General features: G+C 39.7%; 1 protein-coding gene across 2 annotated transcripts; it reads left to right on the top strand.

Moving 5' to 3' along the window:
* Positions 1 to 10,556: 10,556 nt before the first annotated feature.
* stxbp6 (syntaxin binding protein 6 (amisyn)) lies at positions 10,557 to 70,227 on the top strand. Of its 2 annotated transcripts, none has more exons than XM_040137034.1 (7): positions 10,557 to 10,952; positions 11,056 to 11,463; positions 21,409 to 21,564; positions 57,229 to 57,359; positions 57,557 to 57,722; positions 66,789 to 66,946; positions 68,693 to 70,227. In XM_040137034.1, exons 3-7 carry the CDS (start codon positions 21,411 to 21,413, stop codon positions 68,714 to 68,716), a joined length of 633 nt encoding a protein of 210 aa, XP_039992968.1. In that variant the 5' UTR covers positions 10,557 to 10,952; positions 11,056 to 11,463; positions 21,409 to 21,410; the 3' UTR covers positions 68,717 to 70,227. The 2 variants fall into 2 exon arrangements, with proteins under 2 accessions (XP_039992968.1, XP_039992969.1); XM_040137035.1 differs by having other exon boundaries at positions 21,344 to 21,564.
* The last annotated feature ends 50,063 nt before the right edge of the window (positions 70,228 to 120,290 follow it).

The following is a 120,290-nucleotide window of genomic DNA, read 5'->3' as shown; positions in this document are numbered from 1 at the left end:
CCAAACTTTTTCTAAGGCGTCTTTGCCCAAATCTGACATATTTACCTGGGATCCCAGCAGAAACCAAATGCCAGACTGATGAGGAGATTAGCTCAGAGAATGCTTGCAGACAGTCTGTCTATTTGCAGGCATTCTGTTCATTCCCCTACAGTGGACATGGCACACGTTTGTCCTGTCACCTGCTGAGCACCTGGGATATAGAAGTGCTAGTGTCCACTGTATTGTCGTCTAGAATGGCAGCACATGCAGCACGGATTAAATAAAGAAGGTTTTAGAAAGATCTTAGAGATGATGATGATGATGATGATTGTGAGTACAGGTGACAATTTAAACAGGTTGGACAATGGCTAATTTGGATAAAGAGGCATGTGGAAGCATATTCTCTTGCCTTGCTCTGCGACCTCTGATGATCCATATTCCAGTGAGATCTGGCCCATTGTGTTCACAGTGTGTATGGGAAGTAAAGTCGATCAACCATGGCTCCACCTAGTGACGTGGAATTCCTCAGACCCCTTGGGAGGATGGGGTGTACGATGGCCTTGATGTGACAGAAGAAAAATTGGCAGGAGACCTGAGGATGACATTTATAGATTGCGCTGCATGCAAACAATTAAAATGCAGGAAGTAAAAACATTTTAAAAAGTTGAAAAAATACAGGGAACAAAGTAGTACCTGTGGCCATTCAACACAGCAGCTTCCTGGTTAAACAAAGCACATAGTCCAGTTTCAAGGAAGCATTGCTCTGCTCTTCTCATTCCTGAAGTTCAAAGCCAGTTAAAGTCATTGTTAATGTCATGAAGATCTCTCTCTAGGAAAGTGTTTCTGACATTTACCTCTTCCGTCTGAAGAGAACAGAGCGCTGTAGATAATGTCAGCCATGACAGCAGATGTGCTGATAAGCTGGTTTCAGGTAAGCCTTGAAATTTTCTTTGAAGAAAACTTGCTCTTTTCTCTTCAGACCAGTGTTTTGACCTTGTCTAGATCAATTGTTTTCTTATTCTCTTTCTCTAGCTACCGTCGCCAGCTGTCAGGAGGTAATTGTCAGAATACGTTTAATGGTGGCTGGAGGTTAAAGTAACTGCTGCCAAGGTGACAGAAAGTGATGAGCTCTTGCGGGTTTTTAGCCGTGTTAGCAGTGTGGCTCTAGGGATGGCAATGTTGGTCTGTTGGTCGGTCCACCATTTTGGTTCCAACTGAAATATCTCAACAACTGTTTGATGGATAGGCACCAAATTTTGTACATACATTCATGGTCCCCAGATGATGAATCCTAATGACTTTGGTGAACTCCTGACTTTTCCTCTATTGCCACCATGAGGTTTTGTGTGGAATGTTTCAACAACTATTGGATTGCCACATTTGGTACAGAGATTCATGTCCCCCTCAAGATGAATTCTAATGACTTTGGTGCTCCCGTAACCTTTCTTCAAGTACCAACATCGAGTCAAAATTTCAGTTTGTCCAATACTTTGGTTCATGACAGAATACCGGCAAAACAAATGAAATTCCACTCAGCCTTAGCTGTGGCCAACTTCGTGCTTAGTGCTGATAAGCAGACATCAGCATAGTTGCATACTAAACTAAAATTGTGAAAATGTTAAACATTATTACCCAACTTCACATCAGCATGTTAGCATTGCCATTGTGAACATAGTAGCATGCTCATGTTAGCATTTAGCTCAAAGCACCATGCCATGCCTGAGTACAGTACCACAAAGCTGACATGAATGCAGACTTTTAGTCTTGTGAAGTTTTCCTTTGCCATTTAATTTGCTTTGGATACAAGAAACTCTACATATATTTCTTTAATCGGTGCAATTTAACTTTTCAAAGTGAATGCTTTTCAGCATAACTGAAAACCTTGGATATTTTGGTTTGTAGTCAACAACAAATGGAATCAACTTTCACTGCTAAGTAGTCTGATGTGTTTCCAGTGTGTGTGCTGCATTAATTCCCTTATGTGATTTTTGCAAGCCAAATCATTTTGCAAGCCTACACTGCACTGAAAAAAATATTTTTTCATCTTGCTGAAAAAAACGTATGTAATGCTCAGAATACTCAAAATTGTGTTTATTCACCTTAAACAGCAAAAAAAAAAGAGTTCTAATAATGTAGGATTCATAATTTCCAGTCCCTTCCTAAACAGACTCTGCTTGACCTCTAGTATTCATGTATTAAAGCATAAAAACTCCACCTTAAGAAGAAGTCACATATGTTATTCTCATTATCTTGGACAGTTCACTAGAGATATGTTTCCATGGAAAAGGCTCGGTGTGGCCAAGACAGTGAAGAATGCCAAGACTCTTATCTTGATGTCATCAATTAAACCCTGGAGCTGCTAAACTGAAGGCTCTAGGAAAATCTATGTTCTGGTCAAAGCTCTTTGATGTTCAAAGCCTAGAACAACAGCTCCATGAGCCCGCAAAATAATGTCCATTTCTGCCATCACTTAATTCATGTGAAGTCTGTCAGATTGATACTGGTGTATTCTAGCTGCTAACAGATATAACAGGACTAGGTCTGTCAGATCCCCAGGTATTTGTCATTGTCTTGAAGTTTTTGTCATACACTAGATGTTGTCTCATTTATGGCGACAACAGAGATTGCCCCTCACATGTGCTTGCCTTAGTAGAAACCTGAATTAGTGCATCTCACCTGTTGGATGAGTACTTGGAAGCTTTAGGTCATCCACCTTGTTAGGCTTGTCTTAAGTCTGGGACATCACACATGCTGCTACAGAAATTACAAGCATATCATTAAAGTCTGGGAGCTGATCCGGAGGGTGTCCTCTCAGCAGATGAGGTCATGTCACATGGTGTTTAAAGAGATGAGATGGGCTTGTTGTGAGCCAAGATGCTTGCATCGTCACTTTCTGCCGTACGCAAGAATGGCACGGTCATGCCTTTGTACACAAGTATAAGCAAACGGGCTTTTGTGTGTGTAAGAAATTACAGCTAAAGCTGTAGAAGTTGTGAATTCCAGCTCACGTAACATTTCAAGTTGAATCTTCTCACGGGCTATTTGCTGTAGAAGTCTTTTCTAAAATAATCCACTTCTCCCCCAGGGACCTTTTGGCTTTAAGCACTGGTGCAAAAAATTGGGTAATTTGCATTGCCTCGCTCACTAAAAACCTATTTTCTTTGGCTAAATCTAGTTTTTCACCCGAGTTAATGAAATCTAAAGGGTTGTTTTTGTTAGGGAATACATTTGGAACAAACAGACAAGTGTCAGGTTTCTTTGTTTTTTTTTCTTTTCCTGGTGGCGGAAGAACCTGTCTTTGCCAGGGGCATGATGGGAGCATGAGTCTGATCACTTGTCTAACAAAGAGGAAAAAGAATCCTGGGAGATTTGTCGAAATTATAACACGACAAGAGTCAATAGGAATCCTTTGAAAAAAAAAAAAAAGATCATTCAAGGCACAATTTCAGGAAATAATGTGCAAACAGAGGCTCAAATGGGACACCAGGGGCAAACTTCAATTTAGTTGACTAAAGCTATTGAGATACTTAAGGTGTTTATAAATTGATCCCCTTGGATCATTAACATCAAAAGGCCCTCTAAGGGCATCACCTCTTAGGATCTCACTGGTCCCTTCATCTTCGGTTTCATCCATATTTTTATTATGTTGGCCCCAAATTGTTCCCAGTTATCAAGACATAATAAGAAAAGAGTCTGTGTTAATCCCCAAGTCTCAGTGCCCCCTTTTACATCTCGGTATCTCCACATCATATCCCTGTGCCGTTATGAGCATGACATTGTCTCAGAGTGACACCACTTTTCCTGCGACAATAAAGACCAAATTGAAATTGGAAAAAAAAAAACAGGAATTGGATTCTTGGCTCATTGTATTACCCATAGGGCTCTGTTCTTTGATCGGCTAAATTAGCTGCTCTTGACTGTTATCTTGCAATGAGACGATAAAAGAGTGGAGAGTGAGTGGGTTACAGGCAGGCAGGGACAGGAGACAGAGGACAGTGGAGACAAGATTTATAAAAGACTGAATCAGGCAAGGCAAACAGTGAAAAGATTTATGCATGTGCTAAAAAGTAATAATATTATCCAGTGTGGTGGATACAGGTGGTGCAGGTCCCAACATTTGCAATACTGTATGTACCAATGAAGCTACAAGGTGTATAGGAGACTTACAGGGACATATTGAAGGACTTCCTCAGTATAATGTAGATCAAGAGACAGCAATTAGGCTTTCAGGGCTCTGAATCCTTTATAAGAACAGAAGAGACATATTATATAGAGAAATACCATGCACAAGCACAGCAGTCACAGAAACACGCATTCTCCCACACATCTATCATTCAACTGCCATGATGCAGATGAATTTAGTTTGTGGTGTTTAATGGTGTGTGGCTCCATTACAGTCTTTCGCCCAGTGAGATGCTCTGAAATCTGGATTCAGCACGTCCCACAGTATTAACGTTGATTCAGGATGGGTTCTCCCTCTGAGAATCCTGTTTTCACTCCTGAGTTAAGCTGCTGTCTGGGGGCAAAGTGAGATTAAATGTTTCTCCAGTGTTGGCATGATGCGTGATAGCATGCAAGGGTAAATAGAAAAGACTGAAACTCATCTCGCAGTTACGAAGTGTCTCGCATTCTACATTGCATTTCCTTTTCACTCTGTAGTGAAACAGGTACAGCCTTAGAATAGTAGGTTGCAGGGTTTGCTATGTGTTTACTACTTCCAGTTTAACTAATTTCTCATTCATAACACCCCGGATGTAAGAAATGAGCCATTACAATCAACAGTATTGATGTAATGTTCATTGCATCGACACTGCTTTCATATCTTCCAACCTGAATTGCAAAATGAAGATATTTCCACCACACTGTCCAGTATCTTTTGCACATCTTGCACAGTGACTCTTTCTCTTCAAGGCCACTGACTTTCAATAGCTTCATGGTTGAAGTGATACAGTATGTGTCTATCCGTTGTTCTCTGAATTGAGGAAAAAGAGATGGAAGACAGAAACATTCTTTAGTTCAAAATAAAGAAAAGACACCTAACTATGGGTTAGTGGACACAAGTGGACACCTGTCCAACCAGTTAAGTTGAACAGGATAATATTGCAACATTAGCGAGAACTCCCATTTGAGATCTCCCTCTTTCCCTCCTAAACCAACAGTCTGAATTTAATTAAATATTGATTTTTTTATATTAAAACTAAATGTGTCATTGATTGAACAATCTTTTTATTAGTAATGCAGAACTCAAGACAGGGACTCAAAGCAAATTTCTTTGCCATATTTTCTAAAGTGACAAAGCAGCTATGATTGATCTGAGTATGAAAGTCATTACTTGAGGCTGGCTAGCACTGGATGGTTAATATCTCCTTCAAAGCCAATTAAAAGTGCTGTCTTTGGAAAAGGAATGTTCCAGTGACTCATCCCAAAATTCACACTTAAAAAGCAAAACTTTGTGAAAAATGATAAAGAGCGTGAGCAGTTATATGAACAGTTGTTGAGATCATTTCAAACAAGTGACTGGTCTTTCTGTTCCAGCAGTGCCTGGGAGGTCATATGGATAATTCCCATAATCTGACAGGTCTTCCGGACTAATCAGATGAATCCTTTTGACAACGATTGTCCTGAAATGACTCACTGTAAAAGGAATACAGATATGCCTTATAAAGTACGTAACAGCCATAAAAAGTAGTTCTGCTCAACACAGAGTTTTCCGTGGAAGCTTATTTGAGCGATTGTACATGAGAAATGCGTAAGATTCAGTGATGCAAGAAAATTACTCGAAACAACACAGAGGTCAGGAATTTATTCAATTCAGAGACCTTCATAAGAAAGGGTTCTTGTGTATCTAATGGGATTTTTTTAGGGGTCACATGTGAAAGATATGCTATCAGGCAACAGCAGGTAAAATCAATACCAGATTTGAGGTCTAGATATTTCTTATTTCACACCACTTAAAGATTATCAAAGCATATTGTTACACTTGATCTGGTTCGATGATGTGAGAACACACACATATGCACAGTTATTTCCCCACTTGACAAGTGAAACTTAAACAAGAGGCTTCAGCCCCCTCCTCATATAAACACACAGTCCACCTCCCTGAATGTGCAGACTTCCACAAAAAACAACTCTGATGAAAGAAAATCAAACACGTACTGTTTGATATTCTCCGCCTGGAACACAAAGACATTCACAATAAAATCTCAAATGAAAATGTGAAACAACTCACACGCTATGCACACGCACTCTCACTTTTTCAGCTCGACCACAATAAGACATGTCTTTCTCTCTGGTGAGCTCTCATGCAGCTCTGTAACCAGTGTGTGATGTGTGTGTTTCGGGCCTCACACTGTGCAGAGCAAACAACAAACCACATGAATTCAGTGTTTGATTAGTGTAGCAGAGAGACGGAGAAAGAAAAAATGGAGATGGAGAGTGTATTTGGGAGTGTGCGAGTGTATGGCAGCCATCTGGCCATGTGGGGAGATGAGAGGCAGCTGGTGGTTGGAGCCAAGGGTCCCTCGCACCGTTCCATTCCTCTGTCGTCAGATCTCCATGTTTACCCTTCTCACCACGGGGACAGAGGCACCTCTTTCTCCCTAATCCAGCCAGCCTGCACAGCTCCTTGAGTAATGTCAGAGGCTGGAAGAATGTTTATGTTTTCCAGGATTTCGGGATGAGGGATAGAGAGTGTGCAGAGCGAGGGGGTGGAGAAAAAGGGAATGAGCCAAGGGAGAAGGAGTGCCAGGTAGGGCTCGGACAGTAGCTCCTATCTTCTTTGGGAGTGCTTTAATAACGGAATGTAAATAACGTCACTGATTAACCTCTCATCCCCATGGATTCTTCGGCGAGTCCATCTTTATAAGTGCATTTTATGTGCATGATCTTTACTCAAGCCCACACAAGCGCTTATTAAATTCCAGACAGGATTCAAAGGTTTTGAATGATGCCAAATACATCATACCGAATTACATGGAAATATGTATAAACTGATGCTCACGGCATCTATAATTTTCCACTAAAGGTAAAGGGGCATCTTGGATATAGGTATTAGATATTTCACTGACAATAAGTGTGAGATATGCCATCCTGTTTCATAAAAATAGTGGAGCGGAAAAAATTAATTGGATTTGACTATTACTCTTAATATATGAGTGATGAAGCCCTTCAACCAGCATACAGAACATGATGTTATCAAATAGTATGAGCAAAATTCTTTAAAGCTACTTAATGGAAAACCTAAGGGGAATATTAGGAAGATTAGTTTTAAATGGATAAACTTCATTCAGGTCAAGGAAACACAGCTGCTCCAGAAAATTGCTCATGTAAAATTAAATGAATAGCTCACTGACAATTAAAAATTGCTCTACTCACCGTTCTGTAGATTTGGTGTGGTGCTTAAAAAAGAATAGGACAGCAATTAGTATTGCTTTGTAAAAGTGAGTCAATAGTACTGTATAAAATATTCAAGCAAATTCACAAGAATAGCTGTGATTGGTAACTTTTCCACCACTGTTCCCTTCCCAAAGATTCCAATCCTACAACACATCTCGGAAACCTCAGACCACACGGGAAAAACCTGGAGGATGTTTCAGTCTCTGTGGTGTGTCATGGATCCAAAACCCAACCTCAGTATTGGATTGAGCAATGAGCAGTGTCAAGCTTTCAACATATCTGTTGGAAAATCCTTCTGTGGACTGTTACTGAGACTGGTAGTGCCATACAAACCTTGACTTGGTTCACTGTTTTGCCTCTTTCGTCAGAACAAATCACTTGCCAGTATTTCCCCAGAGAGACCCAACTGCCTGAAATCCCAAACTCACCAGCAGGAAACAGCTAATGACCTTTTAACCCTCTCGGCTTGTGTGTGTCACTGTGTGTTTGCATATGTGCATATGCATCATTTTTCCTTTTGCCACTGTTTCTTTTCCCCTCCACCTGGAAAAAGTGAGTCATTACTGTGAAAGTGTTTGCTCATGTAGGGGATCAAAGAGGCACAGTTCAGTATTTCTACAGTGTCACAGTCAAGAGAGTCTGTATCCAGTACCTTCTTGTTGCTGTCCCAGGATCTTCGCAGCCGTAGCAGCAAAAACATTCCCCCTTCAGATCCATATTTAAATTCAACAGAAGAGTATAAAGTGTAAATCAGTGTGGTTTGTCTGAGGGTAAGCATAAGAAAAACTAGTCTCAGAAGACTCAGCAAACATTTTCCGATTACAAATTCTTGAAATGAACAACTGTACCAGATGGTGGAGCAGTCGCTGTAGCGTGGAATCAGAAAGACAGACAAACTGTAATATGATCCTAAAGAAGCTTCAAGGCCTGGAGAAATAAGGAACATTCATATTTGATTATTGGTGTGCCAACTGCCAAGTCTGATTTTGTCTTTTGCCGGCATGGATTAAAGACTCCTTTGTGTAGTCAGTGTGATGGTAGATAAGTTGTAGTCGTCAGTGAAAAACTGAATGGCATTTGCCATTAATACAGCTGGTCCTCTGTGCTTACAATGACACCTCACGAGGACTAAAGTGTTGTAGTAGATTACTGTAGTACAGAAATGCGAAGCCAGAAAAACTCCTGCAAAATGTTTTCAATTAAATCTTGAAGGCCAGATAAATAAGAAACATTCATATTTGATTATAAGACAGCTGTTTGTCAGCCACAAGTGGATTTGTTTATCCCTTATCAGGCATTTAATACTTTGGCTTTCTCTGACCCTAAGACATCTGCTACAGTATGACCGGTCGTCTGCTTATCATGACAAATAATGATGACTAAAATGCTCATCATTTTCCTTCTGCAACATGTTAATGATCAGCTGGAAAGACACAGAGGCAAAGAGACAGAAGCAGATTAAACTTGAATCATCTCAAATGGGGCAGCAGTGTCCAAGTCTGTTCAAAATGAAGACAAAACTTATAAAAGAGGCCAAATCGACCAGTGATCAGAGCTCTGTAGGGAATTCCGGTGTGAATTCCAAGGGAACAGAATTCTGTTGGCATGGCCATAGAAACAAAAGACGGTGGTCAACAGCTGCTGGTAGTTTAGATTGGTGTTAAACATTGACACGTCCCACCCATCCATCAGTGAGCTATTGGAAAAAGTTCAGTTAGTGTAGGCCTGTCTAAACAAGTAATTCAGAGATGTGAGGCAACTTTTTTATGGTGACCTTGGGGGATGTCCTAGTTACTGTTTACCCACTTATATTGTGGGAAGCACTGATATTTTAGATTTGAGACATAGAGACAGGCTGATAAATGCCATAGAATATTATTTTTACCATCATTACAACTTGTAATTTCCTCATAAGGCGAGTCTGTTATGAGTCTAGTAACTTGCTTTGGTAGTGTAGGTCTGAGTAAACGGGTAATTCAAAGTAGTTACGCTACTTTTGTTTTTTATGGTGACCATGGGGAATGTCCTAATTCATTTAGTCATATTGTGGCAAGCCTATTATAATCGGAGATATTTAAGAGACTAGGTTATAAAATGCAAATATTTTAATTTTTGCCATCATTATAGTCATATTACAGTATATCGTCATAAAGATTTAAAGTCACTGTTATGGACTATGGAGCTTTGGAGCACCTATTCTAATCACATATTTAAAGTTTGAGTCAAAGAAACTAGAAATACAAACCATATAATATATATTTTTCCACCATTATAATCTTTTAATATCACAACATGGACTTGAGGTTCACAAGTCCCGCAACCAAGTTTGGTAAAGCCTGTCAAAGCAATTTATTATTGTTATTGTACATTCAGATATTGTGAGGGGAGATAGGCAAAGTTTGAGTCACAGAGACAGGGTTATAACGAACATTAATATTATCTCTTACCACCATTACAGCCTGTAATATACCAAATAAGACTTAAAGTCACTAAGTCCAGTAGGCCAGCCTATTTAGGCTAGTGAAGGCTCGTCTAAAGGAGTAATTCAAAAACGTTAAGCTACTTTGTCCTCCTATTGTGACCCTGGGGAACATCATAGTTACTGTTCATTTAGCGATGTTATTGTACTATAATCAGAGATATTTTAGGATTAAGGCTTCTTTACTTAAGGCTATTAAATTTAAGGCTCTATTTTTAAGGCTTCTTAAAATGGTGACCTTTGGGGATACTCTACTAAACATTCATTCATTGAGTTGTTGATATTTAAGAGATTTTTAAGGTTTGAGTTACAGAGACTAAAAATCCTAATTTTTTTTGTCACCATTTTAATCTAGTAGCTAATATTCCCATAGGTGTTTCCCATAGGGAATATTAGGTGTTTTTATAGTCAGTAATGCGTTTGTGTTTTTCAGCTCCTATTCTTTTCACGCACGTAGCCGCAGTTGTAATGTAGCTTATGTGATGTTTGTATGGTTTCCTGTTAAACGTGGTTTACCTTTTGGCTGGGCCTTAACCGCTGGGCCAGCCCGATAAACGCGAGCGTCCGTGACTGACCGACTGAGTACGTGTTAAAGGTACGCCATTGGTCAGCCGAAAGCCGCGTGACTGCGTGCCGACGTCTCCCCATTGGCCGTTGCTCTGTCAAAATGAAAAGGCGCCAACAGTTTCAGTTGCGTCATCAGGGGGCGTTTACATGGCGGCGCTGCCAATTTAGCGCCTTTCGTCGCTACATTTAGCGACTTTTCAAATCCCATTTAAAAGCAAGCTTTCTTCACAGTAGCACCTGGGGGCAGATCTAGCAGCTTTCTGGACAAAGCGGTTAGAAAAATCCGGATTCTCAGCAGTGCAGAGCGGCAGCTCGGAGATGGCTTGGAAGTGACTGCTGGTTAACACATAGCTTTAACGGGCCGCATTTCGGTCACTATTTCGTACCTGTTCCCTTGTCTGACAACAGAAACGGAAAAACATGTCAATGAGAAACAGCTTTATTGGGAATTCGGCTGGATTAAATTACTGTGTGTGAGCACAGGCAGTGGGAGAGAAGCGAACAGATAAAGGGCGGTCCGGCCATATACTAGGTATTGAATTAGTCTTGTTACTTCACTATGGCCCCTAAACATCTGCCCAAGGTTTTCATTTATAATGTTTAGCCATGGTGTCTTCTTCATCGTCTCTTCGCAGTTCAGAGAGACTCCCAAGACATGCAGGAGTGAAGAGCAGGCTACGTGGTAGAGCGACCCTGTACGTGATTGGCGGGCGGGTTTGTGTGTCTGGGAACCTGCTACTGGTTCTCCATCTAAACACTCACACACACACACACACACACACACAGCCACAGGCAGACAGACTGTCTCTCCGCAGACGCGGCAGCGGGGAAAAAGCAACTCTCTCCGCGCAGCTCAGGATCCAGCAACTCTTGTGGAAGTGGAGTCGACGCGATGTGAAGAAAACGAAATGCTACCGTTTACTCCGAGAAGACATCTGACAATAAGGACGAGGCTGCTGAAAGACGTGGACTGTGACAGCAGCCGGAGAAATTAGCCCGACGATTTGTGGTCTACACGTGGGAAGCATCGCCGAAACACATCGGTGAGTAACGTTAACGTCGAGCTGTACTTCTGCTCTAGAAAAATGAATGCGCATGTTTATGGTTTTCCGCATGGAAAAAAAGTTTAGATGACGGTTCATACCGACGCTTGAAGAGTTGTTTTCGCAGTTGGCACTTGAATTGCGTCAACAAGCTTTCAGCCACTTTGCGGCGGAGTCGGAACAAGTGTGCGGGCGCGTGTGGCTCATTAAGTGTAGGTGCACGTGCTGGTGTTGCGCTGTAAAGCTGAAAATACTTAATATAACGTGACGTTTTTTTTTTTTTTCTCCTTCAGATTTTATGAACTAAGCGTTGTTTTATAAATGTTTGCACTCGGCTTTCGGGAGCAAAACTGGTGATGAAGTGTTCTTGTCTCTGCTTTGACAAAATTAGAATAATTCAAATTAATTTGCTGGACAAAATTTGTTTTGTGTTTTGTTTTGTTTGTTTGTTTATGTTTTGTTTGTTTGTTTTTTACTGCGTCCACGGACGTGAACCGCGCCTCCCTGTGCTGGAGCTGTCTCTATAAACTGAGGCTTTGGTCACTGGGTTTTGCAAAGAAACCGAAAATACATCCTCGTGTCATGTTTTTAAATCGTCCAATATTTGATCAGAACAAGTTTGCCCACTGTCCAATTATATAATCTGGAAGTGCAAATATTCCAGGGAATTCCGAGGGAATTTGGGTGTTGTCCAACTTGAATAGCTGAACATTATGATTGTAGGCTTCACTTCATTAGTTTGTTTGCTCATAAAGCACCATGAGACATTTATCTCACATGATCACACTATTAACTTACAAGATAATAAAATCCTCACTTAATGTCTCAAACCAATATGGTCACATTTAAGGCTGTGAGATGAAATCTGATGTTTTGTCGTTTGTGCTGGTGCCAATGAACCGGTGAGGTGTTCAAGACAGTCATCCTTGATGCTGGTGTTTTCTCCAGCAGAAATAATCAATCAATATATCTGATTAACATTAAATCTTAAATGGTCAGTGAATCATTTGGACTGTCATTGGTGGTTGCTTTTCTCTGAGTGTGACAGGCTGGGACCCGGAAGCCCATTTGGTTCAGACTAGCAGTGAGGCTCCTAATTCTTCCCTTGTGACTCTCAATGCTGTTACCTAACCCACGAACGTTAATATATTGCTTCTTCCTATGCAGGAGTCCGGGGCATGATTTGCTCTGGTACACCGTGAGAGATAAATTTATACCTTTTCCCGTACTTCAGTGTCCATCTACAGTCAGCATGATGTATACTGTCGAGCTGGCTCCCTCCCTGTGTGTCCACCACCTCTACTTGTTCTGTCGCCAGAGAGGACACACATCCTTGAAGGCAGACATAAAGAGCCCCGTTTTTTTTTTTTTAGTGGATGATGTAATAAAAAGAGGAACAAAAACCTGACTGTCAGTGTTTCTGACAAAATGACACTAGGATTTCCAGTCCCCAAGGAGTCACTGAGGTTGCGGTTGCCATCCTTGCACCACAGAAATTATGTATTCTGTGCTGTGATCATAAACAATGCCTGTTTTGTAATACATTATAATGGAGAAGTTGAAAAGGTAGACACAAGGCTGGTTATGTATTTGTCTTATTACCTAAGAATTTTTGCTGATTTTGTTCTAAGTATATCATCTAAGTCTATTATTTTGGTTATGTACTCTGACACAATGCTGTTGCTTTTAGCTTACCCCCTAATGCAGCATAATTGTACATTCAAGTTGAAAAGGTAGACACAAGGCTGGTTATGTATTTGTCTTATTACCTAAGAATTTTTGCTGATTTTGTTCTAAGTATATCATCTAAATCTATTATTTTGGTTATGTACTCTGACACAGTGCTGTTGCTTTTAGCTTACCCCCTAATGCAGCATAATTGTACATTCCCTTTTTCTTTTGTTAATGCCACAAGCCATTGCCCCAGTCTATTATTGAGTTGCTGTGGGTATGTTTGCTTTTCTACTGTTCACCAACCACTGTTCGGTCCTTCCCAAATGTTTTATTGCCATAAGGTTCTGGGCTACAAAGAATGAGCTCATTTGGAGGCCTGGCATGTCATTTATTGCTTCATGGTTAGCCCATGCCTCCCTGGCACTATATAACATTCACTAGCAGCTGAGTCACCCAGGGAAATGCACACATCCTTCCTTTTATTTTGAGGTAAAAGAGTAGCTGAAGGTCCTATTCAACCTGCTGCTTTGATGGAGAGCTATTCTTTTTGGTCATAAGTGGATTCCACTATTTCATAACATAAAATAGACATCAGTGGGGACATCAGTATCTATTCTTGTGTACATTGTTGTTTACCTTTTGTCCCACACTATACAATGTACATTGGTAGCCTTACATATTGTGAAGGAAAAAAACAGCTCACTTTAGAAGCACCATTGGGCAAAAAAAAAAAAAATGGTTCTGTTCCTGTCCTTTCTCTTACCCCTCCTCAAAAGAGCCTTCAGGCAAACTGCTGAAATGCTCGTTCAAAAATAAAGGGCCCTACAAATTACAGTAATAGCATGTCTCAGAATAGCCAATTATGGATGCTAACATGGTTTTCCCCGCTCATGATCTGAAAATCAGTTTGATCCCTATGCTGATCACAAACTTTTCATCTGTGTGAAACCTAGAATCTCTGTACTTTTCAATTAGACAACCTTCCTTCCTTGTAATTTCTTGACTCGCCAGTATTGCCGTGCACACAGTAAACAGCGTGGTGCAAGCTTGGAGTTATACATGGAAAACCTCTGCATGTGGATTTGGATGCAAGTACTCTGGATGCCTTGCTTTCTCAAACACAGAACAAAAAAGTTTTTAACCTGAGTGTACTAAAATGAAGCATGAGGAGAGAGAGCAGCTCAGAAGAACCCGCTGTATCTGAGTGTCAAAGAGAACAGAGTCCTATATGCTGAATTTGAACAGAATGGTTAAGTTGTAGCACTGGTTGTCAGTCTGTCGGGAAAGTTTGAGATAACTTATAAAGCGTAGTGCTATTGTTTAGAATTGTAGTTTCACTGTTCGGCCCGGTTTACTTGTTTTCAAACCCTCTCTTTTCGTTCTTTACGACAACAGCATAGCAGATTTGACGATTCCTGGATGTCTGAGATGGCAGAAAAACTGTGTTAATGAGCTTTGCTGACTCGCATAAACATTGAGTTGGTTCTGATGGAGGGATTTGGTCCTACATCTCAAAACTTGGACAGCCATATCACATCTGAAATCGTAGCCAGTTTGAATAAGCTGTCCTACCCTTGTGCTTGTTTTTGACATTCTAGTGGAACATTTTATCTTTGTTTTTTTTTGTTTTTTTCTGTTGTGCACTTTCTACAAGATTATTTCAGAGAAAAGTCTTCTGACTTAATGTTTCCCAAGTGCAGTTTTGGTATGGTACATTGTAGAAATAGTGCTAAAATTATGGGCTCTTTCACTGACTTGTATTATGAAATACCAGAGAGGGTTTTTCCTCAGCATGAACTGGAATGTGTAGTTGTACGACATAATAATTCTTGTTTGTTGACAGGGGCCAATAACACCATGATACTTTTAAGTGACCTGCGACTGAAACATTTTATTGCGCATGTCAGGACAGAGTTTTGTCGGTTATTTGTAGCTTGATGCAGCACTAACGTAGGATTAGATTTTAATACATCAAAGGCTGACATTGACACCACAAAAACAGCAGGGGAGACAGTGTAATCTGTTATTTTAAGAGAGGTAACATTTACTATCTGAGCATGTGGTGATGTTGGATACTGCTCGCTCAAAGTGACACTGTTGTATGACCTTTTAAAGATGTAATCCATGAAGATGTGTGCACTGTGAGATGTTTTTTTTTTTTTTTTTGTAAAATCAAGGCCTTGGACAGACCCATGATTTAACATGAAAGACATGCATGAAAGGCAGCCAATGAGGGGAAGTGTTATTTCTTTCATACATCTTTGAGAGTGCAGTTTAGAATGAAATTTTGTCTTTGAAAGTTTCTATAGTCAGTCAGATGTGAGTGGGAGGAATAGATAGAGGATGATTTTCTTCAAGAGGAGGATTACATTATCAGTTGAGTTGGTTGTCTTGCCAGATATCGTTATGTTCCAAATTTAGCAGTATAGTTTTTGTAAATCATATTAATTCAGCTACAGTTTTGTCTACACCCTAAATGCAGGTGACCTTTCTAACATGGCTTTCACTCTTGTTCTCTGCTGTTGATAGATGGACTGCAGTTCCTTGTCTTGCTGCTGTCTTACCCATAAGCAAAAATGTTCATTAAATGTTTTTATTTTAATTATGCCGTTGGCCCTTTCTATCAAACACTGCACTTTGGTCAGAAATACACTGTACTGTAAATATTCAGAATATATCCTTAAAATATTTGTGATAGTTCTTACCATTCTTTTATGAAAAATAGTAAGGTCCCAAAAAAGCAATCCAACCTCTCTGGTTTTTTTGACTGTTTTCTTAGCATTAGTCCAAGACACCACTGTTTTTATTTACGCTGGGTGTTGCAATTCTGGCTATGTACACAAAAGGGATTTTGGCGCTTTCCCATTTCCAGTTTAACACAGGACAGTAAACATGCAAAGGTTAGGTTGAAGCTTTCAGTCTTAAAATGAAAAATCTTAGATATACTAAGATTTGGATAAGTTATAATTCCCATGCAGTGGTGGGCATTGTCTAAGAGGTAAAGATGAGACACACAAATATTTTCCCATGCTTATCAGTCGCTTTCTGCTGCATGTGCACACATACATGTTCGTATGCCTAACCCCTGCCCTTACCTTAACCCAAACCTATTTCCTACGCCCTTCCTGAATTCAAGCCATAATCCTCCACCAGTCCTGTGAAGGGGCGCCCAAAAAATCCTCACTCTCCAAAAGGCTCTCACTCTCAGGGTTCAGAACTAATTGGTCCTCACAATGTTAGGACCAGCACACACACACATACAAAAACTAAATGTCACTGTCTCACTAGTTTTCAGTTGTCCTTCAGTTTCCCATACCTCCCTTGTCCACATCTATACCGTAGCTCATATTTTCATATTAAGCTGATTGATTTCTAACAGCTCACTATCTAAATAATTCTCAAAGCAGCTGCCAGCTTTTCAGTTACATGGGCAGCATGTAAATATACTTTAATTCCTTCCTAGATGGATTTTTTCAGCTTGTGCCAACTGTTGGCTTGGCTTTGAGTTTTAGCACGTCTTCAAAGGAAATTAAAGACACACCTACAGTTCAGTGTGATGTGGCCCATATCTTCCACCTGTCTTTTGAACCCCTTCCCTCTGCCTCTGCCGCTTCTGCTACTGCGGCAGGTTCCGTGAGCACTGGCTGAAGAGCAGGACTGTATTGATGCTTAAAGAAGTGGCGGTGCAGCTAACTCAAAGACCCCATTCCAATGAGGTCCCTGGAGAGTTGTGAGGACTGACTGAACAGATTTCACATGAACACACTGGGCAAGAGGGGAAGCCAAGGGAATGAACAGGAACAGTGCTACTCCTTTTGACTGCTTGGCAATACACAGCCATGGTTAATGAAGTGTTTTTGTAAGGGACTCTGCTTGGAAATGGGATGATAAGTAACTGTAAAATATATGTACTTCGTTTTCGCTGCCACGGCAGCTCCTTGGCTCCCACCAATACAACTGCTCAGCCCTTCACTGTGAGCATTGCATAAGACCGCTCAAAGTCAAACCATAAGCTATGCATTGTAGCTGGCTACATTTCACTGCCCGGAGGCTCCTGTCTGCCTCTTCCTTCTCTTCCTCCTCCTTTTCTTCTCACATCCCCCATCCCCTTATCCCTCCTTCTCGTCATGCTTCAGTAGGCCACCTGAGGGGGGGGGGGGGTGTGTATGTGCTCCTCTTTGCTTGGTGACAGCTTGAAGGGAAAAGTGGGCAGCCTTCCATCTCAGCTGGAAGATGGTGCAAAGAGGGAGAGATGCTACGGATTAGGGTTTCCACAGAGAGGAACTCTGCTGGGCTGATTTGCTGCTACAGAGCAACAAGACCAGTGACTTTTTTCTACAATTTAATTTTAGATTTACTGGTTTTGTTCTCTTCATTGTGTTGATCCAGTTAAGTGAGAGGGGTAAGAGATATGGAAAGATGGATTGCTAGGGGAGGGGTTAGGTTCATCTGGAGCAGCTACTGTGTACATGTAAATGAGTATGAATACAGATGTGTACAGTATTATGTAAGTATGTTTTGGTTGGTTAATGCATAATGATTGATATTGAGGATCTCTTTATACAATTGTTTTGCCCTACAACATGGAAAATTCATACATTTATTACTCCTGATGTCTTTTAAATTGTGTAGAAGGTCTAAAGCTCTGATACCTATGGGGGTTTAAACTACCATCCTCGTTGAACATGTAAATGCTGAATACATTCAGAGCTGACCTCAGAATATTGTAAAGGATTGTTATATTCAGAGGACAAGATGTCCAAGTTTTATGAGTGCTGTACTGCTTGTGCACTTCGGGGTTGGACTGGCACAATGCAGCCTTTATCAGAGCTCAGTATGACATGCATACACAGCTCAAAGCAGAGTTTTTGCACAGTTTTTACATGGTGTCTGGCTTGCTTAAAAGGCCCCAAATTGAAAGCGCTTTCCTGCTTTTGACAGAGGTTTGAGTGCAAAACAACTTTGTGCTTGTGATCAATAGTGCCCTAGTTTTATAGGAAAGTTTATTTCTATTTCCTGGCTGAAGTGTTGAGATGTTGGACATCTTTAAAATTCCAAAGAGAGACACAATTTATTAGCATTTCTAACTTCTCTCCATAAAATATTGACCTGGGTTTTTGTTTTACTATGAAGTCTTGCATTGCTGAAAGGGCGTAGAGGAAGGGAGATGGATAGAAAAGGTTTAATTGTCTCATACAGAAACAAGTGCACAAAAGTTTTTTATAAGTGTAGAACAACTACAATTACCGCTCCTACTTATAATAATCCTTATAATTTACAATAGTAGACTTTCTATAATGTAAATAGCATGTTTACATTAAAAAGTAAATTGGAGTTTAATTTTGAGTATCTAGTGATACATATTTTGTCTTTTTTTTTTTTTTTTTTTTTTTAAGATTAAAATTTCAGTCCACATTTAATATAATGCAATGAGACATTCATATGCAACAAGTCCTCCAACCTAAACGGCCAAATAGGTTGGTTGTCCCTACCCTTGGATATGACCCCCCCATAGGAGTCTACCAGTGGGAGGTGTACTGGACCTTCGTTGTCACGGTAACAATAATAGACATTTGATTAAGGCTGTGAAACAGTCATGGATTGGTTAGGTTTATGCACAAAAAGTACATGGTTAGATTTAGAAAAAGATCGGGGTTTGGAGTAAAGTAAGTACTTCCTTAAGGTTAGAGGATCTTCGTCATCATGGTTATAATAATAAACGAATGGTCAAAGTTGTGGAACGGTCATGGATAAAAGATTAATTACTACAGACGTCAGAAGTCACCTAACAATAAAACCTAACTATGGTTCATAATCCGCTTGCACAGATGACCTATGGGGTTGGGGTTTTTTTTTTTTTTTTTTACAGAAGGACATTCTTTTCATATGTCTATCTGGACCTTAGGAGACTCGCATAGCAACATCTGTATGATATAATATAGTGGTCTTGAGTTCCACTCAACCGATGTTAAACCTCTAATGTAAAATTTTTGTGAATGACTTACAGAGAGGTGATGACTCAGCTCATTTTGTCAGCCCTCTGTATTACACACATTATCTTTGCCTGTAATGCAATTCTGTATGTGGAACCGCTAAACTAAACGCTATCCTAGAAATTACCATGGAGCTCACACATTCAACCAAAATTGAACAAAAATAGCCTCATGGAAGTACTGCCTACTTCAAGGCTAGTTATTAGATTGCGTTATATTGTAGCTTATATTGTTTTGGTATTGTGTTTAAAAGATTTATGTTTCCCTGCTGTTGAAGTGTTCCTTCTGGCTTGACATAATCGTACTTTAACAATGACCACCAGTCAACAATGGCAGCCTGTCAGCCCCTAAATTTGGGGAGTGGAGAGGTTGTATTGTGCACTTTTAACTGCTCATGTAAACTTTGTATTCCTGCAGGTTTTGCTTTTACTAGTGCAGTGCCATTCAAAAAGTGAACAGATAGTACTGTCTTGCTGTCCTTGCATCTTAAACAAGGCGCTCCAGGTTGCTTTCGTTTCAAGTGACCATGCATACAGTTGTGCTGCTGTGATAAACCATCTCCAATGCGTGGACGACTCGCCCCAGCCCTAACCACAGGCCACACTGCACTTCCGTGGGTCCTCAACGAAACACACGAGAAGTTTGAAGTCGATTTTGATGACCGGTTTCGAGAAAATTGAAGTACAGACAGAGAGAGAGATAAAGATTCCTTCATATATAGTTAGATGATGATCAGTCAATGAAATTTTGACTGTCTTTGCTTTGCCTCAGCTGCTGAGCACTCATTTTAAAGCTTGCTGCACTAAGAGAAAACAGCTTCAGTGTTTGTCGTCTGTTGTTTATTAGCAAGCCAGTTCGATGAGGGCATTTTTTTGCAGTCTGGCTTGCTTTGCCTTCCAATAGAGTAATTCATCAACTGGTTGAGACTGACAGATCGGTTCATCGCGGTGGCCTGTGTGGTATGTGGTTGTGAGTGCTTGTGCGTCCTAAGTAAATGTGTGTGTGTGTGTGGCTGAGAAAATGAGTAAGCTCCGTAGTCCTCATGAGGCCATTTGGACCTAATTAACCCACCTCTGTATGACTATATCCTGCACTTATGCACAGTTAGGCCAACGAAGCACAGTTTTCCCCGACACCAACAGACATACTACAGTGTCTCTCCTAGTACATTCCCAGTCACCAAGAAATACATTTACTAGCAGGTGACTTTGGCTGTAATAATAGAAACATGATCGCTGTTCTGTATCAGTCACACTTACCAGTACTCTTAATGGTGTCAGCTGAAGTCACTTTATTTCTCCAAGTGGCAGTGCTTCCAAGGAGAGCATTTGGTAAAGCATTTAGAGAGATGAAGCATGGGGACACAGAGAGGCGCAACCATTCTCCATTTTGGAACCCTTTACTCCCTCTGTCATTACTTTAATGTGCTGTGAACAATTAGAGTGAGTACCAATCTAGCTTGGCTGTGTGTTTTTGATATTTTGGCGTGATTTGAGTAAAGCTGTGAAAACACAAAAGACATAAGCTTTACAATTTTAACAGAAGGATTTCTTCTGCTCTCTTCATGTCACTTTGGCTTCAATCTCTTTATCTTTATACGAGGATTGCTCCAAAAGACAAAAAACACACTTCCTCACTTACCTCTAGTGCAGTGGATCCCAAACTGGGGCATAGACGAAGGTCACAAGATGAATCTTAAGCAGTGGTGAAATGATAACTGAAATAAGAAACAGCAAACACTGCTCTAGTGCTATCTTGCCATGCAGATAGTTTTGGTTTTATTTCCTAATGTTTTGAGTTCTCTATCTCTGACATGTCTGCCTCCACACCAATGCATTGTAGGTGAAGATTTTGTTTGTGCAGCTTACACCATTGAAATATTTTGTTTCAATGTTACCCTCTTTCCAGAGTCAGTGTTATTTCCAGATAATTCACAGAACTCATAGTATAATAGGGACTATTTTATCTCAACATCTATGTTCTATATGTCTCAGAACATGGACAAATAAAACCCCAACTAAGTGGATGGCCAGATAACAGTAGAGGCAAGTGAGAAAATTTTTGGGGTTTTTTTTTTTTTTTTTTTTTTTTGGTAATTTCGGAGACTTTTGGAAAGTGAGAAAGTGAGACGTCTGTGTATTGTAACTAGTTAACTATCAATTCTGCTAAATTTAATTTTCTGTTTTTTATTACTCTCTTCTCCTCCTCCTCAGTGAAGGGCGGATTTCAACCTCTCCACTTTAACTGTTTTCCCGCTTGTCACTCCCACCTACTTCAGAGATGAGTGCCAAGTCAGCCATCAACAAGGAAGTCTTCATACCCCACGATGAGAAGATGCTTGCTGCTGTGCAGGTGAAGCGGAGGACCAAGAAGAAGATCCCCTTCTTGGCCACTGGTGGTCAGGGAGACTACATGACCTTCATCTGCGTTTCAGGTCAGAGAAAAAATTAAATTTCTCTTCTCTTCTCTTCTTCCACATTACAACTGATTACAGTAGTTTGTTTAAATGGGTTTTATGTGTTCTTTGTATTTGTGTATGTCATGCTGTTGCGTCCCAGAGTCACATTTCAGCACGTCTTCCTTAATTTTCATGGTAATGTTCACACTGATGACCATGTTTACACTTCCTCTGCCAATAGAATGACATGCTAAATCAATTAACTGCTTGGCTTTAGGTCAGTCCTTTTTTAAATCGATTAGAGATAATCTGAAATTTAATAAATGTTTCACTAGGAATTGAGGTTTAAATTATTTTGTTTTTTTTTTTTCTCTATTTGAACATTAGCTGAGATATTGCTTGTTAATTGATTTTAGCCACGCATATTATTCATGAGGAGAATAGCTAGAGCCTATTAATTTCAGTGCCAGCAGAACTGCTTATGGAGATCAATGACGCTTCTTAATCCCACAATTTTAATGTGTATTAAATTGAGCTTTGGCAGTATCTGATCACATCACGAAAGGTTCAAAGTTACTTAATGGTGCCTAGGAGGAATTTAGAGTATATCAGTATAGCACAAAGGCCAGTAGAGCTTTCTCTGTGTAGGATTCAAAATCAAGGTTGCCTTCCAGTAGTCACGCTGCTGAACACTGAGCCTCTATGTTTACGCTCTCGGGTAAGAACACATAAAAGCCAATTGTTTCAAGCACAAGTTACAGATTAACTACAGGTTTCTTAGAATGGACACTGCTTTTCCAATGGGTTTCCGATGAGTAATTTCTCCTTTGATGTGAAAATGAGTATTGCTTTATTTTCACTTGTAATACCAGTCTTATCACTTCACCAGCAGCCGCATTCACTTCTGTGCCCCGTTTGAGCTCTGTTGCTCCAAAATCTATTAAAGTCTCTGGATGACCTAACTTTAGTCTGTGTGGAATAATTGAAATGCATAAATTATCTGATTACCCTCCTTCAAATTTTTTATTCATGATTACAGCAGAATACATGACATAATATGAAAAGATCAAAGATTGGTCTTGAGTGGTTTGAATCCCAGTTGTGGCTGTGAAAGTTGGCGAGGCAACTTTTTCTTACCTTTGAGTGCACCCTACAGTATTTTTATTTTTTAATTCTTTGTTTTTTATGTTTCTTTGTGATCTTGGCATTGATAGTTTTTTATCTGCTTTATTCTTTCCGCCATTACCTTGAAAAGGAACACACAAAACAGGACATAGTAGCAAAGAATGACATTTTTCATATCATTACATATCAACAACGGCCAAGGGCATCCTGGAGACTGTAAAGAGGCATAGTGATTTGGATGTTGTCTTTCTACAGTGCATCCATGTGTGTCCCTATGTTAGCAAGCAGCCCCCTACTAATGTGTCCTTCAGCAAGACACCACATCCACCAACTCTGAATGCTGTTCTCTAGATTAGGTTTATAACTAATTCTTTTAAAAATCACATGATGAATCAATAATGAAAATAATCATTACTAATTTATTTGTTTAGTCTATATGTATGTATTTCAAGTTGCAATTTCCCAAGCCCAAGGTGATGTCTTCAAGTTACTTATTTTGTCCAACCAACAGTCAAGAAATAAATCCCTCCCTTCTGAGAAATTGGAACTTTTTGCTTGATAAATGATTATAATGATTAATTGATTTTCAAAATTGTTGGTAATTGGCTCTCTTAGGGTGTAGCAGGGGATTTAAGGGGCGACCATCTCTCTCCCTTCAATTTTTTGACATCATTAAGGAGGGAAGAAAAAAAAAACTCAAAAAAAACGCATGCTCACAAAAATACTTAAATATTTTGATAATTAAGGGATTAACCAACTAATGGATTCATCACTATATTTGATGATTCTAACCTCTCCATCAGATACTGTTGTTAATTTGGACATACAAGATCAAATGATGTATTTATCTAGAACTGCTCATTCTTTTAGTAATTTCCCATTCAATCTTTTGTCTCAGTGGGGCTGCTCATTCTTTTATACTGCAAGGCTGTGAGTTTGTTGTCGTGAGTTTGTTGTCGTGAGTTTGTTGTCGTGCGTGCGTGAGTGAGTGAGTGAGCCGGACAGAGAGACAGACTGACTGAGGCAGGGTCAGAATTAAATTCCCCGAAATGTGTTGAGGGGTAGCCAATTTAAACTGCCTTAAAGTTGCTATCGGTGGAGGATTTTTGCCCAGGATCTCTGTATCATCTGGCTGGAGCAAGATAAGTTGGCTACAGTCAGTGACTGTAACCTTGCTGTAAGGATGGAGAAGCCTAATGTTGAACTGTGTGACTAAAGGGACTGTGGGCTATTGCGTTCTTACTTTTTCTTAATTTTTTATTTGACTCAACCTAATAGGTTTTTTTTTTTCTGTTTTTTGTCTACAGGGGATAAAAGTGGAGTCAAGGGTCTGTTTGTTTTTTTGTTTTGTTTGTTTTGCTTTCTAACATAGGACTGAGTAAATTAACTGCTATCCTTTCTTACTATGAGCATCGACATCAGACTGTTTCATTCTTGTCCTGAAAAGCCTTTGGTGATTAGTGTTGATTTGTTGTTTTTAAAAGAGGAACATTTTGTATCCCATTATCCTTTGAAGTGCAATATTTTTTATGTGTGAATGAATGTTACATAATGTTCCAAAACAAATAAACTGCATTGTCTATGGCCACTACTATCATCACCACCATCACCCAAGTTTATCTCCTTGCATAGTTTGCTTGATAAAATGTTTTTGCTGTCTGCTGTAATATTAAGTCTCCTGACTAAGCTGCTGTTTTGTATCACATGACAGAGCACAGTAGTGTAGCCAAGCACTGTCATGTAATTCACTTAGTCATGTGGCATTTCTTTAAGCCAGCCAAGCATTGTTCTGACTTTTGTTTGTGTTCCTGCGTGTACTGTATAGCCAAACCATGAGTGTGAAACCAGCCTGCGCCCGCCTCCCAGTACTTTGGAGATACAAGGATGGTGTGTGTGACTTTAACTCTTCAGCATGTGTGTAACTATGTGAAAGCACTGTATGAGTATATAAAGGTGGGGGAAGGGGGTCAGCGACAGTCTCACGGCTACAGTAGCAGATAGTTGAGGCCTGAGGGCCATACAGTGGCAGAGTTACGTAATCTGTGGCATGTTATAGCAACAAAGCCTACTGTATGAGAAGCTGTAGTATAGAGACAGCTGTGGGCACTGCACTCTCAAGCTGAGTAGGGTGCTAGGATGAGCCACCAGGCCATCACTGCTGCTCTAATTCCAGGATCATATGCTTTAATACTGTCATAAGACCTGACTGAAATACAAGAAAAATAGATATTTTCAACTAGTATGAGTTACACTGAAAATACCATTACTTGCAGTTTTAAAGTAATGACTGTTGTGAAGTTTATTATCTGTTTGGAATTAATCATTGTCTTCACAGTCATGTAAAATATGGATGTTATGTAATTGACCTTGTAACCACAGCAGTCACTTTGAGCTTTCTTATCAGTGTGGGTTAGTCTGAGTCTTTTTAAATTGTCTGTTTGTTGGGAACATGTCTTGTCTTAGGTAGAGATTTACTCTACCAGTGGAACAGAGAGGCCTGGACAGCTGCCACCCGGAGCACAGTGTTTCTTGTCTCAGAATTGCATGTGGCTCCAGGAAAACAAGTGTGTTTCGGCTCACTTAGCTAACTGTTTGCTTTCAGGGTGAAAGCATGGAAATCACTTGTATGTCAGCAAAGCAGAAAAATACTATTCTTAAACTTGAACGTCAACACAACCTGTAGCAATAAACTGATTTCCATTAGAAGAGCTTTATAGTATTATGTATGTGATACAAATTTAAAGTTAGGCCAAACTGATTTTTTTTTTTATTTATTTTTTTCTGATTCCTTTGCTGATCATGGTAAACACTTTTAACATCATGTTGCAGTTTTTTTCCTCTTCTCCTAGCCAACCATCATCATTTATTACAAAATAATACCAGATAAAGTCTTGAATAATTTTCATAATTATCCAATGGTTTATGAGCTCTGCATGACCAACAGGAGAAACGTATGTTAACGCCTTCACAACCACATCAGGGATCTTGATGACGTAGGAGTGTGCTGGAGCGAAGCCACAAGATCAACATGAACCAAGTTGGTTAGTGAGCTTTCTCTTTGATCATTGGGCTTCAAACACTGGACCGCCCACAGAATGTTTTGCAGGAGAGATGTGAGGCCAGTTGAGCTAGATAAGACACTGTGAATGTACACTGGAGTAGTCTATTAGTCTACATGGTTTTCATTTCATTTTTACTGATCTGAAAGGAAAACACATTTATAAACCCATCCCATTTCTCCTTTTGAGCAGTTCTTGTTCTTCTCATGATTTTCAACACCTCTTTTTGCCCTTGGTGTTTAGATGTGTGTGTGTGTGTGTGTGTGTGTGTGTGTGTGTGTGTGTGTGTGTGTGTGTGTGTGTGTGTAACTACTACAGGTTGGCAGCTTTGGGTGGGTTAGTGAAGGAAATGAGGAGCCATCTGCTGGTTTCTAAATCATATAAGGAAAGTTCATCCTTTTGATTTCCAATACCTAACCTTAATCGATTGATGTAAGCCACCATCCTACTCCTAGTTGTGCCACGAACACACGCTTTGTGTATTTTGCTACACTGAAACTTGATGTCAATATGTTAGTTTCCACATGGGAAGCCAGTGGGTATCCATATCTATGGGTGTATTCATGCCCTATGTCTTTATGCAGGCATGTTATTTCGTGGGTTGGTTTACATGTTTAATTTAATGCGTAGGCTATGTCTTATGTATGTGATATGCCGAGAACCTCATTCGTGTGTCTTTGTTGGTGTGTATTTCTTTTGATGTTTGTCTTGCCTTAGTCTTTCCTTAACAACATAAAGCAGAAAGGATCTACTTAATCATATGATGCACAAAGATTGTTTTAATTTGAATATCTTTTTTTACAGCTGTATACATTAGAACTCACTCCCATCTATCTTATACCCATGTGTCAGCAGTGAGCCCTCTTTGTTGGAGGGACAAAGATTTCTTACTCTCTGTCAAAGAAATGCATTCACTAACAAAGCCCAGTATCAGTGCTTTTTCCAAGGCTCTTTAGAACAGAAATTCCAAAGTTATCACACCAGTTTGTGTATTGCACTTTCCACTTCACTCCATTCGTCATTATTGTAGCTTTTAATTAGCTGGTGAAATGGATTGGCAAGCAGATGTAACTCACTGGTATATTAAACTACTTTTTAGACCAGTCAGAAAGTCAAGTCAGGTATGACCTTGGTTATTGAGTCAAAAAACACATCTGTGTAACTTTATTTATATGTGTGTGTATATATATACTTGCATTTTAGGTTGTGGGTGTGTTTTCCAAGGTTAGCCCAACCTTTATAATCCAGATGGAAATGCAAATGAGAAACCATGAATACATATTTATAATGATCTGGGAGGTGTTAACACAGGGTTTCCTTTTTTTGTGCAATACAGTTCAAGGTAAGAAAATCCCTAGATGTTTTTCTGTTAAAATCCGTTCAAAAAATGAAGGAAAAGAAATAAAGCATTACTGTCAGTATGGAAGCTTAGATTCAGATAATTCTTGCAAAACATTTTACTCCAACATTGAGACTCCTGGTGGTTTTGTTTATTATTTCATAGTGAGATACTTTATTTCCCCAAATGTGGAAAATTTGTCTTCCAGAGCAGACATGAACAAATAACTTGATGTTTTGACATAAATGCATTTATAAAATCATTATAAAATAGCTATTTCAAGTAGCTTGAACTAAATTTGACTTCAACAACAATAGAAACTACTAAATTTGGACAAAACAAATCTTTGTCAATATAGGACCACAAACTATGCAGCTGATACATCATTCAGTTTGATGGTAGTGGAAACGAAAATTTTGCCATTAAATATGGCAATAATTAATTTTATAATGTAGTTATGATCAGTTTTAATTCTTTGTGTTTTGTTTGCTTTATACCCTTTCTACCTGCACACCATTTCTCCATGGGATATAATGAAGTTCAGCGCAGTGTTGGACCATACAATTCACAGAATTTTCTAGTTTGGTTTAACTGTATGCTGCATCTAACTGATGGAACTTTTCTAAACATCTCAGGGAGTCTGGACAAACGTTTTTTAACGAGCTTAAGCCAGGCGTGGGTGTGTGGGTGGTCTGTGTTGTGTTGTGAAGAATGTTTCCTTGTGTGGGTTTCTCACAGGGCCAGTGTAGCAGCAGTGACTGATGCTGGCCTCTCAGTATTTACTGAGAGCAAAGACATACAGCCCACTCACACAGGACCAGATACATCAGCACGACACTAATACCCCTTTTCCTGTTAGTGTGTGTGTGTGTGTGTGTGTGTGTGTGTGTGTGTGTTGGTGTGTGTGTGTGTGTGTGTGTGTGTTGGTGTCATCCATACCAGAATCTCTTTGTATCAGTGTGCTAAGGCAGACTTTATCTGGACTAATTGGGTTCTTGCAGCAGCTCAGCTAATCTCATTTCTGTGCCAGAGTACTCTCTTAAACACAAACTGTCTTCACTCTCACCCCCTCTTATCATTTCAACCTCCCCCTCATCCCTTTGCCTCAAATCTCCTCTTTGCCAAGATGAGGGTCCTTAAAAGTCTTGTGAGTGGCTTCACTGCTTGAGTGACCTGAGCTTAGCCTAGGAGAGGAGAGCTAAGAGAGAAAGTAAAAGGTAAGAGAAAAATGAAGTGCAGATTGCAAAGCGAAAAGACTAAAGTGATGGAATGGCAATCTTTTGGAAGTTTGAGAATAGTAAGCTGGAAAGGCCATCAACACAGACACAACATACACGCAGACATGTTTTTAAAGAAGTGTTAGAAAGCTGATATTGGACGTAATTCATTACACGTTTAACTTGAGCATTAGTACAAATATTAAAAAGGTGTGTAATCATCAATATTTTTCAAATTTGATGTTTTGTTTTTTTTGTGGCAAGATATTGGCCATGAAAATGTAGTGAAGTACAAAAATGTAAAAAAGAAACTGTACTGAGGCTTGAGTGCTATCCCTCACTTGTAAGTCGCTTTGGATAAAAGTGTCTGCCATGTAAGTGTAAATAATTGTTTTAAATCACATCAGTAGGTTATTTCTTTTATTAGATAGTGGATAGAAAACGACTGAAATTCTTTTGGATTGCTACAGCATACCTGACCTTGAAGCTAGAATGCCCGCAGATGTTGGGTTGTTATCCATTCCTGCCACTGTCCAGTGGTACTTTAGCCTGTAATTTTGGATCCAGTGTGCTTATCCATTTCAGTTGTTTGGGAACTGTTTGTCCCCTCCTGTGGCCCTAACACCAGGCCCGATAGCAGACAGACATTTTTGGTTTCTTGTTTTAAAACAATAAGAATAAGAATATTTGTAATGGTTGTTGTTTGGTTGTACTTGTGGGATCAAATGTGATTCAACATTTTAACATGGTCAGGTATACATCAGCCTTTTGTATGTTTCTTTCGTCAGATTTTTTTCTATTTTTCACGTATTCTATTAATCCAAATTTTAAGATGGAAAATAAAACATTTGTCAAAGAAGCCCAATGGCTTAAAAGACACAGTGGCAGGCAATTGCATAACAAGATATCCATGGTGTCTGATGTCTTTCACTTGTTCACTTGCTCATACAGCACCCACACACACACATGCTCACAGCAGGTTGAGCTGGATAGATGAAAGGCTCAGGTGCTCTGCAGGTGGATTGAGATGTGTGCGGTGCTGTACATACAAAAGCCTCCGTCTGTAGAGTTGTCTAGTGTGTTTCATCCAGTCTACAGAGAATTAATGTTTTTTTGTGTGTGCGTGTGCGCGTGCCTACTGAGAAAATCAGTACATGCCCCAGTGGTTCTGACAGCTCTCTTCGCAGTGGGTTCCTATACCAAAGCCAACTGTCAAAACTGTCTGTCATCAGCTCCTCCTCTGTCCTTTAATGTCCAATTCAGTCTGCTTGCCTTCTGTCCAAACAGCACTTTGGTTCACAGAACACCCCTGCAATTTTGCTTCATGATCTCCTCACAAATCAAAAGGGCTGAAGTCAATCAAAGAAAATCTTGGTTGACTGAAATCATACCTACTCTTCAACCAATTGATTTGTCGCGGGGGGAAAAAAATCTGCATGTTATCTCTAAATTAACTAAATCGGTCACAATTCACTGAGTGCACTCTACCTGTTGAGCTGTGATATGAAAACTTCTGTTTGCAAATTTGACACTCAACTTTTTGGTCATCTGTTTTAACAAAATGCAGCCACACTGATGACTTCTTTGACGTGGTGTCAATTAGTTTGGAGCAAAATCTGAGTAAACGTTCAATAAGTTAGACATAGCAGTCTCCATTAGGTTTGGCGAGTTCTAAGTTGGGAAAACTAGGCTGATTTCAACATTAGTCACAGGTAGTCTGTCCCTCCTGCAGCCAAAAAATAATCGATTAATCCTTGAAGGCTATTGATGTATTGCTTTTCTCCTTTTATAAGTACCGCTGGCGATTGTCCAAACAAACGAAAATTTGGTCGGACAAGAGCATACCGATCGACCAGGAGACTACAGCCTTACATTTCAACAATAGTCCTGTGTGCCGTTCAGCTGCCACTGCTTTTGTCTTTTGTGTGTGTGTGTGTGTGTGTTTCTTTTTTTTTTTTTTTCTTTTTTTTCCTCCCAGTAGAAACAGTAGGGTGCTTTCCTTTTGTAGCATGAATCTGTTGATTGGTGTGGTGGAGGCAGTGCACACTTGGTTTGGAAGAATGCTCGGCTCCCTATAACTCTTCATTCACTCTTCGGCTGCTGTTGGTGCAGCCCTGTCCCTTTTTTAGGACTCTCTAGGGTTCCCGCTTACACTGGATTCACTCAGGAGATGCTAAATGGAAATGAAAGAGATGAAACATGGTACTGGGGGTATTCTTACATTTCACCTTGCATGCTTAGAGAACCTATGTGACTTCAGGGAATTGTCTGTGGTTAGCTGTGATTTGGAGCTGATAGTTTTATTTTGTTTACAGTTGTTTATAGTTGTTGTGGTATAGCGATGGATTTCCCATCCTTATATATCTCTATATTTAGGTAGTTTTGAGGGAAATTGTCCTAGTGTTCTTGTTATTTTAGTCATTTGTGAAAGGAAAAGTGGTTAGAGCAGACACTTTAATCAATAAGACTAGTAAACAAAGACTTCTTACTGTAAAGAAATAGTCTTTGCTCTGACTTTGAAGTGGTTACATAAAGTGCTGATTCCCACCTGGAGGTCCACTCACAGTTCCAGCTGGTCAGTAAAACAACAGAACAAGGTATGGTTCCTCTTAACCAGAGGAGCCATGATTTTTCTCATTGTTTTGACAGAGTCAAGATTATGTAGAGTAAAGAGGTTTTGTTTCCGGCTGTCTTGCTGGGTTGTATCGCGGAAGTATTGATGGCACACAACAACAGGGAATGGCCCAGGGCAATGAGATGATGTGTCCACTTAGGGATCATTTAGGAGGTAATTATTCGAGAAGAGGACCACACCACACATGTTTTTGATACTGTGTACTCTGGTCGTATGTATTAGCTCACAAATAAAGCAAAGACTGTTGCAATACAATTCCCTGTGTAGCTGGAAAAAGTCATCTTCATGTGTTCTCAGCTTTTGTTTAACAAAGTTCTAATTCAGATCCTTCCTCTCAACTGTGCAGTGTGAAACAAAGGGAAAAAAGAGTAAGAGAGGTGGAGAGAAGAGAGCTGTAATGAAAGGACAAAACCCTGGCCTTATAAAAGTCAGCCATCCATATAATTAGCTGATGCTCTGTTCTTGTCAAAATAAGAGCCTTCACATCTAAACATTTAATAACCAACTATAGTTACTCAATCCAGTTGACTTTCCAACACATTTAATTTTTCTTTATTAAAATCGTCTCCTAAGATATTGAAAGTAGAAATGGCTCATTGAGAAAAATATTTTTACGACATATGTCTGCGTTGTGAAATAAGCCTTATTTCAGCAGTGGTTTTATTCTTATTTTCCAATGTGTTGACGTTATTTGATTACTGCAAATCCTGCCAATGTATTAGAATTCTAGGCATTATACAAAGCTACTTTTCTCAGTCTGCCACAGTAATATGGAGGTAATAACAGTCCTCCTTTAGGTCAAGGAGTTGCCAGATGAATGGAAAAAGTAACCACCTACTGTTGGGGATAAGGGTAATTGGTCCTGTGGAGATGCATAAATTGTCATTCTTTGAAGATCAGGGCGTGACTACCCACTTTTATAATCAAATAAATTTTACTGATATTGATGACACAGATGTGTTTCATGTAATCAGCAAAGTTAGAATAAGGGATAGACACCCAGGAAACCAGTTGCTGTCGTTTGTTGTTAGCCCTAGCCTGTTTATTTAAAAAAAAAAAACCAAAAAAACACTTTTGAGACCTTTTCTTTAGCCTATTAATTCAAGCTTGGTAATGTTGTTCCCAGCGGCCAGTGCCATCTGTCTTTCAAGCCCTTAAAAAGACACAAACAGAATGCTTGGGGTATTAAAGTAATTTATATGCCTGCCTCAGTTTGACTGCAGTGACTTTAGTTTACTTGATTGAATCACTTGTTTGTTTGCAAGGGAAAGTAGATGATAAATAAATGAACTTCATCATTGGTATAGAGGGCTTCTCCCTTTCTTTCAGTAAAAAGGTTTATGGGGTGTTTTTTTTTTTTTTTTTGCAGAGTTGCGAGAGGGAATAGGTCAGAAATGGAAGGGAGGGAGTAAAAGAAGAACCAGATTGCAGTAAGTGATGAAAAGGCCCGCAGTGTACGGGAAATAGTGGGAATTATGTTAACAGTAGCAAATCATTTAACAGTAACTCAATGTGAAAATGTTTTGTAGTTAAACGTGAATTCATATTGTGTTGATCTTCACTCAACAGCTCAACCTGCACTTTGTTGGATAAAAATCAGCAAACAGGGACTTACCAAAGCGTCTGTTGGCTGGAAAATTGACACTACACAATCCCCCTGACTTTATGCCTGCGGTACGTTTTATCATCGGTTTTGGCTGACAAAGTTTGTTACATCTGCAAAAGTTTTCAGTTGTATGGAGCTTATGGCTAAATAGCTGCCATATGACATATTTTAGAACTCTGTGTATAGTAAGTTGCTTTTATTACTGTACATATTTTAAAATGTACAAAAATAATCTTAATATTTATACTTGATTGTGATTTGTACATTTGTTTTCAATAAATCCTCATTACTAGATTGTATTAAAGTTTATTTTGATAATTTTAATGGAAATTGTTACAAGATTTTTTTCCTGTAACACCTTGAACTGTAAAGCCTATATTGCAGCAGCCAAAAGCCTGAAATCTACCATATTTACACGAATAAGACGAACTGATTTTGATGGATAGAAATGACAGATTTGAGTTTGGCGACATCTCCCCCGTGTGTACAATCTACAGGTGCAGCCAGTAAATCTTTTCACTCAAGAGTCCCTCTTTGACTAAACTTGTCATGAAAGACTTATCTTCTGATTATTTGATGCTATCAGAGACACATGAAAATATCAACCAGAAGGAAAGCAGGACTATCCAGTGTAGTATATACCTGCTTAAACCGGAATAAGTGGAGACGGGGAGGGAGCTGCTGATAGTGGAAGTGACAGCAGAGATGTTGGGTGAGAAAGGCAGGGAAAGATCTCAAGGGTCCTAACCTCTGATGGTCTTTACTGGAATGATGGTGCATTTTAAAAGGAAACTAAAAGTTGGAAAGATAATACTGTTATTATTCTACTGTACATTACTGTTTTTAATATAACGTGACTCAAAAATGCTTTATTCTGATGCTACAGAATGGTAATGCAAATAAATGGTTTTATGTATTACTTGTCGACTTGTCGTACCATAATGGGCTTACATTGAACTGAGGAACTATGATGCAGTATGAATAGGAGATTTGTTTGCTGATTCATTGTATTTCACAATGCTTCCAGGATGAGTATATATGTCTAATTATTACTTCTTTTTTTTTTTTTAAATTCCTCTGCTTTAGAAATTAAATGATATGATGTGAACAAATTTAAGGGGTGAAGTAAAAGCTCTAACATTAATGTGCACCACAATGAAAATATATTCTTTCTATAAAGTATTTCTCCTCATACTAGCTCGCATCTCTAGGGTCATGTCTTTGTTGAGGTTACATTTCTTCTACACCTTCCTGGTGCTGATGTCTTTTATTAATAATTCCTTTAATGGGCAGAGAGGTTTCTAATACCTCAATTCTGCATAAATAAAATATGTCTGGGCCACGGGAGCTGATCAATTTATGCATGTCCTTATTAAACTGTCAGTCTCTCCTTTGTCCGTGTCTGCACACATAATTTTACTCATCCATGTTTCTCAGTGCGCAGTATCTCCATTTTTTTTCCCTCCCTTTCTTATAGCGAAGCATGAAAGAAGTAAGATGGGCCACACTTTGCTATGCTTTGTCAAAAAGTTTTTCATAGTGTTCCTCCTCTCTTTACTCATCAGCATTTTCTCTTTTCAGCTCCATGTTAAACCTGTTTTATGGGGCTAATAAAGCTGAAAGCACACTGTATCTGAGCCAGCACCTCAGACAAACAACACAAAAAACACTAGGACTGAAATCTCCATGCATTCATCTTGGGGATTCATGTGCCTGGTTTGAAAACTTTAAGGAGAAGCATGCTATTCTTTTCTGCTTCAGCAGGCCCTCTCTCTCTAATTTATCTTTAATTTGAATATATTTACTGTATGGTAGTTAGTGCCAGAGGGTGTGTGTGTGTGTTTCATGATATGAGCATGGTACTGTCGCTCTCCCTCTTGCAGAGATATTAGCTGAGATCAGGATTTTGGGAACATGAAAACATGGCTTATCCATAAAACATTAGCATTTAAGTATTGCCAAGTGAATATTGAAGTCTTTTTGAATCACTGAATGTAGCCTAGTTTAACATGACTTTATTTATGTTTACAGTGCAGGGTTTACCACTGTGTTTTATTGCAGAGGCAGATCTTAATAGTCAGTCAGGGGCAAAACAAAGCACATGCAGTCTATAGTTAATTAGTATTTACGTTGTTTAGACTTTCATCTGCTATTTAAAATGATGAGGGGATGAGATGTATCATGATCTGGGGGGTGTGCCACCTCTGCTTAACAATATCCTGTTGGTAACCATGTGAGTAGATGTTCCTGCTGCCAACATATTGCCCCCAATCCCCCCCCCCTATCATTTTTGCAAGAAAGTGTAAAATAGAGAGATAAAAATGGCATTATCTTTTTTAAAACCCCAAGTTTCTGCTATGAAATTGTATTTCCATTGCTCAGGGAGAGGAAGTGGCTTGTTAACTGCCTCTAAGTTATTGAAGCAAGGACTGAGAATTATTGATAAGGCTCTTGTGCAGTAAAGCTCCTGCAGCGCTCACAGTATTTATTTGTTTGGCTCTCTCCCACCAGCCCTGAGGTTAGAGAACAATGCAAACAGCATATGCAGACTTAAAATTTGAAAAAGCAAACATTTAACATTGAGTACCCCACCCCTATACTCATAAATGAAGAGACTAAGTGGAGGTGCTGATCCATCCATTCCATCTATGCTATTTATGATTATTGTCTTTCAGGGATGAAGTGTAGTTATACATCTGACTTTTTTTAAATTCATGAGTAATGTCACAAAGTGGTACATTGGCAGTTTTAAAGGATCCTGTCACTTTCATGTCTCATTTCTCATGAATTTCATCTTTTTTTTTTTTTTTGACATTTAATCTATGTGCAAACTAGACATTGATACAGGAACTTCAAGTTGTATGAATGCATTTCTTTACACACACACATGCACTGTGCTACATGTTATACTGCTACATACATGTTACAGAGAGGAATTTCCTTGAGCCTGTCAGTGCTCTTACATGTTGCCCCAGTTGCTTCTAATATCTTCTCAGTGTATGATACATTAAAGATGCAGCCTCTTTTTTTCCTGTAGGCTTTGAGCAAAGCTCATGTCTAGTGGGGAGGGGTTCAACTGAATGTATGTACTGTAGAAGGCTAGTGGCATTTATTTGTTATAGGTTGTGAATAGAGGATACCATAATAATAAACTCAGCTCCTCTCAGTAACACACAGGGGCCAAATTCTTTCCCAAAAAGTAGTGTGCTATACATACTAAAGACAGATGATGTACAATAACTTTTATTAATTGTTTATTTTGCTCTTGTCAATAGTGAACTTACTGAAGTCACAAAAGAAGTACAGTTTAATAGATATGATTTTACAAAGCTGACAGCAGGTGACTATTTTGTGGAACTCCAATCACTGTTCCCTTAGTCTTGTGACGTATTCCAATTTTCTCTCCAGAGAGAAATGTTCTCTGCCTCCATTCGGTATGCTGTCAGACTACAGCTGTCCAAGAGAGAAAAAGGAAGATTTAAAAGAAGTATAGTAAGAAAAGCTTTTCCGTGAGGGGTTCTAATAAGGCATAGCAAGTTGATACCATCAGATGTAACGAATTCAGAGCCATATCTTATTCTACGGGTATATGCTCACTGAGCCCAATGATTCTTATATCATTTTAAAGCAACTAGCATTGATTTTGAAGCAACGCAAATGGATTTGCTGAGCCAGTGCATCTGGAGTTAACTCTGTCAGTCTCTTTAAAGGGGGAGTGGATTTATCTACAGCTCAAAACGGAGAGGAATCATGCCTTCTAAGCAGATCTGAGTCCAGCTGCAGTCTACAAGAGAAGGTGCAGAGTTGGATTTGATACTGTGCAGTACGCTGTTATATTCATCTTTTTAGGATGTTATTTATCCATATTAAAGATGAGTTTGAGCTGCAGTTTTTAGAATGAGGAATAAGGGACGACTGTTTCTACCAACAGATCCACAACAGCTTCATTTGCACCTGCTTCAGTAGGGAAGTTAACAGTGAATGATTTTTGCTCCCTGAGCAACATGCGGTCAATGCTAAATCTACATAAGACAACTTTAGTGCTTAACAGTACATGGTGCTTATGATAGCGATTGGGACAAGGTCCAAGATCCCTGACTAAGTCTTTTTCTAATCCTTCCCCTCAGAGGCCACAAGCAAATGAGTGACTGAGTGAAAGAGCAGGAGTGAGAACTGAATGTAAGAGCTGGAGAGAATGAGTGACAGTGTTGAGCTGCTGGAGAAGTCAACCATTGCGACGTTCAGGCAGCGCCAAGAGACATGAGCACAGCTGTGAAGGATACTTGTCCAGTGCACTGCTGGTTTCATGTCTTGCAGGTAGACCACAGTGTATCCTAGTTCACCCAGAGGGTGCAGGCTCGACCTGTATAGGTTACACATGTGAACCACCCCTACTGTGGTCCTTTACTGATTGCTGTTTTGTTTGGGTGTTGGGAGTGTATTTGTGTGCTTGTTTATGAATGTGTGTTTTGTTAGATCAGGCCATTAGTTGTGGATCAGCTTTGATGAAAACAGACAGCAATGAATCTACTGAGCTTGAGTAATTGGACCTTGTGGGGAACATCAGACCCACTTATGGAAAATACACATACTCACGACAAGTCGCATACTCTCTCTCTCTCTCACACACTCTCACACACACACACACACACACACTGCTTCCCTTAAAATCACTCTTTGTTATAGTTATCAGATAAAAGCCAGCCTATCATGAGATTAAAATAAATGTTTTTTTTGGACAAAGATTTTTCCTCTCTGCCAGTAACAAATCTTGAGCAGTGTCGGGGTCAAGTTGTACTCCAGTCAGGTAATCAGGAAGACAGATTGCTTGGATAAGGCAAGTCTGTCTAAGGAGTGCCTTATTTTCACAGTAGGGGAATAAGCATCTCACTGAGGTGCAAGTGTCCACTGCTAACTTTCACCTCTGTGAAACATTTTACAGAAACAAGTTAGATTGTGTAAAATCTCTGGACTGACTCAATTCTCAAAATAGGTGATCTGAAACTCTTCAAGAGCCTCAGATATACTTGATCTTATTTCTTAAAAGTATTTATTTGAATTATTATTTCTTGAAAAGGAGCAACATGCGGTAGGCCAGAAACGAAAGCACATATTGGTCTTCATCAACATTAAAGGTTAGATAGATAGCTCATAGCTTAATTGGAAGTATAGAGCATAGAAGAACACTGGGTCTACTTGTAAATAATGCAACAATTTTTATGAATGCCTTTTTTTTATACCATACAGTATATGTATGTGTGGGTAAGTGTATTATCAATAATACAGAGTAACTGTAACAGATTTTCTAGACTGACTGCATCTGAGGGACGGTGTTTGGTAGCTTACCACACATTGTGGTCATAGTTAGGCTTCCTGACCCATTGGTTTCAGGTTAGAAATTTCTATTGATTCTGAATTGTAGTCTTGGCTCCTTTATTGTTTCTTTTAAGCAAATAATTAAATTTGCTGTTGGGTGAAAAGGGTCTGGAACGGTGTCTTTTTTTTTTTTTCATCTGTGAAATTTGAATACGCTGTGAAAGCTTGAAAATAAAGTATTCCAAAAAAAAAGTTTCTACAATCACATTTGATGTTTTAGTTGTCAACTCGCACAATTTTTTGAAATAAATAAAGGGAAAATTTTTTACCCGCTCTCCTCCTTATAGCTGGCAGGCATAACCATGTCTGTTTAACATGATCAGTTATGCTGAGCTTTTTGAACAAGATATTCTTTAATCAGGGCATTTCATGATGGTCATAAAATGAGCCTGCAAGTCTTGCCAAAAGAGAGAACATGAAATGGAATTCTCCTTTTCTGATAAACTTAACAGAATTGTGAAATAAAAAACAAATAAAACTCAGCTGTGCTCTATTTTCAGTGTTCACATGGCCTTAATTAACAAATGAATGATGGCTTTACTGCATAAAAACGGGCTGATTGTTACCAGTTTCTTTTTCACAATTGCCATCAAGAAGTTTCACAGTCATAAAACTGTTAAGACTCTTCCAGGACGTGGTGCTGATAAGAAACTCAATGAGAGAAGTCTGCGAAGGTTGACGTAGCTTGTTGAAAAAACATTACGCAAGACATCCAAAAGGCTTTCGGCTGATCTGAATCAATCTGGACTGCTGGTTTCAGCCCGTACCATACGCCACACACGAAACCAAGTAGGGCTCCATGTCGACGAAGGCCAAGGAGGACACCACTATTTAAAAGAGAGGCACAAAAAGGCAAGACTAATGTTTGAAACAACTTTCAGAGATAAACCATTCTTTCTGGTATGATGTTCTATGGACAGATGAAACCAATGTAGAGCTCTTTGGAAATGCAATGCATCAGTTTCTTTATACTCAACGAAATGAAGCCCATAAGGAAAAGAACACCCTACCTCCAGTAAAACTTGGTGGAGGTTCTATTTTGCTGTGGGACTGCTTTGCTCCTCTAGTACTGGAGTCATTGAATGTATCAAAGGAATGATAAAATCAAAAGATTGCCAAGGCATTTTATAGTGAAATGTTTTACCAGGTGTCATAAAACTAGGTTTGAAGCAAATGTCTTTGGTCTTTCAGTGACCCAAAGCACATGTCCAGCAGCACAAAAGAATGGTTGAAAGGATAAAGATGGATGGTTTTAATCTGGCCATCAATGAGTCCTTACTTAACTCCCATTGAAAACCTTTGGAGAGAGCAGAAATCTTCCATTGTAAAAAAGCTCCTGCAAACTTAAAAGAGCCTGAACACAGCAATGGAAAAGTGGCAGAAACTACCAGATGACGGGTGCAAGAAGCTTCTCGATGGTTACAAGGAACGTTTGGAGACTGCCGTTTTTGCCAAAGGTTCTGCAACCAAGTATTAGTGAAGGATGCCAATAATTGCGTCTGGGGTACATTTTGTTTTTGTATTATTCCACTATTATGCAATTTTTTTTTTCTTTTGTTCAGTCACCGTGGACATTTTATTAAAATATTTTGATTATTAAAAAAAAAAATTGGACAATTTGCACTTATTTCTGAAAATATATTCTAAATTCTGTACTTAAAATTCAGGGTTGCCAATAATTTCAACCAGGACTGTACTTCCTCAGTGTGGTTCTTGTCTATCGCAATGACGAACTTGAGTCTCCAGATTTGAAGCTAAGGAAGAAAAAAAAATGCTGACCTGCCTCAGGGGCCCAATAAAAACAACCATTATCTTCTGTTTATGATTACATGTGTGCATGTTTATGGCATGTTTTTCACTTGGAATACCTTTTTGGAAAAATATATGTATTAATATTTTTTTAGAGCAGAGTAGTTTTGAACTGATGTTTGTGAGAAGTGTTTCATATTGAAAACAGTAATATAATGGACAAGCTGTTTTTCCTCATATGTCATCACATAAGTATTTTCCTTTTTAGTTTTATGAGCCCATTCTTGATCATCATTCAGTGAAGAACTGCAGGATTTATGTTTGATGCATTAGTAATGGTCTGACCTGAGGTGCTAGTTCATATGTCTGTCACTTACAGCCTTATGTAGAAACCATGGTGGCGTAAAGCCCTTCAGACTTTTAAGTGGTCTCCTTGACAGGAAGCCAAAGCTCATGTCAGCGAATAACACCATTGCAGTTTGAATTTGGCTCAGCTTCCAGTTGCATATAATTAAGAGTATGGGTTTAAGTTAGTGGACTGTAAAATATAAACTAGCAGTATGCTTAAAAAGTGTCTCATCTGACCTTGGGTCACTATCTCAATAATGTGCTCCATCAAAAAATCAATTATTTGCATGAGTGTAGTGTGAAACCCTCAAAACTACATTTGCAGTGAACAATTAAATATTGTACTTTTTTAACACATCAGTTATATTAGTTATAAATATTAGTAATTTAGTGTCATGTTCTAGTTTTGGCAGTTTACCCTAAAAAGACACTAAGATTACAGTGACATGGGGCTTCTTTACTTCTAATGTGCTAGCTACTCTATGCGCACATGTCGCAAAGGTTACTTCTTTAAAGGTACACTCCCTAATTTTGAGATAGTTCTCAATAGCTCCAACAAATCAAACATTTTCTCCAGATCGTTGTTATTGAAGATCAACACTGTAAACAGCACAACTTTCATAAGTAGTGACCGCACTTTCACAGATAGACTTGTCTTCATTAGCGTCCTCTATAATCTCTAACAATCAAACGGGCAGTTCGATAAGAAATGTGGGAGGTTTTCTGCTTTAACATCACAGAAGTCTAGTACTGCTCTGCTCTTGTCAATACAAATCAGAACCTTTTACTGACCATTAAGTACTGTTTTTGTTTGCCCTGCCTCTGTACCTAGGGACCTGATCTGGCATGTAAATGAATGGGTCTATGTTGAGAAGCAGTGGAAAGTAGGAGGTAATGGTCTCTGTGTTCACCTTGCTTGGCCTTTGTGTTCTTTAATTGATTGGCTTTAGAATAACAAACAAAAGCACCTGAATAAAGTGCCCATTAGCTTTTGTTTAGTAAGCTGTTGTGCAATAAGTGTTTTTTCCTTATTGATTTTTTTTTTATTGTCAGGGTTTTTGAAACAAAACAGTGTGTTTGTAACTAAGATTTTTGGCCTTTTAGATAAACTAACCCAACTTTCCACATTTAATTCTGGGGTTCATCAGACTGTTGAAAAGTTATGACAGATTTGTAAAGAGACATTTAAGCCTAATGTCAGTGAAGTCAGTGCATATGTGCAATGGCTTAGTAGCTCCATGAGGATGGCTCATCTCATTTCTTTGAAGGGCAAAGAGTGTACATTCATTTGTCACTGCTGATACAGATTCTGAGTGGTCCTAAGCAAAAAATTGTGCACCACATTACAAATGGCGCTAGAAAGCTAAATGTTTTGATGACCTGTTGACGAGCCATGTTGTGTATGATTTTGAAAGAAATATGCAATTTTTTTTAATACTCATCCAATATGATCATCACAATATCCAACAAATTTTTTAAAGATTTAGATGTAATGTATGTGACATGCCTACAACTGCTTAATTGCAAAATCGTTTAACCTGTGCCTTTTTTTTGTTTTTTTTGTTTTTTGTCTTTGAAATAAAGAAGGATATTTCCTGTCTCTTGATAAAAGTTGGTTTGCATTTATATTATTACATCTTTCAGTGCTCCTTTTTGTTGGTTGTTAAGTTTGGTACAGAGCGCTGGACTTTATTAAAGCCCTGGCACAGTACACGGGGGGACCAGAAGCTGCCTGCTTTATGAATCTCTGCATTTATATCATTGACCTTTGCAATGTCTTTATTGTGGCTATTCATATTGTAATAAGATAAAAAAGACAATACAGTTCAGAAATGTAGCCTTCTTGGGGTGTCATGGGTCTTAGGTAACAAAACATCATGGAGGGACATGCCCACGTGACAACCCCAATGACTCACTCACCCTGGAAATGGGAAAGTGGAAAATATAGCTGCCTGTCTTGCAGTCTGTAGGAGCCTGCTATTTTCTTCAGTTTTCATTTGCATTGTACGTCATTATTGGAGTACACAAGGGATAGCAATACAATATACTTTATGTAGGTAGGTACAGTATAGTATCTGTTAATTTTGCAATGACAGATTTTTATATATTGTTTCTTAATGTATGAACTTTGTACATGTCCCACCTTGAATAATACGTCATAGACCTAGTATTTACCATAACAAAAAACAAATGATCTTTTTAAGTTGTTTGACTCTTTATAGTTTTGATGAACGAATTTTGAACACATTCTTTAAGTTTTTTTTTTTTCTCACTGGCCAGCTGTGTCATGTCCCTCGCCCATCTCCTATCAGCCCATGCTTACAGTGCAGCATTCACCCCAGCCTAGTGTGCCTGTGAGTGGCATACATGTTAATTGTGGTAATGAAGGTCACCTAGAGGAGCAGCTGGATTCATTCTCTGTATCTACAACACTCCCTGTAGGGAGGTTTCTGCCTGGCGTGAAGCTCACCAGGAAACCAAAGAACACCATATGCTCCCCACCCACCACCTCACACCTTTTTATCAGGGTGCTGAGAAATTCAGTCACAGAGCTTTGGAGCCTTGCAAAATGTGAGATAGTATGATAGTATTAAAGTATAATGCAGGTTAAGTGTTGCGTCTAAAATTTTAAGCAGCCACCCGCTGGAAAGTTGGACAGATGACAACCTTTAAAACAGTGCAGTTTGGCAGTATTTTGACCTAGAAAATGAAAATAAGGTTGTATGTCGGTCTTTGTCAGAATGTACAGGTATATAACCACTCACCCAGAGCAATGCATAAATACACGCAATATTTCTTTGGACAATATTTAACCCTATCGATCAAATTGTTCTCAATTTTGATTGTTTTCTGTGTTCTTTCTTTTAGACTAGGTGACTGGGGACATCCCTACTGTTGTCCAAACCAGGAGCAAGTGAGACAGAACTAGCTGGACTAAAATGAACTCAAGAAGGTGCACTCTATTTAAATTTGCATTACATGATTTTTGACCAATAGTGGGTAGAAAGATAGTAAAATACGATCAATCACTACTATATGCTTGTAATTATCAGGCTGGTTTTGCTACCCAAACACAGAAACTTAAACTTCCTAGAGAAGTTTCTGGCAACCTGATGAATGTTACAATAACTGAATACTCTAGTAGTTTGCAACTTATCTACCTGAGAACAAAAACAGGTGCGGGAACTCGGAGGACACATCCAAATGTGCTTTTTATTTTCATTCATGTAGTGCTAACATATGTTAAATTTTGTGACTGTCATAGTGACAATGAAAATGGCACACTGGGCACTTACAAGTAAGAAAAATGACCTACATGTAATTTGCATATTTTGTTGTGCATTTTGTTAGTGGTTACTGGTAGAATCACCAAGTTTCCAAATGAAGGGATGTTCTGGGATGATTTGATGAATTGAACATCAGACACTCAGTTATCATCAGAAGCCCAACAGCTTGTCTTGTGCTTCCCCAGTTCAGTGTGATCTTTATCTCATTCTGCCTGTTCTCTCTCACCACAAGACTAGTGGTGCAGCCATGTGTCTCGTACATCCATTATAGGTCGCTCAGTCGCCAACCGGTTGCAGACCCCACTTTTATTTTCAAAATACCAACTTTTTAGAAAATTAGAAAAACAATCTTATTTTGAGCAAGGTGACAATGCAATGCAAAATCGGATGGATTTTGAAACAGTTTTATGAGCCTTAGACTTTGAACAATTTTCTCAACCTGTAATCATTCTACTTATCTGAAAATGCAAGAATCATGAAACTCTGAGATGCATGAATTTACTGGAGAGCAGTGCTCTGCAGCAATGTTTGGGAACCAAGGCAATGGATAACAGCTGGGCAAGTTTTCTAAATTTTAATTTTAATTTTGTCACAACAGCATTGTAGCTGAGAAAACAACAGTGAAATTGAGAACCTCATACAGATATCTGTCAGAAAATGGAAAAGGAAATCAAGTTAATGCATTTGGTACATTTTTTTTAACAGGAGACCTGAAAGCTTTTTAATTACTAAACATATAGTTGAACACTCTTCAAGTCTGCAGCCTCCGAGGGCCTGTAATTGGTATTGGCTTTGAGGTCAAATTAAGGTCAAATTGAGGTCAAATTAACGGCAGCAATGTCAGCTTGTACTAAATGGTTAGAATTCAGAGTAAAAGTGCATACAGCAAAATAAGTAACCAAATGCAATGCTTCTAAAATAAAAAGATCTGTTATGGCTATCAGAAATTCTGCACAAAAAAAATGGGTTAGTGGTGTGGTTATACTGATAAAAAAGTCCAGCAGCGTAATGTCTTAATCTTCTCAAACAGTTTCTAAAGCACTGCAGGGAATGTGCTGTGTCTGTACATATTTTTATAAAACTTTGCACTCTGCTCTGCTTATAATATAAATAAAGATCTCATCTTCAACATGTCACTTTGTTCGTAGCAGGGGTTCAGGCGAACAACCTGTAGCTAGGCTACTTGACGTTTAGGGTTAGTCAGGACTTAAAGGTTAGACAGGATGTGGAGTGACACCTTGACATCTCAGTCTCTCCAGGCAGCTGTGTGGCTGAATCGGCCCAGTGACATCAGTCTTTAGGGACTCTAGCGGTCTACTGTTGAGACTTCCTCTGTCAGGCCCCAGGTGGGCTTTGCTCTGATATTTCCCATTAAGGGCATGGCTTAGCACTCCTGCAGGCTCCCTGACAGTGCTGTATCGATACACACTGAGCACTAGTGGAATGCGAAGCGCACACACGTACACACTGAGGAAAGTCTCAGTCTGTTGGACCTTTTCTCTTATTTTTGCTTTAGTAGAAGATGATGTCAGAACAACTGAGTTTAGATAAGAATTGGATAGAGATTACACATTTCACTCATTAGTGAGTCTGATAATATGACCTAAAGGCAAAAGAGTGACCGTTCTGTTTGTTTTCACGTGTGTTGAACACTGTGCTAAAGAAGGAAGGAAAGGAAGAATATCACAGTTTAATATCATTCTCATAAGCCCAGCCATTTTCCTGCTACATGGAACATTATTCATGGAAAGACCAGATGGGACACCCATTTACTGAGGGATCAATTAAACTTTTCCTGTATGTTTGTGATCCATTCTTACAGAATAACAACTTGCACCCTTCAATGACATTTTGTGTGTGTGTGTCTGTGTGTGTGTTTTTTTTAGAGGCCTCTAGAGGATATATTCATTTTGTTTTCTCATTTGGTGCTATGGAGCGCAGAATCTTAGTCTGTAACTCTTAAGCTAAGCTTAAGCTCAAGGTGTGGCACATTACAGAAAAACTTTGACTTTTTGGGAAATATGTTTGTTTGCCCTCAAACCCTTACTCAGGTGTTAAGTTTGATATCAGTTTCAATTCTCTGCATGCCATACAGATATTAGTCCAGGCCGTGTTTGGCTGAGATTAGCTCAAGGGCTCTGACCAGGAGTAAACGATAAACTTTAAACAAATTCAAATCTGTAAATGTTATAACTTGTAGCTAGAAAACTAACATAAGAGATAAGTTACCAATACTTCCAAGATTAACGTGGGTTTTATTGTTTTCGGCCAAGTTGTTTTCATGAAGCTCACTGCTCTTAAAACTTCGATTTCTGTCTTTTTTTATGCTTAACACCTGATGATAATAAATATGATGAAATGTGCAAATATTTTTTGCATTTGGTGAAAAGGATTTTTTTTTCTTCTTTTAAATTTTTGACTGAGTTTAGTCAACTAGCTTCCAGTCTTTGAGCTAAGCTTTGCCAACCCATCTTGGCAGCAAAGTTTATTTATCAAATTGTGTGTTTATCAAATTGAGTGTTTATTTGAAAAAAGACTGTGTGCGCAACGATTCCTACATGTAGTTTTTGTCAGTGTGTGGTGCTTGTACGGTACCTTATTCCTGAATTCCTGTATTCCTGTATTCTTTTGTGTTTGGCTTGGAACTTTGTCTTTAAGATGTAAGGTGAACCTACATCAGTAAGAATCCATCACTCTTTTTCTTTGTACTCCCCTGCAAAAGTTCTTGAAGATGAATTGGAAGTCTGGTAAATCAGCCACACAGGTGTCCCTGATGAGGGTGCGACTGAAAAACCAATACAAATATACAGTCATTGAGCCAGTGGGCCTAATTGGATACGCTCCTTGAGTATGGATCTGGTTTTCAGGTTTGTTACTGTTGACATTGGTGAGCTTTTCCAATATTTCACTCCTTTAGGGTCATTTCTTTTATCTCCTTAATGCACTTGCAGCAACCACACACAGTCCTGCTTACTTCTAATTTTTGTACTCTTTCATATCTCGAAACCATACCTCAGTCACTACAGTACACAAGTTCCCATCATACATTTATCAATGTATGGATAAAATGTAACCTTTAAGTTTACAGTTTGGATATATTAACAGTGGTATCTATGACCCAGGCCCTAAACTGCATTTATTCTTTAGAAGTGTCTGCTGTGACAGTAATCATATACTCTGTTAGACAAATCCAGATTGTGTTACAGAGCCATGTGTCTTTCAAAATCTTAATGTATCGCTGCACAAATAAGTTCACAATGTACAATTGTATATACTTATGTGACCAGCACACCCTGTCTTTGTTCTTTCCCATGACCCCCTTGTAATATACTGAATTATTCATCCTCCTCTCCCTTTCCTGCTTCTGAGCACAAGACTAATGGATTTAAAACGAGAGTAAAGGCAAAAGGAGATGGACATCCTGGTGCCATTATCACAGTGTAAATTAGGTGAATTTTGTGACACTCTTGTTTTAGATATCCTTCCACTTCTCAGTAGAATTTTACCACTGAAGAAATCATTTTGGGAACCATCCCTTAGTTAATCATCAGTTTCCAGTTTAATACACTACATATGTGTCTTACAAACCCTTTAATTGCTCACATCTGTCACCATTGCGTCATCTTTGAAATCATCTGTATTATCTTTTAGATAGCTATTGTGAATGTGGACAGAAAATAAGGGGCTGCGTTGAGGGGGGGGACTATCCAGCAGAGACACAAAATAATATCCCTTGGGCTCCTAGTCATCAGCTATATACCTACAGTTGGTGTAGAGGAACTAATCCAGGTTGCTGGAATTAAAAATGCTATTGTAATAACTTTTGGGCTTTGTTGTCATCCCTTAAGAAGCATATATAATTGAGCCTTCCGCTCTGCACAAAGGCATGTTTTTTTTTTTTAATTTAATTTGTGGCTCAGTTGACTGTCTTCATCACCTTGATCACACCGTGGTCTGCATTTCTGAAGGGGGGTCTTGCTTAGGAGTCTTCATGGAGCCTGTCAGCAGTTAGGAAGACTGATGGATGCTACTTACCATCCATCCTTCATGGGTGACATGCGACATCTATTATGTACTCCAAAACTTTGTGCAAGTCAAATGCTTCAGCAGTTTCTGTTGCTTTGTGAATTTTGTTAGAAGAATTTTTTTTCTTTTTCTTTTTTTAACGGCAGGTGTAACACTGACGTGTAGCTGAGCTGTCATGTTGTCAGTGTACATGGTATTTTAGTTTTTAGGAAGATATAAGACAGAAAAAACATATCACATTTGTTTGACTTAACCATGGCAAATGTGTAATGGAAGTCAAAAATTCCATATAGATTTAGATTTTCTACCGTGTGAAACTTGCATATACTCCACATGAAATATTGACCTTGCTCTGTAATCAGAAACGTGCACACACATTTAACTATAAGATGTTACTGTGCTTTTCAGTATAATCAAATATGTTTTCCTCTTTGACAAAAGCTACAGCACATCCTTTGAAACAAACAACAAACAAATACCAATTCTTTTTTCAGCGTTAATCTTATGAGAAGTACACATTGTATCAAAGCTGAAAGAACGAAGTGCCCTGTACACTACACTACATGGTGCAATCTTTTTCTTTGCTACTCAAAAAAAAATGTCTTCTGATGTTGTAGTCCCCAAAATATCTTTTAACTATCACAACCATGTTTTCTTAAGGCTTTCTTAAACTGAATGAGCAGTATGTATTCTTGGGTGTTTGGGGTTTTTCAATATTAATATCTCTCTCTTCAATATTACAGAATAAGAAAAAGAACAGATGGGCCAGGAAATGAGATCTGGAAGCAAGCCTGAAATGTAATGCTTTGATTCATCATTTTATTTCACTTTTTAGGCCTTAAGGTAGAATTTACTGGAACAACTCACCAGTATTCAATCCAACTCCACCAAGCGTATCAGTGTAGCTGTGAACTATTTAAATATATTTGGATAATGGATAAATAGGTGCAATAGTAAACTATTAACTTTAAATTCCGAGATTAATAAGAATACATAATCACAAGCCAGACCGCCAAGTCAAGAGATAAATACTCCTGTATTTCTAAAGTGACCATGTATGATGGGATAAAACTACAGCCAGTTGGTTTTAGTGTAAAAGGAATAATTACATAATAATTACATAATGAATGGGTAGTTTTTGAGATACTTCCTAAAGGGATATCTCAGGAATATGGTAAAACAGGGAATGTATGCTTCTGTGATGAACAACATACAGTATTTGACTTTGACTTTATCTGCATACATTGTCCATCTGTGCTCACAAACTGGTTATTACTACAAATTTCTGTCAAATACTATGTGACCCAGGTTTGACACAGAGGTTGTTTTTGGTTAGAGGATTTCTGTTCCACGCACATCCGTTTAGGTCATCCTGAAGAAGTAAGTGTTGAGGAATGCACCTTGTTTTGAGTGTTTGAAATGCAGACACATGCTATTCCATGATGGTATCCTGATTAGGTTATTATGAGGTCTTCATGTACTAATGCACACCAGAGTTTTGGCACATATAAACATTTTGCATGTGTTTTATCTTTTTCCATATGGAGCTGTTAGATTGTACTACAAAATGTAATGACCTGACATTTTTGCATATTTTTCTCTCTATCCACCACTCTCTCCACTCTCTCCTTAATATACATATATACTATACTATATTTACCTTTCCTCATGCTCATTCATTACTTTTTTCCTAAGTAGAATTTTGAAATTTACAAATGCCAATCAATAAACAAACACTTAGACTGAAAAAAAAACGTGTGGATCCCCCCCCCCCCTTTGAGCGCAGTGGAGTCATCTGGTAACAATCATCTCATGTTTTACATGGTCAATAGCGAGCCTAGACAGGCAGATGGGTATTAAATCCATTCCATAGCATCATAGTAGGGGAGACGCCTCAGGTCAGTGCCCCAATGTAATTAAATATTTCCTTGTATCCGTGGGCTCCAGCTCCAGAGGAATGTCTGCTATGTGGGGCCTAGCCTGAATTGCTTGCTTATTAAGTGGTTCGTGGAGCACTGGGTGATGTACGAGCATAGGGGGTCATAATATGGAATATAGGCCTCACATGAGATGTTGTTTCCTCCCTTGATGTGCACAGGAGCAGGAGTCAAGATGAGAGAGAAATACAGCAACTTACTTCTGTGGAAAGTGTGATTTGTTTTTTTTTTTGTTTTTTTTCCCCCTCTGTATTTGATGATGTTTTTCCGTGGTTTCTCTTCGTAGGAAGATATATTGCACATCTTTCATAATGATAAAATGTGATTATGCTTGACATACTGTAGGTCTGAAACTGTTTTCTAACTTGCTGTAAGACAAAAAATATGCCTTGAGGGAAATTCTTCAAAATTGGCACCAATGTTCACTTGGACTCAAGGATGAACTGATTAGATTTTAGTGGCCAAAGGTCAAGGTCACTGTGACCTCGTGTCCGTCCCATTCTTGTGAATGCGATATATCGGGAACATCTGGAGGGAATTTAGTTACATGGGGCAAGGATGAACTTATTAAAATTTGGTGATCAAAGGTCACCCAAGAATTCATATGCTAATTATGACAAAATTCACTTAACCCCCTTCATAACCCTTCATTTCCTTCAAAGGCTTCCCTGCATACGTGTATTATAGGAGTCTGGACAAACTTGAATGTGAACTGCGACTTGACCGGATGGCGGAGGCAAACAACCGCATGGTGGTAATTGTAGTTTTACTCTGTCAACTTTAGTCTTCATGTCACTTCATTATTCAGCTTTTCAAGCTCCAATTAACACCTCTGATAAATATGGAAATGTCACTGTGATCAGTAGCGTGTTTGCTCTGTATCATAAGCTGTCAGAGCGTCTCATCTCTCTCGTCTCCACAGCAGAGATTGAGATGATGATCAACAAGGAAACTGGAAAGCTTAGATCACATGATGTAATTTATTAGATTATAATATATGGCATTGCCACAAATTTTATGTGACACTGTGCAGAAATTATGATTTGATTCATAAAATCGCCATGTTATGATACACAATGCCTATATTCTGTACATTTCATACAATATACACTCCATACCTGTTTGTTCAAAAATTATAAAAGTCTAATAACATTAAATTTGATTAAAATTTCAGTTCAGACAGATTCTTTAATAATTTCTGCATGATTTGATTTGAACTGAACTTACAGAAGCTCTGGTGCCTCAAATGAGAGTTTTCGTTTTGGATGGCTGACACATGATTTGTCAAGGCTCCAGAATCCTTTTAATGTGTTGTCCTTGGGTGAGTGTTATAATTGGATGGATAACAGATGTGACTACAGGCAAAAGGCAGCTATGTTTTTAAAAAGCTCATTTGAGTTTTCAATTCTTGCTGTTTTAAAGGAGGTCGGATGAAAGCAATGACTTGACAATCAAAAAATCCTCACTAGTTTTATTCCGAACATATGGTTTGAACATGGTTATATTGATGCCATTTCAGTCATTGTTGGGTTAACTAAAATATAAACACAAAGTCATTTTCATTTAATTTGAAAATGACTGTCCTTTTTCAACAATTTTTAGTCTCCTGGTGTTGTATTCATTTTAGTAGCCATTAGCAGTACCCCATGCATATTCCCACTGTGAAGCATTACAGCTATTAGCAGTGGCACATCCTTGTTGTTTTTAGGGGTTATTAGCCACAAAATGTAAAAAATTCAGTGGTTTAAAATAAAAATACACTTGAAGTTGGCATAACAAAAAAAATGATGAACTTTTTGTTCTAATGTCTTGCTCAGTTGCCAGCCAACTGCGACAGACAGATTTGTCAAATATTCAGAAGATTTTTTTTTTTCCTCTCAAGAATTTGAAACGTCATTAAAAGAATCACAGCAGTATGGTCTTGATTAAAGTGAAAGTCAGATAGTTACTGTATGCTGCTTGCTGATTAAAAATCCTTTCATGGAATAAAGTTATGTAGGCATTTAGTTGATGTACTGTAAATCATGCAAACCTCCTCATTTTCAGTCAAGCATGTTTTATAGTAAAAATTTGATTTCAATTTGATTGCAACTGTTTTGTTAGTGTCTTAAATTGTTTATTGTTGTATGAGGACATACAGCTGTGCTATTCTCCATTGTTAATATGTTGTTGTGTGAAGCTAGTGGTGTCTGTGTCTATTCTGTAGCTATTATTCACCATGGTATATGCACTCCCTTTTACTGTTGGTGCTTTGCCACTGCATGGGCACCGTCCTGCCTGAGGAGGCCTAGTACACAGCAATCACTGTGTTTTCGAACCCATGAATAGACTGTAGAGGCCTTTGTTCTGGGATGTTGTTGCTAGTCTCACCAGTGCTGTGGTTCACTCCTGTGACAGGTTCTTTCTGAGGATAACTGTGTTCCAGCAGAGTGGGGGCAGCTTTAAAATAGACCTGTAATCATAGACCCAGATGGAGAAAAGTGTTAGACATGCCCTTCGACGACAGCTCTAATAACAAGCCGCAAATTTCAACCTGTAAGGGAAACTGTTCGGATATTTACCTTGCAATATAGTGATCTTCGTACCAAGATAGCTGGTTTGAATTCTGTAATCCATATACAGGCAATCATTTCAGGTTGTTGTTGTTACCTGAAGAGATGGTTTTCATGAAGTATGCAGTATATGTCTTCATGAGTACTTTGACAAGTTCAATGGTCTCACAAATTGTGAAACAAGTTCTTTGCCTAGAAAGCATTCTGAAGTACTGTTTTTCTCACATCTACTCTGAACTTTCCTAAACTCACACTCACTACTCATCTGGCCTCATCTCCTTAGTTTGTTCAAACACACGTGATCTGTCTCTTGAGAGCGTTCGTATTTTACAATGGAGAAAGACCCTCAGCCAAGCCAAACAAACTACGGTACAACAGTTCTTGAGGCCCAGTGCTTCATCCTTTAGCATTTACTACTATCTTAATGATATCCTAACGGCTTTGAAATCCTTTCAGTTGTGATCCAGTGTTGTCAGAATTGCATGTGAACTGTCCTAACTTGCTTGTCCCTTTATGAACCTGGCTTAGGTGTCTTTTGTGTCATGGCAAATGGAGGTTGCCATGGCAACCGTGTCTACCTAATGTCAGAGAAAAGAGCCAGTTGACTGAAGGGGTCTGATTTGTCAAGAGATCTTTAGCCCACTTGGTTTAGATAGAGGCTGTGAAATGCTTCTCTAACGTAGTTCAGATGGGAGTCAAATGATTGAAAACATGCTTTTATCTTTTAAGCTTGACTAACGGTATCTTTAAACTGTAATCAGGAATTGTAATATAAACAAAGTTCTGCTTAGCAACGCAATCACAGGTTAAAAATTTTAGTCAAGTGTTCACATTTGCTATTCTGGACACCTGAAGTCCTATAATTCCCGGCAGCTAAATACCATATCTTTTAGCACACAGGAATAAGTGAATGTTATATTTCTAGAAGCACCAAAAGTTTCTTGTTCGGTAAAACTTTATTTTCTGCTTAATGGGTGAATCTTGAAACAGTCAGTCATTCCAAGGGCAACACAGTACGTCCCTGCTTTTGCAGTTAAACATTATCTTCCATATCTGATGTGACCTTTTATTATTCTATGATTCTGGATTTTCATATCATATTTGCTTGGATGGCCCCAAACGTTGATGCTTATCATACTCCTGGCTTGTGGAGGGAAATTTCTGATAAGCAACAGTTTTGACATGAGGATTAAGTTGTATTATATAAGGGAAAGGAAGTTATTATATGTTTTGCCTATGCGGGTGGCCTTTCCTAATATTCATGGTGTTTCATGGTGTCATTGGCAAGCTCAGACATTTCTGTATACATTCCATGGTTGTTCTGTATGATCTTTGTTTTCATATTGTTTTTATTCAGCATTTCCACAAATGCTTGTATACATTTGTGGAAATTTGTATGTATTCATTTCAAAACCTGCACATTTCTCACTGGATCATTTATGTCACTGCTGCTTTTGCTAGAAATCTGGTGCTCACATTTCTCTCTTAACAACCACAACTATGATAATATTTCCTTGAGCGAAAGCTGATCCTGAGAACATTTCCTCTGTGATATCCGCACCATGTGAATGGTACAGTATGAGTTTCCCTTCAGGCTGCAGCACTTGTGAATAGCCAAGCACAACAGGGGAATGATCCACTGGAGGAAGTGAGAGCATGTCACCATCGGATCATGAGAAAAGAACAGGACAGGAACCCCAGCATGGCCTTCCTCTGACAGCCAGTCCACATGGAAACAATGGCTTTGGCAGCCTCTCAACGGTTGTAGTCTTTCCTTGTTTCTAGATATATTATGTAGTGTTTAGTGGTGTTTGCTCATTCTCAGAGTTTATTATGCTTAAACATTTTGTTGAAGGCGTGACTGCGATTTTGTTTTTTCTTAAAAGTGAAACAATGTCTGAGACGTTTATTACTTTTATAGTCTCATATTTGATCCACTTCAGTTCATGTACAGCAAGGGAAAATGTGTCTTCAGTTCAAACTCAGCGGAGCCTTTTGGCCTGTGAATGTCAATCTCATTTCGACTCGAGGAGCTCATCAGAATCGTGACCACACATATTACAATTATTCATGCAGGACTGGTGGTCGGGATGATGTTGTTTAGCTTAATAGTAGTCTAGCTGAACAATGTTACAAGACCCAATCTTAAAGAGAAGCTTTCTGTGACACTGGATATCAAGTATTGATAAAATTATGTATAATGTCAACATGCCTAATGTTATGAAACTAATTTCTTTCTATCTATTGATTTTGTAATTATATAATGCCTCTGTCATTATTTTGTCTAACTTTTCTACATTTTTTTTTCTCCACGCTCTCAGTATCAATCACTGATTAAATTTATGGTGAAAGCAACTTGACGTTTAATTTTATTAGGAGGGCTTGAGTATACATTCTCTCAAAGTCTTTTCCTTGATTGCAGTTTCAATAAAGCCAGCTCTTCTTTCAGCAGTTGATTAATATGCAGGGGAGCTACTCAGACAAGGTGGGAGTCAACAGCTGAATATGAAATTGATCTTAGGGGCTCGAAGGTGTCTGGCAGTTTCATTAAGACTTCCTTGTTGACGTGTTGACAATTTAGCTCCATGTCTTTGAGACTACAGGTCTCTTTCACTTATTCACTGATGCATTTCAGTAGAAAGGTCTCAGTGAAATGTCATAGTTTAAAAAAAAAAAAAAAAAAAAAAAGACCAAACGATGCTGCCAGATTGTCACTGAATGTGCAGTAAACGTTGCTCTTCACGTGAGCAACGGATCAGTTAGTGTGTGTTTCTCATGTTTCATGCCATTTCTCTAGTGTTGTGCAACTGTTATTCTAATCCAGGCGTCAGTGTGATTGTTCACCACAGAGCTAGTGATATGACAGTGAATATGCTAATGCAGGGATGTCTCAGTCAAAGCCTTTCAGGCTCAGGGGTTGCAGTCATTCATAATCAATTTTTTTTTTCACCCATCTGTTTAGTTGTACATTATGCTGTAAATGGAAAAAAACAAAACCATTGAGCCATGCCATGAGTGGTTGGTACAGTATATTATAAAACTACTGTTACTGTATTGTCAGTATGCTGCATTCTGCTTGTATACAGCTTGGGATAATTGGCTTGATTGGAAAGCAGGTCACACTTATCACGTAGGACTGTGCTGAAACAATTGATAGATTAGTAATTGATTATACAAAAATGACATTCACCAGCTTTAGCTACTCCAGTCTGGGGATATGCTGTTTTTCTTTGTTTAATTTCCATATAAATTGAATCTCTTTGGGTTTTGGACTGTGCATCAGACAAAACAAGCTTTTGAAGAGACAACCTTGAGCTCTGGGAATCTGATGGCCACTTATTGCTATTTTGTGACATATCCAAGCAATTTCAGTTAAATGAAGAATTATTCTCAGGTTCACTGATAATAAAACAATAATTAATTTCAGCCCTGTACAGTATAGGATGTTTCTGGTAGGACAAGATGGAGGCAAGGCTCACATCCAAGAGAGAGATTGTTTCTAGTTGAATTCTTACTGTACTTGAAAGTCTTTTATCCCTCAGCGACCAATCCTCCACTTATCAAGTGAGAGCAATAAAACCCCATTTCTGCTTAATCAGTTTCGAGAAAGTACTGGTTCTGTGCAATGGTCTATCATCTGCCATGAATATGGTTTAAAGACAAATTATTCTTGCTGCAAATTGGATGACCTTAGTTTGCTGACTTCTACCCTTCAACACGTTTGTTCATTACATCCAGCTGTCATTCTCTTTATACAATTTTCTGGTTTCCAGAGCTTCTATAAGCCTCCTGTGTGACCGAACAAAGTTGTGATCACTCACTTCATCTGTTTGTCATGGTTGTGGCTGACGGTTTGAAAAAAAAAAAAAAAAATTTCAAAGAGTAGAAAGGAAAGAAACATTTGCCAATCTGCCTGTATTGTATCTGTCTGTTCCACCCTGCAACCTCTGCGCAGCACCTCAAGTATTCACTACAGCTGTCTAAATGGCTACACAAAACACATCAAAACATTTTTCTCAGGGGAGTTGGCTCACTGAATGTATCACCTGATATAACATTCAGCCCTACCTATATTTTTAAAAATCATATGCAGTAAAGGGTGTGGTAGAGCTTTCACAAAGCAAACCTGAAAAAAAGACAAAGACAGCAGGATAGTGGTGTTTTTTTGGAGAGATGAGAAGCAGAGTAAAGGGCAACAGCAGTGAAAGTGACCTGAACACTTCCCTCTCTCTGAGATGACACAATGGCAAATGTTGGAGAGCGGAAGCAGAGGTTTGCTGCTGGGGTTAAAAAAGCAACACAGGAGCGTGTGTTGCCCATGAGAAGGACAATTGGTTTCAGTATCCAGCCACACACACATTCAGCCGTGACCCTCGACGATCCGTGAACATGTGGTGGTGTTGATCTCTGTATAAGAAGAGTCAAGCATGGTTATTCATCGCCGGGACAAAAGTGGCCAAGTTCAGGACAAAATGATAATGTCATTGGATAGGAGGTGAAAAGTCAGAGAGAAGTTTTTGGCACCTTAGAACACCTCAGTTAGTTATTCATAAGCATATTACTAGTCCTGTAGGAAAAGCTCATTAGGTCATATAGTAGACAGCAAAATAAATGGCTTAAAAAAATTGCAACAGACTGACACCTTCTTCCTGGATTGTACAAGCTATCAACCTTTATTGTTGTACAACTAAGCGTGATTGTTCATGTACCAACTGATGAACTCCACAATACCGAATCATTTTGATGGAGAAACAATGTATTACCAGTGTTTGTTGTTATCATTATGTCAATTTTTCTTTTGTGAGTTGTTTAAAGGCAAAACATCCATGCTTGCATATAGTGTAATTTGTTACCCACTTAGTCAGGAATGTGGTGCAAGAAACGCATCACTTTGTTGAAGAGAAATGAGTTGTTTCAGCACTGTATAAAAAAAATTCAGTAATTTGTACTGTGGCAGGAACAATATAACTGATTGTTTATGTTCTTCAAACCAGTTGCATGGAAAGATTTGCTTTATGTAGCTGGAACACACCAGGAATTCATTGTACAACATATTGTGTATATATATGATTGTTGTGTAGGTTAAATATAAAAGCCAAATCCATGTTTAAAACGATTGTCTGTTCATGTTTGGGCTGTCTTCTCAGAAGAAATCGTATCATGGTCCCAGCTGCTATTGGCTCCAAAAGTGAAATGTCCATTGTTAATGGTTCTCTTTGTTCCTGGCGCCCACAGAAAGAAGCTTGTGGCTTTTGCTTCACTCTAATAGTCTTCATCTCAAGACCTGAACTGTACATTTATCCGAATCCAGACTTTCTCACTGTGTCTGAAACATAGGGGAAATTGCACAGAAACCTCATAGTCTGGAATTTAATTTTGATGTTTGTACTTTTAATCGCTGCCGCATTCTTATCTGGTGTGTTATATTGTTTTCCTTTTCACAGTGACAAATAAGAAACCTTCCCACTTATCCATCACTAAGGTGAAGCAGTTTCAAGGATCTTCTGCCTTCATAAAAAGGTCACAGTGGACAATTGACCAGCTACGACAGGTCAATGGCATTGACCCCAACAAAGTATGTAATTTTTAGCCCTCTTCAGTCAGTCATATATATTATGTTAATATAGCATTGGGAAATACGGTCAGGATGGGTATTGATATAAAATAACTTTTTAAACCAGCTTTTCACCTTATAGTTTGGATAATTCTTTTCCCTTTCTACACACACTCCCCTCTCACTCATGTCTCCATATCACTGTTATTCTCTCCAAGGACTGTCCAGAGTTTGACCTGATGTTTGATAATGCTTTTGACCAGTGGGTTGCTGGTTCAGCAGGAGAGAAGTGCACCTTTATCCAGATTCTTCACCACACCTGCCAGCGCTACACCTCAGCAAGGAAACCAGAGTTCGTCAACTGTCAGTCCAAACTGCTGGGGGGTAAGACAGTTAAAAAAAAGCTCTCCCAACTGTTCTTTGTTAACATTTCTGTCCAGAACACAGTGGCTCTGCAATGGCAGACTCACTGCTGTCATACTGTGCTGTAAGTCAGCCTGAATCTGATTATGTATGATGACAAACAGCACCTGCTGTTTATGAAAATGCATGCTTATTACTCGTACACAGCATCTGTTGAGCACTCTGCTGAAGTGAGGTCATTGAGGATGTCCAACAAAATATATCAGCTGTGACTCAAAGCATCTGACACAGATCAACTGGTTTTACAGCACATACAATACTAAATAATAATTTTCCCTAATTTACAGTATGTGAAGTTGATACCTTTCACTGAAGTGTGAGACTCATTAGTTTTGATTGGTTTCCACCCTTCAAAATTACATTAAAACATCACAGTAAGAGCTTTAACAGTTACAGTTTGACACTGATATTAAATCTGTGAGATTGGGGAAAAACAGTTAGTTCAAAGCTAACCTCTCCCTCTGAAAGTAACATTGATTTCATACCCCCAAAATAATTGAAGATGGGCTGATCAAACAAGTGATAGCACAAAATATTTCCAAACATTTTAGGTATATAAAATGTAAATGTAAAACCAAGTAATTGGTCATTTCCTGGCTGCAAATGTGGTGTTTGCTATCCAGGAGGTAGAGATTTCTGGTGCAGGTTGATGGTTCCTTTACAGTGAAACCCAGCAGAGAATGCAGCTTCCTGCGTGGCTTGATAAGATATTGATCTGTTTACCCCCAAGCCTCATCTTTCAGCACCATTCAACCTGTTGTATTATTCATGGAATTATTTATGGGAGCTCCATAACTACCGGCAGGTTGTCCATCTGCCCCACATACAGGAGCCATTACGATAGGTAGTAAACAAAAAAAATCTTTTAATTTGCCAAATCTTAAACTCTGAATTGTTGCACTTCAAATGAAATTTTACTTTGAGCAAGTCACAAAAGGAATAATGACAACCTAGCATCTCTTGTTATTGATGCACTTTGTGAAAGTTTTCACTCTTGATGCAAAAAATAGATTTTTGGGATTTCTGTGTAATGCAGCTTTGGAAAGTGTTATTGAACATACAGGGCAGTTTAGAGAGGTAAACTATGTCAAGTATGTGTATAAAGATAATATAGTTACTGCCACATTTCCTTTGTTCCTTATCTTTCTTACTCTGTGTGTGTGTGGGAACCCACTATCTACCCATTGATGATATAGCTGCTCGTTCTCTTCAACTTTCTGTTAGGTTGCTTTGACCTCCCTCCTACTCTGAAAACCATGTCCATATTTAACTCGCTTAAACTGCTCCTGGTGCATACTATAGTCTCTGTATGTGTAGGTGGGAAGGTAGTGGTGTCCCAAAGAACACAGAACCTGGGGGTTTTTAGAGTAGGAAGGATTATGGAGTGCAAATGTTGCATATCAACCACATGCCTCCAGTGGATCTGAAAATTACACTTACTGTAACATTGTTTTATCTTAACAAAATCTAAGAAACCTGTGGATTGTTCTAACACACATAGCACTGCCCTTGATATAAATGCTTGTAATATTAATGAATTTACCCACAAAAACCTACACGTCCTATTTAAATTACACTTTTAAGAGCCAAACCTGGTTTTGTAGAATCAGCTATTGATCCAGCTATTTGCCCCATGCTGGAAGCACATTTGGGTGATGATCTGATAATGAACTCCATGCTCCCAGTGTGTAGAACAAACTGTGTGTGATAGATAAAAAAGTTGACATTTCACCATGCACTTTGTGACCGGAGGAGCAGAGAGGATGCCAGCCTGCTACCAGCTCTGTCCACTCCAGTTTAAGTCTCACACCAGTGCAAAACAAAAATCATGACGCTGCTCAGGTGTGGGACCATAACTGTGGGAGACTCTGTCCACAAAAAGGCCCGGGATGGCAGACCCTTAAAAACATAAAAGATAGATAGTTAAATCTTATAAATATGATCATACACAGAGAGAGGAATCAAGATGTGTAAATCAGTGCAATAAAAACATTTTTATTAAGCAATCCTGTAAAGAAGAATATGTGCTGCAATTTAAGATCGTGAAGCATAGAATTGATGAAGTCGATATCACTGCAATTGACAGGTCTCTGGGGTTAGTTGTTGTTCCCAGTGTGTTTACTGGGAATGTTAAAGCTTTTCCCGACAATGTCATCAGTGGCCTGTGGATGCGAGTAGCTTTGTTCTTTACCCGAGCTTAATCTTACACTGTTATCCCATTCTGACTATGTTACTACAGAAGGTCCTGTAATGTTGAAAAAGATAATAGACTGCAAACAGTAGCCATTTTATCCATCTAATGCATCAGTGAAATAATATAAATGTTTAATTATCTGGTGGTTTCACCTGACTCTCAAAATGTGAAAATATATGATGAGAGCAATAAAGGCACCTTTTAAATTAATTGGAGTTATTGGAGGATTTGATATAGATATGCAAAACCATTTGAATAAAACAAGTTAGATTGAAGATTGAAATTAAATTCAGGAAGCTAAGTGGATGCTTTTAAGCCCTCAACACTAGGCAAACTTGTCTACCTCTAGTTTAAACTAAATGCTCAGTGTGAATTTTCATATTTGAGGATTGTCGGGGTTAAGAGTCCTCCAGTCAGGTGTGAGCATAAATGTGGGCTGGGTTTAAAACCTTTTTCACTAACATATCAAATCAATTACAGTTCCTTGACATAAAATTCCCATTTTTACAGTATTCATTGTGCAACCTATGTTTTACCCAACAGATAAATAATAACACAGTAACCAGTTTTACAATTGCATGGCATTTATAAAGAACTAAACCCTTTAGTGTTTGACTTGTGATTTCATATTCCAAAAATCACAATCCATCTTGACTAATTTCAAAACTATATCATGTTTTAAACACCAAAGTTGACTATGACTTCCAATATTTTCTCATCACAGAAGACCAAGCTGTAGATTCAGTCATTTTCCGTTGCAAGGTCTTTCTGAACAGAATGAAGAAAGAATTTGTTGCACACCATGGTCATCTACTAAAACAAGGTAAGCCAATGGTATACGAAACTACTCTGACTTAAAAAAAAAAAAAAGGTATGTCCCCTACTAAAAAGTGCAAAATTCCTCCAGAAGTCAAGGTGGTATACAAAGTTTCTTGGACCAAGTTAGCAAATATATCCCCTACTAATAAGTGTTGAGTTCCATTAGTAGTCAGGTTTGATAAAGAGACCTCATTATCTTTCAGAAATACTTGAATTTAGAACTTGGCGTACATGGCAAGCTGATGAAGGATATGAGAGATATGTCCCTTGTACATCTGGACATGAGATATTTGACTACAGTATTAGCAATAGCAAGGCCTCAAGTGGTACTATACCGTAGATACACTTGAAAATCTGACTATAGTAAATTGGGTCATTCTGCAAAGTTGGATTTAAGTTTAAAATGAAGCCTCTCCACTAACTTCTGAACTGAGGGTATGCTCCTGGCTGTAAGGGACTCAACTGACTCGTGTTGTCATTTTTAAGGGCTATTCTCTAGTTAACATTTACACAAACAGCTTTTTTGTATGCTCCCAGTGAGAACAGGGTTATAATTTCCCTTATGTGTGTTGGCACTATGGGGTTTGAGTACAATGTATTCAGACCCCTTTGCTTTTTTCACATTTTGTTATGTTGCAATTTAATGCTAAAATTAAAAAAAAAAAAAAAAAATTCCTCATAATTCTACACTTTATACCCCATAATGACAAAGTGAAAACAGCATTTTAGAAATATTTGCAAATGCATTAAAAAGAAAAAACTGAAATATTAAATTGACATAAGTATTCAGACCCTTTGCTATGACTCCTGACTCTTGAAATTTAGCCTCCACTTCTCTTGATCATCTTTGACATGTTTCAACACCTTGATTGGAGTCCACCTGCAGTAAATTTAATGGATTTGACGCGATTTGGAAAGGCACACACCTGTCTATATAAAGGTCTCACAGCTGACAATGCATATCAGTGCAAAAACCATGAGGTCGAAGGAGCTGCCTGCAGAGCTCAGAGACAGGATGTGTTGAGCTACAGATCTGGGGAAGGCTACAAAAGAAATTTTGCTTCAGTGAAGGTTCCTAAGAGTGCAGTGGCCTCCATAATTCTTATATGAAAGGAGTTTGGAACAACCAGGACTTTTCCTACAGCTGGCCGCCCAGCCAAACTAAGCAATCTGGGGAGAAGGGCCTTGATAAGAGAGGTGAATCAAGAACCTGAGGATCACTCTTGAGCTGAGCTCCAGAGATCCTGTGTGGAGTTGAGAGAAACTTCCATAAGGACAACCAATTCTAAGTGTCATGTCTGGTTTCCTCCAGACATTACACACATAATCAAAGCCAAACAGTTCAATCTTGGTTTCATGAGACCAGAGAGTCTTGTTTCTCACATTCTGAGAGTCCTTAAGGTGCTTTTTTGCAAACTCCAAGTGGGCTTTCATGTGTCCTCCGCTGAGGAGCAGCTTCCGTCTGGCCACTCGAACATAAAGCCCACATCAGTGGAGTGCTCCAGTGATGGAGTATAGAGTGGAAGGAAAAATGTATGAGGGAAAAATGATTTTTTTCTTTATTAATTTTAGCATAAGGCTGCAACATAACAAAATGTGGAAAAAAGGGAAGGGTTCTGAAAACTTTCAGAATTCACTGTAAATCACATTTTGATCTAGAAGAGGAGTACAGTGATAGAGTGCTTCTTTGCTAATGGTTTCCTTAGTATTCTCTACTTATGTAAAGCATTTCACAAAATCACATTTAAGCTTAGTCAAGGCTATAATGATGGAAATTGCGTCTGTTTTATGCATTGTGTGATGCTGAAATGTATCTGCTGGTTAAAGCCACTAAAAGTAGGCTGTGAATAACTAGAAGCTATTTTTCTGTCTGTGTCAGCATTGCTCTGAGGTCCATTTAGGACAGAATGTTCCATGTTTGTTTCCATAAGTGTCCATATTGCCTCGCTGAAATCTTTTTTTTAACCGGCACGAGAGTGACTAAACTAAAGATCAACTGAGCAATTAAGGTCAAGTCTTTAGTCTCATGAAAAAAATGTCAAGGGGCAAATCGCTCTCCTTTCTCTTCTTTGAGTGGTTAACCAAGGGGTAGTCCAGACTAATGACTTAATTACTGTTTATAATAGGATCATTTGTCATGAACCTCAGGTCTGGATTACACATTTTACATTAACAACTGAGTGATAGTGCAATTGAGTTTATATGGTGAAATGATGATAGCTGGTGACTGCTGATGCTAAACTAGTTGAGGTCCTTAGACGCCTGTGGTGGCGGGAATGGGAAGGAGCAGCATTGGGATGCCTGAAAGACGATATAATGATAGGCATATACAGTAGGCTGTACATACAGTATATATTTCATGGGGATGGAGTGGTATTGGAAAAAGGGGGAAATTCACAGATGGCTTAATTTGGGAAAAATAGAGAAAGAGAGAACTGCCGTATATAAAAGGTGCCCCTCCTGGTTAAACCTCTGCTATAGTTTCATTATATTGCTGCGGGTAATGTCAAGATTTGCATTAATTAAACTGCAGCAGAGCTTTATCTTGCAGCAGAAGCCGCATGACTGTGTCTTTAGGCCCATGTGATGATTATATTAGCCAAATCCTGCTTCATTTTTTCTTATTTTATACACAATTCTTTTAAACGTAATCTATTTAAAAATGAAGTAGCAGCAGTGTTACTCACAGAATCACTGCTTTATTTATTGCAAACTTGCCTTTGTAGTTTTCAATGAATTGACTATATTAGTGTGAATAGCTCAGATAGATTAATAACTTATACTTGTGTTTTTCACTGACCTTTATTGCTTGTTTTGTCATGCTTTTTGTAATTGCATTTAACATTAGGTAAATCTTATCATGTATTTCCTCTCTGTGAACTGAAAGTACATAAATCTACAGTAAAACAAGTGATGAAATGTTTTTATTGCCCATCTTGAAAATAACCACAATTACGGTGTACTTCGAAGTCAAGAGATATGTATGAATAAGATTAGGATCACTTACAGAAATCTTTGACAGAATATTTGATAGAACTTGCTAAAGTGCAGACAAGTATGTACTCGCTAATACTTAAAATAAATTATTGTGAGCCACTCCCTCCCTTCAAACACCCACACACATTACACCCCATAGCATTATCCTAGCACAGGGGAGATCCGATCATGTACGCTGCCTTTGATGAAAATATTAAAGGCACTGTAACAGGTATTATTTACATGTATCTGTTTTGTGTAGGTGTGCTTGCTCCTGAAATTAACTATCACCACCATCCCATATGCTTTGAGAGTAACTGTGACCTGGTTGTCAGCATCTTATGAAGTGTATCTGACATTTTCCTGCTGATATCAGTCAAGTTATTCTCTTAACGCCAAAGCAGTGTAACCTGTAATCTACTGCTAACAGCAGAACTGGAAAAGGAGGAGTTGACTTTGAAAGATCTTTTGCCTTCCTTGTTATGATTGTCTTTGCTCATAGTTCCTATTTTCTGGAATATTTTGTTGCCGGAAAACCACTTGCCTTTTGGTTCATTGTCCATTGTTAAAGACACCCTGGTTTATTATGATGATATCCTGGGGTACAGAAACAAAATTCCTTCTGCATTTTTGAGAGAGGTGTGTCATAGATGTACTAGGTTCATCCTCGTACTGTACTGTAGGCCATTAACGATCAACAATGTCAGTTGAAAGAATTTTTCCCAAAAAAGCTCCTCTTTGGATTCACCAGTGCATAACAGGGAAAACTCCCTGTTAAAATGCGAACTGCCTTAATACCAATGAACCCCCAAAGTAACACAAAAGAGCTGATGTTATCCCCACTGATAACAGTGACGGCTGATCAGCTCCCACTCTAAGTTAAGAGACACTAAGGCTCAGAGTTTGGATCACAGCGATGGCACCATGTAACATAATCTACTCCTACACATGTTTCATTCAGCTCCTGATGCAGCAGCCCCTTCATAAGCTCTCCAGAATGTCTCCACCCTGCCTTTTCTGTAATTACATTCTCCACTGGGAGAGCCCATGCTGCAGCCCACCACTGATCTCTGAGAATGCAGAAAGGCACCAAAGAAAAGAAAATGGTGTGCAGACAAATAAAGGAATATTTTCTCTGAATGCATAGTGTTGAGACGCTGTGAGGGTGGGGGTTACATTTAGGATGATGGGAGTATTACTCCCTTGGTTATCTTGCGGGAGGAGAGGATTAAGAGGAATCTGGTCTTAGAAAGAACTAGAAAAGGTCTTATCTTTTCTAGTGAAGACCTAAAGCCACTACGAGAAATTGTTTTTTTCCCCAGACAGAAGCAGAGCAGGAATGTGTTTTAGCCTATGTAAACTGGAATGGTCATTTGCAATGTATTACGGTTACTCATGAACTTATTTTACTAATTGCTCCATAGTTCCAAGTTCAGAAAGTAAATACTAAAGAAATCCCAAACATTGAGGTTTATTTCATCATTGGTCCAGATGTGTTTGTCATATGCAGTGTGCCAGGTCGCCTGTGGTTCATTGACTGTAATCTCTGGAAAACTGGCTGATGAACAGCCTTGCATATGTGCATGTGTTTCCATTCCTTTTGTGTGCATAGGTGTGGGTGTGAAGAGCTATATGTCCATCTGTGTGTCTGCAGTACGGGTGTGTCTACATGAATTGCTTCAACTTTATCAAGTTAACTTTATTTTGAAGGAACACCAGCTGGCCTTGCCGTCTGCTTTTGGAGCTGTCATATAACCCACTGCAGAGGAGCTATCCCAATTATCTGTCACTCAGCCTACCTGCCTTGATGCCACGGGACATACAATCACTATATTGTAGAGATAGACTCAGGCCTGTCAAGTCTTAATACAGTCGGTTCCTTCAAGCTCTTCTCTGTCTGTTCCTTCTCCTCAAACTCATTTACTCTATATCTCAGGATATAGACTTCGGAAAATCGAATCTAACTTACATCACTGGGTGTGTGTTGTGTTTTTCTTTTATTATTTTTCCACTTTTCAAAGTTGGGTACAAGAGTAGACAGTGTAGCTCTGAATCATTTGGTTTATCAAAACTGAATGTTTGACCCTCCTTTGGCTATTACCAAAGCAATATCCTAAACAGATCAAATGATTCAAATAGCACCATGTGTTATGTTACAATGGGCGAAATGTTGTTTATTATTTATTATTTTTTAATTTTGTCTTATTGTCACGTTGTGAACCCTGTGGTGCTGCTCTGTTGTAATTTAAAAAATGACGTGTCAGGACCTTGCAATCACAGACCCTCTTTCTGGGCAACCAGGTAGCAGTTCACATTAGTAGTAGGTGACATTTTTAAAAAACACAGCAGATATTTTTCCATACTGGCATGCTGCCCTACGTCTACATAAAATGACAGCTTACGCCCGACTGGAAAAATGCAACTGTATTGCCAACAAAGAGAAAGCAGCAGGAATATTCCCGACGTGCGGTAGATTAATGGCTTGTCAGAAGAAACATCTGCAAGGCTTCCACAGCTATCCAAAGATATTCTGTCTTATAGCTACTACTGGGTCTCAAGGGCTGCCTGTGCAGCCAAACACTTATTCTGTCTTTATTACACTATAGTATAAAAAAGAGGAGACTAATCAGAGAGCTGGCACCATAGCAGTGCTGAATGTAAACAGAAATGACATGATTTCCTAAAAAGAGACGTTAAAATCTGTTGCATGTGTTTCTGTTGCCTACTTTCAAGGTTGAAAAGGTTCTTTTCACTTGCTCTTTCCTTGAAGTAAATCAGCTTTGAGGAAAACCCATTAGCCACAATCCCACATTGCACCTGAATGAAAGCCATTTCAATTTTCTTGTTTTTGGCTTCCACCAATAACACCGATACCCAGGGTCACTGATTGGACTACACCCATCTCATGTCACAGGTGGTCTCCTAAAGGAATGACAATTTCTCTTCCCTTTTGTCTTTTCTCTCCTCTTTTGTGTTTCACTTTGTCTTCTTTGCCTCTCTGCTCTGTCTGGCTTCCTCACTCCCACCCTTATCTCCAGGTAACAGTATACTACACTCGGCTGCAGACAGTGTGACGAGTGCTGTACAGAAGGCCAGCCAGGCTCTGAATGAGCGCGGTGAGCGATTAGGTCGGGCTGAGGAGAGGACTGCAGACATGATGAACAGTGCTGAACAGTTTGCTGTCACTGCACACAAGGTGAGGCAATGTGTTAGAAAAGATACATTACAATGCATAACCTCAGGGTGGGTTTAGTGTATGTATTTTAACACAATGTATTGAAATTCTAACTTCGATTCCCACTTTGTGTCATAAGATTAGCCATAAGATCAAACTATTTATTTGCAGGAGTTGCTTCATTGTGACTCCAGCCTCTCAGCAATGTTGCTCTCTGTACTGGGAAGATAATAGTTTTTTCTTCTTCCCTCATTTACTCTCTTTCGTAGTTCTCTGTAGGGTGTTCCATCATCCTCCATCTTCCCCATATCTCTTGTTTGTCAGAAAAAACTAATCATGCTGCTAATGAGGCTATTATCACACTACATCACATTATGATTTTTTTTTCCCTGCAAAAACAACATAAAAAATCTATTGCTTTATAAGAAGCACACCTGATTATAATCATAACTGCCTCTCTAATAGCACATATATCAAACACCCCTGGGTTTGCAGCTTGGCTTCTTGCACTGTTGTGCTGTTAGTGGATAGCCTTCACTGTAATCATTTTGAACAATGCATCCTGCCGTACTAGTGATGGTGGGATAACTGAAAGACATTTGTAGAGACTTGCGTGGCCCTGTTACTCTTAAGAGACGAGCTTCCCCACCACGATGGAATATAAAAACCTGGGATAAGCAGAGAAAAATGCCTTGGCTTTGGTGGTTTCAGGAGAAAATTTCTGTAGATTTCCCATTTAAAATACATAAATAAATAAATAAATAAATAATAATAATAATAATTTGTTGGCATTTTGTCATATCAGTTGCTGCCATTTGCTTTTATAATTTCTTTATAAGTTATCATTTGTCAAGCACATTATTAAAATTCATACCGTTGCATGTCTGAACCCCCCGGTTAAAGGCAGTTGGTAATAATACAAATGGATAAAAAAGGCATTCCTGATAGAATTAACAAAAAGGTCTGCATTTTACCCGTTATACTTCTGTCTGAGAATGACTTTGCGGATGGTAAAGTCATCTGCATGTGTTTTAGGTGGACCTCTGCATATAGTGTAAATTTAAATTATAGCCAAGTGCAGCACTAAGCGTCTGCAGTACTGCGGGAGGGTCACCTTGGTTCTTTTTACTCTTAGTTCACTCCTGTAATTCCATTTCTGTGTCTCACTGTGCGACGGCAGCCGATTTAGCTGGGCTGCTCAGTTTTAATCAAGCCCACTCATTTCTGCGTGCTGCTCTACTGCCCCCACTTGTTTAGTCTGTAGAATTTAATTCTCCTCATTCTACAGCAACAGAGCCAGTACTCTGTCTGTTGTCTTTGTGTGTAAATGTGTGTGTCTACCATCCTTATGTCTCCACACCGTCCGTAGCTGTGTATTAGATTTGTGGCCCTGGTCATCTCTCTAACGAGCCTCCAGCCAAGCCCTTTAGCACCTTTAGCAGAGTTGTCATTGCCTGACTAAAAAAAACACCGACCCCTGGCAGCACCTGTATTATAACCCCCCCCACACACACACACACACTCACACAACAGCTTTTTCACCTTTGTCGAAGAGTTCTAAAATAATCAAATCTGTAGCTTACATTTCCTCATCGTATTAATCACTGCGCTCGCTCCCAGATTTTACCGAAGACAGTCTGTTGCATCTACTTGTTGTTTCTAGCTGGCTGGCATTTTGCTTACAGGTTAATTTCAAATTCCACTCTCACTGCCTTCTTGAGTTTCTCACGGTATTATCCTGCAACCCCCACCCTGATTTTTCTACAGCTTGCCATGAAGCACAAGTGTTAGACCACTGCCAAAACCAACTGGGCTGGGGGATCACCAATCGCCAGTTGCTTTACAGAGGAAGGATTCCAGATTTTATTCTTTTTAAAAATTTTAATATTATTACTGTTTGTTAACAATGTTCCATTTAATGTTTTGGGTTAATGTACTCTTGTGCATCTTCTGGTGGTGACGCATCGAGCAGAGGGGAGGAAGAGAGGTAAACAGTGCTACTTCAGAGTGTCAGCTGAATGTTTCATGCTTCTGTTTGCCAAAAAAAAGCTACAAACCACAGTCTTGACTGTATTTGATAACCGCAGTCACTCAAAACCCTTCCCCTTTAAGTGTGCTCAGACATTAATGTGAGACAAGGAACAGCTTGTCTCGCAAATTATTTGTTAAGGGATATTTATGAGCACTGCAGTGATTATGCAGTCTGATTTTCTGAATGTCATGGACCCTCTCATGGGTATCACAGGTGTGACTTAAAAATTGGGTTGGCTCTATTCCACACAAATATATAACACATACATGAAGATGAGGACAACCCAGATTTTCTTTACTGATGTTTAGATTGTAGCCAGATAAATATTTTGGCAGCACATTTAGGAGAGAAGCATGTCTGTGGAGAAAACAACATTAACTACACCCGAATGTCAATAAAGCCAAAAGTATTCATTTTCAAGTTTCCTTCTCTCATTTGACTCTTGGTAATTACAATCTATTGGTCTGTTGTTCTCTCCATGGTTTCAAATTGTATCAAAACAGTATTGGTCAAAATTTTTTAAGATATTATTTCACAAACTGCAGGTGAGATTGAATATAGTGCTTTTGGTGACGTAACACATATCAACAGTGAAATATTTAGGCCTCTGTTAGACTTGTCTGCCATTCAAAAACAACCAAAACACCATGGAATACATAGTACAACATTTTTGGAAGTGTACTTGAAGAACTTGTCATTAATAAGCTTTTTCATTACAATAATTTATGTTAAAGGGGGAATTCAGTAAACCAGCTTCTGCATTGTAAAAAGCAAAACGTAATTCTCCTAGTAATATTATCTCAATGTCTGTATCGCTAATATGTCCCATGTACGTGGGATGTTTTGAAATTACTCCTGGCTGTATTTCAACTTTAAACATTCAGTAGTGATCCCTTGTGCTTTTTGCATAATTTTGGTTGTCATAATAATCATAATAATAATGTGTGTACTTATATATAAAGGACAAAATGTCTCAAACAGAAGCAGCAGTGTGTAACAGTTAGTTTTTTGTGTCAGTGCTCACACTGCCTGTACCTTTTGGCTTCCTCACTGGCAAGATTCCACCCTCACAATCAAGATGTATTTGATTCTTTTTATATTTTGAATTTTATAATTCATGATGTTACAATGCACTGACAACCTTATCTTGCAGAGCACTGTTGAGTTCATAATGAAACGTTCCAGTTGCCTAATTCTTAGTGTGCTTTTATTCCTCTCTCTAACACTTTGGATGTTTTATTGTTTTAATAAAAAATATATAAAAAATTAATTTATATTATTCCCAGTGTCCTTTTTATAACCAGCTTTAACAGTTCCATCAAACAATGGAACCAGAAGTTGTACATTTATTTTGTTGGGTATTCTCCATAATTATTATGGCATTTGTGTATTTTTACTTACAAGGATGTTCCCTACTCATGAACAATAAGCTACCAAAGGGTGTCTCATGCTTCTACAATGCTCCTATCACACTGATCGCAACTCTTGATGATACTGCGAGATGGAAAATAAAATCCACAATCACAGAATAATGGTTCTTTATTGACCTCACGGGATCAGCAAAGAAAACGATTTTGGTCACAACTCAGTGAAATACTCCATACTGTGTTCATGCCACAGGCGAGAGTTATGCAAAGTAACAGTAAGATGCTGATTGTCATTCTTGGTCAAAATTTGCACATTCAAATGTGGCTACTTGTAACTGTTACCTACTGTAATTTGAGCTGATTATTTAATAACTTTACATAGCTAAATATTTGCATGCATCCTGTTTCACCAGGTTTAAATTCAGCGACTAGTTAAATATTGTCTATGTGTAACACATGCATTATTTATTGTAGATGAAGAATGTTTTTGATAAGTGACATTGAAGTTTTTATATTTTAGTTCTGTCAACCATGGAGAACTCTGTACTAAAAAAGTAATAAACATACTTCTTCACGTTGTGCAACTTGTTTCCCCTGTACTCATGATGTGACTTCTTTAAATCAATACTGGTGATAATTCTTCTGGAAAAGGGTAAATTATAGGATTCATAATTACAATTTAAGATTTTTTTTTTTTTTTCAGTCGGACTCATTCATTATACTGACTTAAATATTTAGGCCAAGAAACAGTTGTGCTACAGTCGAATTAAGGGTGTGTACAACTGCTCTTCATGAGAATGTCCTGTTTCAGACGCAGAGGACAATGATTGAAATTTTACTTTATGTGGGTGTGTGTCGGTGTGTCCTCGTAAGGGTGCAGTATGCACGTGTGCCTCATTCATGGCTGCGGTAAAGACTGCCCTCATGTGGTGTAGTTAAGACAGAATCTGTGTTCCAGATTTAAACCAAGGACCCACCACAAGAAACTGTAACACGATTGGAACTTGCCAGGAGTAAAACTGGCCTTTGAATTGTAATCAACTAGGAAACACACAATGCTGGTTTTTTAATTTCAAAGACTTCAGGAATTATTGCGGAATTGAATGTATGTATGACCTTGTACGGTCATAGTATTATACAGCTTATGTGACAAAAAATGCTTTATTTCAATAATATTTATTATGCAAAAAATATAAGACATGGGTGTCCATACCACTACGTACAGTAACATCAAGGGTGCTGTCATTCTTCCATCATGTCCTCCTAGGGCATTTCTCTTCTACTGTCAGGGCCAAAGTTATCTTTCTCAAACACATCTTTGGCTCGTAGAAAACTAGTATTTGTAAAAGACTTAAAAATGTATTCAACTCATTTGATTGTGCTCCTTAAGGGACTAGCAAGAGTCAGATTAATCATATTCTCATAAATCATATTATTCCTCAATATGTCTTAAGATCCAAACCTGCTGGATTCTGCTGAAGTTCATAATCCATCTCAGTGCTGCAGTATGTCTTCGTTAGACCCTCCAAACACTGTAAAGACCAACATCTTTCAAACTTCCTGCCCCCACTCTGTACTGCAGGCTTTCCTTTTAAAAATGTATAGTTTTCAAACCCAAGCTGTGATAGCCCCTATTGTTATCTCTAGGGTTCTCAGGATTCACAAAGCTCCATTGCCACGGGAAGACATTATGCAACTGCTTTAACGGGCTGAGTAGTGCTCGCCATGACTAGTAAACCAACCTTAATGTGGAAAATCTTTTGAGTTTCCCTATAAGGTAAGCTTGCGCTTGATGAATATCCAACCATAAAACGTATAACAGCTTTAGCTTTTTGTCAACTTTCCCGTTTGATGTGAGGTTGAGTTTAGGTTCCTAACTGCCACCAGCAGGAATTGGTAGAAAAAGTCCATTGATAACATTTTAAGCTCCAAGCCAGATTTTGTTGGCTTACTTTGAAAAACCTGTGCCACTTTTCTCTTAATCACATTTTGTTTTTAGACTGTGAATATATAAGGATACCCATATCAAAGATAATCCATCTTTTGGTATATACACATTTTCGTAATGTTGCCTGCATAATAAACAATGACAAATCATGAACATACAACACATAGTAGTATAGATACATTTTTATAGAACCCAGTTATATCATCATATTTATATCAAAAGACCCTGAGCTTAGAACCCATTCACTATTTTCATGGAAGGAGGGAAGAGCTGGTTAGGCTAATTTTAAGAAGGTATAGCAGAGTCAAGTAACCAGAAATGAATCTTATCAAAACATCTATGTTATCTTCTCCCTCCTCGACACCTGTTAATAGTATTTTATTCTCCCAGTTAATGATGTGGACCAATCTGGCAAACAGAGTCATAGTGAGTGTAGTAGCAGTGCTGATATACATGATCTATAGCTTTTAGAGGTGCAGAGGGGGAAGTAAAGTGCCTCATAAAGGCCTCTGTGCAGGTTTCTGTTACCATTACTCAATCTGCCAACTCCTGTGAATTATACCTCGCTCCTTCCTTAAAACCCACCTCTAATCATTCAGCTCTCCTCTCTCTTTCCCTCCCTGCTACAGCAACACTGAGGTCCCAGTGTCTGTTCCCTGTCCTCTGTCTCTGCACACGCTTCCGGGGCTTATGTCTCGAGACCTGAAAGTGATTATTTGTTTTTAGGATTAGGACCTGCTTCATTGGAGTGCTGAAATTACACTACGACCTTTTATGTTTCACATGGACACCAAATAGAGTAAAATTTAGGACACCACTGGAGGGTGCACTAGCCTTGTAGAAAGACCCGTCAGCTCTGTTAGCAAGCTTCATTGCCCAGTAGTGTATTGATTAGTAGAACTGGCTATTAGTATGTCATTTTGGTGTAATGTATACATTGATTCCAGGTTGAAGGCGTGAATTAAGGGCTGATTGAAAGATGCTCAATATCAGTAATTGCTACAGTGAATGTCTTGACAGTGGCTTGAGTTACTGTGGGACAGAGCAAGTATCCGATACATTACTAATGTATCAGTTTTGCAAGGAATAAATAATAAAATAAATATAGGGGATGTTATTCAAATTGTATAATTGCCATCCTTTTTTTTTTAAACCTAGTATTTTAGTCAGACAAAGTTTAATATAAGAGGAAATGACAATATAACAATAAGGAGGAAAACAACATACCGTGAAATTGTAACTTAAGGTAAATATAGCATTGGTGGAAGAAGTAGAGGTTCTGTACCAAATATTCAGGGGTGCCAATTATTTCAACCAGGACTGTAAAATATTTCCTCCTGAAATGTCTTGAGTAGAAATCTAAATGAACAAAAATGGAAATGCTCCAGTAAAGTAACGTTTTCAGACTCATCTTAACACTTACTCATTTTTACATGCAGAAGTAACACTGGTGTGGGTGACACACAGTACTATAGGAAGTCATTTCTTGAGTGATCTCAGCACAAGACTTAGGTGTCCCCTTGAGAGGTCCACTGACATTCCTGTCAGCCGAGGAGCCGGTGTCACCTCAGGAGGGGCTTGGTGGCTGCCTGACTAACTACCTGGCTGGCCAACAGGCCTCAGGGCAACTTTTTTTTTTTTTTTTTTTTTAATCTGCCATCCTCCCCGGAGCTCCACAGGAGTAATTACAAGTTACACCCAGAGGTGAGAAGGCCGAATGAATTGGGTCTCCACCTCTATTTCTCATTATCGCATACAAATCTCTGCAGTGATTCCTCAGTAGTCTTATTAGTCAGGACAGGATTTTACCCCAAGGTCGAAGTTTAATAACTATTGCCTTTGTCCCTAAGGTTTTCTGGAAAGTTAGATCCGGAGAAATGTGTCTGGACATGAGTTCTACAGACTGATTCGACTAACAGAAAGTGCTGCAAAACTTTTTCATGTGGTTAGGAACAGCTCTGCCTCAGTGAAGCTGTATGTTCTACAGTCCTTTTTTGGAATTATTGTCACCCTGAATGTTAAGTACAGAATATAGTATATCTTCCAAAATAAATGCAAATGAACTAATTTTGTATAATCAAAGTATTTTAATAAAATTTCCAAGGTTACTGAACAAAAGAAAATAAAATTTAAAAAAAACAAAACCTGCACAATAGTGAAATAATACAAAAACAAACCGTACCCCAGACAGAATTATTGGCATCCTTCACTAATACTTGGCTGCAGAACCTTTGGCAACAACGGCAGCCTCTAAACGTTTCTTGTAACCATCTAGAAGCTTCTTGCACTTGTCTGCTGGTAGTTTCTGGCACTCTTCTACTGCTACACTTGTTACCTTAATTAACCATGTAATCTGAAGCGAAGCCTGTGAGGTAGTCCAGGGGGGGAAAAAAAACTCGAGTTGCCTGCTAAACTCCCACATGACACACTCTACTATCTAGTGCACTTTTGTAATGAGGTGGCCTATTCAAACTGTCGGTGCCCGGCCCACTCTTTTCGCTCTGCTCCACTCAGTTGTTAACTCAGCTGTGTTACTGCCTCAAACAACCACTGCTGGTGTTCATAAAACATTTTATGAGCAAGCTCACCTGCGAACAGTCTGATCATGTTGCCCCAGGGTGGCTTTGTGGAGGAAATAGCTAAAACTCCTGTCAGTTTTCCACGACTGTTTGTCGACTATTAGTCAGTTCAGCTATTGGTCGTGGAGTTTTTTCTGTCTACGCTGTAGACAGCTTGAAAACGCAGCCACTCACGGCATGTTTTCTTTACAGTACCAAGCTCGGTAGTTGCACTTTGTGCACACACACATATCAGGATTTGATGTGTCAGTTCTATTTAGGAAACGTTTTAGTGATCGCATCAGTAAGCTAATGTCATGGAGCTGCTGGTGCTAATGTCTGCCTGCTCTCCTGCTGCGTTCGATGTCATGCTGTCTGCCGTGTGCCTATGTGCTGTATATGGGTATTAATTCTGAATTTCTTATAGTGGCTGTCCTTATTTCCCCTTTAGTTCCTTTTTGGCATATACGTCATGATGCTTTTACTGTATGCTGTTGATCTACTATTTGATGTATGATTTGCTATTGATTGAGTCTGCTCATATAAACCTACACGTGGGATTAATGTTTTTACTCCCCAATCTCCGCTCTGTTGGGTTTGGTGTAGGTTTGCAGCAAATGATGAGATAAAAATGAGTAGGCCGACCAAATTATATTTAATATATGTTAGAATATACGAATCTATATTGCTACGGAAATTACTTTTAGAAAGAGTACACTAAAGCTGACAGTGGATAGACACACAAGGGGGGAGTGTCCACCGAACATGCAGTCACAACAAACCAGTTCTCCAATATAGTGACAGTAATTTTGATGATCGATTGTTTGTCATTTATTAAGTACAAACTCCAAACATTCTCTGTTTCTAGCCTTTCAACTGGTAAAATATAAGACTTTTCTCAATTTTATATAATTTTAGCTATGAGTAGTCACGTGGCAACAGCAAGCAGGCACAGAGTCCGCAACATCTGAGGCCGATTCCTGAGCGAACTGAATGAGGAGGGAGGAGTTGGTATCTTTTCGGTGCTGCAGTTCAGACCTGTTAATCAATGTCAATTGTGCAAGTGACTATATTTGTTATGTATCTGGGAAGGAAAAAAAAAATATATTAGGTTCCAGAGAGGATTTGAATTTAATGTGAGGAAGAGACGGAGACTGACTGGTGGAGCTTGGGAAGTCACCACAGTGACTTGGCAGATGTGTAGCGAGCTGAAGTGCACAACAGCTGCTTGCTCTAAATCGGGCTGCCCATCCTCCCCATTCTCCCCTCTGCCTTTGAGTTCCTGTGGAGTGCAATGTCAGCTGTGCTGGAATCATTATTCATTACCCTGATATGCATCTAGCTCACATAGCTTTCTCTCACACTTGATCTTTTCTTGCTTTATTTCTCTTTACGTGGAAGTGGGTCACAATTTACCGACTTTACTCCCTTTGTACACTGAGTTGTTTTGTTTTTTATGCTTAGCTTTGTGCAATGTGTAATTCTTAAGTGGACCGGGAAAAGACATCTAATTTAGTTTGTTGTGTTTATTAATAAACCCAAAGGGATATTTTTGAGCTGAAGGGAAAAGCGTAGATCAGCATCTTCTCTGTTTACAGAATATAAATATCACCTTGAGCTTCTGCTGAAAATGAGTAGTTTTAGAAGACAAGTGGGGGTGGATGAAAGAGATCTGCAGTGACCCACTTCCTTGTGGACCTTTTATGCCATTTATGTTCGCAATACAGTATACACAGGATTATTGTTGTTATACAAGGTGGAAAACATTAGGGATCCTCGCTGTTTCTGTGAAATTGACAGAAAACACCTGTACCGACTGTAAGCCCTAATCTATGACAGCCTGCAGGAACATGGTCTCTCTTGATGTCTTCACCACCTTTAATCCTTCAAACATACAGCGTAGAAAAAAGGAAATCCTTCTGTGTGTTGTTGCTTGTGTTTTGTGTGCACGTATACGAAACCTGCGAGTCTCATGGTATGATGTGGCATCGTTATTGATCTCGTAGCCCACCCCTCTAGTGTATCCAGCTGTTACAATATTGACCTGACTGAAGAAATAGATTGGCTTCACACAAGCAGTGACATGCAATCTTTCCCTCTCCTGCGAGCACTCGGTGGCCCAGCTCTGCCGTAGGGATGAAGCCCCTGCTGAGGGCATATATCAAATAGGGTGTTTCTCCGTTTCAGTGGAGACATATACAGCTGTTTCAGGATCAAAGATGCAGACCTTAGTCAAGTTATTGTCTTTATACTTTTTTATCTGATAGCTTCAGTGATTCAGAGATTCAGACCAGACCTCTTTACTGCAGCTCAGAACAGCAGTACACGAAGACCTGGAACCTCATTCATGATGACCATTTCATTTTAAGTCATAATGGAGGCAAAAACCATTTAAGTATTTTTTTCCACTCTAAATTTGAAATCATTGTATCTTCATGCAAATTTTAGACTGAATTTCAGTTCATTCGAGTCGGCTCCCGATAGGAACAACTTAACTGACGTACGTCAGCAAAGGAATTTGGAATAAATAGCATCATCCTTTGTGTTTTAAATTAAAAAGAGGATTTAATATGTTTTGAAAATGTCCACAACTTGTGGTTTTGTCCCCCCCAAAAAAGGTTTGATGGGCTTTTGAGCTGATCCGCTCGCTGACACACTGTAACCATGTCATTCGTCTTTTGGACAAATTTAATTTTGGATTTGCCTGTAACTCAAGAGTTTGTGGATACAGACTCCAACAATTTTTTTCTAGGAAAGGAAGGAAAATGATCTTAAGAAATTTGTCTGTAAGTCAAAAAACTACTTAGGTTATTGGTTTTCAAGTGGAGGAAGGAAACTTTGTTTTAAGCTACATCACCCAATAACATAATTGTGGTTTAAATCTACTCTATCATCCTTAATTTTAAATCTTTATACACAGGTACCCCTAGTCAGACACTTTTTTTTTACTAAACCCTTGATTGAGGATGAGTAGAGTAATACGATTTACATGTACACACACACACACGCACATTAAAATAATGTCACCGGATTTGACTGATTGCAGGCCATGAATCATCTTTATAATATGAGCTCCACTCCGTCTCTGCTTACACTGATCTGGGACCAGAGGTGGTGACCCGCATGGTTTGTGTGTTTTGAAGACGGGGCTTCACCAGAATCAGCTCAAACCTGTTCAACCTTGATTTTATCCTTGCCTCGCTTGTCCTCCGTGTGCCTAATGCGCCTCGCGTAGCTGATTTTCTTATTTAAAGGATGTTTATGTGCAAAAATGCCTATAAAAGTGCCTATAAAATCTCTGCTGTGTGAAGGATAGTCCTGTTTAAATGGCTGGAAGAGCCCCCCGATCCTCAAGAGTTCCTGCTCACAGCGAGCAAGACATCAGCATGCAGACAACGCCCTACAGTTTTGCAGTGCAGGCTGTGTGACGCCTCTAAATCACGGCGAAATATGCAGGACGGAGAATTCATAACACAATCTGTCTGTTCCTGTTTGTCTATGATACATTGCCCACAGTCTTGCTAATGTTCTCCAAATGCCACCAGAGGATTGGGGGGCAGCAAAGCGAGTTATTGTAATAGCAGTGTTTTTTTTGTTTGTTTGCTTTTTTGTTTTGTCTTGTTTTGCTTCTTTTGGCTGTGTCTGTGTCAGGTAACTGCAGCAGGAGTCTGTGTCTGTCTCCCTATTGACCTGGGAGATGTGTCTTCCGGGCAAAGAGGCGGCGCCTAAAAACCATGCGTATCAGCAAAGTGACGACGACTGCAGCACTGACACCAGGGGGCAGCAATCAACATGGATTTAATCGCATTGATTTAGGATTAATCTCCTCCGGTTGGAGCCCCGTCTCTCTCTGCTAAACGTTCTCACGCACACTCACGGGCGCACACCGAACGCGTTTTTCACAACATGACACTAACTCTGTCCAGGTTCATGGTCCGATAATGACTTTATTTTAATTCCGTGTCCCTGTGCAAACGGTGAAGGTACAATCTCTTTGTTACACCGGAGGAGGAAGAGAACAAAACATGTCAGCTAATGTAGAGAAGGGAATTGGCAATTAACTGCCAAAACGATCACGATTTAAATCCAGACATATGAAGCAATAGGTTCTATCTTTACAGAGAGAGATAATCAAATCTTAGCTTTTAGGTTTTGAGTCAAAGCACGACACCGTATCATGCTCAGAGGTTCAGCATGCTGTGTCTGTCTGTGTGTGTGTGTGTGTGTGTGTGTTGTGTGCGCCTACTCGACCACCGAGGGGCACTGCAGCTCAAGCGGAGTCCTGCGGTGCAGCAGAACCCGGCTGGACCTTTGGGAGCGAGGACCAGTCGCACCAGTGTCGGCTGCTCACTTCAGTGCCAGGCCCCGAAAAGTTACCCAGGATACCCAAATCTGCTGAGTTGTCTCCTCCTTCCGCTCCTCTCTCTACCGCAATACGACTTTTCCCACCCACCTCCCAAGAAACTTTTCCGTGTCTTGCTCCCTTACTCTTCCAGCTGTCCTCCTTTCCTCGTCCCCTCCCTCTCCCGTGCGCTTCATGCGCTCCCTCTCTCTTGCGCTATCTTCTTCTTTTTTTTTTCTTTTCTCTCAGAGGCATCAGGTCCAATCCAGCTGTAGTCAATCTAATCCCTTTAATTCGGTTAATCTAATTTTCTGGATACGGTCACACTGCTGATCTCCACTACTGGTCCTCTACAGTCTCTCTCTCTCCGCACTCTGATTTCTGCCCAAATCCCCCCGGGAGCCTGCACTTTCCCCACTTCTCCTCTACAACACAAGTAGAAAAGTGACTGACTGGCTCTAATTTGATCTGGTGAGAGTTTATAAAAGCGTGATCACCAAATATCAGTGGCCCGTTTTAAGGCGGGGAATTTATTTCAAAGTACACACTTACCTTGTGTATGCCTCTCAGGTAGGCTGTATTTTAGCTTAGTTTATCAATGTAAGTGAACATACAAGTTCTCTGGTGGGTCCTGCAACCTGATATTCAGATCTTTAAATATCTGGTTGGTACAGGGTTATTCGGGAGTCTTTGACATCCAGGAAGCCGTATTTTAGTGATGGACCATCTACGAAGTGTTGCACATACCATGGTATGAACTATCTGTTGGTTTCTAGCAGATTGGATTCTCATTCAGTATTCATTAGAAGCTGCCGGTTTGCAGTACATGCGTGTTTGAGGGATTACCAAGGTCTATTAACAGATAAGAGGGACTTTCTCGGTGGAAATCATTGGAGATAGGGTATGTAGGTTAAACATGATGTGTCCCAACACTCGCTTTTTAATCACATTCAGAGATAAGCTCAGTGTTATTTGCATCTTGCTGCCCATTTTTAACACTTGCTCGTCAGAAACACCACTTGTTACATCATGCCTTTTCTGCTGCCACTCTATGCTTTGTCTCCCTCTGTCACCGACTTTGCCTCGTCCATCTGTGGCTCCTGGCTGCGGCAAATCTCTGTAGTGATTCTGTAGTGGTTGTCGAAAGAACGACAGCATTTTATTTGCATGAAAAATCTTCTTTGCCTGTCCTCCTGTAACCTGTTCATCATGTAAAAGTACAGAAGAGAGGCGGAAAAACACGGTATGTGTAGGGGGGCAGGAATGGCGTCAGATTCAGAGAGAGAGGATTGGGGCCAGGTCGACCACACGCTGACAGGAGGTGCTGGGGAAAGTGGGCCGAACGGGACACACCCTTGTGCCATGTTTCACCGTCTGGGTTTGTTTACCCTGCCTGACAGCTGAAGGGAAAAGACACAATCATTTTATATATGTCTGTCTCTTTTTTTTTTTCTTCTTTCACTTTCTATTTTTCCCACCCTCTCTCTGGACTTCTCTTTTGATCCCACGCTCTCTCTCTCCTCCTTCCTTCAGCTGTTTCTCTCTTTCCCGTTCCCTCTCTCTCTCTCTCTGTCCGTTCCCCTTGCTACCTGTGGCCCACTTGTGAATTTATAGGTCAACTGTCTGACCATTCCGGGTCCATCTTATTTAATCCCATCCCAATGGATGTCGGGAAAATGAGTTACCTGCTGCCGCTCAGTTCTCAGAACTGTTACTGCCCGTTGTCTGCTCTTCTGATAGACTGCAGGAATGCAATTTGTGCAGTTCTGAAAGTCATGAACAGCAAGAGGGAGGTGTCCAATTAATAGGAGAGCGAATAAGTGAATGAATAAGAGTGGTAGGGAAACTTGTGTCCATTAATTGTTTATTTCGTAAGTGCTGATTAACGATGACCAACATCCTGATGTGCTTTTTCAGCAACCTTCTGTGTGTAATGGCAGTTGAGTCTAATCATGACCCCTATTTTTATGTCCCGCTAATGATGCATGATTGTTTTTTGTTACTTCTTCTTGTCTCTCTACAGTATCTTGTCTATCCCTTCTTTTTCCTCCACTCCAGAGCTGTCCTCAGTTGACTTTTATTCTTCGATCTATCTTCTATCCCCAGTGAAATTTGGATGTGTTCAGGATGACTGCAATGCAGCTGAAAAGACGGCAACAGTCTTACAGATCAGACAAAAGGGAGGGTGGCCTGTCATCCAGGCCTGTATGGAGGTTTAAAGAGCCCTCATGCTTTCAGGATCTGGATTGGAGCTGGTGGGTCAGCAGCCTGGCCAACAGATCCTCAAAGATGTGGAGAAGAGAACCCCATACCTCCGTACCTCTCAGCATGGGTACAGAGAGACAGAGATAAAGCAAGACATGAAAAGGACCACACAGAGAAGTAGAGACTGCAGAATAAAAACACAGAACTTAAAAGGAAAAAAAACTGGGAGATAAGTAACAAACCAACTCTAAAGTTAGACTCAGACATTCACAGATAATTATTCACCATATTGATGGTAAGTACACAAATATAACACTTTTCACACATCAGCACACCAACCTGCTATCAGTAGGCATGTGTGCAGTATTTTCAGCCGCCTTACAATGACCTGAGAGCTTCTCAGTGTCGACTCGGCCTCTTGAGGTCTGTGTAAGCAAGCCAGACAGGTGTTTTCCATTCTGCATTATCCTTCGGTTCAGTGTCTTTCTCACACCTCAGCCAGGCCCCACGCCAACATAGCAGGCGAATCAGCATCATCCCATGCCCACCATGCAGCCGTGAGGTAAATTTAACACAGACTTTGGAGCCTTACAGTTAATTTAAATGGCAAAGGGAGCGGGCTGTCTTCTATACCTTGAACTCTACATACAGTACAGACGGTGGAAAAAGGGGGCGGGATTGACAGGACAGCAAAGCATGTGCGAACATATGTCGGTGATGGTGTGATTTTTTTATTCACATATTTAAAAGGTGCAATGAAACATGCCCCGACAAAATGACAAAAATTGTTGAAATACTTGAATTAAGGGATGTGATTAGGAACTAACGATTATTCTCAATATCAATGAAGAATTAATTAAATAATCAAATTGAAATAAATTCATTTCTTACGTAACTGATTCATGCCCGGTTCTATATGCTATAAAACACATCAAACATTTGGCATTTTTACTCAAAAAAGTGACTGAAATTATGAATCAAAACAGTTGCTTACAGTTAATTTTGAGTTGATCGACCTATTGATTAAGGGACTAATAGGTCAAGCTGTTTTGTGTTCACATGTATTTCCCTCTGAGTTCACTCTTCGATCACGGAAGTGTCCACTTTGTGCACATAAATTGAATTACCCCGTTTAGTGGAAGAGGTTAGCACTATTTTGTAATTTAGTGCGATAACCAGTGGTGGAAAGTACATTTACTCAAGTACTGTTTTTAAGTACAATTTTGAGGTACTTTTACTTTGAGTATTTCTAATCGCTTCATACTTTTACTCAACTACACTTCAGAGTGAAATATTGAACTTTTTACTCCACTAAAATTATCTGACAACTGGGTTTCTGTTTAGGTTATGATTTTGCATAAAAAAACCATATGATAATACATTGTTGGAGACTAAACCCGTGGTTGTCAACCTTTTTGGCCTGTGACTTCTTCAAAAAAACAAAGTGTCCAGATGGAACCTTGTCATGTTTCCGACGTGTCACTAAAGACTGATTTCCACTGTAAAATTCTTACATGGTTTCGTTTAAGTAACTGTTTGAGGCTCAAAGAGGTAAAATGACCCAATGTTTCACAAAAAAGTAAAGCTTTGTCAAAAGACCATAAATAGATATACATTTGTGTAGCACAACTTAATTTTTCTTCTTTACTACCCCGATCATCATCTCAGGACCCCTCAGATTTATCTTTTGACCCTATGGAGGGTGGACAATGGTTGGGAGCCACTGGACTGAAAGACTAAGTAGTTAAAACTATCTCCACCTTGACCAGTTACACATCAATTATTACAGTATTAAAAACCTGATAATGTCATATATTGTACAGAACTGTATCCGTCCCAAGCATAGGGCCATTCTTCTGTATACTGCCTACTTTCACTTTTTACACTTAAAGTACATTTTGCTAATGAAATTACTATACTTCTACACAAGTAAGGTTTTGAATGCAGGACTTACTTGTAATGGAATATTTTTTATAGTATTGTGCCTTTACTTACTTAAATAAAAGATCTGAATACTTCTTCTACCACTACTGGTAACGTGTAGTATGTCTCTGACTTTCACTCGGTTCAGGCATTTAGAGGGGCTCATTTTTTTGCGGAATCGAATTGAGTCCTTTCTCAGTGATCAGTGTCTCCTCAGCATCCCACCGCCTATCAGCTTGCAATGAAAGACAATTAGTGCCAGTAGAAATGGCTCTTGAAGCAGACCCTGAATTCCCTTGTCAAAGTTCATTGTGATAAGACGGTGACTGCAGAAACACCGCGAGTAGGATAGCAGGGCAATTACACTAGGCATTCATTTTTCAACAGCCATTTGGGCTAATACTGACTTCAGGAGGAGCACACATGCACAAAAACTAACCACTTATAAAACAGATCCTGCTGCATCAATCGCACACTCGCGGTTTCACTTACGATTCTTTGTGTCTTTGTTTGTTGTGATGAGCCCCAACCTATTCGGCACAGTCTTTTTTTAGCCACTTGATTAGGGGAAAAAAGAAGAAGCTGAATGTCATATTCAGAGTGAAGATGCCTAGATACTACTCACTTATTCAATGCACAGAAGCAATTAGGAGAAAGTGAAATCTCTGCATATGTGAGCAGAGTTGCTGTTTATTTCTCCGGCTGTGAAGCTGATTATTTCTGAGTGTTGGCACCCTTACAGCCAGAAAAAAAAGAGAGTCCCGATTGTCAAATATCTCGAGGAAAATAATCTGTTTTGCTCATTTTGTTATCAGTGAACTGAGATGTTAATGTGTTGTTGGGTGTCTTTGGTAAAGCCTGCAAATGAGTGCCAGTCAGAGTCAGCGTCTTGTGTAGTAAACCTATAGTATGGATTGGCATCACTGTGTTTGACATAACGTGTTCAGCCCGTTACTTTTATTAACCATCACCTACTCCTGTGTTACTGGAAATGAGCGTGGGTAAAATTCACGGAGGAAAGATGCGGCTCGTGCTACCATGTGTATTTGTGTATGTGCCTCTATTACTCCTCAGTTTAAATAACTACTTTGTTTTCAGATTTAGGATAGAACATCTGTCAAACTTAATCGCCTGCTCCGTGAAGCATCAGTTTTAAGTAACAGTGTTGCAGACACTGAAGGATAATGTTAGGAATAGCAAGCCTTATCCTGCACATTTGATGGAATTTGACATTGTTCTACATACGAAGAAATTCTTCACATATTTTGAAAAGAAGGTCCATCAAACTTACTTTAGGAACTGTGAAATTGTTTTGTAATGTTATGAATTTACGTGCCAATAATCTTCCATAATTTATGCCCATTAACCTGAAGCTAACCTCACATTAAGATCTCATTAACGCCCAATAAATAAAACAAGGAACTAAGTATTTTAATAAAAAATTGTTCATTTAAAACAACTTAATGATTTGTGGACTTAGAAAGATACAACCAGATGAAACAAATAACTAAAACTATAAAATAGATCGTCCAGTCAAATTTTCAGTTATTATTGCTGCTTCTTTTCTGGAGACAAAATGAGTGACAAAAACTACTAAGTGTTAAAATATATGTATTTTACGTTGGTTGCTATTTGCAGGCCAGTATAGGTACATTTCTTTATTCAGAAACATAATATTTAAATGGTTTTTTTTTTTTACATTAGTGATTAAATTGGTAAATTTTCAGCTGTACATTAAGTCCATTTGTAATTAAAAAAAAAAAAAAAATGGGTAAACTTCTTCCTCTAAACTTGGAGTACACAAATACACAAATATAAGGTTGATTAACAATCATTACAAGTCACTATTTAGGTTATTTAAAATATTATGTAGCAGACAACTAATATCATAGGCCACCTGTATTTTGAAGCATTCAAACAGGTCTTACCAATTTACATTTACACTTTATGAAGTAAACAACATGATGCTGTGTAGCTGAGAAGCCTCTAACATAGTACATGCCTTTTCTTCTAGAAATATAGAGCACCATGATGGATTTGTTCTTGAATAAATCCAATGCTATTAATTTTATTTAACCTTCAGATTAATAACTTCATATAAAACACTGCATCTTAACACCAGCCCAGAGCATTATACATGGCCAGTGCTTCCTGATGAGTTGTTCATATTTACAGAAACAGAAGAAGAATGTAGGGGGGGGGATTACAGAAAGTGGTCCCATGTGCAGATGGCATAGTGTGTGTGTGTGTGTGTGTGTGTGTGTGTGTGTGTGTGTGTGTGTGTGTGTGTGTGTGTGTGTGTGTGTGTGTGTGTGTGTGTGTGTGTGTGTGTGTGCACATTACGTACCTGTTTCTCAAGTTCGAGGTCATGATTCAGAGAAACATAGCTAGACACCATAAGCTAAAAGAAACATGTATAACCAATTACTTTGTAAATGTGTGTGTACAACTGTATGATATTTGTCGTGTGGACTCAGAGTGTGTAGGGGTATGAGCCCTAACGACACAGGAATGGCACTTGACACTTGATCAGTTTAATGTATCATATGGAAACAGACACGTGCAGTGCATGGATGTCACGGCACTTTATATAAATACTTTATATAAATACAAAAATTTGTTTTCTATTTTCACTTAAAATTAGTAATATAAACACATTACCAGATGGTGTTTACTGTCTTACTCTAAGACAAGATGCTGTTATTTAAACTGGGTATTCCGGAGGAGAAACACGGTGGAAATACACAGAAGGTACAGTAAATTGAAATAAAGTTTTTTCATGCTGAGAAAAATTGTTGTGAAGAAGCTGTTTCAATTAATAATGTAAAAACCAGTGGACTCAGTAGGAGACAAAGCTCTGCAGAGCAGACAATCTGGTGTCATGTGCAAATCGCAGGGGTCTTGATTTAAAGCTGACCTATGTACTTTGACCCTTTGCATCTTTGAGTCGGCAGAGTTGGATAGTGTGCACTCAGCATCCGTCTGCCTCGTTCATAGAGAGCTGAGGGGCAGAGGATGTGGGAGCTGGGAGGAGCTGGGACTCTTGAGTGGAGCTCCAGAGGTTGGAGGGTCAAAGGGAGGCAGTCGGCTTATGAGACCTGCCTTGATCCCCTGGTCATTGCCCTCACAGCATCCAACTTTGTGATGTAAGGTGTGTGTGCTCCTCTGATCAGCAGTTTGTATCATGTTAGCATTTTAACAATCGTTGGGATTTGGCTTTAGTAAAAGAAATTTGACTGGGGAGACAATATAGATTGTTGTAAAACAAGCATTAGCACCATGGATGATGAAACTCAACTGTCATATTCATGCCATCTTGTCAGATTTATTTTGGACTGTTCCCTTATGGCACACAAATATGCATAGGTCACTATCGTATACAAACACACAAACAGTATGTTCTACAGTATAATCAGCAATGTTATTTTAACTAGTTCTGCAAAGCCTATTATATACAGAGTAACCTTGAAATCAGAAGTGGGAATTCCAAACCTGACAGGCACTTGAATTCTGTTCTGATAAGCGTTCGTATGTCTTGTACTTGCTGAAGTATTATTCATATGAAGACGCGGTTACATTTTCTTTCAGGTCTTGGCAAGCTCCATTAACCGTTCTCATGTGTATTTGACATCCTATATATTCAGCCGGGAGAAATGGGCATGCAGATGTCAAAAACTTACAAAGTAGATCATTACCCACGTGCCACTTTTCTCGAATGCATAAATGCACGGGTGTGTGTCAGTGAGAGCACAGGGAGACATTATTTGCATTGCGTATTTGAATGTCATTCAGCCTGGTAACTGCAGCATTGCCATGTTGGTTTTGATGTCATAGTGTTGTGTAAAGGCAATGTATTAAGGAATAATAATTAATTTACGATGCTTGTTAGCAATCAGTAGGAGATGATGTAACATCACACAATTCACTTTAATTTACACTTTACTCATCTACACCCACATCAGTGTCACGCCGCCTGCTCCCTTGAGCGACAGGGGTCTGCGGTTGCCATAACGAAAATGAGTTGTGCTGATTAGATCAGAGATCCAATAGAAAATTCTGCAACGAATACAAATCCATCAAAAATATTTAGATACCACATTATTGTGTGCTTTTTGGCTTGAGAAATGTGCCTTTTAGCCTTTGTACAATAGGTTAAACCTTTTGCAACACCGGACAACATGAAAATATGAAGGTGTAGTGAGTGAGCAGTATGTGGATGGGGACATGGAGATTCAGCACCAGGTCCAAGTAATGCACAGCAAGTCTTGAGTCAATGATGTTGATGAAGGCGAGGCACATATTTACTGTATTTAGCACATTTTGACACAAATGCAATTCAGAGTTCCCTGAATAAAAAGACATCAGTACATAAATTTAACAGAAGAAGTTCAAAATTGATTTATTTGAAGAAACTAAATAAATCCAAAAGGTTTTGTAAGGTAGTATGGTATCTTCTGGGGGATGTTTGTTCTAACTTTTTAAAAAGCAAGATGATTAATCACAGCCTTGCTATGATTGATCAAACTTCACGTCAAACATATATTGGTTATTTTGTTTTTAAGCGTTGCCTGTGTAATTGCAGTGTCATTTTTTTTCACAGCAGAAACTGTATTTTTGGCTAGAACCTTTGGCTTAATTTTATCCTATAAGTAAGCCTAAGGAAGCCTAGCATGATACAAAGGACCATGACTGCTGCACTTTAATTTGTGCTTACATTATATTGCATGGAACATAATGCACTGCAGCCCCTGAGTCGCGGTTGTCTCTGTTGGTCTGTTTATCTGTGTGTCTTCCCCTCAATAAACCTGTCAATCTTCAGCAATGGAGGGTTCAGTCTTGACCCTGACATGGACCATACACCATGTCAGAGCTGTCTGCCATTTTAAAGGACAGTACACATCAGTGCATAGTGCGTCACTTTTAAGATGCCAGTAGCCTCAACATTTAGGATTTTTTGTCTTCGTACAGGGATATAGATGATCAGGACTGAAGTGAATATAAACATCGGTCCAAAAAGGTCCTGTTGTATCCTGAATTCGAAAGTGTTGCCCCCGGTCACCCTTCATCGTCTCTTCCTCCCTCCATTGCTTTCCTGACAAAGTGTCAGTCTATCCTGTGTCTCTATTAGCCTCAGCCCTCTATCACTACCCCCCCTCTCCCCATTCCTCCATCCCTCCCCCTTACCTCAACCCCCTGGAGAGGAGCGATACTGCTGATGCATGACCACCCAAGATAATTTGTTTAAATGACAGATTAGGAGGGTAACTCGATTTGTGTCTGATACAGTATGTAGTGTCTGTTACCAATCTAATAAAGCCCCCCCCCCGTGTTGCTTCCTCCCCTCAGCCCCTCCCCTCTCAACATACCCTGCCCCCGAGCCTGTATCTGCCGCAATAAGAAAGAAAGAGGTGGAGCATTAGAGGCTTGTCTTCAGGGCTGCAACACGATCGCAGGCAGTGGCCACCAAGGCCTCCACATTAATTGAATTGCGAGGCCGGGAAGCGGCAAGGTTTGGCGAGGCGCTCATTGACTCATTGATCGGCGCAGAGGGGTTTCTGAAATATGCCTTGCAGTTGCAGCCAATCAATCAAACAATTAAGCCTAGTCTCTGTAGCTGGCTCTGCTCCATTTAAGTCTAACCTCCGAGCTCCTAGTGCTGCATGCTGCAAATTAATTGCTTCTCGCCATGGAATCGGCCCACCCACTCCCTTTGTCTGCCCAGGCCCCTCTTTGTACCTGGGGAAAACGTAACTGTGAGTCTGCATCTTGGACAGTTTCCATCTCTACAAAGCTTCTGTGTAAACTTTGACAATACACAATCCCTTCTCTGCCTTCCTTTTTTGTAAGATGCAAGCTCATTCTTTATTGGATTTCAGTAGCACAATGAATATTTATGTCTGCTCTTGTGTAACTATCTAGGAATCTTCCAGATTTAGGGGATAGGATAGAGTATTTTTCTGTTAAGCTAGAGGGATGCACCAATCTAGAGGAGGAGGATGGGGGGTGGGGTGGGGGGAGGTGTCATCAGTGTAGCCTTTCTTGCAGTATGCCCCCCCTCCTTCCATCTCCTCCACCTTCTTTCCGTTCACCGTTCCTTTTTTCGTTTCCCCTCCTTCCAGTCTTAGAGGGCAGTAAAGCCATGTCGTACAACAGCAGAAGGAGGATTATTCCTGGTCCATGGCTTCGTGACTGGAATTTGCAGCTGCACTCCTCCAGCCATATGGCATTATCAATTTTGTTCACTAAGGCAGAGCCTGTCACCTTAAGACTGCGCCTCCCTGGCATGCTGCCTTAGCTAGCATCTGTCAGAGGGGACTATTGGGGGTGTAATGTCTCTGTCTCACTTACACTCCCCTTCTCTCCCTCTCCCACTTTTCCTCTTCGTTGAATGTAGAAGGGTTTAGGAGAGCTTGTGAGTCTAGCCAGAAACCTCTTGGGGGGTCTGGTGAAAGCCCAGCTCCATAACCTATTACTGCTGCCCTTCTATAGCAGAGATCACCACGGCTACTGGCACGATATCATAAATTAAAGGTGTCCCTTTTTTAGGAACGTGTCCTTAATCTTTTGGAATGGCCACCTGGCCTGATTTGTGACCTTGACGATATGTGTCTGATGCTGGGAGGAGCGGTAGGATGTCACAAGCATGCACACAGGCACACACACAGGCTCACAAGTCAGGCACACACACACACACACACACACACGCACATACACAATCACACACACCACATATGCTGGCACACTCACACATGCACACTCATGCTCAACAAACTCACATACGTTCAGGCATATTACAAATAGTACATTTATTGCATGGATGACCTAGGGCTGTAAACACACACTCAGTCAGGCAAGTGAAGGACCGGGGTTGTCACCAAATAAAGACTGAAGGTGTTGAGGAGTAATTCTGTCATCAAGGAGGCATCTGATGTAAACAGCCAGAGACAGACAGTCAGACTCCTGGATGCAGCTGGTCAGTCTGCACAGAGAGGTGAACACATTACATGAAATATTTTCTGCATTTAGCTGATGCTCTTATCCACAGAATTGTAGAATGAATACACAATGGACTTAAATTCCTGGCTCAAGTCAGCGTACAGATCAGTTTAATGTTGCAACACCCAGACTGCAGAGGTAACAGCTTCTGTATTTTTGGGATAATATACTGTATGTTTATTAAACTAGAGAGACCTATAATCTTTCCCCATAGGCACTGTTTTCTCTACAGTGTTGGTCTACATACAGTAAATGTCTGTGAACGTTTGTCTGCATATCTCTGTATTCCTACATGTCTAACTTATTTATTTTTGATTGCACCTGAATTTATGCATGTGTGAGCCTGTGCAGAACATGGTTTAGAGAGGTTACAAATGCTCCCCTTGAGGTGGTCGGTTTCTGAGCTTTTCAGAGCATATCCGTGTACTGTACATGTATGCCCTCCTACCTGTGTTGCACGTGCTACATATCTAAGTGTGTATGTTTGTATTCACGTAAAGTCCTCGTCTGATTATATCAGATGTATGTAGATAACCGTTTCGTGTGCGTGGGCGGTGCTTGTGCAGATCTTTAAAAATAAGTGCAACATCGTATACAAAACTCAAATATCTGGTAAATTAAAGGAAAATCCAAACCATTATCTGATGCCCATGCTTAATATGGGTTTAATATAGGTTACATGTTGTATACAGTGGAACTGGGGGCTGTTGATTTGAAAAAAACTGAAGAAAATAGGTATTAAATTACAAGCTTAAAAATCTTATTTCAAATGAGGTATTTTATGTGAAATGATTACATGTATGCAATTTCTTAATAATAAATAATAGTAACATAATGATAATAATAGTCAATAGTTTTATTATTATAACAAAGCATATTCTTTGCATAATGTTTAAATGATCATGCTTGCAATTATGCTTAAGAATAACTCTACAGTAAAACAAGGCCAAGGCTGCTGCAAAATTCCACGCTCCATGAAATAACCATGAGACAATAGACTTAACTGAAAATCCTTAAATTGGTTTCCTGGGTAAACAATGAAGCTCAGATCCTTTTCTTGTGTGTCTTGGATGGACAGCAACAGAAGGCATGGTTTAACTTTTCTTTACTTCCAGGCTGCTTCATCCTTCCTTAAGCAGACCATTTGCACCATATTGAAATCATCCCAGGCATGATGGCAGCTTATTTTAGCTGGGCAGCATTGATCTCATGCCAAGTCATTTTTAGCAGGATGATGTGTCCTTATCTGTACCTTTTGGAGCTGTTCACTCACTGAGCTGCGAGTCTTGTGTTTTAATACTCACCACGCAGAGGGACAAAGGGCTTCTAAACAGGCCCAGGGACCCTCCTTGCGTGCAAAAAGCAAACATTATTATTAATGCTTCTTATTCACAAATGTTACAAAAGACAAACACTGGAGCGGCTGTGACAAAACATGTGTTGGCACTGTATGTTATCAGCACTCCAGGAACCAGCCCCTCAGTTGTTTCTGCTTGGTTAGATTTGATGATATATGTCTCTACTTTAAGAGAGAATCTCCTTGTCTTGGCTTCTGTCTGGTCACACAGACGCGTTGACATGTTTTTCCCCCTTATCTTCCAAGCAATCGATCATTGAACGACATCGATTTACTAAACTGGTCTTTTATTCTGCATGTCTTGACTACATCAGATGTACACTGGAGGGCAAGTGAGGATGAAAGCCAGCTGGCAGAGATGGCGATAACTGGCAAAAAGGGACTCAATAGGAAAATAGCATTCATATCGTGTCCTCTTAATTGGTCTTTTTATATTCATGTCTTCTGTCAGCTTCCAGGAATTTCCAGTTGAATTGAAGCGTACACTTTCACAAATTGTTCACCCTTTCTTTTATTTTTGTGCTGTACAGCCAGGACAAGAAAATTGGAGCTGCTAATGACTATCAAACTTCCAATCTCCAATTAGCTAAAGAGAGGGGCTGGTTAATTACTTTTTATAATGCTCACCAGTCACTCCTTCAGGCTCTGAGATATGTTATGTTGCACTGGGAGGATGATTCTGTCAGCTAATGTTTCTACATTCCCTGTACAGCCCACAAAACCAGCTCTTGCTGGACCTACCTTATTTGACTTCATATTCTACTACACAGATCAGGCAGTGTAAAGCAACTGGTTAAATGTAGGTATGGTATTAATATACACACTTAAAAGTTAATCAATACGCCATGTATGTGCTTTCTATTTTCCTCAAGAATGTCTTTATTTGATTCCACACCAACTAGTGGCTGTGAAAGCTTAACTACCTCTGACAATGTCTTACCTGAAACACACACACACACACACAAACACAAACACAAACAACTCTGTGTGAGGGAGCTTATTAAATTGCTGTCTGTTTCCATGTTTGTGTCAGAGGGGAAAATAAGACAACAACTGGAGCACAAGTTTGGGGAAAGAAGACACGTCCAATTATTCTGGAAGGTAGACGAGGGTGTAAACATTTTGGCCAGCTACGATAATTATGAATGACTCATCCCAAGACTCCAAAACATTCCACTGGAAGCTGATAGATGCATTTTGATGACTGATGGTTGTGTGTTCGTGTATACTAAATGTAAGCTTGTGTGTGCGTGTTTGTATCTGGAGAGAGAGTGAAGAGAGAGAGAGAGAGAGAGAGTGGTATGTCCGATCTTTAGTTTTAGTCTCTGGCTCTGTCAGTGCTGACTGCTGACAGTGTACAGGTTCGCTGTGGAAAGCTGCTGAGGAGTCCCACAGGGATCCTATTAGGGACACTTCATCTGGGTGCTGAGGCTGCACTGCAGACATACTGTACACACACACACACACACACACACACACACACACACACGTTCTCTCTCTCACAAAGAGATTTTATCTTCTGGGTTCTAACTCAAGTACTATAATTTCTATAAAATACAGTATTTACTTGTACTATTGATGTGTATGTTCAACATCTCCTTCCCATCTCATTGAGTCCTGGGTATTGAACCTCGGTAGTTTTGAGTATCGACCAAAATGTGTCTGTAGCGTTGAGTATTAACATCTGTCAAACATGGCATTGTATGCTTGGTCAGATTCTTAGTCGGGATTACTTATAATTTGATCAGATTTGTCCTGATCCAAATCACAAGTTTTCTTTTTGTTGAAAAACACATTTTTAGTTCTCAAATTATAGAAATTGGAAAAAGTATTGATCCGGTTCCTGTACCAGAAGTGTATTGGCACTGTTATTAAACAATCAAAACAACCCCGGCCCTAATCATATTACCATCATTTCAGCAGCCACACCATTACTCATTTTTTCAAATGCTCCCATCCCCATTTTGTTTTTGGTACAGTAACAAAGATGAAGAGGAGCAGGAGGTTGAGGCAGAGGCAGCGTACTATTGAACTGTCTAAAGGGCGCAGATTGATCTGAGTTGGAAGTCGTCAATAAATGACCCTCATGATAATCAAAGGTAGATCAATATATGACCCTGTTGCTAGAATGCAGATCAATACACAACCTTGTCATTATCATGTAATGATTTTGGTCAAGAATGGAATGCCCCTCTGTAGAGTCCTCAAGCACTTCTGAAGGCTGACGTGAGTCTAAAGAGTGGAGTTCCGGTTCTAATTGTCAGTAAATCATCTTTCTTTTTTTTTCACAACTTCATTTTTGAGATGAATGCATGTATTTTTCATTTCTTGCACAGTGCTTGCTTGTAGCTCCCTGTACGTGATGCCATTTGATGTGTCAGCAGATGTTCATTTTACGAACCAAAAAACGACGGAAACAAAAACTTTTATCTGTGATATCAAATTTTCATATTGTGACGGTTAAATTTACTCAGCCACTCCTTACTTGCGCAGGACTCTGGGAGAAGACAGGGGACGTGTATAAAATCAGTATCAGAACAGAGTTACAGTACAGAGCTCTACAGAGAGCACATGTACTATTTGATGCTCTTTGAAAATGTATGAAATAGGAGGGGGATTACGAAAGTGAATGAACACATACTGCAAGCACTATATCTGCTAAGCCCTCCCTGAGGTCCTCTCTTACATTACTTCAGAGCATTTGGGGGGGAGTGGGTGAAATAAAAACTGCCTCGTTGACTGATTGAGGGCTCATTTTCTTTATTAGCGGATTTAGACTCATTAAGACCGATTTGCCCTGTTAATTTTCTTTTCTATTTGCCAAGGCAGGGATGTCCAACAGCCTCAGTGGAGAGGGAACATGGACGTACAGAAAGCTATGTAATGCATAGAGATGCAGGCATTCACTGTGCTAGGGCTTGGGTTTATTTTTTTTCCAGTCATAATATGGTCACTGCTGAAAGGAAAAATAAGAGCTTAGCAACACTGATACTGCAATAGATTCATTCCACTAAATGTTAGCTTGAATCTGCAGTTATTTGCTGTCCTTGCTTTTGTTTATGGAGCTAATGTCAGGCATTTAAACATGCACTTTGGATGCCTTGTTGGGTGTTACCTGAGGATCAATAACAGAAGTGCAATCCTGTAGCCAAAGGCGCACTCTCGATTGGTCTGCATCAGCCATCAAGCTGTAACTTAGAATCTCCCCCTGAAACCACAGGTCTTTGTGATTTATATATAAACCACACAGACAAACACAGATGAATGCATGTTACAAACAGATATATACATGCACATACACATGCCCGCATCCTATCCCCCCTCAGTGCTGTTTGTCCACACAGCTGTATACATAGCTTAAACAGAGAAAAACAGAGCAGTGCTCCAGTATTTGAATTGCTGAGGAGGACTAGCAATGTGTTTGGCTCTTAGTCAGCTACCAGATGACCTTCATTCACATCTATCTAGACAGCATGGTTCCCCATGAAGAGGAGGAGGGGGATGGAGGGAGAGGTGGGTGGGTTGGTGATGGTGAATGTTTTCGGTTTCTTACCACTAGCTGCATTTCTATGAGTCCCTGGCTCTGAAACATATACTCTCTCACGTGGGAAGAAATGAGGGCGGAAGGAGGTGACGAGAGGACACCTCTCAAGGTGAGCAGGGCAGAGGGATTCAGGGGAGGAAATGAAAAATAAAAAACAAAGGGGGATAGAAAACTAAATAAAAAAAGGTGTGAGGAATGAAAATGGAGCAGCTAGCCAGATGGGGAGACATGCGGTGAGATAGACACAGCAGGGGAGGGACTGAATGCAGATTTTTTTTCTCTCACAGAATGCAGACAGAAACGTCCTCACTGAGAGCACATTTATGCTTGAAGCATCCAGACCCTCATCCTAAGACCCCCATATTACATGTCTAGAAAATGTGCTCAGTAGAGCGCAGACCTCCACCAAGGCCAATGTCAAACAACATACACCAAACTTCAGAGGAAAAAATGGAAGTTCATAGTAAATTATCTGAATCTGCCCCTAAATTAAATGTGTTCTTCCCTGGCCCATTTCCCATCCCTCCAACAAGTTCATTGCAAATCCGTTTGGTACTTTTTGTGTAATCCTGCTGACACATCAACCAACAAACAAGAAAACAAACTGACATGGGTGGTTACATAACTTCCGTAGCAGAGGTAATAAGAAAGCCGATGGAGACATGAAAGTTCGACATATTGGCTCTTTCAGGCACCCAAATATACACATTGAGATGTAGCACCAGTGGTGAGGTCGAAGATGTTACGCTGGAGACAACTGGCCATGTGTCACCTCTACAGACATTTCGCTACCTGACGTACAGACTTCAACTGATCGAAGCCTGACACGCCCTGAATAAGTGTTTTAAATTGCAAATGCTGAACAACACATCGGATCACCATCCATTCATGTGGTATATCCAGGACCACAGTCCACCCACACACATACAGTCTGACACATGCATGATGGATAGGTCACACAAGGGTGTCCCATGTCTGTTTAATCATAGCAGCGGGTGTAGTGAACTGAGAAACTTCACACTGCTAAGGAGCCGTGATTGATTTGATGGCGGTCAGGAGCACAAACTAATAGTGCAGAGAGGGAGGGGTACGTTTTTTGGGTAGGACCCTGATAATCATGGCAACCAGAGAGCAGGTGAGGTTGTCTTTTTCTCGTGAGCTCATTTACCAGACACAGGAAAGTAAAATAATCACAAATTCAGTCATATTATGAGGACAGCTGGTGGAACCGCTGTCACCGCGAGTAACCTAGTGTCATTGTCGGCGGCCAGTGCTTCATAAGTGGAAGTTGTCCAAGGTTGCTGTCATTGCTCCTGCTGGATGGCGTCCACATCCTCACTAGGCACCACAGTGGTCATGACAGAGAGAAACAGTAGAGTATGTGGATCGGTTTCTTCCCATCTCATTTAATCACTGTTACCTTTTACTAGGACTCCATACAGTAGGTTACATACAGTATGCGCATCATAAAACGTATTCATAAACACTAACACCATGTTGCTCTTCTACCGATCAAGGCTTTTCTAGCTCAGCTATTGTTTCTGTAGTTCAGTTTGAATTGTGTGTCTTTGCTTGTGCAAGTTCGGTCTGCACAGTTCCAGGTACTGTAGGCTTGCCTTTAGAGTATAAGCGGATTGTTCCTCATTAGATGTGTGGATTAGATCAGGACCTTAAACCTGTTCAAGGACTCTCTGACCCTCTACCTCCAACTTTCTACTTTGAATTTTAGCGTGGCATCAGTTGCAGGGTTGACTCACCCTTCTGATCGCCCGCCGCCCTCACCCTCTCACACCTGCTCTGGTGTGTTTGTGTGGGCGTGTGAGGGATGATGTCATGGCTCAATTAGGCAGCAGTGATTCAGCGGTGAATAATTGTCTTCACTCAGTTATTCCTCTACTCTAATGCAAATCTCGTTGTCTCAGAGTCAGCAGGTTCTAAGTACAGTAAGAGAAACGGAATACCTTAACTACAACCTCACACACTGTCATGCCTTGAGTGGGTCGCTAAATCTAACATTTCCTGGTCTGAGCTGTAATGTATCTAGTCCAACATTTCTGAATGAAACGGCAGAAAAACTGTATTGTTAGTGTGTGATTATTTTCAAAGACTAGCTTCATCATTGCTTTAACTATTTAAAACTCCAGTGGCGCAAAGCGAGATGAAGTCCTCTTACCTTTTTACCCACATAAAATACACTTTCATTTCAATTTTACATTTTCAAGTATGTCTCACCTAATGAATTGACTTGTTGTGTGTTTCATCTGAGGACTCTTGCACCCTTGGCTGCGTGGACAAACATTCTGTAGCTTTGTGCATGTGTGGGTGTGACATGCCTTTCTCACATCGCTTGTAAGAGAGCTATCGCAGACAGAGCGGGCTGGAGGGAGCCTTACAAAGTGGATAAAAAGTATCAAATTAGTTACAGTATATTAAAGTAATTTGGGATTGTAATTATTAAATAAGCCCATTATTAATAACCCCAAAGCGGTCCATTCCAGTGTCCAGAAGGGAATGTTCTACTTTCTTTCTTTCTCATTATAGGTCTGTTCTCTGTTCAGCTCTGTGACTCTGTTTTCTCTTTTTCTCCTTGTCTCTCTGAAATAGATGAGTGTGCTCTGAACACTCTTATTCTTTTGCCCTCTCGGTTTTAATTTTCCAGTAGCAAGACGAGCTGTTTTGGGGTCTACAGTAAACTGGGGAGCTGGAGGGAGTTGCGCCTATTTATTAGAGCGAAACCAATAGAGTTACCCTATAGACTTCCCTTATATTGCTTCTGTAGACCTCAGTGTACAATAAAATACGAAAATAATGTTCATTATTTCAATTAGTTTTGTTATGCTACATCACCGGGTACTTTGGCTTACTTGGACCCTTTAATGTAAAACATTCATGAATTGATGATGGCTAACAACGTAGCGTTCAAAATTCAAAAAAAGGCCAAATCCTAGAAGGAAAGAAAATATCCAAAGAGGAGGAAATTGTAGCGAGACAACAGGCTGCACAAGAGACTGTATTCGTGTTCAGTAACTCCAAAACAGACCAAAAGCAGGTTAAAAGAAAAAAACAAATGTATGTGTCATTAAGTGGCTCTGTTTGAATACCTACTGTATTCGAGCGCTCCTTCTTCATTTGATTTTGATAAAGAAGGTCAAAGAAGAATAATCTGATTCAGATATGATGTAATCCAACTCCCCAAGCAGGCAAAGCAGAGGCAAGAAAGGCTTTATGTGCCTATAGTGACTAATGTGCCTGCAAGCACTGAGCTGTGGGGGTCATGGGTTTCTAGACACGTGTCACACAAGGAAAAGACTCCAATCCCCCACACACATTGACTGCTGGTCCTTACTGTTGCCTCCTTTATCAGACTGCCTGCTTCTTAAAATGGTGATTCAAAAAGACTCTGGCGCCAATCTATCATGTGGAATGGACTTGGAATGTAAAAGGGATAGACCTGAATATAAATAGAAGTCTGAGCCAAGCTTTATTTGTTATCATAAAAAGAAAAGGAGAAAATGAAGAGAAGGAGACCAGAGAGGAGGGAGAATTGATAGGGACTTCGGTTATGCCTTCAGGTTCAACAGTGACTTCAGCTCTGCTTTGACATTGGGTCCCTATGACAGCCTCTGTTCCAGCTGCAAGACACCCCGCACTGACAGTTGTGTGCATGTGTTTTGTGTGTGAGCAATATGTCTGGAATGAAAAACCACTCTCTCAAAGATACACGCAGTGATTAGACTCGTATGCTCTTAAATGCACAGCGAAGATAGTGCGAAGCTGCATACAACAGGAGGGAAAAGACATATGAATGCACACGCACACACACACACGCACACACACGCGCACACACACGCACACACCATGTATTTTGACAAGTGTACACTGACAAAGAGAGGAGGAATTAGTGAAATCAAACGTTTGTCCACCTATTCGCTACGCCAGAAAGGCTTAATTACTCACCGCCTCACTCTGGCAGATTTGAGGCGCTCTCCTTATTACTGTAACCCAGAGGAGCTTTTGATCTGTCACTTTGTTGGCTGTGCTCATACCTTCATCACAAGTTGGAGCTACCCGGCTCCACACACCTCATGGTAAGCAGTAAAAAAAACCAAAACGCGTTCCGAAGACACAACTCTTGCCCAAATGTGCTGAATGTTTTAAGGCCTGGGTGCAGCGGAAAATGGCACAGTGAAATTCATTCAAACATCTTTGCTAAAGTATATAACAAGACATTTAGTTTAAATAGTTTGTTCAAAAGAAATAATTGTGTCATGGACTCCTGTCTTATAACTGTCTGCAAAACCATTCCTCTTTTGTGGAGGAATCCGTCAGTTACAATCCGTCAGAGGAGGGTTAAATAAAGAGCACGGTGACACACAGCTAATATCTTACGATAGCTTCCTCTGATTTGGACTCTCCACAGCTCTCTGTTCCAACCAATGCTGAACTCCTTTGCCCCTGTAAACTAATCCACCAGCAATTCTGCTGGAATGAACCGACTATGTTGCAAAATTCCGCTCTTTTTAAATACTGGGGAAGAGGCTTTTAGTCTGAAAAAGGTTGCGACTGCTAAAATCACATCCTCGAAATTTACAATTAGGCAGTTTAGCCCAAAATGTATCAGAAATGTCTGAGAGCTGGATAGGAAAAACAGCTTATAAACTGTAGAGGGCAAACAGTTTAAGGGAACTAACCTTGAGGTAGCATGATGATTCTAACTCTTGTCTTGACAAACCTTTACTATGCATGTGTCTGGCGTAATCCTTGTTTAGAAGAAAACACTCCTTTGGTTATGAATCATAATCTTTGAGTCAGGGTTCTCTCTAAACCTACTTAATTGTAGCTGCTGACCCTCTTGCCAGATACAGTACCCGAGCAAGATTTAAGATCTCTAATGAAGAATAATGACTATCAAGACCTGCGGCTGATGGGTGACACGGGGTGGTTTGGGTGATCTGTTCGTTCTGCCGTGGCGGCACATTGGCTTGTAGATTTAGATCTAAACGGGCGTCTGCCTGTCTGTCTATATTTGGTCTGATTGGCCATTGGTTAAGTATAATGACAGGTCATTTAGACCTAATTTGTGACAGGACTATGACTACTCCGCCTGTCTCTCAGTTCACTAAGAGGAGAGAAAGAGAGAGAGACAAGAGGGAAGGTTGAAAGAAGACAGTAAGCGGGGAGAGAGAGTGGGTTGTACAGAAACTGAGAGATGCATTTTGGTGCTTTTAATGTGCGTATCACAGGGAACCTAAGCCACTGTCAGCCCTGATTCTTCAGAGAAATGAAATTTCTGGCTTTAATCCAGAGATCTCTCAAATCTCTCCAGTGGAGCGTCAGCAGCTCACCACAACTTTGTCACCCTCACAGAGGTAATGGCTGCTGGAGCAGGTTGCAGGTTCTGGCCCCAACAACCACTGCTGTTATTGTTTGTCTTCTCTGAATAAACGTGTAAGAGAGTGTTTTGTGTGTGTGGTTGGTTACTCCTGTATATATCCAGGCTTGTGCTCATGTGGGTGTGTGCATATATCTACGCTTAAAGTATGTGTTTGGCATTTGCGGTGCTATTGTGCTTTTTACCCTTTCGGCGCTGATCCTGCAAACACATACACACACACACACACACACGCACAAACACACTAAAACTGCGTGTTGTGCATTCATGTGAAAGCTATTGACTTTCTTCCTCTTCATTTCTCAGTGGATCAATACATGTCCAGGACAATGCATGTGAACAGGCAGCTGAAAATCAGGGAACAAGCCCTTTGATGTCTTTTTTTTCCCGGGGTTTCACAAGAAAAAGGCGCTAATTGGTGGCTCGCACGGAGAGCATTGTCTAGCATCAGCTTCATTGTTTTCAAGAGAAAGATATGCCATTGTTTTTAATAGTTAGCATGGTTTGCTAACCAAGAGCCTTCTCCCTGACCAGCGCAGGGTTTTAGCATACAAATGATGTGTTTTCCATAAAGCTCATTGTTTCAGTCTTTATTGGTGTTTACCCTGCGGTTTTGGAATGTAAGTACTAAATAAATTTATGATAAGCACTGCATCGTGTTTTAAATCCCTCAGCTATGAGTGAGTGTTATTGCATTGTTGTTATTGTCAACAATTTTGCCAATTTTTAATTACTCCCGCATTAAAAAGGCCTCATGCTGCAATGGCCTGCACGGTTTAATAACTGCAGTTTTGCCCGGCATAGTTGTTTAGCCCTGTGCTGCTAAATTTACTTCTGCACAATTTCATTACTGTGTGCCATTAAATATTCATAGAATCTGAATGAAGAGCAGTTGAGGGTAATTAGGTGTTTGTTAATGCACAGACTAATCGCTTGTGGGGCATAAAACACTGACTGACAGCTGTCAGCTCAATATATTGTGTTTACTATCATTCCCTTTACAGCTGTTTCACCACATATCACACTTTGTACTTGTGTGTATGTGTTGTGTATTTCCTATAAGTACTGTGTAGAGTGCTGATTATGCCTCCTGTATGTCTTCTTTACTGAAATGCGTGACACCGCAGATTAATCAGGCTTAGGTATATTTGTTTATTTATGTGATGATATTAAACATGTTGCATGTGGTCAGGCTGGCATTCCGTCTGTTGGGCCATCATGGTAAATGTCTGTGCCTGATTAGAAATCATGATTGCATAAATCTTCCAGCTGTCTAGCTGCTGTCTAGCTAGACTTAAATAACAGTATACTGCTGCAGCTTAATAACCTCCATGATTTCAACTTTGTTGTGGCTCACATTTACCATTTTTTTCCCCCTTTTTTTGGTTTAAAGTTGCAGTTACGAACATTTCAGTCCTCATTGATTTGTTGACACCTGTAGTTACTGATGGTAACAACAAATGCAGTATAATACTACACATGTCACAGAATTCTGGGGGCAGCCGCACGTTTTAATAAAGAAGTCAGGCAATAATTGGCCTTTTTCCATCATTCTGTGAGCAACCATGATCGGAATTATTGCTGCACATGGCGGAGAGCACAGTGAAAGGAGAAGTTGGAGGTTCGCAGCCTGTCGCCAGCAGCTCTTCATCTAACAGCTCACTGAGCCACTGTCCGAAAATGCCGAAAATTACCGTTTTCTTGTATGTAGATGCATTTTTGATGAACGATGGTGATAATTGCGAAGCTCACTGACAAACACAATGCATTTCCTTTGACTGCTTCATAATAAAAGTGAACTTGTGTCACCTGTTAAATGCTTTTAATGTGAAGCTGCAGCAGTAGGAGGTTTTCATTAAAAGTAACTTAATACAGCATTTTTTCTGGAAATGTCGCCACAGACACCCAGTTCATAATACTGCAAATATATAAATATTGCAGCACTTTCATCACTGGGTCATAGGCTCAGTCACCATTGTGTTACCTCAATCAGCGATAGATGACTCAACAGAGATAAATTTCAATGAAAAGCTTCAAGATTGCCACTTTATCTGCTGATATTTTGAGGAAGCTACATAACTCAGGATTTTTATCTTTTATAATGTAATTCCAGTGATGTAAATCCAATGATTTCACGTTTTTCCTCTCAAAATTTAACTCTTGGAAGTACAAAAATAAAAACATATGTATTAGAAATCTGCATATACTGTCAGGCTCATTTTCACCTGTATTCACACATGTGAAGTAGCGATGCATGTTGGTGGAGAAACTAGCTAGTAAGTAGTGAGGTATGCAGAGTGAAGTATGGGGAAAAAGAAACAGGGAGTATGGAGCAAAAAAAAAAAAGAGAAAGATGAAGGGGGGAGACAGTGGGAACACAATGGGCTGACAGCACCTGCTGCAATCTCAGAGACTGCTGTCGCTGCTCCTATTCCATAACCCCCCTCTCCTTGTCAACACCACAGAGGAATGCTGCCATATGCAGTTGCAGGCGACACCTCCATGGCTCATCATAACAGTGCACGTATGCAAAAATGCACACATTCGCACCACAATTTTATAGTTAGTTTGGATGTCCTTGTGGGTGCAAGTGCCTTGTGTCTTAGGGGTCTTCAAAAATCGATACGCATCTTGCACGTAACAAAGAACTCAACACCAGTGCCCTTGAAGATCTGTCTGTTTTCATTCAAAAGGAGTTCAGAACGTCTTTGTGGGTTGGTGCATGTCAGCTTTGCATATGTGACACCAACTCAGTGGTGCCGTAAAGAATGACATCAGCATCATCCCTTAGACTATGGAGAGTTTGTCCTTGACTTCTGAGACTGAACTTCCAGAGACTCAAATTATCTTAACAACTATTGGATGGATTGCCCAGAGGATGAGTCCTTAGAATTTTGGTGATCCTCCGACTTTTCCTCTAGCACCATCATTGATATTCTTATTTGTGGTTTTGAATACTATGTCTAAATGAATTTCCATGGAATCAGGTTCAGAGATTCATGAACCCCTCAGGATGAACTGTGATCACATAGATGGTCCCCTGAGCCAGCAGGTGAAGGTTTTAATTTGCCCAATAATTTTGTTTATGGAAAAATGCCTGCAAAACCAAAGGCATTCCAATCATCTGCAGTTGTATTTTGCGTAATTCTAAGAGAAATTGTTAGCATGCTGACAGCTAAACTAAGATGGTGAACACAGTAAACTTTGTACTTGCTAAACTTGTCACAGATCAACGTGAGCCTTAGTCTTGTTTTTAGATGTTTTGTTACAAAGTAAACAACTCTGTATTGACAATATAATGAGACAATTGTTTTCTGTAAAACCGAAAGGAGAATCTGCTCTCAGTGTACAAACCTTTGATCTTTGCAAATATGTAGAAAAACTATCTCAGTCACCATTAAATGTTGACATTGAAACATGCCTATATACAAATCCAACCGGGTCAGCTATCCTGTCAGCTCTGCATACACACACACACACCCACACACACACAAAGCTATCCAAAGCTGACAACCTCAGCAGGACAGGGCCTTCTTCCTCTTCATCATTTATTCACCAACACAGCACACTGTGGCCGGCACATCCTATAGAGCAAACATTTATTCTCAGCATTCTTCAATTTCCCCCACAAAGCTCTTTTCGAGCTCTGCTCTGCCTTTACACTATACAATGTACCGGCCATATTGGTTCCATAAAGCAATTTTGGTGGCCATTATATTGTGATCTGGTCAGATAGTGCTGAGGGGAGATATTGGTGTAACTGAATACATGCATGGACAGTATTATGTATGAATGGACAGGAAGGAGTGATGTGTCCCCTGAAGGTCTTAATTTCTCAGCTACAGACAAAGAGCACTGAACCATGCAGGAGGCAGTTCAGGGAAACAATACCTATCATCTATGCATGTACATTTGAGTCGTCATTAAATAAATTTGATGGTAATGTGGAATTCATCATTACCTCATTATAGAGACTAAATATAAGATCATCTATTTACCTATCTCATATTTTTGCCACTTTTAAATTGCAGAATGGAAGTATTTGGTCTTCAGAGATACCGTTGACAAAGTGAGACACGCAAAAATGTGAACCGCATGGAAGCTAATACATTATACAGTCGTGTTTAACATTGAGAAATTTCACACGCCCCTCCTTTGCCGGGCTCATTCTATAGTGAATTTCCCCTCATGCTTGTGTCTCATGAATTGCACCCTAATGGAATTCATGCTTGTGTGCCTGCTAGATAGTTTTCCCGACGCAAATGGAATTAAAGCAATAGCCACATCATTAGCATGCCACTGAAGTTAATAAGTGATAGTGGGGCATCTTCATGGCCCATTGGCACTGTGGCCTAACTCAAAAGAATGGAGGCGGCATCGAGGGTGACGGTTTCCCTCATGTGTTTTTGTCATGCATTTTTCATTTGCCTCGTATATTTTAAATGAGGACAATAATGCAGTTTTGTGGAATGACTTAAATTAGGCAACTTTAATTAGGCTCACTATGAAAGCTATATCAGAACCGCACAAACAATTTTTATGTCCTGTTTGTAGATCAGAGGACAGATGCTATTTATGTGAAGGAAAAATGAACAGTAGATTATATATACGTGTGTGTGTGTGTGTGTGTGTGTGTGTGTGTGTATATTTGCAAGGGGAGATACATACAATAAACAGCCAGTCTGTTTCTGCAGCTGCTCAGACCAGCCAGCAAATGCTTTGGAAGACAGTAAAATGTTAAAAACTGGACAGTTTCCGTAAAACGTGGAATATGATTCAGTTCATATAAGCCAGAAGACCAAAATGACCAAATGTACGGTTTTTCTATTGAACTGTCAATACCGGCTTAGATGTGTCATAAATCAAAAGGGTGTGCATCACTGAAAATACTGGAAATGGCCACAACATGTACAGGAAATAAACCAGTACTCTACATGACATAAAAAAGGACATGTCAATGTAAAGCGTGAGATTGTTATATTTTTATCAAGGATATTTGTAGCCTGTGTTTGTTGATCATTACCTTCACATGTCTTTACAAATACAGTATTTACTCTGTTTTCACAGCAGAGCATCATCTTCATTTTATTGACAACATCCCTAAACTATTTTACTCTAAGATATGGTTATTGCAGTGATAGGCTTCCCCATTTAAATGAAGGTCCCATGAGAGCAAACAGATGATCACCTCTCTTCATGAAAGTCAAAGCCTGTGACGAATGGAAAAACTGTTTGCAAGAAACCGGAAGCAAGGTGTGACTCAGAGATTGACAGTCACAGGAGATGCTCCAGAGCAACATGAGCAGGATTGTGAAATGTAGTGCCTGGATCCGCCGGGGTTTTATGAGCCCTGCGTCACTCACCCGCCGAGTGCCTGTCAAGCCCCCCGGGAGAAAGCAGGAAGTCCCCTACCCAGAGCTTGAATCTCCCTGCCAGGATGCAGCGATGACATCCTTCCCCCTAACTTGAATCCCGCTGCCCTCCCTGCTAACCTCTGACCTTGACCAGCTCAGTTATGCAGAAAGGCCACAAAGTTCTATCAGAGAAAAGATGACGCTGCAGACTTTTGCTCACAGCTTGACTGAAAACTTTGCTGCCTAAGTCACAATGTGGTGGGCGGGCATCTGTGGCAGACCCTGAGAAGCACTGAGTTCTGGAAGATTAGTCATTTGAGTTACAGAAGGATAGAGCAGGCTCAAGGCTGCTATAGCTCTTATATATGAAAAAAAGAAGGGGTGAAGGTCATTAGGATGTCCACACTGTGATTTTCTACCATAGCTATTCCACCATCCTCTAATTCAAGTATGCGTCTGTCCGTTGAAATACTGCATCATCTTAAGTGTACGCATCTGATCTACTGGAATTTGTACTTATAGAAGTGTAGCAAACACAATTACCATTCAACAAAATGAAGATTATTCATAAAACACTATCAGATACTTTTATCTCAATTCCTTTTTCCGAAGAATTACTTGACTTTTCACGTTTGTCCCTTCCGGCACTTCCCACGGAGGAGTAACACGTGGTTGTAACAGGTTTTCAAACAGTGGTACCTCTCCAGCAGCCTTTTAAGAATCCTGTGTACTGTTTCGCAGGGCGTGTCTCTGTTTTCTATTAGGAAACCTTGTCCTGATGTGGTTCTGCAGCAGGATGGGGCGTGGCACCCAGGGTTTTCGCTGCACGGTTGCTCAAAGGTATACCCCCACCTGAACAGGACAAACTGTAAATTTCTGTCGGAAGCTACAGCTGTCTTCACGCAAACACACCCCAGCCTCTCCTCTCATAGCTGTCCGTGCATACATCTCACCGGCAGCAGCTTAGCTCCATGTCGACCTTGAGGAATCGATGCAGAGGTGGTACAGCAGAGCTGAGTGTCCGCGTGGAAGCTCATAAATAAGAATGAAGGATGGCCCCAGGGGCCTAGGGTGAGGAGGGTGTGGGGGCCACCACGAAAACACCCCAGCACAGAGAGGCACGACACGGACACACGGCTGCCCAGTGCCCCCTCACCCATCTGGAGATTAATTACGCCTGTTTCCACATTACCATCCAGCCCCCCTCTGGGGAACCTTGACTCCTTCCACCCCATACACACTTGTCTTCCTCCACCCACCACCCCACCCACCCACACACTATAGGCCAAGTCACGGAAACAGGCAGGTCACTATACCTCAATTTAGTCTTTTAATGAAAATCTACCGGGCTGCAGATTACAGTATTTATGGTACTGATACTGTGCCTTAGAGCCTGAGAATTCATATTCTTGTCATCAGCTACCATTCAACACAATCTCTTTTTTTCCCCCACCGTATATCTGTAGTCATATGTGCAATGCAGGAGCAGGTGCTGGAGCTGTTTTCTCATTAGCCTTCCTTGCATGATGACAGAGCTGCGCTCATCACTCACTGCTCTGCCCTCAGAGCTTATGCTGCCAAGGGATATTGATAGGACCGTTGAAAAATCGCCCTCATAGAAAGGATTCTGCCAACAAGACCCATAAAGTAAACTGTGGATCTATATAGAGGGTTAATGGTGCTTAAAGACTGCCACACTGTACACCCTAATATATCAGCCGCCAATTATGCGATAATTGTGGTTTTTTGAGACTGCTTAAAGTCATTTGGAAAAAAATTACACCTAAAGCTCTAATGAGCTTTCATTAGAAACCTCAGATGCTTAAATGACTCCTATGTGACTGTCATTGTAGGGGAGAGAAGATGTTACAGCATATTCTCTTTGTTTAGTAGCAGCTTTTGCTGCTCATGCTAACCTTTCTTGAATACTTGAATTATTTAAATTCATAACAATAAAATATCCCTATAGACCTTTGGCCTTTAATCGATTAATGGTATTTGCGATGAACATAAAGCTAAGTTAAAATCTTTTAAATCTATGTCACATTTGATTTATCAGCTATGGTGCTGATCTGTGGTGCTATCCCTCCACTCCTGAGAACGTGTAGATAAAATACTGAGTTAAGTCTATTTCTGGGGAGGAGACATTTTCTGTGCAAGCCACAACATAGCCATAAAACTGAATGCCATGACAGCGAGAGCAGCTGACATTTCGGCTAACCTTGTAATAAAGTATGATGTGACGAAAGTGCTGACAAAGTACCTAACATTCTGTTTACACCGGGGGGACTATGAAAATTGTATATTCCCGTAAGGTGGGTATTCCTTGTATCAGGAATGTATTTAGCAGCCTGGCCCATGAGGTGACCTGGTCAAAGGTCATCATTGTTCCACCCAAAAGCTCTTTTCTGTCACGAAGATGACATCAAATTTTAGAGTTGTTCACCGTAGTCCAATATAAAGCTCCGCTTTCTGTAATTTCTTTTTAAAAGTCCATGTCATGGTCATAAGGCTGGGGACAAGAGTTCCTTTGTGGGACATATTTCGGAGTTAAATCCTTCGGATTTGTTTGGATCACCCAAAAGTGAGAGTGCCATAGTGAATACAAGCAATACAGCGTAGAGGACTAATGACTTTGTAGTTTATTAGATGGTGTTGATGATGTGAAGAGGATGAAGGAGAATCCGCTTACACCGTCTTGATTGCATATGAAGGTTTATTACAAAGAAGTATTGCGTCAAGTCAAGCATCTGCAGATCTGCGTGTGAGAGGGTGTGAAGCCAATAAACCACTCTGAAAATCAGTCTTGACCACCGACTCTTAAATAAGGCAATTGTTTTCCTAAAAACTGTCACTAACATATGGTTTCAGTCACAAAGCATTAACTTCCTTTTCCAAACTGTGAGGCACCCTCTGAGGACCTTTGACGTAGGGCCTCTATGCAAACACAGCTCTACATATGTAAACATACATCTCAACTTCCACTCAAACTTCTCTCATCTCATTAGAGCAGGAGGAGAAGGACGAGAGAAAAATGAATAAATTAGACCTCAGCCGAGGTTTTTGAAAAGTTTTTTTCTTTTCAGACTGAGATTGAAACACATCTATTGCGATATTGCTCTGTAAGCCAGCAGCTTACAGTCAAGTGCATTTTTATATGATGGGCGGGATTAGGTAGTTGCCGCAAATCAAATTTGATTGGTTAAATTAATGTAAACAGCCCAGAGTTCAAAATGGGTCATCAAAACTATTGTCACATTTTACAGAAAGAGAAAAAGTCATTTTGATATAAAAGAACTCAAAAATGATTTGTTGACAAACTGTATATTTGGCATATATTTAATCTGTTTATTCTATTAGTCTTATTAGTCTATTTGTTTAATTATAGGAGTTACTATACAATAATTAGCACTGACATTTTAAAAATGTCAGTGTAAATGTGCTGGGTTTGGCCCAGAAACTGATTGCAGTTTAAAATAAAATACGGTAAATTAACAATAGTAATTAGAGAAAAAAATAGCCCCATCCTGATGATCTTAAATAAACAATACAATCAAACTGTTATTAAATATTAGAAACGCATCAGAATAAATCTATTCAACACAAGTTCAAAACTCTGCTATTACATCTTGTATTGATCCATCAAGTGCCCGTAGCTTAATGCTTGTTAATTGTTAAACTCATGATTTCTATATATCTCTCTGGCTCCATTTTTACTGGCATCTAGCTCACAGGTGTTTCCCCCGAAGGATAATACATAAAAAAATCTAATTAAACACTAGCTTTTACTCCTCCCGGGATATGATGAGAAAAAGTAAAACTGCTGCCGATAGAACACAGGCTCCCTAAGCCATATTTGGAGCACTTTCTTTAAGCACAGCGATAATGACAGGCATACTTCAGTTTGATGTGTGAATTAATGATAAGGTTTGATGGGAGGACTCAATCTGATCCAATCTGGAGTTTTCAAATCCACCATAACTACCAAAAACTTGACATGATCAGGAGTTATCTTTCCTCCTACCCATGCCTAGAGATAGTGCTTATTAATTGCTGCTGCAACAAAATTCTTTAACTTTGTACTTGTGCTGATGCTTGTACATTAACTGGCTCTATCTACCCGGCCTCGTGACTCATAGCTTTTCTACATTATTTTCTACTCTTTTTTTCCCTCTGCTCATACCCTTCAGTCACTGTCTCTGCCTTTGCATCGGCGCTCCCATCTCTCTGTCTTTTTCCGTCTCTGTCCCTCTCACTCGCTCTCTCATTTTTCAGCCTGTGGGTAAGATAGCTGACAGGCCCGGCTAGGTTCCCAGTGAGAGCATAACAGACATCCTCCGTTCACGCCTCTGTGTGCATGTCGATTGCTGACGCTGAACTGATGCTGTTGTTAAGAACATGCCGTGCCTGCCTGCTCTGTCAAAAAAAGAATCTTCTCCATAGTTTTTATTTCTTCCTCAGGAAAGAAACTCTTTCAGTGTCACTTACCTGTCGCCTTCACTCGCTGCGATTGAATAAAGTTTGTAGGGAAGGTGAGAACAAACACAACTCTCATTCTGTTTATTTAACATTAATGCCTCTACCTGACTTGGTCCTCTTGATCTCCCCAAACCTGGAAACCTCTCTGCAAGGGAGAGCAGGTTCGAACAGCATGTTCCAGAACACTGTGAAGATAAACCCCCCCCCCCATGTATTGATCTAGCCGTAGGCTTGCTGCTCTTGAAATAGCACCGACAGAGTCACAGAGGTTCGCTGGAGGGACGAATACCTTTCAGGAAATGAATGGAAAACAGCAGGATGTTATATCAGTCTGGAAAGCACACAACCCTTCCCCTACTCTCTCACTCTCTGTGTCCCCTCTCCATCTCTTGATCCCAAACAAGATGACCCCTCTGAAAGCAAACCTTGACCTTTGCACAGCAGGGACTGTGGCTTACTCACACTGGCTCGGCCCTGTGATGTAAAACTCTGGATCCGCTCTTAAATACAGAGACTCTGCTGTAAATCAAAAGGTGTAACGGTTGTTCTTCTCTCCTCTTCTCTGAGGTTATTAATGATGTGTGCTGAGAGAACTAAGCTGGACAAAGCCGAGAGCCTGCTGCTAAATTTGCTGCTGGGATCTTCCTTTCTCAAATCCCAGTGTGGGCCTTGCCTTGTATTTAAAACCCCTAATTCTGCACAGCCACATGTATGTGTGTATGGTGTGTGTGCATGTCTGGCTGAGTACACACGTGCACGCATGTCTTTTTATTTTTATTTTTGAACAAAGCGATCACTTTGACACATCTAAAAACAAGCTCCCCAGTCTGCTTCGTCTGCAAACAATGCAAATCTCATAATCCTCATTTTTTTTGACCACGCTTGATTAAAATTGGAGCTGGGAGCAAAACAGAAAGACAGAAAGTGCTGTGATATGCAAACCCAGGAACACTTTATAAAAGCTTAGTTGGGGGAAAGTAAATGACAGGAGGGAGTTGAAGCATGACAGCACTTATTGCCATAGACAGACAAACAGCTGGATGATGGATTCTCCTGTGTAGAAAGGGGGGTAAAAAGTAGAGCTAAGACTGGACTTATATGGTCAGAAAAGCAGAAGTGTGGAAGAAAGGCTCAGAGGCAAGGTGAGTAGCACATGGTGTCTGAGGCAGGTGAAATGGCATCTGCAGGCATTTAGCTTATAAGTTTTTAGCGGTTTGTCAGCGGAGTATTTGTCACCCTGACTAACCTTGTACCCTCCAACCTTCTGACACTGGGAAGAGGCATCAAAACAGAGGTCTAGTTAAGTAAAACCAACATGTCATTGGTATTCTAACTATTTGTTATTCTATTTGTTCTAAATAATCACATTTAATACTGTATATACATTTTTCTGGTTTGTCCGGCTTGATTTTTCGGCTACGTGATGTGGAGCTGATCTGCTACTAGACATATCTTAGTGGGGAGAAAAAGGGGAAGCAAACAGACAGGGGAATTTAACAGAGATTCACCGTTGTGATTTAGGAGAAGAGATACACAATAATAACTTCTTGACCTCAAGGCCAAAGTCAGCAGCTTTTGAAAAGACAAAGGATGATTGAATGGTAGATTTTAGAATGGGGTCAGAGACTGGAAAAAGAAATAAATGAGCCACATCTAGAAATGAAAAGGCTGTGCTAGCGTATTAGATTGTCCCTGCAGACATCATTTTGAGCACTCTTAATAGCCTCTGCTTTGCTGATTTTATTGGACCTCAAGGTTGAATTAATGAATGACTGTGGTATTTAGTATGAAAGCTCAAACCGTATGACGTTAAATCATATGACTGTATACACATAGACACTTACACAGACAAGCACAAATATACACATAAAACCATTTTGGAAGTGGTAAAAACATATTGTTTCCTTGCTTTATATTATTTAATGTACAAATACACACCAATACATTTGTTTACCATGTATATGTCCTTTGTAGATTTCTCTAGCCCTGTGGGTTCTTTCTTCCATACATCCCCTTTCTGAGGTAAGGTTACAAAAACTAGAGGATCTCTGAGGTCCAGTGGGGACCAATAAGATCCCCTGGATCCAGTTCCCTGTGTTCAGCTTGGTTCAAGCCTCTTCACTTTACAACGTGATTTGTCTGAGGAGCCAAATACCAAAAGTACAGCATCTGTAAATTCCTTGTAAAGCCACTGGAGTAAAGGATCAGTCTCAGCAAGGTTGCCACTGACTGTAGATTAGTTGTAGGAAATAAGCCTTTTTGTGTATATTCTGTCACCAAAGTGTGAAGACAATGACAACATATCTATCTAAATACTATATTAATGTTATCATGTAAATATCAACATTTTTATTTGTCAAATTTTGTAGGAAAATACTGATTATTTAAGCAAATAGGATGTTAGTTTGACCCATCATTAATGTCATTTAATGTTTTGCTACATGGCCCTTTAGTATAAATCATTTTGACATTTTATGGCCTTGAGGGAAATTATTATATTCTAGTTGTTTGATGTTCTTACATAAAAAATCAAGAAAATAACAGCAAGAGGCTGAGAGATAAAACTGAAAATTTTCCTTTACCTGACGTGTAATAGTTAAACAGACTGAATAAAATTCTTCTGCATTAATAAAGGATGATGCACTGTACTGTTTATGTCAATGAGTCATTGTATGTTTGTGGAGATTTGCAATACAAATATGGCAAATTTAAGGCTTTACATTCCGTTAATTTAGCAGATGCTTTTATCCAAAATGACTAAGTGCGTTCAAGAGCTACAGTGAATGTCAAAAACTGTAACTGCATCCTGACCTATGATCCTGTTCAGTGGTCCATTACAAGTGTGTAGAGGATTTTCAATGGAAATCAGACATTAGTAAGTGCTAGCATGCAGTGTGGACAATCAAAAAAAAAAAAAACAACCACCACTTTGGGTGGTGCATAACTGTGACCCTAGAGCATGGGGATATTATAAGGTTCAATTCATAAAATATATTCATTTATATAATTATTGGTTTAATATAAACTTACCTGTTAGAGCAGTCAAGTGATTTTCAGATTCACATTGACTGAAGACCATCCAGGAAGAGTGCTCCTGTTTCTAGAAAACTGCACGACACTCCTGTTTTTTATCGTAAACCAGTGGATTTGCTGTCTAAACACTATTCGTTGTGACCCATGTCAGAGAGGCCAGAGAGGAAAACAGGAAAATTGTCTCATCAAAACAAGAGGTCGACGAAATTTAAGAGTTATATGGGCAATGAATGGAATGGAATTACCTTTATTTTTGAATATGTATATATTTTGGGCTTGAGAGAGCATGTCACACCTCTTTATAAGATTAGAAGGAAGGAAAAGGAAAGTGAAGAACCAAGTAGAGCAGACAAAACAGGTGACAGTGGAAGACTCCCCAGTGAAAATGACTTTGCTGATGTCTGCTGTGTAACAGAAGTTGACGTCTGCAGGTGTCAGCAGAATTTTTTATGGAATCTCCCCCCTCTCAACGGGGTGTCACGGCAGATAATTCACGTCAACGGGCGGATGCAGAGAATCTTTCCAGACCTGTTGTGCTTTAACCTCTAAAAAAGGCCGACATCAGCAGGGAAACCTGTCATCCCTCATGGGTAGACACTGACCTGGCCCGTGCTCTCAGGGGCGGGACACAGTCGACAAACCCCACCATCCATTTCTAGAAACACCACACCAAAAGAGACACATTATCCCATGAAAACAAATGTATAATTATTTCCCTCAAAACTGTGCCACTTCCAGATTAGGCTTAATGCTGATGTGTTGAAGCTGGATTCTGTGACCCAAAGTACTCTGTTTCTGAGTGTGTCTTTTTTTTCTTTCTTTTTTTTTTATGAACTCTCCAGTATATCATAGTTTTTTGTGTTCTCAAAGGCTGTAGCTAAAGGTTTAAATGCCAGTATACTGAAGGAAATTTCAGTGCAATATGTTGATGGTGAAAAAAACAAAGACAAGGAGTAATGGCTGTGGTGAAGTTAGAGCTAATAATACAGAGGGTAGAGGATAATTTACTAGTCATTTTGACCACATGAGGTTATTAATTGTTGGTACATCATGTTGCTGTCAACAATATTCTTCTCTCTTTATTAGGGTCTGTTCAGGTCAACTGCACTTTGGATTGTGACTAATTATCCTCTGGTCTATTCAGATCGGCTGTCTCTGGGTGCCTTCTTGATCAGGCCTCCTTTTCTCCTTTTTTAAATATTATTTTTGGGTTGTTTTTTTTCCCCTTGGGGTCTGTTTTGAATCAAGTCCACAATTTTGGACCTGTAAAGGCCTCTTGATGGACTAATTATCCTTTAAAACAAAGCACATCTTTAACTAAACCAAACTTGTTTCTCATCCATCAATCATGTTTAAAAAAAACAATTCATTACATATCACATTGAAAAAAAACAATGGTCCGGAAATAATTAACTTGTTATTTATTTCGTTACATGAGAAAGTATTTAAAACTCAGTTTCACGGGCTGTATGCCGGAATTGGCCAGTTACTTGATTGATAGTGTGGGTTTCTCGTTTAGTTGCCATGAATTTATTCACCTTGGTGTCGCAATCGCATTAAGACGCAGGAAATCTCAACTGGTTCCGACCATAAACCATATTTCCATTTCAGCTTCATTTGTAGTACACTGCCAACTTAATACTAACATTGATTCTGAGCAGGTACTCGAAGGTGGTCTGCAACACTCTAATTGCCGCCACTCTTATCGCTCAGCTTTTTGTCTACTCTGCACATCCGTCCTGTGTGAATCCTTTTGTTTTGCGTGTGCATGTGTGTGTGAGAGCTTTGATCTTTCCCCGAATCATTCCCGGTGTGAGGTTGGGAAGCTCATTAGCTGTGCCTGTCTGTTGTAGATGGCGGGGAATAGCCAATCGCTAATTAAGTCACACATGTTTGCCATGTTCTGTTGTGTAGGTGAGTAATTTAATTTGTTTCCACAATTCCATGGACATACATATATATAGAGTATATACAGCTCAGATGATGGAAGTGATAACAATAGAGCACTCATTACATTTAGCATGAAGGCAGGGTCGACAGTTTCAGTTCAAAAGTGATATGCACAGTAGCGCCTCAGATCATACAGCTGCTTAAACCTTAAAATGGATAAGTTGGCCGCCGCGTAATGGCAATTGGCTTGAAGCCATTATTCTATGGACCCATCCTGCATGGTATTTAGGACACGAGCTGCTACTGGTGTTCAGGCGTCAGTATGCTTCAAATGAAGTGCTTGTCAGATAGTCAAAACATCTCGTCTGAAACCCCCCTCCACCTGGGCCCAGATGCATAAAACTCGGTGTAGATTCACTGCTAAGGCTGCCTGTACGCACAAAGACGGAATTACACATACGCATTCTTTTCGTCAGATTTCTAAAACCCCAAAAGTACGCCTGATTCCGTTCTATAAATCTCAGTCATTGTGGAACTGGGCACACATGCATGAGCCTCTTTTCCAATCCTGCAGTTCGCCATAAATGGACGTAGAAATGCCCTTAATCACCCGTTTGCATATTGATACTTGTGGCCTGTTCACCACTCATTAGAACCTGTCAGTGAGAAGAAAGAGTGCAGTTTTTACCGATTGTGTCGCAATCGGCGAGGTTCTCCAACATCATCAGAACAGCCATTATGTACAACTGCAGTTATTTAAACCACGCCTATTAATAATTTATCGCATACATATGTAAACAGTCATCGCTGTGATATCTCAATCATCATTATTAAATGTCAGGAAGATGATTAATGATTCATTTATAGCATTCATATTGAAACAGAATCCACAAAGCAGGCTACCTCACGGTCGAGGATGAAAGATCACTGATAAAAATTAACAAAAAATGTAATAACTCATAACAGTTATTTAAAATTGAACTTATAAACAAGCAGATTTGGAGCAGGAATAAAAAGTTTTTCCTTTAGACGTGGTTGAACAACACTTCCTATTAACGGTTTGTTTCCAGCATACGCTGGCATTAAAGAATGTCTTCTTAGCACTTGTTAGACCCCTGCCACGTTCGAATGCCAAAGCTAGCTAGCTAACCTAGACATTAGACATTGCTAATAGGAACATGATAACGTATTATGTCACAAAGCACACATCATGTCAAGATTGTTCTAGCCGTAACATGATGGTCAATTTCTTTTCCTGTAATTTCCACTGGCGGGAGTGGACAATGACCACTCTGAAATATTTGCAGTTGCTTGCTGAATTCTTGCCTCAAAAAACTCTTAGAATATAAATTCTACTGTCGACTAGCTAGGTTTGTCTAATAAGAATGTGAGTGCACTGTGGGCTGATAGAGTAAACATGGTGTAAAAATGCTCTCCCCTCTCTTAATTTAGTACTCTGCACAGCGGTGCACAATAGGTAAACTGTAGGTTTGATATGAGTTTGCATTTTCTGCAGCTCTACTGGGCCAGTCTACTGTTTCCTTTGTGTGTGGAGCTCTGCAGAAATGAGGGGAAATGCGTGAGAAAGCTTTCCAGGGCGCTGGGATGGCATCCTGCTGTATTTTTCACCTGCTCGTCCTTCCTCTGCTCTCCTGCTGAGCTAGTGGAGTCAAATACTACTCTCTAGCTCTCAGATTGCCTTTGCTCTCGCTCTCTCATCCCTCTGACACCCTATCAGTTTTTTTTCTTCCTTTTTATATACACTCCCCTCCCTCCATCTGTCTCTCTCTCTTTCCTTCTTCTCCTTGGTCTCTGGAATCCTGTCAGTCCCTGAAGGATGAGCAAAGTTTGAAAGCAACTCACTCGGATATATGGGTGTACTTTCACAAGTTTCTCCATCCTCCTGGGAGGTGCAAAATCAGGCCTTAAAGAAGAGAGAGAGAGAGACAGAAAGTGGAAAAGAATCGGCAGGACTCGGAAGTGACAAGAGAGACAAAAAAGTAGGAGATGGGGCAGTCCGAGAGAGATTGTACATCAAGGGTCCCTTTGTACATTATTAGGTCAATATCTCAATCAAAGTGTCTGCCGTGCAGTTCTGCCGTGCTCTATCAGCCTCCGCTTCTCCCTTTCCACACAGAAAAGCCCTCAGAAAACCATTTACTCTTTTTTTCTTTGATCTGAAGAGCGTAATGTCTGTTCTGAGGCCTTTCTCTCCACATTAAAATACAGATTCCTGAAATTTCCGATAGATGTGATAGTAATGGAAATGTTACTGAGAGCTGATACAGAAATTGTCCTACAGCTACAAAAGTGAACTTTTTTTTTTTTTTTTTTTTTTGGTGCAGTAACAAAAGGTCAAACAAGGGGAATTACCTGAGAGAGGTAATATGTGCTTTATCCTTGAGGAAATAGACAAAGAAAGAAAGATTTATGTTACTGACTGTATTTGGGATGATATCCAGAAGAAGGTCATTAATTATAGCCATAACGAGTGGAGAGAGAGAGAACACAAATTCCCCCTGTAGCCATCAGTCACGCGTTGAGGGATTTGATCCTGTCACTGTTTGTTTTAGCTGTAATTAATTTCCTACCCTGTGCAAATAAGACTTACTGAAGCTTCTGGTTGTTGGGAATCCACATTTAGACCATTTTTTGGGCCGTTTTAATATCAGCTGTGCTTAATAGATTTGCAAACAGTATCACGCACAAACTCAAAATGTTTGCCTCTTTTTGTTTACAGACTGAAATGGTTTTCTGCACTTACAGAAGGCTCTGTGTGGTCCGAAGTTTACACCCCTCTTTCTCATCCTTTGCCAATTTGTAATTTCACAACTATGGATTAAAAAATTGTGAGTTTATGACTGAGTAAACACAAAAACACCTTGTTGTCTTTTTACCCTCTTCTTTAACGGAATTGGGCTGCAAGCCAGGGCAGAGATTATGGACACCAAACCTACATCGAGGACAAAACATGTCACATCAGAATAGTTTTGGTAAAGATTGGTGATGTTTGATTGAATGTCTTGTCTGCTGTGAAGCAAATAATTCGATATTCATCCATCCTAGCTTTATTTTGCTTCAGAATCCTGGCGGTTATGTCAAACATGTGAGGACACAAAAACGTTTTTTTTGCACCTCTAAGCAGGTATTCCGTTTTTTCAGTCGAGGCTTCTCTCCGGAGTTAATGAAATGTGCTCTGATTGTAAGGATGGCGTTGTAGTCAGGTAAATACAGTATATTTGAACCTTTGTATCTTTAGTTCTGACATCTATTTTAGTAATTTAAGATGAATCTATTTAAACCACATCATTTATGCAGACATTGATGTCTGACTGTGGCTGTGATGTGGTCAGGGACATGTATGCACATTTCAGCTTCCAGACTAGGATTTAAATTAAAGGATTTCGAATTTGTGCAGTGTGAGGTTCGACCACATCTATGGACAAGGGGGTTTATTAATTTTGTGAAGGTCCATACTTGAAGGTGGGGCAAAAAGGCCTACCATCTCACTCCCTCGCTGATTGAGAACTTTGTGGCTTTTGTGTGTCTTTGTACTGTCATTGCAATGAATTGTACAGATAGGGATGCGTATATGCACAGAAGTGTATAAAGTGCCCACTTTATCGCACAGAAGTGATAAAGTGGGCATGACTGTCACATCATCTTTTTCAGAGAGTTGCAAAACTTTTTTATTCTGAGGGAAAGTTTTGATAAGTGTATATATCAATGCTGTAAGTTACACATTCTACAAATTAAATTAGATTGTGGGCATGTCACCTTATACGTACTTAAATTGCCATCTATTTGAAGGACAGGTCATGGGGTCGTAAGGGTTAGTACCTGCAATTTTTAAAAATAGATATCCTGAAAACTTATTTAAAAACATTTACATTTAATTTAAACGATAATTAGCTTTTTTGTATTTTTTAAACTTACATCCTTTTTGAGGAAAGAATAAAATTAATTCAATCCCTTAACCCCATAGTATTATCATATATTTTGTCCCCCCTGTCCTCAAGATCTCTGACACAGTTCTGTGCCAGAGAAACATGGGATTTCCAGTGGGGGAACAGATTGTAACCGTGGTTATGAATCTCCAACTGCTCTGATTTAGTAACCACGACTGCTGCAGTCCTCTGACAGCTGTGATTTGTTCATTTAATCAATCTTCCCCTCGTAGACAAACAGGCAGATTTCAGCTGTTTCATATTCAGCATCCCTCTCCAGTGGGGATTTCCCTCTTGAAATGTTTCAGTAGGTCTAATCTTAAAATTTTAAGAAAAGAAGAAAAGTAAGAAAAGTTTTTTTTTTTGGGGGGGGGCAGATATAATGTAATTTACACTTTAACTATTAATTTTTTTCATTTCTTTTCTCTGCATTTTTATGCTATATGCATTTGCCTCACTTTGCTATATAACAGATAAGAGCTGTAAATTCTTGCTTGTTGGTTTGAATACTTAACACTTACTTAAATGTGCGGGCAAACTATTGTAGCAACAGTAACTGAGATGTCTGGTCTAATAGCTTCTAAGTGAGATGTAATAAACAGTGATTGGGTGTTAAAGACCTTCCACACACTGGTTTTCAGTTCCAATGAGAGAACTTTGGCTTGTGTCCAGCCGCAGGATTGATGGTGGTGGTGACTCTAGATCTAGAGTCGCCACCACACTGCAGTTCACCCCAGGCTCTCATGCCAATAAATTGAAAAAGATCTTGACTGCCCTTTCAGTTACTATTTGCTTATTGATCGCAGATTTTCATCAGTCTTAAGTATTGAAATATTGCAGAGAGGACGGCCATGAATCTTACACCAAATAGCACCAAAAGCTATAAGTTAGAGCCAAAGACAGGGGCTTGTTGCCCAGTGGAAGTCCAGCCGTAACCTGTCCGGCTGGGGCTAGCATTGTAAATCCAGGCCCAAAGCCTGTGATGGATATGTTGGGAT

The sequence above is a fragment of the Xiphias gladius genome, chromosome 10 (assembly GCF_016859285.1).
Source record: "Xiphias gladius isolate SHS-SW01 ecotype Sanya breed wild chromosome 10, ASM1685928v1, whole genome shotgun sequence".
NCBI lineage: Eukaryota > Metazoa > Chordata > Actinopteri > Istiophoriformes > Xiphiidae > Xiphias > Xiphias gladius.
Note: the sequence above shows the minus strand (reverse complement) of the source record. Positions and strands in the feature narration are given on the sequence as shown.

What these genes read in the sequence shown, in the direction of transcription:
- stxbp6 (XM_040137034.1), top strand. Translation starts at nt 21,411, where the DNA reads ATGAGTGCCAAGTCAGCCATCAACAAGGAAGTCTTCATACCCCACGAT. An exon ending in GACCTTCATCTGCGTTTCAG is followed by an intron (nt 21,565 to 57,228) that starts GTCAGAGAAAAA and finishes TCCTTTTCACAG; the next exon opens with TGACAAATAAGAAACCTTCC. An exon ending in TTGCTGTCACTGCACACAAG is followed by an intron (nt 66,947 to 68,692) that starts GTGAGGCAATGT and finishes ATTTTTCTACAG; the next exon opens with CTTGCCATGAAGCACAAGTG.